Source organism: Schistocerca nitens, chromosome 11, assembly GCF_023898315.1.
Source record: "Schistocerca nitens isolate TAMUIC-IGC-003100 chromosome 11, iqSchNite1.1, whole genome shotgun sequence".
NCBI classification, from domain to species: Eukaryota; Metazoa; Arthropoda; class Insecta; order Orthoptera; family Acrididae; genus Schistocerca; species Schistocerca nitens.
In genome coordinates, this window is record NC_064624.1 from 66,686,100 (window position 1) to 66,830,278 (window position 144,179).

Below are 144,179 nucleotides of genomic sequence, written 5' to 3' on the forward strand. Positions count from 1 at the left end.
CATTCAAGTTCTAAGACCTCCGATTTTTTTTCTGATTAACTACTCACCCGAAATTGATGAAACTGGCGTTACTTCTCGACGTAATCGCCCTGCAGACGTACACATTTTCCACAACGCTGACGCCATGATTCCATAGCAGCGGCGAAGCCTTCTTTAGGAGTCTGTTTTGACCACTGGAAAATCGCTGAGGCAATAGCAGCACGGCTGGTGAATGTGCGGCCACGGAGAGTGTCTTTCATTGTTGGAAAAAGCCAAAAGTCACTAGGAGCCAGGTCAGGTGAGTAGGGAGCATGAGGAATCACTTCAAAGTTGTTATCACGAAGAAACTGTTGCGTAACGTTAGCTCGATGTGCGGGTGCGTTGTCTCGGTGAAACAGCACATGCGCAGCCCTTCCCAGACGTTTTTGTTGCAGTGCAGGAAGGAATTTGTTCTTCAAAACATTTTCGTAGGATGCACCTGTTACCATAGTGCCCTTTGGAACGCAACGGGTAAGGATTACGCCCTCGCTGTCCCAGAACATGGACACCATCATTTTTTCCGCACTGGCGGTTACCCGAAATTTTGTTGGTGGCGGTGAATCTGTGTGCTTCCATTGAGCTGACTGGCGCTTTGTTTCGGGATTGAAAAATGGTATCCACGTCTCATCCATTGTCACAACTGACGAAAAGAAAGTCCCATTCATGCTGTTGTTGCGCGTCAACATTGCTTGGCAATATGCCACACGGGCAGCCGTGTGGTCGTCCGTCAGCATTCGTGGCACCCACCTGGATGACTCTTTTCGCATTTTCAGGTCGTCATGCAGGATTGTGTGCACAGAACCCACAGAAATGCCAACTCTGGAGGTGATCTGTTCAACAGTCATTCGGCGACGCCGAAAACAATTCTCTCCACTTTCTCGATCATGTCGTCAGACCGGCTTGTGCGAGCCCGAGGTTGTTTCAGTTTGTTGTCACATGATGTTCTGCCTTCATTAAACTGTCGCACCCATGAACGCTCTTCCGACACATCCATAACTCCATCACCACATGTCTCCTTCAACTGTCGATGAATTTCAATTGGTTTCACACCACGCAAATTCAGAAAACGAATTATTGCATGCTGTTCAAGTAAGGAAAACGTCGCCATTTTAAGTATTTAAAACAGTTCTCATTCTCGCCGCTGGCGGTAAAATTCCATCTGCCGTACGGTGCTGCCATCTCTGGGACGTATTGACAATGAACGTGGACTCATTTTAAAACAATGCGCATGTTTCTATCTCTTTCCAGTCCGGAGAAAAAAAATCGGAGGCCTTAGAACTTGAATGCACCTCGTACTGGACAGAGAATCTTCTACAGAAACGGAAGATTTTATTATTTTCAAAAGAGTTCTAATGGCTCTGAGCATTATGAGACTTAACATCTGAAGTCATCAGGCCCCTACAACTTAGAACTACTTAAACTTAACAAACCTAGGGACAACACACACATCCATGCCTGAAGCAGGATCCGAACCTGCGACCGTAGTGGCCCCGCGGTTCCAGACTGAAGCGCCTAGAACCGCTCGGCCACTCCAGCCGGCTTATTATTTTAATCGTGTCTTTAATTTTCAGCACCTGTAGTATATAATATATAGTAGGTTGACTCTTACATACAAGATTACAGCAACCAGCCACTTTTTACAGTAATAAATAAATGCTGTGTCGCTAGGGACTCCTGTCGGGTAGACCGTTCGCATGGTGCAAGTCTTTCGAGTTGACGCAAATTCGGCGATTTGCGTGTCGATAGAGAGGAAATGATGATGATAAGGAACACAACACCCTGTCCCTGAGCGGAGAAAATCTCCGACCCAGCCGGGAATCGAACCCGGGCCGTTAGGTATTACATTCTGTCCCGCTGACCACTCAAGTACCAGGGGCGGACACTTTTTACAGTGGCAGATATTGAGATAACCGATTGCGGAATGGAAAAGCAGCTGCAATCGCTTAGTAGTGGAAAGGCTTCGGGACCAGATGAGATAGCTACAAGATTCTATAAAAATTATGCGAAAGAACTTGATCCCCTTCCAGGAGTAATTTATCGTACATCCCTTGAGCAACGAAAGGTGCCTAATGACTGTTATACAGCGCAGGTCATTCCCGTTTTTAAGAACGTCCATAAGACAGATCCACACAATTATGGCCCTATATCGTTGACGTCGATCTGATGTACAATTAGAGAACATGTTTTGTGCGCAAGAATTATGACGCTTTTGGGGAAATGAACATCTCCCCTGTAAAAATCAACATGGATTCCGCAAACAGAGATCCTGCGAAACTCAGCTCGCTCTGTTCCTCCCTGAGGTTCACAGCGCAGTGGACGACGGAGCTCTGGTTGATGCCGTGTTCCTTGATTTCAGTAAGGCATTTGACACCGTCCCGCACTGCCGTTTAGTGAAAACATACGAGATTATGGAGTATCGGATCAGACTTGAGATTAGATTCAAGACTTTCTTGCAGACAGAACTCAACACGTCGCTCTTAACGGAACTAAATTGACAGATGTAAACGTAATATCCGGAGTACCACAGGGAAGTGTCATAGCACCGTTGCTGTTTACAATATATATAAATGATCTAGTAGAAAGCGCCGGATGCTCTTTAAAGGTATTCGCAGCTGAAGCAGTTGTCTATACGAAAGTACCAACGACAGAAAGTAAGAGTTTGTAGAACTGATGAATGGTGGAGGCTCTGACAGTTGACCCTCAACGTAAATAAATGTAACATATTTCGCATACATAGGTAAAGCAATCCACTACTGTACAGCTACACTATTGATGGCAAACAGATGGAGACAGCGTCTGCCGTAAAATATCTATGAGTAACTATCCAGAGCTACCTTAAATGGAATGAGCATATAAAACAGATAGTGGCAATCGCAGACACCAGACTCAGATTCAGCAGAAGAATCTTAAGGAAATATAACTCATCCACGAAAGAAGTGGCTTATAAGTCGCTTGTTCTCTCTGTTCTGAGTATTGTTCATCTTTCTGGGATCTCTATCAGGTAGGACTGATGGAGGAGATAGAGAAGATTCAACGAAGAGCGGCGCGTTTCGTCACGGGATCGTTTAGCTGGCGAGAGAGCGTTACGGAGATGCTAAACAAACTCCATTGGCAGACGTTACAAGAGAGGTATTGTGCATCATGGAGAGAATTGTTGTTGAAATTTCTGGACAGCACTTTTCAGGAGGAGTCGGACAACATATTACTTACCCCACATACATCTCGCGTATTGATCAGAAAGAGAAAATTCAAGAAATTAGAGGCAGTTACAGAGGCTTACCGACAATCATTCTTCCCACGCACTATTTGCGAGTGGAACAGGGTTGTCCTTGATGGTGAGTGTTCATCGGAGGTGAGGGTACCATCTGGAGTGCCCCAGGGAAGTGTGGTAGGTCCGCTGTTGTTTTCTATCTACATAACTGATCTTTTGGATAGGGTGGATAGCAATGTGCGGCTGTTTGCTGATGATGCTCTGGTGTACGGGAAGGTGTCGTCGTTGAGTGACTGTAGGAGGATACAAGATGACTTGGACAGGATTTGTGATTGGTGTAAAGAATGGCAGCTAACTCTATAGATAAATGTCAATTAATGCAGATTAATAGGAAAAAGAATCCTGTAATGTTCGAATACGTCATTAGTAGTGTAGCGCTTGACACAGTCACGTCGATTAAATATTTGGGCGTAACATTGCAGAGCGATATGAAGTGGGACAAGCATGTAATGGCAGTTGTGGGGAAGGCGGATAGTCGTCTTCGGTTCATTGGTAGAATTTTGGGAAGATGTGGTTCATCTGTAAATGAGACCGCTTATAGAACGCTGGTGCGACCTATTCTTGAGTACTGCTCGAGCGTTTGGGATCCCTATCAGGTCGGATTGAGGGAGGACATAGAAGCAATTCAGATGCGGGCTACTAGATTTGTTACTGGTAGGTTTGATCATCACGCTAGGTTTACGGAAATACTTCAGGAACTCGGGTGGGAGTCTCTGGAGGAAAGGAGGCGTTCTTTTCGTGAATCTCTACTGAGGAAATTTAGAGAACCAGCATTTGAGGCTGACTGCAGTACAATTTTACTGCCGCCAACTTACATTTCGGGGAAAGACCACAAAGATAAGATAGGAGAGATTAGGGCTCGTACAGAGACATATAGGCAGTCATTTTTCCCTCGTTCTGTTCGAGAGCGGAACAGGGAGAGAAGATGCTAGTTGTGGCACGAGGTACCCTCCGCCACGCACCGTATGGTGGATTGCGGAGTATGTATTTAGATGTAGATGTAGATGAGTACCGAAAGTACCCTCCGCCACACACCATTAGGTGGATTGCGGAGTGTGATGTAGATGTAAATGTACACTCCTGGAAATGGAAAAAAGAACACATTGACACCGGTGTGTCAGACCCACCATACTTGCTCCGGACACTGCGAGAGGGCTGTACAAGCAATGATCACATGCACGGCACAGCGGACACACCAGGAACCGCGGTGTTGGCCGTCGAATGGCGCTAGCTGCGCAGCATTTGTGCACCGCCGCCGTCAGTGTCAGCCAGTTTGCCGTGGCATACGGAGCTCCATCGCAGTCTTTAACACTGGTAGCATGCCGCGACAGCGTGGACGTGAACCGTATGTGCAGTTGACGGGCTTTGAGCGAGGGCGTATAGTGGGCATGCGGGAGGCCGGGTGGACGTACCGCCGAATTGCTCAACACGTGGAGCGTGAGGTCTCCACAGTACATCGATGTTGTCGCCAGTGGTCGGCGGAAGGTGCACGTGCCCGTCGACCTGGGACCGGACCGCACCGACGCACGGATGCACGCCAAGACCGTAGGATCCTACGCAGTGCCGTAGGGGACCGCACCGCCACTTCCCACCAAATTAGGGACACTGTTGCTCCTGGGGTATCGGCGAGGACCATTCGCAACCGTCTCCATGAAGCTGGGCTACGGTCCCGCACACCGTTAGGCCGTCTTCCGCTCACGCCCCAACATCGTGCAGCCCGCCTCCAGTGGTGTCGCGACAGGCGTGAATGGAGGGACGAATGGAGACTTGAAGTCATCAGCGATGAGAGTCGCTTCTGCCTTGGTGCCAATGATGGTCGTATGCGTGTTTGGCGCCGTGCAGGTGAGCCCCACAATCAGGACTGCATACGACCGAGCGACACAGGGCCAACACCTGGCATCATGGTGTGGGGAGCGATCTCCTACACTGGCCGTACACCACTGGTGATCGTCGAGGGGACACTGAATAGTGCACGGCACATCCAAACCGTCATCGAACCCATCGTTCTACCATTCCTAGACCGGCAAGGGAACTTGCTGTTCCAACAGGACAGTGCACGTCCGCATGTATCCCGTGCCACCCAACGTGCTCTATAAGGTGTAAGTCAACTACCCTGGCCAGCAAGATATCCGGATCTGTCCCCCATTGAGCATGTTTGGGACTGGATGAAGCGTCGTCTCACGCGGTCTGCACGTCCAGCACAAACGCTGGTCCAACTGAGGCGCCAGGTGGAAATGGCATAGCAAGCCGTTCCACAGGACTACATCCAGCATCTCTACGATCGTCTCCATGGGAGAATAGCAGCCTGCATTGCTGCGAAGGGTGGATATACACTGTACTAGTGCCGACATTGTGCATGCTCTGTTGCCTGTGTCTATGTGCCTGTGGTTCTGTCAGTGTGATCATGTGATGTATCTGACCCCAGGAATGTGTCAATAAAGTTTCCCCTTCCTGGGACAATGAATTCACGGTGTTCTTATTTCAATTTCCAGGAGTGTATGTGCTATTTATTTATTTAAACTGGTCCCGGCGGAGGTTCGAGTGCTCTCTCGGGCATGGGTGTGTGTTATTATCCTTAGGATAATTTAGGTTAAGTAGTGTGTAAGGTTAGGGACTGATGACCTTAGCAGTTAAGTCCCATAAGATTTCACACTTTTTGAACATTTATTTAAACAGCTCCTCTGCCTGTTTCGAACCGACAGGTTCATCATCAGACGGCTATTTCACGTTTCATATTAGCTTTCGCCTAAGGTAAAACGTGTACTAGCCGTCTGTAGATAAACCTGTCGATTCGAAACAGGTAACAGCGCTGTTTAAATAAATAAACAGCGTTGTAAAAAGTGGCTGGTTGCTGTAAACTTCTGAGCAAGAGTCAACCCATATTTTGTACACAGCCACGGGCTAAAAATGTCAGTTTTTGACAAAACAGCAACTGTAATATATATTTTGCAGAATACAGTGTAGCCGTCAGTTGCTAATATACTCTTATCCCGCTTTACCGTTTACGACAGATTAATCTGTCATATTGAGAATTCTTCAAAATAAGCGATATTACACATCTTTAGACCTAGGGTCTACATTTATGTGAAGTAGAAGATAATGGTCCGAAGATTCATAGCATCCAAAATTTTATAAGCTTCCGAAGATGACAAATTAATTTGTCAGAAACGGGAAAGAGTAAAAGAAATACATTTTCGACTGAAGACGGAATATTGTTGTGGAGAAATGAAGTGACATTGGGAGCAACTTGAGGGAGCGTAGTAGTACCTCTGCTGTTGTCTGTTTACATAACGATTTATCAGACATAATCAGCAGCCCGGTAAGATCGTTAGCTGATGACGCCGCTGTGTATAGGGAAGTTTCGTCGTTGGAAAAGCATACGGATCACTGCGCAAGTTCTCGCTCCCGATTTACATTTCGCACAGCGAACGACAGCTGTCTTTAGATGTTGCTGCTGACCCCGAGGCCGACGGGACAGTAAGGCGCGCACGGGACTGCAGATGCAGCTGCAGACTGACTGCAGACGCGGGGAAGCCCCTTTCTTCACTCTGACTGCGGCGTTACCGTAGTCCGTCACAGCGACGCACACGTCTCACGGAACTGCAGGCCAGATGGTAACGGTAGGCTGATGTTGTTCCACGTCACCCTGCCCACTCCTCGAGAACCACTTCAATCAATATACAGTGTAGCCAGCCAATTCCGTACTCAGTCCTCTTGCCAAACGCCTCGAAACTGACTCGTTTAGTTCTTTGCGTTCATTTGCACGCTGTGTAAACCATGATCTTATACACTGAAGAGACGAAGAATCTGGTATAGGCATGTGTATTCAAATACAGAGATACGTATATGTAAACAGACGGAATACAGCGCTGCGGTCGGCAACGCCTATAGAAGACAAGTGTCTGGCGCAGTTGTTAGATCGGTTACCGCTACTGCAATGGTATGTCATCAAGATCAAGAAGTGAGTTAGAACGTGGTGTTACATGTGGCGCACGTACGATGGGACAAAGTATCTTTGACTTAGCCATGGAGTTGGGATTTTCCCCTACAAGTCACGAGTCTACTGTGAATATCAGCAATCCGGTAAAACATCAAATCTCCGACTTCGCTGTAGTCGGAGAATGATCCTGCGAGAGCGGGACCAAAGACGACTGAAAAGAACCAATCAACGTGAGACAAGTGTAACCCTATATGAAGGTGGTATCTGTTCTTTCGGACATGTCCGAAAGAAAAGATACCATCTTCATATAGTTAAGGCTAACCGGCCATTGACCTTCTTCTTCTGCGCGGTTGCGCACGCATTGCCCGAAATCTTACAGGACGGTGAAATTGTCTGCCGCGAGTAATGAGTGTAATGGGCAGGTACACTACTACATTAAGTTGGGAATGTGGGTCTCAAGGGGAGCGTGCAAGAGATAAATCCCTGAAGTCGCACTATCCTCTGTGCCCTCGGTTGGCTCAGATGGATAGAGCGTCTGCCATGTAAGCAACAGATCCTGGCTTCGAGTCCCGGTCGCGGCACACATTTTCAACTGTCCCCGTTGATGGTTCAAATGGCTCTGAGCACTATGGGACTCAACTGCTGAGGTCATTAGTCCCCTAGAACTTAGAACTAGTTAAACCTAACTAACCTAAGGACATCACAAACATCCATGCCCGAGGCAGGATTCGAACCTGCGACCGTAGCGGTCTCGCGGTTCCAGACTGCAGCGCCTTTAACCGCACGGCCACTTCGGCCGGCTGTCCCCGTTGATGTACGAGGGCAGTTCAATAAGTAATGCAACACATTTTTTTTCTGAAACAGGGGTTGTTTTATTCAGAATTGAAATACACCAGGTTATTCCCCAATCTTTTAGCTACACAACACTATTTTTCAACGCAATCTCCATTCAATGCTACGGCCTTACGCCACCTTGAAATGAGGGCCTGTAAGCCTGCACGGTACCATTCCACTGGTCGATGTCGGAGCCAACGTCGTACTGCATCAATAACTTCTTCATCATCCGCGTAGTGCCTCCCACGGATTGCGTCCTTCATTGGGCCAAACATATGGAAATCCGACGGTGCGAGATCGGGGCTGTAGGGTGCATGAGGAAGAACAGTCCACTGAAGTTTTGTGAGCTCCTCTCGGGTGCGAAGACTTGTGTGAGGTCTTGCGTTGTCATGAAGAAGGAGAAGTTCGTTCAGATTTTTGTGCCTACGAACACGCTGAAGTCGTTTCTTCAATTTCTGAAGAGTAGCACAATACACTTCAGAGTTGATCGTTTGACCATGGGGAAGGACATCGAACAGAATATCCCCTTCAGCGTCCCAGAAGACTGTAACCATGACTTTACCGGCTGAGGGTATGGCTTTAAACTTTTTCTTGGTAGGGGAGTGGGTGTGGCGCCAGTCCATTGATTGCCGTTTTGTTTCAGGTTCGAAGTGATGAACCCATGTTTCATCGCCTGTAACAATCTTTGACAAGAAATTGTCACCCTCAGCCACATGACGAGCAAGCAATTCCGCACAGATGGTTCTCATTTGCTCTTTATGGTGTTCGGTTAGACAACGAGGGACCCAGTGGGAACAAACCTTTGAATATCCCAGCTGGTGAACAATTGTGACAGCATTACCAACAGAGATGTCAAGTTGAGCACTGAGTTGTTTGATGGTGATCCGTCGATCATCTCGAACGAGTGTGTTCGCACGCTCCGCCATTGCAGGAGTCACAGCTGTGCACGGCCGGCCCACACGCGGGAGATCAGACAGTCTTGCTTGACCTTGCGGCGATGATGACACACGCTTTGCCCAACGACTCACCGTGCTTTTGTCCACTGCCAGATCACCGTAGACATTCTGCAAGTGCCTATGAATATCTGAGATGCCCTGGTTTTCCGCCAAAAGAAACTCGATCACTGCCCGTTGTTTGCAACGCACATCCGTTACAGACGCCATTTTAACAGCTCCGTACAGCGCTGCCACCTGTCGGAAGTCAATGAAACTATACTAGACGAAGCGGGAATGTTTGAAAATATTCCACAAGAATTTTCCGGTTTTTTCAACCAAAATTGGCCGAGAAAAAAAATGTGTTGCATTACTTATTGAACTGCCCTCGTATATCAACGCCTGTCGGCAGCTTAAGGTCTTGATTTAATTATCATTTCATTTGAAGTGTAACCCTTACGGAAATTGCTGCAGATTTCAATGCTGGGCCATAAAAAAGTGTCAGCGTTCGAACCATTCAACGAAGCATCGTCGATATGGGCTGTCGGAACCGAAGGTCCACTCACTTACCTTTGATGAGTGCACGAAACAAAGCCTTACCCCTCGCCCGATCCCATCATGACTCACCTTGGACCGTTGATGACTGGAAACATATTGCCTTATTGGATGAGTCTCGTTTCAAATTGTATCGAGCGGATGGACGTGTATGGGTGTGGAGACAACCTCATGAATCCATGGACCCTGCATGTTAGCAACGGACTTTTGAAGCTGGTGGAGGCTCTGTAATGGTGTGCGGCTTATGGAGTGGGACTGATATGGGACCCCTGATACGTCTAGATACGTAAGCATGCTCTCTGATCACCTGCATCCATTCATGTGTACTCCAACGGACTTCCAAAATTCCAGTAGGATAGTGCGACACCCCACACGTCCAGTATTGCTACAGAGTCGCTCCAGAAACAGTCTTCTGAGTTTAAACAGTTACGTTGCAACGTGCTATTCATAAGAGATCTACACCCCCTTCTACTCTTACGGATTTGTGAACAGCCCTGCAGGATTGCCGGCCGGTGTGGCCGAGTGATTCTAGGCGCTTCCGTGTGGAAGCGCGCGACCGCTATGGTCGCAGTTTCGAGTCCTGCCGCGGGCATGGATGTGTGTGCTGTCCTTAGGTTAGTTAGGTTTAAGTAGTTGTAAGTTCTAGCGGACTGATGACCTCAGATGTTAAGTCCCATAGTGCTCAGAGCCATTTGAACCCTGCAGGATTCATGGTGTCAATTTCCTCCAGCACTACTTCAGATATTAGTCGAGTTTGCTGCGGCACTTCTGCGTGCTCGCGGTGGTCCCTCACGATATTAGGCAGGTGTACCAGTTTCTTTGGCTCTTTGGTGTATTTTGCGTGTTTCAAACCGTTTGGCAGCAACCAGACGGTTTGGAAACCCCCTACTCGCTTTTAAATGGCTGTTTACTAATTCAAGAACACCTGGTTTACGTAAATTAACGTCCTTGTAGATCATTGCCCGTTTGTGGTATGATCCTCTCTCTTCTCTTGCTGTCTTTCTCGGTTCAGTACCGGGATAAATAAAGTAAGTGGACAGCCTGGAGTAATTAATTGATCACCAAAAAGAGATTCATACTAGCACGACGGATAATGCAAGGGAGGGCTCCCGCAACCGAGGAAGTTCGCCATCTAAACCACACGCTCAGAGACCTCTATATTTTTTAACTTATTAAATTTTTGTACTGTCTACATTACGCTCATGCACGGTGGTGATTGTGGTACAAATCATCATCGCAGCAGGCTTTTCTCTATGGGGCGACATTCTTCGTTACCGCTCTCCAGCACATGAGCATAAGCAAATGTATGAATTAGCAATATGCTTGCGCTGACGCTTACGTCCTAACCCATTAGTCTCTTATATACGATGGGATATATGTTACTGTACTACGAGACAACCAAATCTGTGTCAAAAATGGATTTCGATGTGCAATTCAGGCACGAATACCTAGTCCCCCGTTACCCTACGAGACTGTCCACGCAACGCTATTGAGAACGAAATTTACTGGGGCATGAAATCAAAATTCCGTTCGTGTAAACACGAAGTAATTTGGACGGGAAAAGGGGCAAGCAGACATGAACATTAAGAGGAGGTTTACTATCTTTTGGTTCGAAAAAATGAATTTTTTGATACATAAAAGTGTTTAGAATCGATCCCTGAAACGGTTTTTCCGAATACGGAACGGAAATGTTTGTTATTCACGGTTGAACAAAAAGATGCACCTGACTGAAATCGGCCTTTTTCACGCATCAGTTTTTCCTCTCGAAGGACGAGTTATTGTACCGGTGCTTGGAAGGAAACAAACAAAATTCAAAATTAGAAGTTAGCCCACAAGAATTTGCATTCTGGTGCGAAGACTGTGGAGATTGCGACTTTCCTGGCAGTGATCAGCTTCAACGAAGGGTGTTCAGCAATTCTGAAGAGCGTGACAACGATGGACATCACCCTGGGACTCTGTTCGACGCAGTTCGCCAAGCATTTGGACGACCACCGGATTCGAGCGGCCGAAAACCGTTTGTCAGCGGCCGCACGAGCGGCTCTGGAGCAGCGCAGGATGGCCCAGACCGAGCAGAACGCCCTCTATGAGAAAGAGGAAAGACTAGTGTATGGACCAGGAATAGCAGATTGAACGTGCCCCATAATATTGCATTTATATGTAGTCAAAACTTCAAAAGCGTTTTTCTCGAAATGACATTTTTTTTTATCGCGCGGTATACCGATTGGCATGATTCTTTGTTTCCGACAAAGCTAACTAAATTCTCTAGGAATTGTACGACTTTTATTCCGAATCATCAACTATAAATATTTTTACTTGGCCCACGAAGTCGAAAAATCGATGAAAAAACATTATTTTTTTTCAAATGGCCGCCATTTTGTTTCCTATGGTCCAAATAACTTAAGAGAGGTACAACTCCTAAAAAATCTTAACTTCGCTAACGTCAACTCAATTTTGATTTCAGACGAGCCGGCTGACCTGTGACATACCGCGCGTGAAGGTCTACATCGAAATTTTTTTCGTTCCGACGGCACTTCTGCGTTTGCTCTTCGACATTTCCGGTCAAAAAAGTTCCAGTTTGTAGAGAAAATGTCAATAAAAATTTTGATCAAATTTGACATTGATATCTATAACACATCCAGAGAAAAAAATTCTCAAAGAACATGTTTTTTTCGGGCCAAAGATAGTAAATCTCCCCTTAATAGTAACACACGAGCAAATGTTAAATCCTAGTTAGCATGTCAACAAGAGCTTGTAACGTCTTGCAGTTTTATGCGGCCACCGACAGTTTGGTAGATATCAGTCATTCTTATAATCGTTTTATTGACACTCTCTTGGACTATAGCAAGCCGTCACTCGCAGACGCCTCAACTGAAATTCCTTAAGAAAGGTCCATACGTTCCACGCTTTGTTTACCTTCAGTGAGCAAAATTCCACACGATAGCGCGTGTAAGGCAATCAGCAGGATTTATTACTGTACAATGTGTCTGTGTTACTATTAATGTTCATATCTGCTTGCCCCTTTCCCGTCCAAATTAGTTTGTGTTTACACGAACAGAATTTTGATTTCACGCTGCAGTAAATTTCGTTCTCAACAGCATTGCATGGACAGTCTCGTAGGGTAACGATGGACTAGGTATTTGCGCATGAATTGCACAATAACACACGACCTCACACGATTAACCTCTGCTTACTAAAACCATGAGACTGGCGGTCAATTCTCCTGTTGTGCAGCCATTAGGATGGACTGCACACAATGACAGACTGTACAAAAGTTCACGAAATAGGAAATATTTCACATGCTGATCTTTCTTAAATATTTCACACCGATAACACGGTTTTAATAAATAGCTGCATGCGAGTTCTGTCAATCATCCGAGTTAATCAAGTTACGATCACATAGCTACTTCAGACAATGGGTGAGGCCCAATTTGCTAGTAAGAATCTCAAATATTTATCAGAACTGGAAATGTTTATTCTAATAAGAAAGGAAATTGAATTTATAGCTCATCTAAGATCAGTTGTGCTTAAGGCACTAAAAGATGGTGGGAGTCTCCGCACTTGCACCTGAAACCGAAAATTACTATAAACGGTGATTATAACGAAAGTTTAACAATGAGTCGCCTATAAAAGAATGGATTAGGCGCCTAAATATTATAATACCTCATCCCAATTGTCTTCGAGTCTTCATATATCAGAGATCATCACTGGCTCTATGCTCACCCTCTGCAATCCAAGTAACCAAAAATGGCGAGCCCCCCCAACAGTCATCCTACTTTCCCTGAAGTCTTTACAGAAACAACTGCATCTTTGGCTGAAATCTAACAAGCATTTAGTTTGGCACCAGAAACTGAACAGCTAATCTACCTCTGATACTCTATCAGCCAACGGGCGATCCAACCCACATGAAACTCAACATTTAATAATGCATAGCAACATTGAAGGAGAAGGTTGGGATGTGAATAATATGATTTATAGCAAAGGTATACCGTGATATCCCTTCCTTCACCAGAGCTTCACAGAATGATACAAAATAAAACAGAATAATAATTTACATCATTGAGACAACAAAACTATTATGCCCTCATGATGAGGTTGGTTGGTTGTTGGGATTAAAGGGACCATACTGCTATGGTCATGGGTCCCTTTTTCCAAATACTAAAACACCCACAGAGAATAAAACGATTAACAGAAAAGATCAGAGACGACACAGAACAATAGAAACTTAGATAAAGACCAGACAAGACGAACTAAAATCACACAGAGTGTAACGGTGGTTGGCCGACCATAGAAACAAAAACGGAAAAGCCAACCACCGAGTAACACACTAAAAACTCAGATTAAAATCATAGGCCAAAGGCCAGAATAAACACAAAAGAACATAACAAACACTCAGATTAAACGATAAAAAACCCCTGCCCGAATAAAACGTAAAACTAAGCCAGCCATAGCAGGGTCATCAGATAAAAGGGCAGGGAGCGTATCAGGCAGCGCAAAACGCCTGCCTGACCACAGCTAAAAGGGGGCAGGCCAACAAAATGTGGGCCACTGTCAAAGCCGCCCCACAGCGACATACAGGAGGGTCCTCCCGGCGCAGTAAATAACTGTGTGTCAGCCGGGAGTGGCCAATGCGGAGCCGGCAAAGGACTACTGAGTCCCTGCGAGTGGCTCGCAGGGATGACCGCCACACAGCTGTCGTCTCCTTGACAGCACGGAGTTTATTACGTGTGGTCAGTTCGCGCCATTCATTGTCCCATAGCGCAAAAACTTTGCGGCGTAAGACTGCCCTCAAATCAGTCTCTGGGAGGCCAACATCCAGAGATGGTTTACTGGTGGCCTCTTTGGCCAGGCAGTCAACATGTGTATTGCCCGGGATACCGACATGACCGGGGGTCCACACAAAGGCCATCACCAGACGGGAACGAGGGAAACACTCGTCGAGAGCTCGTAAACCGCTCAGGGAATCGCTACAGATCACGAAGGACTCACCTGAGCAGGAGCAGATGTACTCTAGGGCTCGAAAGATGGCGACCAGCTCAGCAGTGTAAACGCTGCAGCCAGCCAGCAATGAACATTGTTCGGAATGGTCCCCTAGAGTTAGCGCATAACCGACACGACCAGCAACCATCGAGCCATCAGTGTACACACTGCTTCCATCCCAAGGTAAATAGTATGACATTCTGTAGTGTTCAATGATAATCCAGAAAACTGAAGTCACTCAACTGATTCCATTGAATTTAAAGAAAATTGTGCTGATGCTGAATTGTTAAAAAGCAGTAAGGTTATATCGCTTAATTCTGTCCAGAAGCTACAGTTGGGTTCCTACCTCTGATCAGTATTTGTCGGGATATTTCGTGGGACATCTTCGTTGGTACAATTTCCAATTTACACAAACTAACAGGAGTTTTCGCTGTATTGTTATCAGTGTTTTGGTCCATTGTACCGTGACTGATGGTGAGGGAACATGACTGAAGAGCTACAATGGCGCCTTCACGAAACATTCTTACGTCCATTGGTCATCTCTGCTGTAGCATGGCCAAACAGTGTGAGTCACAACTTTCTTGAGGTGTAGCAATTCCTTGCCTATGGCCCAAAGGGATAAGCAGCACTGCAGCCGTAGGGAGTAGAGTGTTGTGCGGGGAGATCCCTCACAGTGCTGCCAACATTTTCTGCTCGTGCTACTGTTTGACCACGTGCTGTGATGCAAATGATACACGGAAATAACAACGTTTCCTGAATACACGTAAAAGTAACGTTCGTATACACGTGTTACACTTATTTGTAGCAATGAATCCGAAACGAAATGAAATTATGACCACAGCTCAGGGTCAAACAATAAACAGTGCGTAATGGTTACTGAAGCTCCACACAATGTTAGAGAGTACAGTTTGGCAGCAGTGGTGAAATTGTTGCAGATATTGCATGTAAACTGGAAAAAGTTCTAGACAAAAAAGCCGGGCACAACTTTTTGAGTCACATCTCATATTCTACGGCAAAACTGTACCGAGGAGATCGTGCGCCCTAGGCTGAATTTCCAAAACTGCGACCCCGCCCCTCCTTTTCCCACCCTCTCCTCCCCACCCCTCTGGAACGTACCTTCCTGCGTTTTTTTTTCACTAATCGCATCATTTGACGAGTTTTAATTTTGTGACCTGATTTAATAAAAATTGTTCATTGAGATATTATACAAGAATTCCACAAGTTAAACGTTGAGCAAAGTGATTAGGAAAGGCCATTTAAGTTTTTAGATGCTTCAGCATGTGTCAGAGTTTAATTCGTACTAGAAAAGAGGGAAGTACCTAATCCTAGTGTCCTTACGACACCAGATTATTCAGTAATTCAGCTGATGAGCAATGACAACAAATGCGCTTGTCTACACGAGTTTCAACGCAGATGAACAGAGGACAACGACTAAAAACTGCCGCCATATTAGTAATCAGCCACAGGTGGCTTATTCGTGAATCTCATTTTGTTTACATCTCAGGTCGTACCAACGGAAACGCGAGAGCAGTAAATCTACTGGGAAGTAAATTACAAATCGTATCCCCTCCAACTCAGTTGGCAGAAATCACAAAAAGTAGGGATCCTTCGGTCAAATAGCATTTTAGCTTCATCAGCAGCTAACCAACCTTTGAGATCCTACAATGCATTAGCGAAATAGGAGCAACAAGTCCATTGTTAAACATAGTGTACCTGTGTAGGTGAAATTGTGCGAACCTGTTGGGCAGCAGTTATCTCTTTACGATGCTACTTGGAAGAAATGACTGTGACAACAGCGTGCGCCTACAGTCCTGGGACGAAGGAAAGGCTGCTTCTAATTGACAGTTAGGAAGACACTAGTCCGCATGGTGTCAGATAGCTGAAAACTGATGTGTGGTACTACCTCAACTTATTACGCTGATTCCAAATATCATTCCTGTTTTTTTTTCCTATCACTTACAGTTTCGCCGCAATTTGACTTCAAAGATATATTGCTGTGCATATCGCCGGCAGGTGTTGCCGAGCGGTTCTCGGCGCTACAGTCTAGAACCGCGCGACCGCTGCGGTCGCACCTGTCGATGCTAGTTGTTGTGTGACCCTGAAAGCGTTGATTGTCTCATAGGCTTGAATTATGAGCGCTATATTGAGGTTATTCTGTATATTTAAGACATTATTAATCGAAAACTTCTCCTACTATTGGTAGTTACTAATATGTCAACACGCAAGTGTGTGAAGGACCTAAATATTTTCTGTTACATTTTGGGAATTATACAGTGGCTAAACAGGATTTGTGTAAAAAGCTTGCCGCGCGGGATTCGCCGAGCGGTCTTAGAGGCTGCAGTCATGGCATGTGCGGCTGGTCCCGGCGGAGATTCCTCCCTCGGGCATGGGTGGGTGTGTTTGTCCTTAGGATAGTTTAGGTTAAAAAGTGGTGGGTAAGCTTAGGGACTGATGACCTTAGCAGTTAAGTCCCATAAGATTTCACACACATTTGAACATTTTTTTTGTAAACAGCTTACCAAGCTTATTTTAAAATGAAACTTTGCGACCAGCACAGGGGGTGGACGCCGCTATTGTGTGCAAAGGTTAAGACTGTGGAGAAAAGAAGGGCTGGACCATGCATCAAGCACCTTTCCAAGAAATTTGCCTTCATCAAATGGCTCTAATGGCTATGAGCACTATGGGACTTAACATCTGAGGTCATCAGTCCCCTAGACAGGATTCCAACCTGCGACCGTAGCAGCCGCGTGGTTCCGGACTGAAGTGCCTAGAACCGCTCGGTCGCAGCGGACGGCTCCCTTCATCACACAAGGCAAATTGAAAGATAGAATTTCTTTTAGGCCTCAAATAAAGAATTTGACGAAGGATGAAGGTGGAATGAAGAAAAGAGAAAAAGGTGCCTTCCGATCAGTTACTGAGGACTCTCTACGGAATAACAAAGATTACTGATTCACGAACACCTACTTTCAACAAATCATCGGACAGAAAATTTTAAAATGCACACTAGTGGAATTTCCATCCATCTCTTGGTTAATTCTCAAAGCGTGTTCCTCCCTCGCTTTTCTTTTTTCGGCCAGTGTTAGCGCCGCCTGTCAAACCCACTTCCCCACTTCAGGCGCGCTCCGATGACGTCAGGTGATGCTGAACGCAGCTTTCCGACGTATAAAATCTTGCTGGCGAATAATAGATGACCTTTCACGTTTGACAGCCTGACACCTACATTGGACTAGGTTCCTTCGAGTAAAGGTGTCACGGCCGTTTGCAAACTACCTGTACTGCGCATGCGCAGCTTCGTGCTGTCATGACACCTTTGAGTTACTCGAATGCACGTTGAGCGTGTTTCGTTGCTTGGTCACCTGAAGCGCTAGTTGTCGCCTTCGCTCTCCCTGTGTCGATCAAACGCTACGACATCCCATTTGTGGTCGGCAGTTCTCGGAGTGATCACATAATACCACGAGCAACAGCGTTACAAGTGTCAACTCCCGAATTATTCCCAACAATTAACACATCCTCAGCAATAACCTGTTGTTTTTTTTTAATTATATGCATATCCTGACAAATTTGCTAACATTGTCTGCTTGGTTTCATTAACGTATTCTACAATTTTGTTGCTGATTGCTACTAATTATCTGCAATGTTTCAAGAACGAAAACATGGTCCAAGGAGGGTGTAATGTATTTACTGTCTGTGCTTTTAGTGATTTTGACCATCGGTCACTATCTGGCGCTTATCGCAAGCCTCCAGCTTCACACCATATTCGTGTTGTGAAGCTAAAGGCTTTTGATAAGTACCTAAAAATGACCAACGGTCAGAATTAGTTAAGAAAACAAATAGATTACAACCTGCTTGGACTACGTTTTCGTTCTTCAGACATATCGAGGCTGTGGACCCCCACAAAACATAATTGCATCTGCTGTATATTGTCAGTGTTTATACATTTCAATACAGACATTACAAATGCTGGAAATTATGAATTTCAAGAAAAAATACGGTTGGTTAAGTGTAAAAACGTATAGCTAATGTCGTTGGCAAGTCTTCCAGGCTAGTGTCAAAGAATTAATTCCAAGTGGAAAAGCAGTTATTGTATAGACCCCTTAAATGCATGATGTAACATCAGCTAAAGAGGTCAGCACAATACTTCAGCGTCTATTGAGAAGTACGTTCTCATCTGCATGCCTTTCAAAATTTTGTGATTCTACAGGTTGGCTTCTGATGGCAGATAAATCGGTTGCGCAGTAATTATAATTCAGAGAAAACAATTAGCAATTATTTCACTTCAGTGTGCACTTCTGTTGCTATACAGCTGATATTAAAACTACACATTTGCACAACTAGATGTCTTGTGCATGTTAGGAATCATACACTACTGGCCATTAAAACTGCTACACCACGAAGATGAAGTGCTACAGACGCGAAATTTAACCGACAGGAAGAAGATGCTGTGATATGCAAATGATTATCTTTTCAGAGTATTCACACAAGGTTGGCGCCGGTGGCGACACCTACAACGTGCTGACATGAGGAAAGTTTCCAACCGATTTCTCATACACAAACAGCAGTTGACCGGCATTGCCTGATGAAACGTTGTTGTAATGCCTCGTGTAAGGAGGGTAATGCGTACCACCACGTTTCCGACTTTGATAAAGGTTGGATTGTAGCCCACCGCGATTGCGGTTTATCGTATCGCGACATTGCTGCTCGGGTTGGTGGAGATCCAATGACTGTTAGCAGAATATGGAATCGGTGGGATCAGGAGGGTAATACGGAACGCCGTGCTGGAACCCAACGGCCTCGTATCACTAGCAGTCGAGATGACAGGCATCTTATCCGCACGGCTGTAACGGATCGTGCAGCCACGTCTCGATCCCTCAGTCTACAGATGGGGACGTTTGCAAGACCACAACCATCTGCACGGTTCGACGACGTTTGCAGCAGCACGGACTATCAGCTCGGAGACGGTGGCAGCAGTTACCCTTGACGCTGCATCACAGACAGGAGCGCCTGCGATGGTGTACTCAACGACGAACCTAGGTGCACAAATGGCAAAACGTCATTTTTTCGGATGAATGCAGGTTCTGTTTACAGCATCACGATGGTCGCATCCGCGTTTGGCGACATCGTGGTGAACGCACATTGGAAGCGTGTATTCGTCATCACCATACTGGCGTATCACCCGGCGTGATGGTATGGGGTGCCATTGGTTACACGTCTCGGTCACCTCTTGTTCGCTTGGATGACACTTTTAACAATGGACATTACATTTCAGATTTGTTACAACCCGTGGCTCTACCCTTCATTCGATCCCTGCGAAACCCTACATTTCAGCAGGATAATTCACGACCTCATATTGCAGGTTCTGTACAGGCCTTTCTGGATACAAAAAATGTCCGACTGCTGCCCTGGCCAACACACTCTCCGGATCTCTCACCAATTGACAACGTCTGGTCAATGGTGGCCGAGCAACTGGATCGTCACAATATGCCAGTCACTAATCTTGATGAACTGTGGTATCGTGTTTAAGCTGCATGGGCATCTGTACCTATACACGCCATCCAAGCTCTGTTTGACTCAATGCCCAGATGTATCAAGGCCGTTATTTTGGCTAGAGGTGGTTGTTCTGGGTACTGATTTCTCAGGATCTATGCACTCAAATTGCGTGAACATGGAATCACATGTCAGTTCTAGTATATTTGTCCAATGAATACCCGTTTATCATCTGCATTTCTTTTTGGTGTAGCAATTTTAGTGGCCGGTAGTGTAAATTCAACAATATTGCACGCATGTTGATACCTAAGCAACTTTCCCCTTAAAATGAGGCAAGTTACTGTGTGTAGGTAACTTATAGCAACGACTATAGTAAGTGACCCACAATTGCTGGATTTGCTTTCGGCCAGTCACGATCCACTGTGAGGAAAAGACAGGCTTCCACTGAAAGAAACTACTTCTCTTCAGTTATTTTATGAGAGCGCTATCAGGAAAAACACACATAATCTAGAGGCAATGAGAAGTGCTGCGGCCGGCCGCGGTGGTCTAGCGGTTCTAGGCGCTCAGTCCGGAACCGCGCGACTGCTACGGTCGCAGGATCGAATCCTGCCTCGGGCATGGATGTGTGTGACGTCCTTAGGTTAGTTAGGTTTAAGTAGTTCTAAGTTCTAGGGGACTGATGACCACAGATGTTAAGTCCCATAGTGCTCAGAGCAATTTGAACCATTTGAGCCATTTGAACGTGATGCGTGGGCAATTTTGTTTCCACAGCCTATCCACTGACCAAACACCAATGCACAATCTGTGACCGAAAGATGATTGCTGTAAGTTCAACAACAGGGAGAATGTCTGACCGAACGCGTTTCCGTGATCATGACCGCTTGTTACTACTACTGGAACGAGCCTAATTCGTCTCAGTCTGAGGTGAATTAAAAACATTGCTTATAGTACTGAAGGCCCTTGTCGTTTGCATTTCAAGTTTATACTTAAGGTATTAGTATATGATGTAATTTTTAAATATTTATTACAATATATGTATCTTCATTTTATATCGTACTTTCTTAAGATAGGTTCATTAATGAAAGTTTTTTTCTAGTGTTATTTATCCATTTTTAAACTCTTTTGCAACATCAATATCATGCTCTAGTTACGCATTTGACGATAATTAAAAGAGAAGCGTTGCTCTTTTGTTTTTGCAGACGAACAATCGAACATTGCCCATAACGGTTTAGATGTTAGAAGTTTAAACATTTTAAATTCTAAAACTAAATGAAATAGAAGAGGCAGTAAAATGCGGCCCTTCAAACAATCCAAACCATTTTCCAGAAGATACTAATTCCAGTGCATTTCCTACATCTCTACTGTAGTGTAAAGTTCTGAACAATGCATGTGTGCCACAAGACTGGTTAGTTTGGAGTGAAAGTCAACAAGCATTATTTTGTTTTCCTTTCTATCTTTTATCTCATCAGTTTGAAATAGTTTTCAATTGAACCACGTCCAATCTAACGCTCACAAAACCACAAACACGAATGTCTAATCGTGCGTATGTGTCTGCATGAAGCATAAATTTCCAAAGTTGTTAAAATGATGAAATTACCCACCACTGAATAAATTTTTATTTGTATGATAGTTCTCTTTAACAAAACCACCACTTTCATATTTCTACTCCGAAAATTTTCCGCCTCAGGGTTTAAATGAACTTAATTCTCTAATTTTTCCACAGCTCTTGGTCTAGTGGTTGCCGTTGCTGCATGTGGATCACAGGGTCCCAGATTCGATTCCTGGCCGGGTCGGGGATTATCTCTATCCGGGGACTGGATGTTTGTGTTGTCCCCATCATCTATATCATCATCCTGGAAATTGCGAGGTTGGAAATGGAACGACTAGGAATTTGTAGAGCCGCTGATAACTACGATATTGAGTACCTGACAAACCAATCATCATCATCGTCATCTAACTAACTCCATAACGGCTGCCGTGCAACAATACAATTATATCGGCTCCGACAACACGTCTTTCTTTTCCAGTATTTCAGGTTGCAGTAAAAATTATTAATCCAGTACCAAGGGTGCTATATCAGCAAAGAGTAGCATCGAACACGCAGAGTTTATTTTCGCAGTTCATTGTCCATCGCGCATAATGCGGTGTTTGTTGTGCTGTAAAACACAGTACATCTCAAAATTTGCACATTTCTCATATCTTAAGTCAATTCGGGTCATTACATGCAGAGGGCTGTCGTCAATTCCTGTAGTCCTCAAGTAATACCAGTTTCCCAAGATTTAAGCTGTTGATTCTCTGGACAGTTGATGTCCATCTTCACGCACCTGACAGTTCTGGTTGTTCAGCATTTCTGTGACGCTCTCTCGTGGGCCAAACAAACCTGTGACCATTCGTGCTGGCCTTCTTTCCATACATCTTGTGTTAGTCCTATTTGGTTTATATGTAACACAGAGCACTAATCAAAAAATACAGAAAACAGGTGTTTCGTAAATTTCACAATTTGCTACCAGTGAACAGAACTCTGCAACTTTCTTTGCCAACGACTGAGTATATGTGATGGTTCTCTTTCATATCCCCAGATACTGTCACACCCAGATATTTGTACTAGTTGACTGATTACAATCGTGACTCACTGATACGGGAATCCCATGTTTTCACGTTATGTGAACTACACAGTATTATAATTTTGAATGTGTAGAGCAATGCCAATCTGTATACCACTTTAAATCTTATTCAGGTATGACTATTTGTACAATACTTCAATAGATAGCGCTTAATTACAGACAACTGTGTCGTCTACAAAAACACTGACGTTATTATTGATGATGTATGTCGAGTCATTAACACAACATGAAGAGAAATGGTACCAAATCACCTATATGGGGTACACCTGGGAATCCTTCCATCTCTGTCGATGACACGCTGTCCAAGAATACATGGTGCTTCCTCCCTACCAAGCAAACTTTAATGCAGCCAACAATTTCATTTAATACCCCAAACGATACCCGTGTTTTTAATAACCGCGAGTATGACTTCGAATCAAATATTTTGGGGTCAGGATGTATTGCATCTGCCTGACTGCCTTGTTCGTGGCTTTCACGAGAGAAAAATATGAGTTAAATTTCACGCGATCAGTGTCCTCGAAACCCCTAATACTTTGCATGGGTGAGGTCGCCATGTCAGAAGCAATCGTTCAGTGACCAAATCGTTTCAATTTGCTGTTCTGCTTTGTGTATCTGTTTGTTCGGGTGGGAAACAGTTCACGTCATAAATACCAAATTCCGTCGTAGTGACACACCGACAGTACATGGCACATACATAATTTGAGTCATCTGCATCAGTACATCATTAAAATACTTGCTTTTTTATTTCAGTCACTGATCACAATATGAATTATTTAGACGATGACCGGCTTCAGTTTGTAATGACCATCCTCAGATCTTTTTTTCTAGATGTGCTGGTCACAAGGGACGGCGAAACCCTGGGACACAGCGTGTATCGAAAACCGACAGACACGGACCGATACCTGCACAAACTGTCAAACCACCACCCGAGCCAGAAAAGAGGCATGATTAGTACGCTCGTAACGAGAGCAGGATGAATATGTGAGCCGCAATACCTCAAACGAGAAATGCAACACCTGGAGCAACAGTCCTGAGGAGCAATGGCTACTCCACAAATTATATTAGAAGTGTAACAGAGCCAAACACTCGGCGAAGTAAGGAACCAGAAAAAGAAATGTCGGGTACGGCCTTTCTGCCATACATTCCCAGAGTGACGGACAGAATCGACCGTATATTGCGCAAACATGGCGTAAAGACGATTTTCAAACCGACAAGGAAGATCAAAGAGTGTCTTAGATCGGCGAAGGAGAAAAGAGACCCACTTGCAATGTCGGGAATATACCGTATACCATGCACGTGCGGAAAAGTTTATGTCGGAATGACTGGACGATCCATTAACACCAGGATCAAAGAGCATAAGCGACATTGCAGGTTGGGGCAGGTGGAGAAATCGGCCGTGGCAGAGCACGCACTGAATGAGACCGACCACGTAATAAAATTCGCCGACACGGAAGTTCTGGCTGTAGAGAAGCATTATCACACGCGCTTGTTCTGAGAAGCTGTAGAAACACAAAAACACGCGAACAGTTTGAACAAGAAAGAGGAAAGCCTTAAGGTCAACGGATCCTGGCTTCCCGTACTGCAGCGAACGACCGTCGCAGGTAGCAAGAGGAGAACCGCACCGGGAATGACCGCGGAGAAGCCCTCGGACGTTGGCGCGCCAGGTACATATAGTCTGCGCCCGCGAGCTCGGCTCCAGTTCACCTCCGGCAATGGAGGGTGAAGCTTTGACAATGCCAGCCACTCGTGCTGGCGAAACGTCAGAAAAATCATTAGATGAACGTCGGCCGAAGAACCCGAGACAGAAGCCAATAGGCAGTTTGTCAACAAGTGGCCACGAAAGCCTCAACAATTTTGAATTATTTTTATTCTTGTATTTGTAGCACCGATGATGGCTGTTAATCAGTTGAAATTTATTTACAAAAGTGAATAAATAAAACATGATTTTGCGACTGGATGCTGCATATTTCGTAATTTTAAAATTATTTTACTTCAACACTTAACGAAAATGAACGAAACAGTGTAATTTACATCGACAGAGACGTCGAAATTTCAATTAATTAACGTTACAGTAAGTTGCTCGTTGGACGTACGCCAGCAGTTAGAATTACTTATTTGATTTATAGGGCAAAGTAGGAATTTTTATTTCTTGTAATTTTCATTATCACGCCATATGTACGAATCTACCTGTTGTGTGTCTCATTTTCTGTCCAGTGTCGTGGAGAATGTGCTGTTCGGTTGTTGCATTCAGTTGGCCTGTCTGCTGCCAAACGAGCAGCTGTAATTGTTTGGAAGATGCTACAAAATGGCTCCAAGCACTATGGGACTTAACGTCTGAGGTCATCAGTCCCCTAGGCTTAGAACTACTTAAACATAACGATATCACACACACCCATGCCCAAGGCAGGATTCTAAGCCAACGTGTGAAGATGAAGCAGAAGACAAAAGCAGAATAGGAGAAAAAAACAATTGCAAGCAAGAGGAAAAGGTGTAATACCCGCACAGTGAAGAAAAGACTGACAAAATATTGTTGTAAAATTTGTCAAAAGCCAATCTGTTTGATGCACTTTGAACCTTTTTGTTGTGACTGTGGAAAAATTCCTCATATGTTACCACAGTCCAAAAGTGACAATGATACAACCGAATAAGTAATGTTACCATTGTTGTTGTGCTATACTGTCATTTTTGCCTTTCTGTAAAGGTATTTGTCATTTATAATTAATTTCAAAATAGTTCAAATGGCTCTGAGCATTATGGAACTTAACATCTTAGGTCATCAGTCCCCTAGACTTAGAACTACTTAAACCTTAAAGGACATCACATACATTCATGCCCGAGGCAGGATTCGAAACTGCGACCGTAGCAGCAGCGCGGTTCCGGACTGAAGCGCCTAGAACCGCTCGGCCACAACGGTCGGAGGATGATGCAAGTTTGCCGGCAAAACGTATGTGTGGCAATATTACGAAGTCAGAAATCTTATAATTTGCATGTGCTGTCTCTCATTTCTGACTGTATTATTGCTTGCAGTCTGTTCAGCTGTTTTATAATAAACAAAATTGGTCTCTAGGCCATACTCCATCGTATACTGGTAGTATAGAAATTCTGCAGCTAAAATTTGTAAGTTCTGAAGAAAGTTTTACCTTACATTGCGGTTATATCGTGGTTTGTTAGGTAGGCTTTCATTACTACTTGGTATCAAAGGGAATTCCGTGTTTGGCAGTTGGGAATAATTCCGTAAGATATTCTTTTAGAGCGAGGTAGCAATGATGTCCCCCGTGTGCGTTTTATGATGTGATTGTCTTCACAGATTCCTATAGTCTGTCGCTAAACTGAAGAGCGAGCGAGCGAGTCCCCACTCTGCCTACCCAGCTACGTCACGAGGCGCTTCTACAGGCTGTTTCACAACGTAGTACCGGCCCTGCTGCGGCGCGCGCTTCAAATCTGTGGCGAAGCCGTGTACAGATACGCCTCGGCTGCTTTTATTTTTAGACAAATGCATTAAGACCATAAGGAATACAACATTATAGAGTAAATAATAACATAAGAACGGAAGTCAGGATTCTACCACAAACATAGAACCAAATGCCTGTTCATGTGAATGTGCGTTCCTCTATTTCTATTCGTAAAACGAACCCCATATAAGGCAATCAGTTTGTAGAACTGAAGGCGTGTTATTATTTTGTGTTTCTACTAAAAGACAGAAGTTTTCTTTGAAGAACTGCATTGAAAGTTAACAATTCTTGCTACACAAAGAGTGTTTAAAACGTAAGCAAAAATTTATAATTTTGTGTGTTGTATTAGTCCGATTTGAACTACTGTTTTGTCACTGTCTTCGTAAACATGCCTCAAAAGTATGTGTTCAATGTTATGCATATTGGGTATTTACTCTGTTGTCAGCTGTCAGAAAGGTTACATGTGTTTTGGTAGCATCAACGATTATTCGTTTTGTATAAAAATAAATTAGAGAACCTGTATTAAATTTTGTTGTAAGAATGGAATAAAGTGCATGAAATTTTTCGAATGGTAAATATTGCTTTTGGTGAGCCTGTTATGAGTAAACCAAGGGCAGACAAGTGGTATAAACATTTCAAAGCAGTCCTTAAAGGACAGCGTTTTTACAAGCATGGATGGGGTTAAAAATGAACAGTTAGAAGACCTATAAACTATCCTGAAAAAACATATCCTAAAGTATGTCGGGAATTGGAAAAAGCACTGGCATAAGTGTGTAGTATGTAATGTGGAATATTTTGAAGAGGATAACATTGCTGTAGATTAACAAATAAAGTTCTTACCAAAAAATAAAAATTAATATGTGAACACACCTCGTATGTCAAGCTTTTTGCTTAGAAGTTCAGAATCGGTGTACATGTTTCACAGGAAATTTCAGCAGTGTTTAGAATAGCTATTGCGCACTTGCTTTAAGCAATATGTCTTAGAATCAGGTGAACAGTGACCGAGATAGAGATGTAGTGTTCCATAGGCATCAAAGGTTTTTAGTGATTTTGAAACTGTCTATAACGATGGGTTCCCTCCCAAAATCATTAGTTTTCCTTCGTGGCGATTCCAGTAAACAATGTGGCTTATTTTTCCACTTCTTACTTATGCGTCCTGTTAGGTGAGGTTAACGTTTGCATAAATTGCAGCCCTTTGATTGGGACTGGTAATATTAGGTAATAGTTCTTTTTGGGTCGCTTCCTTAATACACGCTGTAATAACATTAGAGACGATCGAACGCTCGTTACTCCCCAAATACCTCCTCTTCCTCGTATTCTGTACATTTTCTTGCAATGCTAAACGATTATCCATCACTTCCGGATATCGAAGTACACAACGTTAATTCACTGACACTTCCAACTAAGATTCCACGAACAGAAACGACGTATATCACTGCACGCCGATCTACACTGTTAGACAGGTAGCGAGCAACAGATTTTGGGTGCCCCTGTGGGCCGGTGGCAGCGTTCTTCCGGGAAAGGCAACTTACCCCCACCAAAAGCGCTGCTCAGACTATAACACTGCTCCATCATCTGCACAGTTCGTGCGAGCCGTAGTTCGGCAGACTGCCGTCTGGAGCACTGAGGGCGCTGTCTCCAGCGGCGCCTGACCGGCCAGAATTGCTGCGCGGCCGGTTGCGTGGCGGCTCCTGCAGGCGCTGGGTGAGGGAAATGAACTGACGGCCGTGGGAAATGTATAAAGCGGGAAAACTTCCTTTAGCGCCTTGTGATGTGAGACTGGAGGTGCACGCTCCCCTGAGAGATACTAGTTTGTTTTGTAACAGCAGCATTCCAAGCATAGGAAAGGAATGATTTCACATGTTTCTTCGATTCTGTTTAACTAAACATAGATCAATACGCTGAAGCGCCAAAGAAACTGGTATAGCACTCCCTCGTCAGGCCACGAGTGGCCTACCGGGACCATCCGACCGCCGTGTCATATTCGGTGGTGGATGGGGATAGGAGGAACGTGGGGTCAGCACACCGCCCTCCCGGTCGCTATGATGGTATTCTTGACCGAAGCCGCTACTGTTCGGTCGAGTAGCTCCTCAATTGGCATCACGAGCCTGAGTGCACCCCTAAAAATGTCAACAGCGCATGGCGGCCTGGATGGACACCCATGCAACTGCCGACCACGCCCGACAGCGCTTAACTTCGGTGATCTCACGAGAGCCGATGTATCCACTGCGGAAAGGCCGTTGCCCCGAAGAAACTGGTATAGGCATGCGTATTCAGATACAGAGATATGTAAACAGACAGGAGACGGCGCTGCTGTCGGTAACGCCTACATAAGACAATAAGTGTGTAGCGCAGTTGTCAGATCGGTTATTGCAGCTAAGAGGGTTGTACCAAAAATAAGGTTACCAATGAGCTACAGCCTCAACGGAAGGTGCTAGGCTAAGTCCGACAACAGTGCCGTTCGCAATGGTTTCCCCCACCGCCACTCTCCAGCCCCCCCGTTCACGATTCGCTACGTCACTCATTGTTGGCTAGGCAGCCGTCAGAGGTGGAAGCTTTAAAATCGCCGCTCCCGCCAACTGCGAGGTTCACGCAGTAATCCGGTTTCTCCACCCAAGGAAGTTAGTGCCGTGGAGATTCATCGGCAGTTGACTGAGGTTCAAAATGGTTCAAATGGCTCTCAGCACTATGGGACTCAACTGCTGAGGTCATTAGTCCCCTAGAACTTAGAACTAGTTAAACCTAACTAACCTAAGGACATCACAAACATCCATGCCCGAGGCAGGATTCGAACCCGCGGCCGTAGCGGTCTTGCGGTTCCAGACTGCAGCGCCTTTAACCGCACGGCCACTTCGGCCGGCAGTTGACTGAGGTTTATGGTTAACAGTTGCATACCAATGCTGTATATTGCACTGGCCAATGCCAATGGGAGGGGTCAGCGACTGACCCCACAACCATCACACATTCTCTGTCTAGGATAAGGCACATTACTTACGTATTTCCATATTTTTGGCAGCTTAGAAGATTAAGATGTTGATTATTATTACTGGGAAAGGGTTTCTGGGACATTTTTAGTAAAAAATAAATAGTTTTTTACATTTATTTGTATTAATTTTACAATTAAAAGGATTACTCAGATTCACATCCAGAACACTTTAGAATACGAACTACTTCTTTCTTGGTGTGTGCAGGGGATATATACTTCCTGCAAGAAAAGCAAGCCTTCACGTACTTACGGTCTTTGCTTCTTGCAGATTATGCACAGCTGCACGTGTTACTTTCTGTCGCGGCTCCGTAACGTTGTTTCCTCTGCTCACAGCACCTTGATTTTGATTACACGCATACCCAAAAGTTGATAACGCTGTAGTGTAATTTGAGTGTAGGCCTACAGCATTTTCAGCGCGTCTTTTCATGTTGAGGTCACAAAGTTCAAGAGCAAGATCTTTCAGGTACTTCTTTCTTCCAGAACTCTTTGAGCTTTCGAACAGTTCACCACTAAATTCATTGTCTGAACTCTCAAGCAAATTTCTAATTTCGTCATCTGTCAATTTCATCTTCTTGTACATTTTGTCAAATGCCACAAAGATATTACCTTCCACTCACCACACTGTTTACCAGTTTACTGCGTGTGGTGATTCTTGACCTGCTACACCTTCAGTTATAACAATCGCTATAAATCAACAATGAGTGTAAACCAAAAGCTGTTCTTATTGTCGATTGTAGCAATTACAATTACGATAAATATCATGTATTTATTAAATAAACTACTGAACAAGACAGGAGTTTTAGTCTAAAAACTTCGTTGGGGTCAGTTACTGACCCCACCCATTGGTATGCAACTGTTAAGAGTACATGTCTGTTCAGCACATCCGCAAATGGTGCAGGGCTTTTTCTGGGGGTCGCACGGAAGTTCACGATGAAGAACGGAGTGGAAGACCAGGATGCGATTGTGCAGAAGACCGACAGTGAGCTGCTCAAAGATCGGAGGGTCACTGTCCGTGAACTTCCTGAACAAATTTCTGAAACTTCCCACGACACAATTGAAAGAACTTTAACAGAAACATTGGGTTATCGCTAGGTCTCCCAGATGCTGACTGACGGACACAAGGAGCAACGCCTTGACTGTGCTCGCAATTTTCTTCAACAACATGAGGGGGGAGGCAACAAGGGGAAGTTGTTGGACTCTATCGTCACGGGAGATGAAACGTGGGTGTTTCATTACACCCGTGGAACAAAACAACAATTTCGTCACTGCTGTCACTCCAGTTCACGGCCACCAAAAAAATTCAGACAAATGCAGTCGGCAGGAAAGGTTGTGGCGGCTGTGACACAAAGCTTAACACCTTGTCTGGGCGCGTCAATAGCGATATTGGACTGTTGATGACTGGAAACATGTTGCCTGGTTGGACAAGTCTCATTTCAAATTTATCGAACAGATAGATGTGTGCTGGTATGGAGACAACCTCATGAATTCATGCGCCCTACATGTCAGCAGGGAACTGTAAAAGCTGGTGGAGGCTGTGTAATGGTGTGGAGTGTGTGCAGTTTTGAGTGTTATTGGACCCCGATATGACTCTGACAGATGACATGTACGTAAGAATTCTCTCTGATCATCTGCGTCCATACAAATCCATTATTCATTCTGACGGGCAATTCCAGCAGGACAATTTGACACCCCACACATCCAGGATTGTTACAGAGTGGCTCCAGAACCACTCTTCTGAGTTTAAACACTTTGGCTGCCCACCAAACTCCCCAGGCATTAACATTACTGAGCATATCAGGGATGCCTTGCAACGTGCTGTTCAGAAGAGATCTCCACCCCCCTCGTACTCTTACAGATTTGTGAGCAGCCCTGCAGAATTCATTGTGTCAGTTCCCTCCAGCACTACTTCAGACATTAGTCGAGCCGATGCCACATCATGTTGTGGCATTTCTGCATGCTCGCAGGGATCCTGCACAAATTAGGCAGGTGTACCAGCTTCTTTGGCTCTTCAAGTCGAATGTAGACAACAGGAGCATGACGTGATGTAAGTGCTGCTACCAGTGTGACATTGTAATTAAACATGGAAAGTATTTGTACATACAGAGGTGTGAGATCACATTCTAACTGTATAACTTATATGACAGTAATTTGAGTATGGTGCAGCTTACACTAGTGTAACATGGCACCACATACACTACTAGCCAATAGTTTCCAGTAATGAGATAATTTAGGGGAATTGTTCGAACAGGTAACGTTAGTAATGCTGGGTGATGCATTAGACAACTGCCGATATTTCTGTGTTTGTGTCTTAAAGGAGGCTGGATGTTCATATTTCGAAATACATGATGCTGTGAAAAATGTCGACCGCATTCTTGTAAGTTGTCTGAATATTTTATATGCCATGAGATGAGGAACAAAAGGTTGAGAGACAGAAGTGGTGTTCATTGAGTATTTTTCAGTTGTTATTGAACTTCTACATAAATTGCATATGAAATATTTTACAGATTGAAACCTCTCACATTACTTTTCATATATATTCTGTTTTTGCAGTTTTTGTGGTGTTAGCAGAGTAATTAGTTGCACCAAAAGAAGAGGAGTACAAAGAAATGGAGAAAGGATTAAATTTTCTAGTATTCTTTATTTTAAATATTGAAAAAAGTATGTACCTAGTTTTATGTCCCTTAGTACCATATATCAGTGTTGCGTTAGCATCTCCACCAGCTGCTGCTTATTGTTCTGCCTGGCGAGGTCCAGGGGGGTCCTTCCCCCGTCGTCCCTGACCCCCCTGTCGGCCCCCACCTCCAGCAGCGCAGCCGCCGCTTCTGTGTGGCCATTGATTGCAGCCCCGTGGAGTGGCGTCCACCCCGATTCACCCCTAGCGTTGGGGTCGGCAGAGGCTGCCAGCAGCCAACACACCACAGCCGCGTGGCCGTTGTACGCGGCCCAGTGCAGAGGTGTGTAGTTCCAGCTGGTCTTGACGTCCACCTCCGCACCGGCTCCCACCAGACAGCTCACCGCCTTCAGGTGCCCCCTGTATGCTGCCCAGTGCAGGGCCGTCCAGCTGTCCCTGCCCCTCGCCCCCGTGTTCGCTCCTGCCGCCAGCAACGCATGCAGCTGCTCTAGCGCCCCCTCCTTAGCTGCCTCTATCAGCCTTCTTCCTTTCTCCTCTCCAGAAAGGGTCCTGCACAAAACATTGACATTCATACTCTCTACTATGAACATACACACACCAGATAAAGGAACTCAGATGTGAAACTGCGAGCAGTTCTGAACACATTTCTGCCTAGCGGTAACTTACAAATCTAGAAATCACCCATGCATGCTACAGATTAATCAATGCAACACCGTCAGATACATGTCAGTAGCCCATAATCAAAATTTTCAGCAACTTACCAATAAAAACTCCTGCATTCCCTCTCGTAATTCACTCCACGGAATCACCTCCTTTGTCCTCAGAATGCTGTTGGTACCCTATCATTGACCTACACTGAAACATACTTCTAACGCTACCTTATGTGGGTAGCAATTTCTACACAGACTTAGGAAGGAAACACAGGTAACTAGTAACATCTCTAAGTAATGACATAAAAACGATTCAGTCCTGTTATTCGTAAATTTTCTGACACACCATCTGCAGATACAGAAAATTACTGCTTTGGGCATAATAAGTCCGTCGAAATACTTCAGAAATAACAATGTCTCCACATCAACCCTCCCTCCTAACCACCCACCCAGTCACCCATGCACCCACCCACCCAGCCACCCACCCACCCACCCACACACACACACACACACACACACACACACACACACACACACACACACACACACACTGTCTGTGTCTACAAGCCACCATATGGTGCGTGGCAGAGGGTAACCTGTACCACTATTCTACTCAATGGAAGTAACTTCATAACAGAAACTTCCTGGCACATTAAAACTGTATGCAGGACCGAGACTCGAAATTGGGACATTTGCCTTTCACAGGTGAGTGCTCTAGCTTGAGTAACTAAGTTGGTATAGCACTTGCCCACAAAAGGCAAAGGTCCCGAGTTCGAGTCTCGGTCCAGCACACAGTTTTAATCTACCAGGAAATTTCATTTCAGCGCACACTCCGCTGCAGAGTGAAAATGCCATTCTGGAAACATCCCCAAGGCTGTGGCTAAGCCATGTCTCCACAGTATCCTTTCTTTCAGGAGTGCTAGTTCTGCAATGTTTGCAAGAGAGCTTCTATAAAGTTTGGAAGGTAAATTAAGATGTGCCAGAAGGACATCAGGTGTTAGTAAGAAATAATAACAAACGGTGTAAGTGCAATACTGCATGTTTACTTTCAAATATCTCGATATGTGGATGGACCTGGAATTATTCCACTTAAGTCAATGTTGCGAGAATCTGTCTTCACAGTTGATGCAGTTTAAAGGATAATCCCAAGCCTGAGAGCTTGTAGGAAGCTGCAAAGACAACTGAAATACAAATTAGAGACCACAGAGGTAATAACAATCCAAGTAGATACAACAGCAGCCATTTGGAACAAAAGTAGAAACTGCTGCAGAGATACCCTGACTGGTCAAAAGTTGTCCTGATTAACTGTTGTCTTTTCCTTCTCTGTTCCATTAGCAAACAGAGTGAGGGAAAAACGACTGTCTGTATGCCTCTGTACGGGCCCTAATTTGTCTAACCTTATCCTCATGGTGATTTATACTGGCGCCAGTAGATTCCATTTGCAGTTAGCCTCGAATGTCGGTTCTCTCTATTTTATCAGTACTACTCCTCGAAAAGAACGTTGCCTTCCCTCCAGTGATACCGATTTTAGTTCCTGGAGCGTATCTGTAATACTTGTTCACACCTACTGGTAACAAATCCAGCTGCCAGCCTCTGACTTCCTTCGATGTCTCTCTGTAATCTGACCTGGTGCAGATCTCGAACACGTGATCAGTACTCAACAATGAGTCGCACGAGTGTCCTGTATGTGGTCTCCTTTACAGATGAACCGCTGTTTCCTCAAATTCTGCCATAGCTCACAATTCACCTTCCCTACTACAATGCACACATGCTCATTCAATTTCATACTGCTTTGCAGTGTCACACCTGGATACGTAATCGACATGATTGTGCAACCAGACACTGCTAATAATCGATTCTAACATTACAGGCTTGTTTCTCCTAATCATCTACATAAAACTTACATTTTTCTACATTTAGACCTAGCTGTCATTTGTTAAACCAACCAGAAATTTACTGTAAGTGACTGAACGATGACAGCGTGTCCTAGACGACAGCATAAGCAGCAAAGAGCTGCAGTTTACTGTTTACCCTGTCCACCGTAGCATTTATGTATATAAAAAATACCAGCAGTCCCATCAGACTTCACTGGGGCACTCCTGACGACATCCATCTTTCCGATTCGCTGTCGAGGACAACATACTGGGTTCTGTTATTTAAGAAGCCTCTGAACCACGCCCATACAGGGGAATCTGTTCTGTATGTTTGTACCTGCCTTAATAGTCGGCAACGTGCCGCTGTGTCAAATATTTTAAGGAAATCTAGGAATATACACTCCTGGAAATGGAAAAAAGAACACATTGACACCGGTGTGTCAGACCCACCATACTTGCTCCGGACACTGCGAGAGGGCTGTACAAGCAATGATCACACGCACGGCACAGCGGACACACCAGGAACCGCGGTGTTAGCCGTCGAATGGCGCTAGCTGCGCAGCATTTGTGCACCGTCGCCGTCAGTGTCAGCCAGTTTGCCGTGGCATACGGAGCTCCATCGCAGTCTTTAACACTGGTAGCATGCCGCGACAGCGTGGACATGAACCGTATGTGCAGTTGACGGACTTTGAGCGAGGGCGTATAGTGGGCATGCGGGAGGCCGGGTGGACGTACCGCCGAATTGCTCAACACGTGGGGCGTGAGGTCTCCACAGTACATCGATGTTGTCGCCAGTGGTCGGCGGAAGGTGCACGTGCCCGTCGACCTGGGACCGGACCGCAGCGACGCACGGATGCACGCCAAGACCGTAGGATCCTACGCAGTGCCGTAGGGGACCGCACCGCCACTTCCCAGCAAATTAGGGACACTGTTGCTCCTGGGGTATCGGCGAGGACCATTCGCAACCGTCTCCATGAAGCTGGGCTACGGTCCCGCACACCGTTAGGCCGTCTTCCGCTCACGCCCCAACATCGTGCAGCCCGCCTCCAGTGGTGTCGCGACAGGCGTGAATGGAGGGACGAATGGAGACGTGTCGTCTTCAGCGATGAGAGTCGCTTCTGCCTTGGTGCCAATGATGGTCGTATGCGTGTTTGGCGCCGTGCAGGTGAGCGCCACAATCAGGATTGCATACGACCGAGGCACACAGGGCCAACACCCGGCATCATGGTGTGGGGAGCGATCTCCTACACTGGCCGTACACCACTGGTGATCGTCGAGGGGACACTGAATAGTGCACGGTACATCCAAACCGTCATCGAACCCATCGTTCTACCATTCCTAGACCGGCAAGGGAACTTGCTGTTCCAACAGCACAATGCACGTCCGCATGTATCCCGTGCCACCCAACGTGCTCTAGAAGGTGTAAGTCAACTACCCTGGCCAGCAAGATCTCCGGATCTGTCCCCCATTGAGCATGTTTGGGACTGGATGAAGCGTCGTCTCACGCGGTCTGCACGTCCAGCACGAACGCTGGTCCAACTGAGGCGCCAGGTGGAAATGGCATGGCAAGCCGTTCCACAGGACTACATCCAGCATCTCTACGATCGTCTCCATGGGAGAATAGCAGCCTGCATTGCTGCGAAAGGTGGATATACACTGTACTAGTGCCGACATTGTGCATGCTCTGTTGCCTGTGTCTATGTGCCTGTGGTTCTGTCAGTGTGATCATGTGATGTATCTGACCCCAGGAATGTGTCAATAAAGTTTCCCCTTCCTGGGACAATGAATTCACGGTGTTCTTATTTCAATTTCCAGGAGTGTACAATCTACTTGTTGCCCTTCATCCAAGGTTCGCATGCTTTATATTACAGTGCTGATTTGTGGACAAAAGCTTTTCCTCCTCAACGGAATTTGTTATGTTCGACCTGAAAATATGTTCAGGGGTTCTGCAGCACACAAATGTTAAAGATAATGGTCCGTAATTATGTGAGTCCATTCTTTTACCTTTATTATACACAGGAGTCAACTGCACTTTTTCCAGTCCATTGGGACTTTCTGCTGGGTGAGACATTCGCGATAACTAAAAGCTAAGTAAGGGGCCAATGCTGTAGAGCAGGGCCTCCCAACCTTTTCAGCTGCCGGCCGCGGTGGCCGTGCGGTTCTGGCGCTGCAGTCCGGAACCGCGGGGCTGCTACGGTCGCAGGTTCGAATCCTGCCTCGGGCATGGGTGTGTGTGATGTCCTTAGGTTAGTTAGGTTTAAGTAGTTCTAAGTTCTAGGGGACTTATGACCTAAGATGTTGAGTCCCCTAGTGCTCAGAGCCATTTGAACCATTTGAACCTTTTCAGCTGGCGGACCCCTTCTTCAGTGGAAAATCCATGGCGGACCCCTAGTCAGTCAAGAGCACAGTAACCTTAAATTTCAGAGCAAATCCCATGTGAACTGAAAGCTTCTTAATGCAAGTACCATGTTCCCAATGACCCCCCTTCCCCCCCCCCCTCCCCAGAAGAATCAACAGTCTTTGGTTTAGAGATGAATGAAAACAACTTGAAATTAACGATCCAATTTGAATTCCCACTGTATCCAGACACCTACTAGTGGATTTACTCCCTTTGTTCAACACACTATAGCCTGATTAATATCGATCGAATGTTATTGCCAACTTTCGAGTGCTACACACATGTTTTTCAAAGAAAAAAGACAGTGATGAATTTGATTTTCACATTTTAATTCAATAATTTTACTCATTATTTTACACGATTTGGTGAAAGGTGGCCGTGGAATCCCCTAGAAAGAGCCGGCGGACCCCTAAGGGGCCTGCGGACCACACGTTGGGAAGCCCTGCTGTGGAGTACTCTTTATTAAACCTAAGTGGATTTCCATCAGGACCAGCCGACTCATCTGCTTTAAAGTCTTTCAGTTGTTTCCCTCCACCAGTCATGCTTATTGCTATGTCCTCCATATGGGAGTCTTTGCGACGACCGCAAGTTTCTTCGATTCTCCTGCATGAACGATTTCTTAAGTTCGAAATTTAAAACATCGGCTTTGCGTGCTATCTCCTACTACCACACTACATTGGTCAACGAGTGACTGGATAAAAGCCTTAGACCCTCATGGCAGTTTTACGTGGCACGAGAATTTTCAATGGTTTTTGGCAAGATCTAGTGCAAAAGTATGACGGTGGCAGCTGTTGTATACTTCGCTCATCCAACTTTCTAGAGACGGACGAATTTCTCTTTTGCAAAGAGAGTGCAACAGAATTTGCCTTCACAGCATTTTTCGAATTTCGTTGTTGAACCATGGTGGGTCTTTTCCATCCTCAATCCACTTACATGGCACATACTTCTCCAGAGTGTGATTTGCAATCCGTTTAAACTTTGCCCATAAATCGTCTATGTCCACTGTACTGTAACTAAATGATGTCAAATCATTGTCTAATGGGATCTAGCAACTGTGTATCTGCTATTTCTAGCATCAATATTCTCCTAGTCTTCGTGATTGGTTTAATTTTAGTAACAAAAGTCCCTATGACGACATAATGGTTACTAACCACAGTTTCTATTTTTATACGTTGATTAGGTCAGGTTTGTTCGTAGCTACAAGATCTAAAATATTTCTATTGTGTATAGACTCTGTTGGACTAGCACTCTCCCATGCAATCTCTCACTCAAGCATTGTAGTATGCCAATGGATATGTTGCACCTGATAAACCTAGTTTCGCCCAAAAATACTCTCTGTTTCTTTCTTTAAGACATTATATACGCATACAGGAACTGATTTCAGTGTTTGAGTTGGAACTGAGCCTATGCCAGACCAGCACCAGAATTACAATTTCCTGTTAGCATGAGCATTTACCTTTACCGTTTTTGTTTAATGGTTCACATTCACAGGTAACTAAGATGAATTTTTTGTTCCTGATCCATCAGCGTCTTCAGCATTTCTTTTCCTTAAAATCGTCATTTACTGTACTGGTGACTTGTCTAATTCTGTTGAAGAATTTGCCTCTGTTCGATGTGCACGTCAAATGCTCTGGTGAACAAAGCTATTTTTCCTCATCCAGTTCCACACAGCGTTCTGAGTGATAAACGTTATTATGGGCGTTCCAGACGTAGACTTTATAGAATCCTGTGCAGTTTCTATCTGGCAGCGATCATGTAGGTAATTAGATCACACGAACTACCTCTAATTTATGTGGTCACCATTGGATTATTTATACTATTCCTTGGTGTAATGGGTATCCACGTAACACTGTCGAGTAGAATTTAGCTGGTGGATTATCTAGCCTTTCCTAGGGACTCCAGTGCCACGAAGAGACATTTACATACAGAAATGTGGTGCGTTTTTGTCTGCTGCGATGTTCAGCGCCATTGGTTGAGCTCCAGAGGTACTTCTGTGTGTTGCAACATGGTTACACTAAAGTCAGCCTTGAAGAGGTTTCCACAGCATACTGACCAACGTACTGCTGTCTGGGTTCTCTTAGCAAATGTGTTAGGCAGTGGAAGAGCTTCTGCTAAATACTTTATTTTATTAATGTCACAGGCGTTCAGCTTCGAGGTATCAAAAATTCTCGTTTCATGATCCTTTATCGTTGCAAGCACTGTCTTAAGTACGTTCGAATTAGCGCATCCCATGTCTCCCAGTTACGTTAAACCAATTCAAATTTAGCATATTAATAAGACCATCTAACTCCTTGTTATTTGTAACTGTTTCTTGCATCTGATCTTCCATTCCATTCCGTGCACACCCGTTTAGTGTCCAATTGACACCTGCTTTGCCCTTTCACTTTTCTGCGAAAAGCTGACATTTGGTCTTGACTATAATTATTTGCCACATCTACCAGGGCATACTGAAAAATAATACCTGTGAATCTTTTATATGACCGTGCGGTTCTAGGTGCTGCAGTCTGGAGCCGGGCGTCCGCTAGGGTCGCAGGTTCGAATCCTGCCTCGGGCTTGGATGTATGTGATGTCCTTAGGTTAGTTAGGTTTAATTAGTTCTAAGTTCTAGGCGACTGATGACCTCAGAAGTTAAGTCGCATAGTGCTCAGAGCCAAGCCATTTTTTATATGAAAATTCTTAATACCTTTAATAAATAACAAAATTTTACTAACACTCTACATCTTTATTCTTGAAGTCTACGTATTTACTTCTGAATCCTCGCGGTGAACGCATTTTTCCCCATGAGAGACCAGTGTGTTGCTACCATCACTCTATCACAGTGGTTCCCAACCTCGGGTAATTATCCTCTGAGGGTGAAAATGATATTTAGGGGTAAAAACAAAACGATTCTGTTTCAATCATAAAACTACATTATTTTCACAGTTTTTAAGACTTTAATACCGATTACATAAGTTATCAATATTTACATTTTCAGTATTAGTACCCCTAATGTGATGGACCTTACACAGTCTTCACATTGTGCACCCACTACACGCATACACTATGTGATCAAAAGTATCCGGACACCTGGCTGGAAATGACTTACAAGTTCATGGCGCCCTCGATCGGTAATGCTGGAATTCAATATGGTGTCGGCCCACCATTAGCCTTGATGACAGCATCCACTCTCACTGGCATACGTTCAATCAGGTGCTGGAAGGTTTGTTGGGGAATGGCAGCCCACTCTTCAAGGAGCGTTGCACTGAGGAGAGGTATCAATGTCGGTCGGTGAGGCCTGGCACGAAGTTGGCGTTCCAAAACATCTCAAAGGTGTTCTACAGGATTCTGGGCAGGACTCTGTTCAGTCCAGTCTATTCTATTACAGCAATCTTACTGTCGTGTAACCACTCCGCCACAGGCCGTGCATTATGAACAGGGGCTCAATCGTGATGAAAGGTACAATCGCCATCCCCGAATTGCTCTTCAACAGTGCGAAGCAAGAAGGTGCTTAAAACTACAGTGTAGACCTGTGCTGTGATAGTGCTACCCAAAACAACAAGGGCTGCAATCCCTCTCCATGAAAAACACGACCTCACCATAACGCCTACGAATTTTACTGTTGGCACTAGACACGTTGGCAGATGACGTACACCTGGCATCCACCATAGCCACACTCTGCCATCGGATCGGCACATTGTTTACCGTTACTCGTCACGCCACACAAAGTTTTCCGACTGTTCAATCGTCTAATGTTTACGCTCTTTACACCGAGCGAGGCATCGTTTGACATTTACCGGCGTGATGTGTGGCTTATGAGCAGCCGTTCAACCATGAAATCCAAGTTTTCTTACCTCCTGCCTAACTTTCATAGCATATAAGCTTTCACGGCCGGCGTCTTCATTAATTAAAACTTCCGGGCTGAATTGCCGTGGTCCAAATATAAAACTTCTTCTCCTTCCTGACGTTTCGTTGCCGGCTGCGGGCAACATCTTCTGTGGCGAGTCGGCGACTGGCTCCTAGGCGCTGGTGGTCCCACTTATATAGAGCGCTTAGATGGCGCCACCACTCGTCACGGGCTTTCGACTTTAAAACTATCTCTGGCTAGTGCCATTTCTCTCGATTACAGGTAATCGATTGTCACTTCGTTGGTACAAAGTCGATCGCCATATCTTGTCTAATTTTAATCCTTCTTCTTTTCTATTAAAATTATTTCCGTGCTTGTAGATCTCTATAGCTCCTCTATACATGCGAGTATAATAATGTGAGGTCCTAGCTATCACGTTTGTCTCACTAAATTTTATTTCGTGATCACCGTCTTGGAAAACGTGTTCCGCTACAGCTGATTTCTCAATCTGTCCCAATCTACAGTTCCTTTTGTGTTCCGTTAGGCGGGTATTAACACTCCTTTTAGTTGTTCCAATATAAACCATGCCACAGCTACACGGAATTTTATACACACCTGGGGTAGCTAAGGGGTGTCATGCGTCTTTCACCTAATTTTCTTTGTAGGTCGAAAGATTGTCTCCACTTGAAACTTGGCCAAAACTTTACCAATACGGTCCGTGATGTTATGAATAAATGGAAGAAAAACTTTTCCAGTCGACGGTTGTTGTTGTCGTGTGTTTTCGGGCACTTTTCTTCTAAGGTGGAGTGCTCGATCTGTTTCCTTGACAGTGTACCCATTTCTCTTGAAAGCTGTTCGCGAATGGCTTAATTCATCTTGCAAGTAAATTGGTTCACAGATGTTATTAGCTCTATCCACTAAAGTTTTTATGACTCCTCTCTTCTGCCTAGGATGAAGATTCGAATTTTTATGTAGGTAACGATTGGTGTGTGTGTCTTTCCTATATACCTTGTGCCCTAAAGTCCCATCTGTCCGATTAATAACCAATACATCCAAAAAATTAAATTGTCCATTACTCTCTTTCTCCACGGTGAATTGTATCCTTGGATGAAACTGTTTATGTGGACCAAAAAGTCACTCAGGTCCTCTTCAGCATGATTCCATATCACAAAGGTGTCATCCACGTATCGATACCATTTCAAAGGGCCTTTTTTTTTGGTCGACTGCAGCACCTGTTGTTCGAAAAATTCCATAAATAGATTAGCAATGGCAGGGCTTAGAGGGCTACCCATGGCCACCCCATCAATTTCTTCATAAAACTCGTCGTTATATTGAAAATAAGTCGAGGACAGACAATGTCGAAACAAAGCTATTATATCAGTAGGAAACGTATCCGCTATGTAAGAAACAGCTTCGTCAACAGGGACCTTGGTGAACAGGGATACTGCATCGAAACTGACAAGGATGCCTCTTGGACTAACTGTGATCTCCCTCAGTTTTTCGATAAAATGCATGGAATTTTTAATATGAGTGTCAGTTTTACCTATATACGGTTGCAACGAAGAAGCAAGATACCTAGCCAGCTCTTGAGTAGGAGCCACAATGGCACTATTGGTCTCAATGGGGCATTGGGCTTGTGCATCTTGGGTAAACCATACAGTCTAGGAGGGTAAGCTTCAGTTTTACAAAGGTATCTTTTATATTCTGTAGGAATGGAAGAGCTTTTTATTAATCGCTGGGTAGCACTTAACACTTTCGTTGTAGGGTCCTTTTTCAGTTTTTTATAGGTGGTAGGATCCCAAGAGTCACTGATCTTTCTGTGATAATCCTCACTCTTCAGCACGACAGTAGCATTACCCTTATCAGCAGTAAGTACAATAATACTCCTGTCCGCATTAATCTCCCGTAACGCCTTCCTTTCTCCTAGGGATAAAAAACTGCTGGGTGGCTTGACTTTACGTAATATCCTGGCTGTTTCCATCCTGATTTCATCGGCAGAATGCGGTGATAACAGGCGAATCCCTGTTTCTATATTGGCAACAATATCCTCAATGGGAATCTGTGATGGAGTGATGGCAAAATTTCCTCCTTTCGAGAGAACAGAGACTTCCTCCTTAGATAGTTCTTTCCCGGACAAGTTGAGAACTGTATGGGAATTGTCTGTAATCAATGTTTCCGGTTTTTGTAAATGCTCAAACTTCTTCTTCTGCCTATTAGAAGACACTTCTGCGCTAAGTTCCATAGATCTAAATGTTAATCTATCCACCTTATTCCAATCACCCAACCGTATAGTATTGCTAATACGTAAATGAAGATTTAACAGTTGACCACTAGTTACCGTAAGTCCTCGACGTGTTTCATGGATCCGCTCCCGCAGCATCGCCAATTCCATGCGTAAATAAATAGGGTTCGGTTGCGCTGTATGGAACATTCTTCTCGCCTTCAAAAACTTCGGAACTGTCTCAGTGTCACGACAACGTAGCAAAAAAGTGTGTGAACAAAGTTGTTGAGCTTTCTTCTTACGTAGGCTCTCCAGTCGTCGTACCATAATCGACATATCCTCCCCGTAGAGGCGTCTAATCATAGCATGTAAGCTTTCACGGCCGGCGTCTTCATTAATTAAAACTTCCGGGCTGAATTGCCGTGGTCCATATATAAAACTTATTCTCCTTCCTAAGCGCTCTATATAAGTGGGACCACCAGTGCCTGGCAGCCAGTCGCTGGCTCACCTCAGAAGATGCTGCCCGCAGCCGGCAACGAAACGTCAGGAAGGGGAAGAAGTTTTATATATGGACCACGGCAATTCAGCCCGGAAATTTTAATTAATGAACCTGATGCAGTTTGGAATTCCTGTGTGATGGGTGGGCATGTTCACAGGGTTTGCCAGGGGGCTGCTTACTACAGATGCTACTGCTTAGGGGACTGTCTACAGTGATAACACAATCGCCTGAGGTTCTCACACAGTTATATACATAATGATTCATTCATATAAACTCAGAATGTTGTTGAATGGCAATGCACTGAAACCCTGCTTTCAAACAGATGGTCTTCATGACTAATTTGTAAGGTACATGAACACCATCGAAAGCAGCATCTATGTTAAATACACCAACAAACAAGGAAATAGTTTCAAAATATTTAAATTCAATTTGTTTAATACAACATTTGATTGACAGTCCAATAAATAACAGCAGGAGTGCAGAAACTGTGCATGTGTAGCGACACAACTCACCAAAAGTGAGAGACGGACGCAGCATCAAGTGGTGGACTGTGACGGGCAACATTTGGCTGTGAAGCTGCAGCAGGAGTCCAGCTGTGGCCGCTGCTGGATTGACGACAAGTGCTGGGAGTCGTCCCGCTCCATGTGGTTGCAGGCATGCTGCGCACAAAGGCACTGCATGGGTGGGCACGTTAACGGAGGCGGGGGGGGGGGGGGGGCAGGGGACTGCCTACTGCAGGTGCTATTGCTGGGGGGACTGTCTACAGTGGAAACTCAGCCACCTGAGATTCTCACATACATCCTTCGTATTAAGATTTTTAATGGTCGCTAATGGTGGCAGTTATAAGAGTCGAGGGACATGAAAGGGAAGCAGAGGTTGGGAAGGGAGTGAGACAGGGTTGTGGTCTCTCCCCAATGTTATTCAATCTGTATATAGAGCAAGCAGTGAAGGAAACAAAAGAAAAATTCGGAGTAGGTATTAAAATCCATGGAGAAGAAATAAAAATTTTGAGGTTCGCCGATGACATTGTAATTCTGTCAGAGACAGCAAAGGATTTGGAAGAGCAGTTGAATGGAATGGATAGTGTCTTGAAAGGAGGGTATAAGATGAACATCAACAAAAGCAAAATGAGGATAATGGAATGTAGTCGAATTAAGTTGGGTGATGCTGAGGGAATTAGATTAGGAAATGGGACACTTAAAGTAGTAAAGGAATTTTGCTATTTGGGGAGAAAAATAACTAATGATGGTCGAAGTAGAGAGGATATAAAATGTAGACTGGCAATGGCAAGCAAAGCGTTTCTGAAGAAGAGAAATTTGTTAACATCCAGCATAGATTTAAGTGTTAGGAAGTCGTTTCTGAAAGTATTTGTATGGAGTGTAGCCCTGTATCGAAGTGAAACATGGATGATAAATAGTTTGGTCAAGAAGAGAATAGAAGCTTTTGAAATGTGGTGCTACAGAAGAATGGTGAAGATTAGATGGGTAGATCACATAATTAATGAGGAAGTATTGAATACGATTGGGGAGAAGAGAAGTTTGTGGCATAACTTGACTAGAAGAAGGGATCGGTTGGTAGGACATGTGTTGAGGCATCAGGGGATCACCAATTTAGTATTGGAAGGCAGTGTGGAGGGTAAAAATCGTAGAGGGAGACCAAGAGATGAATACACTAAGCAAATTCAGAAGGATGTAGGTTGCAGTAGGTACTGGGAGATGAAGAAGCTTGCACAGGTTAGAGTAGCATGGACAGCTGCATCAAACCAGTCTCAGGACTGAAGACCACAACAACAACAACAACAATGGTCGCTACATAAAAAAGTATCCACAAAGTCATTTAAAGAAAATTAAAAATACTTAAGTACATACAGAAACAAGACATGTCCACACCCCTCGCATTAATATTCTGTTGTTGGGCCTCCTACTTCTAATTCCGCTTACTGTTTCCTCAGAAGCTGTTTCTTCCAGAGGTGGTCGCTGCTGGACTGACGGCAAGTGCTGGGGGCCGTCTCGCCCCATGTGGTTGCTGACATGCTGCACACAAGGGCACTGTATGGGGGGGGAGGGGTGCATGCTCAAAGTGAAGGGACTGCTTACAGCAGGTGCTACTGCTTAGGGGACTCTCTTCAGTGGTAATGCAACCAACTGACGTTCTCACGCAGTTATATACACAATGATTCATTCACATAAACTCAGAATGTTGTTGAATGGCAATGCCCTGAAACCCTGCTTTCAAACCCAAGCTCGCCAAGACTAATTTGTAAGGTTCATGAACACCATCAAAAGCAGCATCTATGTTAAATACACCAACAAACAAGGAAATAGTTTCAAAATATTTAAATTCAATTTTTTAATATAACATTTGATTGACATTCCAATAAATAACAGCAGGAGTGCAGAAATTTTACATGTTTAGCGACATAACTCACCAGAAGCGGGAGATGGCTGCATCATCAGGCGGTGGACTGTCTCGGGCAACATTTGGCTGTGAAGCTGCAGCAGGAGTCCACCTGTGGTCGCTGCTGGGCTGATGGCAATTGCTGGGGGTCGTCCCGCCCCATGTGGCTTTTGATATCCTGCGCACAAAGGCACTGCATGGGTGGGCACATTCACAGGGGAGGGGGGGGGGGGGGCAGGGGACTGTCTACTGCAGGTGCTATTGCTGGGGGGACTGTCTACAGTGGAAACACAACCACCTGAGGTTCTCATATACATCCTTTGTATTAAGATTTTTAATGGTCACTACATACGAAAAGTCATTTAAAGAAAATTCAAAATATTTAAACACATACACAACACAAGCCATGTCCACACCTCTTAGGGTTAATATTCCGTTGTTGGGCAATTCCACGTAATGTTTCTTCAATATTTTTTTTTAACTGACACGATCCATACACTTATATTCACAAAGATCCATTCACTTAAGGGGACATTGTATGTCCTATGCCGCCAATGTTAAATTATCGAATTTTGTGAGCCATTGTTTTGGAAACTATTTAAGACATCAATTTACAATGTTCCATAATTACTGAATGTATTTTTCTAGATATACTGAACTAGAATTATTAGTAACATTATATTGTGGGGCGTGTTATCTATTTTTTTCGAACACAAAAGAAAACAACACGGAATATTTTCATTATTCTATTTCCATATATGTTGAATCTCACATTTGCCATGCTGTCAAAATTTCATGTCTCTACCATCGGTACTTTTTTAGAAAATGGTCATTTATTGCAAAAAATGTAGTTTAGAGATATTGAGGTTTAAAACTTTTTTATTACAAATTCTTATACGCACTTACATTTCTGCATCTTTTATGCTCTAGAACTGACCTGTCCCACAGTCTGCGTCTTCTTCAGTGTCAGAACAGCCCAATGCTTGCCTCCTCCTTCTCTTTCTTGCTTCTTTTGTCATTTGCTGAGCAGCTAACTCTGCTTTACATAAACGAAGCTCATCCAGTTCCTGCAGTCCTTTAGCTGTATTCTGTCCAAATCTAGCCCCTAACTTCTCCAGAACTTTAAGTCTTTCATAGTTCCCACCATTAAAAGTTATTACAGCCTGAGACACTGCTAACTTTAGAGTCATAAGAACAACAAATACATTTTTAGGCACCCAGCACCACACAACATTATTGAAGGACTCATACACATTCTGGGTCTTCCCATGTCAACACTTCTTTAGTAGCTCAGGATTTTCCAAATCTCTGTAAATAGGTTTGATTGCCTCCATTACTGCCAATGGAAAAGAACGTTTATGTGTAAATTCATGCAGGGTACCAAAAAATTCAGCTTGCCTGTATTTACACCAAGTATTTGGTGGCGGTGGACAGAAAGCATGACGTGGCCTGTCAAAGGTGTTTTCTAGTACTTCAGCAGAAAATGCAGGTCTCACATATCTGTTACCCGCAAACTTACGTTTTTTGAAGTTACTTTTACGCTTAGTCATTTTATTTACTTATAAAAAGCAACGTAATTTAACTTACTACAAAAATAGCCGGTAATCACACCACTTTCAACGAAAACTAGTATCAGAAACAAAGGACTGATTTGTTTATTCGTAATGCCAACTTCTGAGACGTAGCAGTAGGCACAAATTAAAGCAATTCACAGCCTTCTAGACCGTGCAGTTCTCAAGATACGACTCCTCAAATATGGCAGTACATGTGTAGCCCCAAAATTTGACAGTCACACATCAACATTCAAAATATTATTTGAAGGTCTCACAATTGTTTGATTTTTAACGTATTGTATATCAAAATGTTCTGGAAAGTCCAAAGTACATTATGGAGTAGAAAACAGAAAACATCAAATTTCAACGAATTTCACGTACAATGTCCCCTTAAACTCAGAATGTTGTTGAGTGGCAATGCACTGAAACAAGACTAATTTGTAAGATACATGAACAGCATCGAAAGCACCATCTACGTTAAATAAACCAATAAACAAGGAAATAGTTTCAAGAACACTTAAATTCAATTGTTTAACTATGTGATGACCTCAACCCACAGGAAAAATAATTATCAAAATCTGAACTGTGAAGTCATCCCAAATTCTAGTTGGAAAACCACACTCTTTGTTATACTTCTCAATTGCCCACGATCCCACTTTGTTTATGAACTGAAAACTCTAATATTCTCGAGAAACTGCTCTGAAATTAACCTGAACTCACAAAATTGTGTATATATTCTTTGAAACTTCAAAGACATCAAAGACAATATCTGAAAGGAATTAGAAAAAGAGACAAAATTTCGTGAATCACACACAATACTGTTAATAACCGCATGAACACACGGGGGGGGGGGGGGGGGGGTTCACCATACATCTACCCACTTTTGAGTATAACCAGTGTCTCTTAATACTACGACTCGTAGCAATACAATACCAAAAACTTTTATTACTGGGTAAACAGTCCCTACGTAATTTGACAGCTGACATTTATAATTCCCGCTGACGTCAGGAAATGCACCAATACGGGAATAGCGGCTGTTACGTTATTGGTCATAACGCAAGGAATTATGGCAGTCGCCGTAATTTTCGCGAGAAGCCATATTTCGCGACAAAATACTCTTTTTAGTCACTGTCATATATCTAGTCTCATAACAATACATAAAACTACATAAAATAACTACAATAATTTTGACATGCAAGGAGAATTAGTTCTAATGAGAGGAAGAAGTTTATATTTACTGGTGTTTCAACAATGACTACCAGGCAACTTTTAATTCACTGATTGTAATTTTATTTTCGTTAGCAGAAAGCAAACATAAACTAAACAAAGAATTTATTTAAATAGAGTCTGTAATTCTTATACTTTTAATAGAGAAAGAAAGTTTCTAGGTCAGGGGAAAGCGTTCGGCGAAATTTCTTAACTTTTTGTTGCATACGAAGCGTTGCGTTGGGCAGCGCGATATCGGCTGGTTACGATGATGAGAGCTGGATTGGATACAGGCAGTTCCGCTGGTTAATCTTCTCCGGCGAAACGCAAATAAAGTTCCGGCACAGCTGTATCATTAACCCCGTGATGATTAACAAACCACAAGACGCCAGTATACGACCGTTGTTGACATGTCCTCTCTTTCAAAGTACATGACGTAGACGTCGCTCGTTTCTACACTTTATGCACTGTCCGTGACGCTATCGTCCATAATTACACAGTTCATCACATTCATATAGTCTTAGCCACAAATACACAGTTCATAGAATTGTTATTGTGTGTGAAGCACACCGTAAACAATGTTCACTCTGTTCTCGCGTTTCAAACTTCGACAACGTCATTGAAAGTCATTTATATTGCACAGTTAATTAAGGTCTTCACTTTCATGGCATGATAGAATGTGATGTACAACAGTTCCACCACCCAAAACCAATACCAGCAAAGTTCATTCGCATAAAAGCACTGTTCGTGTCGGCGACAACAAAGTATAGTTAGCGGCACTTTCACAGTCCGGTTTATTTGCTCTTAAAGTTCACTGGCGATGGCATTACATACCGCAGTGGTAAAGAGAATTAACAATCTGGTAGTTCGGTATCACAGTCCACACAATTACGTATGCTTTTCATAAAACACAGTACTATTCTCCCGCTCACGCTTCACAGACACAACATCGACCATCCTCTCTACTACACAACAACCTTTCGGCTATCGATATCACTATCGCTGTCCCCTGTCTATACATATTATATCGTTATCGTAAATTACATAAATCTTTATAAATGTTCTTGACTGCATCTTTCACCATTAACAATATTCCAAAAGAGAACTTTACAAACTGTACCACCGGTACAAAGCAAGAAACATACTTATCCATTGGCAAACGAAATAATTCATAATTACATCTTTACATTTAAAAACCACAGTAGAATGTTACATAATCACAATTAGAAATGCCCATATGAACAAAGAGAAGAAGAATATAAATCTAAAGAAAATCACGAGAAAAATTTTATATGCATAATTAGCAATGCCTTCACAACATTTGATTTACATTCCAATAAATAGCAGTACGAGTGCAGAACTTGTGCATGTGTAGTGACACAACTTACCGAAAGCGAGAGACGGCTGCATCGTCAGGTTGCAGAGTGTGTCGAGCAACTTTTGGCGGTACAGCTGTGGCAAGAGTCCGGCTGTGGTCGCTGCGGGTCTGACGGCGAAGGTGGTGGGTGGTCCCGCCCCATATGCTGGCTGGCACGCTGCACACAGAGGCACTGCGTGGGTGGGTGTATTCACAGGGGAGCCAGGGGGCCGCTTACTGCAGGTGCTGCTGCTGGGGGGAGGGGGGGAGGGGTCTGCCTATAGTGGTGACAGAACCCACACGCTGTCTATGACACTAGTGTGTATGCTATATGAATGACTCACCAGTGAATTAATGAGTTTGGACATTGCTCCTCCAACATTCCCCCTAGGTGGATCTTAGCACAGCTAACATCAAATTGTTGAAAATGATGCACAAACTAAAGGTAAATATAAGGGTCAACAGTATTATTGGACTAACAGAAGTATGATACTACAGAGTTTAAATACACCGCAGCATCAATACTCATAGCCATTATTTCTGAAGTCAACACCCTTGTCTGTCAATGTTTAATAACCACACGGGGATGAATGAGGTATCATCAGAAAAAATTGTTACACCACTTTGTGACACTGCATTCCGATTTGCGTTAAACTTACCATTTTTGGAAAGTTTCACGGTAAAAATGACTTTTAACTATCATTCCAATATTACAAATTCTATTTTATTTGATATAAAGTACCTATTAACTTGAAAATTTGTACATAGCTTTGACACAGACAATAACTGTGGTAACAAAGGTTGCCCATTATCTATGCCTGTCGTAAAAGTTCTCTTTTATAAGCGGATATACTTTTCGAAATGACAAGCGTATTTTTCATAGTCGCCTTGACGCAAATATATGTCTGAATCTTATTCTACAGTGCACTTATGTATTACTACTACTGTATAAAGTACAGAGTGCAACTAAAATTAAAGATTACATTTACGACAAATATCGTAATATCCTATGTAAAGGATTTTGTTCAAAATTATGTGCAAGGAAATGTATATACAAGGATGTATCATAAATTCTTTTTTACCAAGAAAATCGCCAAACAGTCCCGTGTTTGGACGAGTTATTTTTACACCAAGTTTCGGCATCTCAGTAACGCAGTTTTTGTCAAGGCTTTGAAGTAAACCTCCAGTGACCAATTCACAATATCCAGATATTGATTGCTCCAGTATGCAAGTATCGATATGTCTGATGGTCTGTACGTGGATTGCCTAGGGTCCTGAAGATGGCATTATTGAGGTGCCGAAACTGGTTGTCTGAATAAAATAACTTCTCAAAACGTGTGACTGTTCCGAGGTTTTCCTTGGTGAATATTTGACCGACCACTGTCCCGATTATACAACGGATAGACAGAGATATAAATTCGGTTCATATGAAGGACGTTTTCTCCTCAACTGCACAACTTCCCTTATCCCAATGACTACTCTTATTCCAAATACTGTCATTATACAAAATTATAAAAGTATGAAAGTTTTGTGCAGATTGACTAGTCTTACAGAAATTTAAAGGGCACTGACGAGGCTATCTCAGACATTCAGATGTGCTTGATGCAACGCAATGCTTATCAAGCGGTGTTCAGAGAAATGATAGCTCATTTGTCAGGGACTCGTCTATTAGAAGAACAGACAGTAAACTGGAGGACAACAGATTTTAAAGTCAGCAGGGAAGGTAAATCATAGAGGTTAGAGGAGTAGCAAGGTAAGGGCTCATGACGTAATGCAGCTAAACCAGTGGGATATTTAACTATCATTAAAAGCACTGTTACAGAAATTTAAATGTTTCAATAGAGCTAATTGACGTGGGCAAGAGAGAACTCTCCCTCAGTGGGTCAACTCTAACCATCATCCAGTTGCGATGTTGATTAAGTGTATGACGAAGACCGCTAAAGACAAACAATGTATTTTAAAACCTGACACCTGATCCGAGAGTGCTGTTCCAGAAAAATAAAAAATCGATTTCATTGATGTATTCAGAGTAATCATAGTTGGTATGAAGTAGCTCACGAGCAGTAGAATACTCAGTGTTAATGAAAAAATGACAGAGGCCCGAAAGGGCAATGGAAAAATTATAATATAATCTGGTAAATTGAGCTGTCAACTTACTGCCTATAGAGGTTGATCGATTGATGCTATGATAGGTAACTGGACAACTAATATGCAACACTGAGATGATGAAGACTATGATGGTCATAAATTGCAACAGGTATCCTATAAAATATCAAGTACTTCAGTATGTTGCGTCTTGCAGCTCTGAAATATTGAAGAAAAATTTTTTAATTATTTGTGCAACATGTACTAATTATTTACTGACGGACTAATTTCGAGCTTTGCCCATTTTCCAGAGAACAAAATTTGTTATGAATGGATGCATCAAATATGGATCATAAATGTATAAGTCGTGCTATGCTCCAGATGGCAACTGCTTATGTATCAGTGTCTGGGATATACCTAATATAATCACGCTGTAGTTGCAGCTCAGATCTGCATTAAAACATGTCATAATTGTAGTTATACCCTACTGTGGCATGTTAATGTAAGAGTATAATATATATTTATCTTAATCGTTGTACCTTCGTTATCCTGGATGATCTGATACTGGTGAAAACGATGTATCATATATAGTATAGTCAGGGACGGTGTGAAAAGTTTGTAACGGCGTTGCAGGTTAGGTTGCGCTGAGAAATAATTGTCAAAAAACAAATCCGCTACGTTGGGCTGCTTCCACGTTGATTAGCGCTGAAATTAGTCAATGAGGTCGTTGCTTCAGCCAATCCATGCGGCCCGCCAGAGGCGGTGTCCTAAAACCGGACATGACAGCGATACAAAAATTGGATACCGGACGATAGGATCGAACCCAGAGCCGAAGGCTGACCAGTCTCGGGAGCGATGATCTAGGCTGCGAGAACAGCTGACACTAATTTCATCTCGTGACCCGCTGGAATTTGCGTGCACAATGGGCTGATTGGCTATTTTCAATGGTGATTAACTCGGAAAGGAGTGCAACCTTGTCGAATTTTATCTTGACAATCATTTCTCAGGAGAACCTACCATGCAACACCGTTCTAAGCTTTTTAGACTGCTTCTGACCACACTGTGTAATGGAGAATTTGTTCCTGTGGGATTTCAATGTGTGTCACACAAGTGCTATCGTATATTTAACAGATACGTATGCAAAGAATTTTATTATATGGCCCCATTTAATCTCTGACATATTCAGTATACGTTGTGGTTACATTAATATCAAAGACTACATTCAATGTGAGGCATAGTTTTCATTACATTAAAGGTGAAGAAGAAATTTTAGTTTTGGTCCAAGCATTATTTAAGAGAGAGTTATTATTTTATTCGTATTTCAGTGGAAAATATATATATATATATATATATATATATATATATATATATATATATATATATATATATAAAAGAATTTTCAGTGATCGCTTCCTCACCGTTTATTTCGTGAGTGACTGATGCTGGCTGGAGTGCGTTTCATAAGCCGATTAAAGTGAATTTTTCTGCTGCACATGTCTCTCTGTGCCAGGGGTAAGCAGTTACACCCCACTTACAGCACCTAGTTTACTGGATGTCTTGTGTACACAACCTGAATGGAGACCATACGCTTCTCTTTGGAGCTTGATATATTTCATTTGATGGACCTCAAAAGTTGTGGCAAATTACCCCTGTATTTCCCGGGGAGTGGGGGTGGCGTAATAAAATAATTGTGCTATGGTAGTAACTGGCACACTGCACAGGTGCTCTACACAAGTGGAAGCCGGTTAAGCTACACACAAATCTACGGTGCTGTCCTCTTCTGTGACAGACGCATGCTGTGGCTGTGTAGAAGGAACGCCAGATGACGATTACACTGACTGACACGTCGCACTTTCAACACAGTGTTTCATTGGTGTGAGACGCTGAGTATTAACATCCTCCAGCACGACCATCAATACTAATGTGAGGCTGCCCACCTGTGTTGTCACCTCACGGGATGTTTGTGGAAGCTGGTACAGCGACGTGCTGCACTGCTGACACGTGCGGAGGTCCACCAGTCATCTCTAGGCTGTCGCCTTGGCCGCTGAACGCGTTATGTGAAACTATAATGCAGGGTTGGTGTTTTGTTAGTGATATGCTTCACTACATCTAAAAGTTGCGTCAGATCAGCATTTACGAAATGGCAACGTGAGAAGCGGAAAATTGTGAATAAGTTGCTGCCTTCCATAAAAAAACTGAAAGCTAACTGACCATGACAATGTAAGTAGGCTGTTTAGGTTTTTATGTTGGTAACGCCACGTAGCGCTCAGACTGTGGTGTGTGCAGTCTGTGGCTGGTTGCGATTGTTGGAATATTTGCCATTGTAGTGTTGGGCAGTTGGAAGTGAACAGCGCGTAGCGTTGCGCAGTTGGAGGTGAGCCGCCAGCAGTGGTGGATGTGGGGAGAGAGATGGCAGAGTTTTGAGAGCGGATAATCTGAATGTGTGTCCATCAGAGAGTAAATTTGTAAGACTAGATGTCATGAACTGATATATATGATGACTTTTGAACACTATTAAGGTAAATACATTGTTTCTGATCAAAAGTCATAATATATATCAGCTCATGACATCTAGTCTTACAAATTTGCTCTCTCTATGGACACACGTCCAGATCATCCGCTCTCAAAACTCTGCCATCTCTCTGCCCACACCCACCACTGCTGGCGGGTCACCTCCAACTGCCCAACACAACGCGCTGTTCACATCCAAATGCCCAACACTACAATGGCGAATATTCCAACCATGCCAACCAGCCACAGATTGCGCATACCACAGCCATTGACTTTCATACAGAGCGCTACGTGGCGTTACCAACATAAAAGCCTAAACAGCCTACTTACATAGCCCCCCATGCTCCCCACAAAAAATTTTACAAATTGTTTTGGGCAGTGGCCAATAAGCTGACCGTGACATGCACATCATGTAGAACAAGGTCTGAACACTCGCGCAGCAATGAACTGCACCCAACGTTGTCGAACCCTGCTGTCAGTCCCGTGTCATAAGAGTCGTAATTTCCGAACTTCCGAATGTGTTTACAACAGGGAAGCCACACCTTACGTTACATTTTTGCCCCCAGGTAAGGAGGATCTGCAGAATGGATGAGTCCTAAAATGTGTTTATTTATGGTACAGTGATGAAAAAATGTCATGGGTCACCTCTAAATGCCGTGTTTCACCTCCTTTTACCCTGAATAGTGCAGCAATTCGACGTGCCATAGCATCAACAAGTCGATGGAAGTCATCTGCAGAGATACTGAGGCGTGCTGCTTCTACAGCCGTCCATAATTGCGAATTTTGTCCACTAACTGACCTCTCGATTATGTCCCATAAATATTCGATGGTATTCACGTTGGGCTACCTCGAATTGTCCAGAACGTTGTTCAAACCATCGTTGTTTGGGTATACGTACACGATGAACGGCTCAGTTGGAGTAGAGGACACAATCAATTCCATGTAAACACAGCCCACACTACTGTGAAGCCGCCACAAACTTGTAAAGCGCCTTGTTGACAACTAGGGTCCAAGGCTCCGTGTTGTCTGCGCCACACTCGAACGCTACCATCAGCTCATGCCAATTCAAATGGGCCTCATCTTCACCAGTCCACGGTTTCCCAGTCCTCTAGGATCCAACCGATATGGTCACGAGCCCAGGAGAGGCGCTGTTAGTAAAGCCACTTCTGTTGACTGTCTGCTGCCGCAGCCCGTTAACGCCAAATTTCGCTGTACTGTCCTACCGGATACGTTCGTTGTACGTCGCACATTGATTCAAAATGGCTCTGAGGACTATGGGACGCAACTGCTGTGGTCATCAGTCCCCTAGAACTTAGAAGTACTTAAACTTAACTAACCTAAGGACATCACACACACGCATGCCCGAGGCAGGATTCGAACCTGCGACCGTAGCAACAGCGCGGCTCCGGACTGGAGCGCCTAGAACCGCACGGCCAGCGCACATTGATTCCTGTGGTGGTTTCATGCTCATCCGTTACCTGTTAGCACTCAAACTGACACTATGCGAACGCCGCTGCTCTCGGTCGATAAGTGAAGGACGTCAGCCACTGTGTTGCCCGTGGTGAGGCGCGATGCCTGAATTTTGGTATTCTCGGCGCACTCTTCATACTGTGGAACTTGGAATAATGAATAACCTAACGATTTCCGAAATGGAATGTCCCATGCGTCTAGCTCCTACTAGCATTCCGCGTTCTAGGTCTGTTGTTTCCCATGGCGCGACGGTAATCACGTGGGAAACTTTTTTCACACGGACCTCGTGAGTGCAAATGACTGGTCAGCCAATGCACTGCCCTTTTATACGTCGTGTATGCGGTTCTAGCAATCTCTGTATACAGTACTGGCCATTAAAATTGCTACACCACGAAGATGACGTGCTACAGACGCGAAATTTAATCGACAGGAAGAATACGCTGTGATATGCAAATGACTAGCTGTTCGGAGCATTGACACAAGGTTGGCGGCGGTGGCGACACCTACAACGTGCTGACACGAGGAAAGCTTGCAACCGATTTCTCATACACAAACAGCATTTGACCGACGTTGCCTGGTAAAACGTTGTTGTGATGCCTCGTGTAAGGAGGAAAAATGCGTTCCATCACGTTTCCGGCTTTGATAAAGATCGGATTTTAGCCTACCGCGATTGCGGTTTATCGTATCGCGACATTGCTGCTCGGGTTGGTCGCGATCTGTTAGCAGAATATGGAATCGGTGGTTTCAGGAGGGTAATACGGAACGCCGTGCTGGATCCCGACGGCCTCGTATCACCAGCAGTCGAGATGACAGGCATCTTATCCTCATGGCTGTAACGGATCGTGCAGCCACGTCTCGATCCCTGAGTCAACAGATGGGGACGTTTGCAACACAACAACCATCTGCACGAACAGTTCGACGACGTTTGCAGCAGTATGGACTATCAGCCCGGAGACCGTGGCAGCGGTTACCCTTGACGCTGCATCACAGACAGGAGCGCCTGCGATGGTGTACTCAACGACGAACCTGGGTGCACCAATGGCAAAACGTCATTTTTTCGGATGAATCCAGCTTCCGTTTACAGCATCATGATGGTCGCATCCGTTTTTGGTGACATCGCGGTGAACGAACATTGAAAAAGTGTATTCGTGATCGCCATACTGGCGTATCACCCGGCGGGATGGTATGGGCTGCCATTGGTTACACGTGTCGGCCACCTGTTGTTCGCATTGATGGCACTTTGAACAGTGGACATTACATTTCAGATGTGCTACGACCCGTGGCTCTACCCTTTATTTGATCCCTGCGAAACCCTACATTTCAGCAGGATAATGCATGACCGCATGTTGCAGGTCCTGTACGGGCCTTTATGGATACAGAAAATGTTCGACTGCTGCCCTGGCCAGCACATTCTCCAGATCTCTCACCAACTGAAAACGTCTGGTCAATGGTGGCCAAGCAACCGGCTCGTCACAATACGCCAGACACCACTCTTGATGAACTGTGGTATCGTGTTGAAGCTGCATGGGCAGCTTTACCTGTACACGCCATCCAAGATCTGTTTGACTCAATGCCCAGGCGTAGCAAGGCCGTTATTACGGCCAGAGGTGGTTGTTCTGTGTACTGATTTCTCATGATCTACGCACCCAAACTGCGTGAAATTGTAATCACACGTCAGGTCTAGTATATTTGTCCAATGAATACCCGTTTATCATCTCCATTTCTTCTTAGTGTAGGAATTTTAATGGCCAGTTGTGTATGTACATATCTCTATCTCACGACGTCACTTCAGTATATATTTGTATACATTTGATCCATATCCTTTCCCGTGCACCCTACTGATTGGCTAAATGTGTGAATGGGTTTGTTTTGGAAGTTCCACGTGGAGCCAGAGCTAACAACTATATGACCGAACTTTGCCTACCTAACTGCACCCCTGCAGTGTAGAACAGCAGTGAAATCAGGCACGCCAGTGCTGCACCATTATGCACCCTTATGCAGCGGTTTGCACAGCAAGTAGCTTGCCACTTGTCCCCTCCGCCTCCCGTTAGGAGGCGACCGGTGAGAACTTGGACAGGCGCTCTTATTCATGACGTGTGAGTATAAGGCTCTGCTCGGTACAGCTTACTGTTACATCCTAGAATCAGGTACTGGTTTGAGTTATTTCAATATGCAGCAGTGAGTAATCTATTTCTTTCACTGCGTTAATTAGGCAGGGAGTGTTCGTGATTATATCTGCGATTTCATTAGTTTAATTTTATGTAGAGAGCGCAGTTTCGTATGAAAGGTTCGTCAAAATGCAGCCACGTGCATCCATTGCTCGTTGCGCTTAGTCTTTCATCAGCAGTTTATTCACCAATTCATTCGAGTACTTGCTCCGGAGGTTTTGCTTAAATGCTTGTACCAAAATGACCGTAATTTTGAACCACCGAACAGTAGTTGAGACTAACATGTCGTGGCCGGCCGTTGTGGCCGAGCGGTTCTAGGCACTTCAGTCTGGAACCGCACGACAGCTACGGTCGCAGGTTCGAATCCTGCCTCGGGCATGGATGTGTGTGATGCCCTTAGGTTAGTTAGGTTTAAGTAGTTCTAAGTTCTATGGGACTGATGACCTCAGATGCTCAGAGCCACTACCATGTCGTGACATGGTTGGAGTGAACACATTGTGAACTGATGAACTGAAAACACTAGCGCTTTCAGCGGTCTGTTTCAGTCATTTCGTGATCCTTTTGTTTCGCATATTTCACACGAGTTGCGGCGTTTTTCTGAATATTGCACGCTGTCTTGAAGGGCAGTACGTTGCTCCAGTGGGCTTAGATGTAACGGTATATATTTAGTACCACCTGTAGCATCCTAGCATACTTGGACAGCCGCGCGGGATTAGCCGAGCGGTCTCAGGCGCTGCAGTCTTGAACTCTGCGGCTGGTCCCGGCGGAGGTTCGAGTCCTCCCTCGGGCGTGGGTGTCTGTGTTTGTCCTTCGTATAATTTAGGTTAAGTAGTGTGTAAGCTTAGGGACTGATGACCTTAGCAGTTAAGTCCCATTAGATTTCACACACATTTGAACATTTTTGAACATACTTGGACACGAGAATGTGTGCAAGCAATTAACGTTGTCGTCGTCCCGTCCCATTCAATCCAGAGCAATCTCAAACATGAGCCTAGCCACACTGCCGACAACACCCTTGCATCCATTATTTCTTACACTATTATCAGGGTTGAGGCCACTTTAGTTGCTCAAATACCATGAGAAGTTGAGATTAAATTACCGTCTTTACGAAATTTTGTGCATATGTTGGAAGCTATATGTTCCTTCCCTCACAATGTCCATGGCTGTCTGACGTTGTTCAGTGGTAAATAAACTGTCAGTTTTTATAATTATGACAAACCACTTCTCTTGATACCTTTTATTATTCCATACTACATCTGCTTCCATATGTTCAACCGACTACAGGTATATAATTTACACACTAATAGTTTTGGAGAGGAATTGAGGGTAATGAACCCTAGACCAGTCCATCCTTTGTCGTTTGATCTTGTGTTAACACAAACGTGCTATTCATTGTACTTGTAATCAGTATGGATGTTTTGGTTGGGTCTATTGCATATCGTGTAGCCAAATTATCCACAAAAGTGCAGTAGGGTGACAGAGTGTCGCAGGCTGAGAGATAATACCATTTTCTTCTCCCTTATGCCTCTACCAGAGCTCTTCTGTAAGCAACTAACTGCTTCACACTGTAATTCCACACTTTTTGGTGCCAGTCTTGTTAAACTGAACTAAACGGTCAATAAAAAAAGTATTTGCTATGAATATAATTAATTTTTTGTTGATAGGCATAGTGAATTCTGTTTAACATACTCAGTGCCATGAGGTCGCTGTCAGCACAGGAGGGTCATCTGCTGTGACCACCGCCAGTTCGTGGCAGCCAGTGCATCAGAACCCCCCCCCTCCCCCCGCTCTCTTCTCTGGCGAGCCTTGCCCAGGGTTTTGGTTACCATGATATTTTCTGCTAAGGAGCGAGGTACTATGTTATCTAATTTACACTCCTGGAAATGGAAAAAAGAACACATTGACACCGGTGTGTCAGACCCACCATACTTGCTCCGGACACTGCGAGAGTGCTGTACAAGCAATGATCACACGCACGGCACAGCGGACACACCAGGAACCGCGGTGTTGGCCATCGAATGGCGCTAGCTGCGCAGCATTTGTGCACCGCCGCCGTCAGTGTCAGCCAGTTTGCCGTGGCATACGGAGCTCCATCGCAGTCTTTAACACTGGTAGCATGCCGCGACAGCGTGGACGTGAACCGTATGTGCAGTTGACGGACTTTGAGCGAGGGCGTATAGTGGGCATGCGGGAGGCCGGGTGGACGTACCGCCGAATTGCTCAACACGTGGGGCGTGAGGTCTCCACAGTACATCGATGTTGTCGCCAGTGGTCGGCGGAAGGTGCACGTGCCCGTCGACCTGGGACCGGACCGCAGCGACGCACGGATGCACGCCAAGACCGTAGGATCCTACGCAGTGCCGTAGGGGACCGCACCGCCACTTCCCAGCAAATTAGGGACACTGTTGCTCCTGGGGTATCGGCGAGGACCATTCGCAACCGTCTCCATGAAGCTGGGCTACGGTCCCGCACACCGTTAGGCCGTCTTCCGCTCACGCCCCAACATCGTGCAGCCCGCCTCCAGTGGTGTCGCGACAGGCGTGAATGGAGGGACGAATGGAGACGTGTCGTCTTCAGCGATGAGAGTCGCTTCTGCCTTGGTGCCAATGATGGTCGTATGCGTGTTTGGCGCCGTGCAGGTGAGCGCCACAATCAGGACTGCATACGACCGAGGCACACAGGGCCAACACCCGGCATCATGGTGTGGGGAGCGATCTCCTACACTGGCCGTACACCACTGGTGATCGTCGAGGGGACACTGAATAGTGCACGGTACATCCAAACCGTCATCGAACCCATCGTTCTACCATTCCTAGACCGGCAAGGGAACTTGCTGTTCCAACAGGACAATGCACGTCCGCATGTATCCCGTGCCACCCAACGTGCTCTAGAAGGTGTAAGTCAACTACCCTGGCCAGCAAGATCTCCGGATCTGTCCCCCATTGAGCATGTTTGGGACTGGATGAAGCGTCGTCTCACGCGGTCTGCACGTCCAGCGCGAACGCTGGTCCAACTGAGGTGCCAGGTGGAAATGGCATGGCAAGCCGTTCCACAGGACTACATCCAGCATCTCTACGATCGTCTCCATGGGAGAATAGCAGCCTGCATTGCTGCGAAAGGTGGATATACACTGTACTAGTGCCGACATTGTGCATGCTCTGTTGCCTGTGTCTATGTGCCTGTGGTTCTGTCAGTGTGATCATGTGATGTATCTGACCCCAGGAATGTGTCAATAAAGTTTCCCCTTCCTGGGACAATGAATTCACGGTGTTCTTATTTCAATTTCCAGGAGTGTAGTTTCCTTTCCAGAGTGTCACAATTCTGCTTGCGCTTACGTATGTTTCTTAACACCATTGAATGTGCCATGTACTGGGGAAAATATAGGGTTATTTTATGTTTGGTAATAGGAGTGTGCCTTTTGAAGGAGATAATTTGAGGCATTAACATTCTTTTTTCTTTTCTGTAAATTACACGAGATCATAACCTTGCATTCCATGGCAGAATGTTTATTAATTATGAGTAATTTGCAAGACAGAGTAAAACACTTTGAGCTGTGGTAAAAAATTGCTGTTTTTAAGAGCACGCCGCAGCGCGTAGTGTGAAGCAGTCGCCCTCCGTTTCTGGCGGAGGCGCCGCTGTGACAATCGCAGCTTTGGTGTCTCCCTCTGGTGGGAAAGGGGAAAGGTTGCCTGTTCACGTGCATTTAAGGGGCGCTATGAGTTCGCCAGTCGCATACTGTCGCTGGGTGTAATTTTTTATCTCTTGCGAACAGAAACCAGACTGTCGCCATGTTTTTTAATTGTGTGTCTTCTATGTTACTTGTCTGATTCCTGTGTATTTTATTAACATTGCCAACCCCTTTGCTTTCTGTTTTAACTTTCCGCATTTTTCCGCCATTTTACACTTTAAGTCACCGTTTTATCGCCTGTTTTTCTTGTTTCTTCTTCCGTTTTTAAAAAAAGTCTGTAGACTGTAGAGCAGCGTACTAAGCTGCTGCCAGCCCGCCCCCTTCGTTGGGAATTGAAACTCAATAAAGAATAAAAAAAAAATACTCGCCAGTCGGTCAGTCTGGGTCAGTCTCTCGTCCCCAGCTTGCTAGTCTGTCTCTCATCCGCATTTGTGAGGCAGTTAAAGTCTGTCTGTCGTTCGGAGTGCCAGTATGTCTGTCGTTCGGATAAACCTTTAAAGCCGGCAGAATGCCTTTGCACTCCGCCAGTAAGAGAACCCAGCGAGTGGTCGCCCGGTCGGGGCTTAGTTCCTGCATCTGGGTCTGCGCGTTAGGCCGCCAGTCTGCTCGAGTTTGCTCAGGCAATGGTCATTGGCGGTTGGATCGATCGGTTATTCGGTCGCGCACTGTGACACAAGATGACTCGTCTGTCTTGAGCGTCGGCGCATGTGAGGTCGCCACGTGAGTCCAGTGGGTCGCGGCCTATAGCGAGGGGTAGTGACTTCGCGGTCGACAAGAGAGCAACAGAAGTCAACCCACGACATCGGTCTGACCGATGCGAGCTCCGACGCCGTGAGACGGGAGATCGGCGCGCCTTCCTGCGTCCGTTGAAGCGGCTGGCAGCGGACGGTTCGGGAGAGCGATTTGGTGGCGCTGCGCCAGGTCTTCTCGAGAAATCACAGTTTATTAGAAGTTAGGTGATTGGTGATATGTTGTTACTCTTGTTAAATTCTACTTGTTTTCTTGGTGAGGCCACCAGCCGTTTTGCTTTGGAGTCGTCCCACCAGTCTTCTCCGTTTGCCCACCCGCGGGAAGGTGGTTGTTTATAAATTGGGTGGTCCGTTTTTCCCTTGTGGAGTCGGGGCGGGTTAGAGCAACCTGCGCTTCGGGTTGTTCAGTAATCTCCCTATCAATCTACCGTACGTCAGTAGCTGTCTCTGTCATGTTTGTCGGATTTGGTGTGTTAACGAATTTATTGCTTGGAGTGTAACGGCCTAATACCTGAAATATGTTTTGATCTTTAGAAACTTTGATATTATTGCCTGTGATCTTGAGAGGTGGTATCTGTGTACTGTAGAGTATCTTAACTATTGTTTGCCCCATCTTGTAGAATCCGATATAAGATGGCATTTCATGCGCTTTTATTTAAATAATCATTTTAGTATACCCTTTCACCGTAACACTTTTCTTAGAAATTAAAATCAAGTTGCACCTTCGGTGGCAAGGTTAATATTTTAATTGTTAGTGTTTGGTACCATTCCCATCCCTCCCACAGGGGGGTGGGGGAGGGAGGGATAGATTGTGTGCTTGTGTAAATTGTTAAAACCTTTAGTTTAAAGTTATCTGGTGTGTTGCAGATTTGCACCAGTGTAGTCTTTCAGAGGCTGTTGTGAGCGGTCGTAACTACGGCCGTGTCAAAAGGGAGCAGCAAGGTTCTCTGCCTGAAAGCTCATACAGTCAAAACTTGTTTCTTTCTGCCTCTGAATAAATTGTAACTTTGATATTTAGAGGGTGCTTTCTGATTATAATTTTATATCTGCTTCTTTTTTTAAAAAAAAAGCTTTTAGGCACTATTAAAGTGAATAAAATTCCCATTTGTTAAAAGGAATTTGGTTATGATTTCATCAGTTACTCCCTGGCAGCTACTTCCATGCTTACATAGTGTGATTAAATGTATTAATGTTCTTGATGAATCGCTAGTAAATAAAATAAGTTCTTAAGAATATTCTTTGAAAATAAAACACGCTTCACACTTGAGTGTCAGAGAAAAACACTTCAAGTCAAGGTGAAATTGATTGTCACAATGGAAGATAAAGCAAGCATGGTAGAGCAGTGGTTAGCACAGTGGACTCGCATTTGGGAGAAAGACGGTTTAAATCCGCAACCGGCCATACTATTTCAAGTCTTCCGTGATTCCCTAAATCACTTAAGCCAAATTCTTGGATGGTTCCCTCGAAAGGGCACGGCCGTTTTCCTTCTCCATCATTTCCTAATCCAAGCTTGTGCTCTGTCTCTGATGACCATGTCGACAGGCTCAAATGGCTCTGAGCACTATGGGACTTAACATCTGAGGTCATCAGTCCCCCAGAACTTAGAACTACTTAAACCTAACTAACCTAAGGACATCACACACATCCATGCCCGAGGCAGGATTCGAACCTGCGACCGTAACGGTCACGCGGTTTCAGACTGAAGCGCCTAGAACCGCATGGCCACCACGGCATGTCGACAGGACGTTAAACACTAATCTCCTCCAGCAGAAAAAAATCACAGACAGTAAAATGGCGATTACAATCAAGAATCTGTATCACAAATCAAGTGAAGTGGGCATGGGCATATCAGTGCCAGTTCCACAGTGCAAATAAAAAGAAGCGTGTTCGGAGTCCGAAGTTAATGTGGTTAGCAGTACTTGGAATAGTCAATAGTGCATCCAGTGAGCGAAGACTCAATCCGTCGCCATTTTGTTTTAACATTCTTGCGACTTTCATGGTGGAAAAAGTTGAGAAACAAGACGAGTTGCTCGATAATTATGTAGTGATGAACAAGCCGAGAAAAGTAATGAGAGACGCAAGAAATGTGATGAATGGTTTGAAAGCATGCCTAAACGTTCAGCATCTACTACAGAAAGCTACTGCACTGCAGGAACGATTCAAATCTATTCATTGATAGCAAAGTTTGAGTGAAGAAAAAACTGCTGAAACAAACCGAGGACATGCATATCGAATCTCAATCTGCGATTGTATATATCTACAGTTCCATAGAATATGTTCAAGACGAAATTAGTGAACAGTAAAATAGACATCCGTTGCTACTGGCTGTGGAGACACGTGACTTTTTTTTTTTTGCCAGCTTGTTTGAACCTTTTCGTATCTCACTGATTTACGTTGCTACATAACCTAGGCACCAATGTATGCAGTTTAGGAAATGTGGATGCTGCGTTGCATATGTTGTCCACATCTGGTGAAAAGCTCGTTTCAAATAGCCCTTATGAAGCACAGTGATTTGAGAAGCTGCCTGGCCCCATTTCTGACTCAGTTTCATCACATCTTTAGGCTGTAGGCATGCACATACACACACACACACACACACACACACACACACACACACACACACAAGCCAAAACATTAGAACCATCTACTTATGGGAGGCAATACGATAATGATTCTACATGCCCTAAATTCGACAAATCCGTGGAATGTTTCTGGGGATACATGTCTACATACAGGTCTCGCGGTTCCCATAAATAAATGGCTGGTGGTGTGTGAGCGCCATGTTGGCGTCTCATAGCATCCCAGATGTTTTCCATAGGGTTCAGATAAGGCAACTTTAGTAACCTATGCATCAACCTGAGTTCACTATCATGCTGCTCAAACTACAGTTGCACGATTCTCACTTTGTGATATAGACATTTAACCTGCTCAAACGTGCCATCGTTGTCACGGAGGACAGCAAGCTTAGGTTGATACAGATTGTCTGTTATAATTTTCACGTAGTTCACAGCTATCACGGTACATCCGTCTTTTACCACAGGCTCCATAGCTCATGGGAATGTTCCCTATGGCATAGTACTGTGCTCATCGTCCAGCGTCCATGACTCAGTGCACGTTTAGAGCCGCTTGCCTAGATGACGGCGTATGTGGACACGACCGTCAAGGTGGTGTGACAAGCAACGTGATTCCTCCGACCAAGAAACACTTTCACATTGACCCACGGCACAGTATCTATGATACACTGCAATCCTCATTGAAGATTTTCTTTTGTCAAAACGAGAAGATGTGTTCGGGTCATCTGCGGTGGGGTTCCACTTTCGAGAATGTGTGGTGAGCAGTGTGCGCTGAAACACTTGGCCTGCACCAGAGTTGCACTCTTTCGTCACGTCTGCCTCTGATACCTGCTGATCCTGCTCTAGAGAGCAGCCGAGCCACATCTTAGTGCTGGCTCGTGCCTTCAGTGCCCTTCAGCCACTTTCTGCGGATTTTCACGAAAACAGCATGTGGCCAGGCTACCAGCTTTGCTCTTTCCAGGATGCTCGTTCTCCAGTGCCAGACTGGAACATCTGTCCTATGTCAGCATCAGCGTCGCTCATTTGTGCAGATTTCCCCATACATGCGCTAGCATGATTCCGCATTCGCCTTCGCTCCTTTTATATACTTTCCTTACTGCGTCACATGTCCACAACGCCACCAGGTGGCATTCTGTCCTGCAGTGGGGAGCGTTCAAGTTTGAGCTTATCTGTGTTCACAGCTGTATATACATATTACAATGCGTAATCGTACCACAATCGAAACCAGTCACCCATTTAATAAATTTTAAACTTTAACAACTTACATGCGATCTTTCATAGTTTTATTTAAAAAGCTTTCACTTTTGAGTGGTTTGCATTGTATAGACGTAGATGTAGAGGTATACCAGATGCCGTAACTGCCGCCTGGGTCATAAGGTCATTGTAAATGAAAGTTTTTTTGTTGACGGAGTTTTATCCTGAGACGCGCGCGAAAATCTTCAGATGTATTCCTGGTTACCGCTTTCTGAGTCTTGCCGAGTGGGCAACACACTTGCTCTCTGATATGGTTTTTATTACCTTTACCAATAAATATTTTGTTTTCTTTCAAACTTTCTTACTTATTTTTGCTTCCTGCTCTCTCTTTACATCTTCCCCACCCCCAATTGTGTCCTTTGCCTTCTTCCAGTTTCAGATAATTTGTCATGGTTCCATCTTTCAAGTTTTCTTCACTCTTTACGTCGGTGTTTCTCCACTGTACCTACAGCTCTTCCATCACCAAATGTTGTATCTTATCGTAGTCCATTTTATTTTCTGCTTTGTTTGTCATCCTACTCTCTATGGAGGCATGACCGGTCTCGACATTATTATACGTTATGTAATTGAAAGTCTTGGCCTGGACGCTATGTAATCTCTGTCTAACCCTGTTGGTCGCACTTTTCTCTATGGATGTTACTGTGTCATCTTACATAGAAAGGACTATATTTTTTTGCCAAGTGATCCCCGGTGCGTTATTCTTGTTTAATCCCTTTCATATTACTTTTTTCTCAATGTTTGGTAACATGTAGCCTACCTTTGGTGTGTCACATGAATCACATATGCAGCGTATTTCGCAAATTTCTGTAGACCTCCTCCTGATATTGTTTCAGTACAAATGTTTTCTATCTTCCATATTATTGGCCAAAGTGGGTGTACTTCTGTTGTCTATCTTTGGTGCATGAGACTTTTAAATGTACAGTGGATCCAAGGGTCATCAACATCTGCCATTGATGTAATCCAAGAATCACTATAAATGAGGGAATACATTTTCTTGAAGCCTTTCAGTCATTTTTACAAGATTATCAACATTAAAATACTTGATTTGGCCTCAGGAAAGTGAACTTTAGGCGAGAATTAGGCAGAAACTTCTCCCTTTTGGGCAGAAACTTCTCCCTTTTAGGTGAACAACTGGACTATCTTTGAAAATACGTCAGCGAAAGGTGGTTGTTAACAACTAGCGAGGCGAGTATGATGCACACGTCTTCGCCCAAAGCAATGTCTGTACACGCATACTTGACTCCTACTTTCATTGTGGCTGGTGTTTTCACTCACTATATGCAATCATCACCACCAGAGGTTCTCGTACACATAATTTGTAGTATGATAAGCTACTGTCCTAAAACAGAGCCCACATTTCTCATTCATGGTTAATTTCCAGAGACGAATTAAGTTTAAATTTAAAGACTGTGTGAAGTCGGCCAATGACACAAGATTGGCAGTATATAAACAAAACTGACGCTAAAGTGTTTTATGCTTCTTCCGCTGTTGTCGTCCTGATTTAGAGACGTAATGACAGTAGAATGAATTAGTAGCTCTTTTGTTTTTGTAGAATTCGCGTTACCAAGACTGTTTGCTCTGATTTTCAACCGTTTATATCTCGGAAAAATTAGGCTTAGATGCAGATAACCGAACAATGCTTCCAATAAATACAGAAGTACGAGTATTAACAAGAGCGTCAGACGTTCTTCACTCATTAGCAGTACCTATGTAAGTAGTAAATGTGTTGAGGAACGTGTGTCGTCTACAATGTAGAAGCTTCTACATTGTCTTATACGGACCATACCAAAACGAAACGTCGTCGACTGCAACACATTGCTGGAGCTCACGACATCATGCTGTTGGAAACACTTATGTAATCGAACGTTAGCCATCTGAAGATGGGCATGAATGTCTCTGAAATAAAAGAATTTTAAAAGTGTTTGTCGCTCGTTGCCTTATCCACCAAGAATTATTATTGGCCACAGAGTTCATAAAATCCAGCATGAATAGAATAACGTATGTAAAGTCCTAAGACTGGTTTGATGCAGCTCTCCATACTACTCTATCCTGTGTAAGCTTCTTCATCTCCCAGTACGTACTGCAACCTATATCCCTCTGAATCTGCTTGGTGTATTCATCTCTTAGTCTCCCTCTACGATTCTTACCCTCCACACCGAGCGAGATGGCGCAGTTGTCAGCACACTGGGTTCGCATTCGGGAGGACTACGGTTCAGTCCTGCGTCCGGACATCCTGATTTACGTTTTCCGTGATTTCCCTAAATAGCTCCAGGCAAATGCTGCGCACTGCCGACTTCCTTCCCTGTCCTTCCCTAATCCGATGAGACCGATGACCTCGCTGTTTAGTCTCTTCCCCAAACAACCCAACCCAACTCCCTTACCCTACACGCTTCCCTCCAATACTAAACTGGTTGTCCCTTGATGCCTCAGAACGTGTCCTACCAACCGATGCATTCTTCTAGTCAAGTTTTGACATAAGCTCCTCTTCTCCCCAATTCTATTCAGTACCTCCTCATTAGTTTCGTGATCTACCCATCTAATCTGAAAAAAATATATAATGAAAAATTTATAAAATTTACCCATTTAAACACACGCTCCATTATATGTCATTTCTCTATTTCAATGCTGCAAGCTATTTCATTTGCCTTTTCCTGCTTATTGCTTCTTCATCTTTTATTTCTGGGTACTGTCACTGACCTACATTCACAATTATTTATTCGCATAACATAAGGGTTTCGCGGAGGTGAGGTGCATCATGATCCCTTCAGACATCACGAAACACTTACGTCAAAATGAGTCTGGGCCATTAGTAATGTGTTGTAGTATGTGACAAGACCTACAGCCTGTGCAAGAGGAAATGGGGAGGTGCCAGCCCGGCGTTTGTTTACGAGGATCAGCATTAGCCTGTTGGGAACGACATCATCACTTGCTGTTGGCTAAGAAGGGCTTCACTGTGCAAAGTAGCACGAAATTCCGTTTGCTGTGATTGGTGGAAACGCTGGAGCCAGATGCTCGTTGGTTTTGGCAGGAACTCCGTTGTCAGTGCTGGTGGGTAATCTAGTGGAGGGCAGCCAATTTATCGGTCGTGTGCGGTTCGCCACCTGTAGAAACTGACGATTATTGTAAAATAGTATTAGATGTTTATTAATGAGAATATTGGGGTGAGGGCTGTGGTGGCAATAGCCTGTTGTTATGGAACATCACATCATTAAATGTGTCTTGATCGAACACTAATGTGATGGCCACACAAAATAAGTTTTGACTTATGTTCACCAAGGTCGATCATATTACTGTAGAGTGTGACTAGGCATGATTCGAATAATGTAGCAGAAAGCGACACCCGTGACTCTAAACAAAGAGTGCAAAAATACATTTTGCGTGAACACGGTGCTGTGGCAAGACCTAAAGACCACAATAAATTGTGGCGCTGATGACTAGCTCCACCCTTTCCTACAGTGTTAACCTGACAGCGCTACGGCATCTCAACGAGGCCACGAGCAGATGATCATCCGCTATGATCATCGTTAGAGGACACCAGGAGGCAATCATCTAGAGAAACATTCCGAGGTGTGGCTGATTTGCAATTCTGCCTCCAAAGTCCTCTGGTGAAAAACCAGTCTGTTACAACCAGACACCAGGCCATGTAAGGTGTTAACACAAGAGAATTCTATGAGCTGTTCACTTCAGGATTCATTTGGAAAACATAAAATGATCGCAGAAAACAGAAAATCACCAAAATATCCTTGAAAATGGATATTGTTTTGTGCCATGTTTCCCACATAACCGCACCAAGTGGCCCATTTGTTTGACACTCAAATTGACACACACTTTGAACATGGAAAAAGACTTAGAAAATGACTCTGGTCCACACCTGTATTGTATTGTATTGTATGTGAACCGGGGACCTAGAAATATTGGAGAGGCTCCGTCCCCGCCGCAGCCGCAGTGGTCCACAACCCCACGACGACTGCCGCAGTCCACTTGACCCCTCCGCCGCCCCACACCGAACCCAGGGTTATTGTGCGGTTCGGCCCCAAGGGAACGTATCACATCAGACGAGTGTAACCCCTACGTTTGCGTGGAAGAGTAACGGTGGTGTACGCGTATGTGGAGAACTTGTTTGTGCAGCAATTGCCGACGTAGTGTAACTGGGGTGGAATAAGGGGAACCAGCACGCATTCACCGAGGCAGATGGAAAACCGCCTAAAAACCATCCACAGACTGACTGGTTCACCGGACCTCGACACAAATCCACCGGGCGGATTCGTGCCAGGGACCAGGCGCTCCTTCCCGCCTGGAAAGCCGTGCTTTAGACCGCATGGCCAACCAGGCGGGCTGGTCCACACCTACTCGAACATCAAATTTCAGCACACCAAAATTTATAAGCAAGGTAACTTTTTCTGGCAAGTACAAGGCCCTCTGTATAAGAAGATGTGATATAGTTAAATTTGCACAGCCATCCGGGTGGGCTAGTCCAAACCTACTCGAACATCAAATTTCAGCACACCAAAATTTATAAGCAGGGTAACTTTTTCTGACAAGTACAAGGCCCTCTGTATAAGATGATGTGATGTAGTTAAATTCGAGGTTTTGGCCATAACACTTGATTATTACCCCCTAACTAGTGCTATGAATAGGCAGATTGTGCACACAGAGTGATGCAACTCACCGCGGGCGAAAGACGGCTGTGTCACCAGGTGGTGGAGTGTGTCGGGCAGCCAGGCGTGGCACAGCTGCGGCAGGTGTCCTGCTGTGGTCGCTGTGGGGCTGACTGCAGGTGCTGGGGCTGGGCGCACCCCCTGTGGTGGCTGGCGCACTGCACACAGAGGCACTGTGTGGGTGGGTGTGTTCACACAGAGGCCAGAATGGTGATAACTACAGGCAGTACTGTTGGGGGGACTGTCTACAGTGGTAACAGAACACACTCTGCCTATGACAGTAGTGCGTTCGGTATGACAGTTGTCTTAGAAGTGAGCCAATTAGTTTACACACTCCTTCTCCTGTATTTCCCATAGATTTAGTTTACCAAACAGCAGGTTGTTCGAAATAAAGTAGAATTTAAAGATATGTACTGGGACAAACTGTCATACTGGATTGATACGAGAACTACTGGACAGGACAGTTTAAATATAACAACAATCACATAGAAATTAAAATGGCAATAACCATTAGTCGTTCCTTATATCACACTATAATCATCCAATGGTGTTTAAAGCGCTATTAGCTCATTTCTCAGGGACTAACTATAAGAGGCAGAGACACTAAAGATGGGGGACAACAGGTTTTGAACTGAGCATGAAAGGAAATTCAGAGAACGAAATGGTACAAATGGTGTTGCTCAATGTTCACCTTATTAGAGATGGACCAGTAACTATGATGGACTGCATAGGGAAGCAATAGAGGGAAACTGCACAGCATACATTGGACAGCCTTTAGTAACACCACAGACAACTTCAAGCAAGATGGATGGGCAGAGGCTTGATCCTGGTACTGCAAGAAGCCAGTGCAGCCTTTTGACTAACTAATCCCTCTTTCTGTGTCGCTTGGAACGGATTGTAAAGCACATATGACCAGAAAGCAGGTAGAAAACTGAGGGAAAGGCTCAAGATTGTATGGAAGTGTCTGGAGCAGTTGCAAGGACTAATCTGTGGTCTCATCAAGTGGTCACAGATTGCGTGAGACGTAAGCAGCTGTAGAGTGCTGCACATGTGCTACAGCCACATTGTTTACTGCTAGGAACCTAGTACACTTCTTAAAAGTTTTAAGTAATTGCCCTGGTACTGCTTGGGAAGGGTGGTTAGTTGGTTTGTGGGATTGAAGGGACCAGACTAATAGGGCCATCGGTCCTGTTTGGGAAGAATAAACCAAGTTTGACACTGACATTGCAATGGTATTGCACTATGTACTAAAAAAATGAAAGAGTGATGTTCAACACACATAGTTCCAGTAACGACTTGCGAATCAGTTACTTTGATCGTAACCTTTACTACAACGTAGGCTTACAGTGGTCGATAGTTGTACCATTGCAGTACCAGAAAGGCAAAACTACAAATACGTTGCTGCTGTCCTTGAAATACAATGTTCCTGGTACCGGCAAGGGATGATAACCTCCCTCGTCATTTTTAACTTTATTAATGCACCATGGCAGAAGCTGAGAAACCAAACACCTTTAAATTCTATTTTTTTCCATACAGGTTTGCAGCGATCAATATAGAGTGCGTAATAAGGAGCAAGCACTCTGCAGACCTTGGTCCAACCTAAAAATCACTCTGTCTCGTTCTGCAACGAGCAGCACGTACTTGTGCCGACAGTGAAAATAGCTCATGCTACACTATGTGATCAAAAGTATCCGGACACCTGGCTGAAAATGACTTACGAGTTCGAGGCGTACTCCATCGATAATGTTGGAATTCAATATGTTATTGCCCCACCCTTAGCCCTGATGACAGCTTCCACTGTCGCAGGCATACGTTCAATCAGGTGCTGGAACATTTCTTGGAGAATGGCAGTCCATTCTTCACAGAGTGCTACATTGAGGAGAGTTAAGGACGTCAGCCAGTGAGGCCTGGCACGAAGTCGGCGTTCCAAAAGATCCCAAAGGTGTTCTATAGGATTCAGGTCAGACTCTGTGAAGGCCAGTCAATTACAGGCATGTTACTATTGTGTAACTACTCCGCCACAGGCCGTGCATTATGAACAGGTGCTCGATCGTGTTGAAAGATGCAACCGCCATCCCCGAATTGCTCTTTAACAGTGGGAGGAGACAAGACGGTGCTTTAAACATCAATGCAGGCCGGTACTGCGATAGTGTCACGCAAACCTACAAGGGGTGCAAGACCCCTCCATGAAAAACACAACCACGCCATAACATTACCACCTCCGAATTTTACTGTTGGCACTACACACGCTGGCAGATGACGTTCACGGGGCATTCACCACACGCACGCCATGCCATCGGATCGCCACATTGTGTACCGTGATTCGTCACTCAACACAACGTTTTTCCACTGTTCAATCGTCCAATTTTTACGCTCCTTACACCAAGCGAGGCGTCGTTTGGCGTAATGTGTGTCTTATGAGCAGCCGCTCGATGATGAAATCCAAGTTTTCTCACCTCTCGCCTAACTGTCATAGTTCTTGCAGTGGATCCTCATGCTGTTTTGAATTCCTGTGCGATGGTCTGGATAGATGTCTGCATATTACACATTACGACCCTCTTCAACTATCGGCAGTCTCTGTCAGTTAACAGACGAGGTCGACCTGTAAGCTTTGTGCTGTATGTGTCCCTTCACGTTTCCCCCGTACAGACATATGACACAAGTGACACCCAATCACCTGACCACGTTCGAAGTCCATGAGTTCTGAAGAGCGCCCCATTCTGCTCTCTCACGATGCCTAATGACTACTGAGGTCGCTGATATGGAGTACCTGGCAGCAGCTGGCAGTACAATGCACCGCATATGAAAAACGTATGTTTTGGGGTGTGTCAGGATACTTTTGATCACATAGTGTATGTATACAGTCAATCAGCCCTTCCTTGAGACCTGCATAACAACTGGTTGTACACATGCATTTTAACAGAACTTATATCTGCAAATAAGGATGCATTGGTTAGGTGCCAAAACAGAATACGTAGCTGCAAAAAGATTTTCCCTAGATGATTTTGTTTGTTAATTTGCTTATAAATGTGGATCATATTTGATGAACCTGTTTCACGAAGGTGAAAAAAATGGCTCTGAGCACTATGGGACTCAACTGCTGTGGTCATAAGTCCCCTAGAACTTAGAACTACTTAAACCTAACTAACCTAAGGACAGCACACAACACCCAACCATCACGAGGCAGAGAAAATCCCTGACCCCGCCGGGAATCGAACCCGGGAACCCAGGCGTGGGAAGCGAGAACGCTACCGCACGACCACGAGATGCGGGCTCACGAAGGTGAAGAAACGGCTGTGGGATACCTGCACATGGCATCTGTAGCTGTCAATAAAGGAAAGTTTCAGAGTATAGAGATCATTGAGGAAATTCTTTTGGTTCAAATGATTCAAATGGCTCTGAGCACTATGGGACTTAACTGCTGAGGTCAGCAGTCCCCTAGAACTTAGAAGTACTTAAACCTAACTAACCTAAGGACATCACACACATCCATGCCAGAGGCAGGATTCGAACCTGCGACCGTAGCGGTCGCGCGGTTCCAGACTGCAGCGACTAGAAACACTCGGCCACTCCAGCCGGCAAACTCTTTTGGAAAGGATATCATAATATATTAATGTCTGCAGACTTATAGGGACGTACATATACAGATTTTGGAGAACAGATGAACGCCTTGTTCATACATACCTGTTTTCTGCTGGTGGCTCTACAATCAGAGGAACTAAGTCCAGCAACTCCTGTGGGTATCTCTGCTTTGCATCTTTCCAGCTCTGTGTCAGCACCACCTGGTGGGTGTGGTCCTTTACAAACGCAGTGACAGCCTGCAGGAGTCTGGGGCAGGAGTGCCTCAGTGCGAGCACACCCAGAGCTGCTGCGTTCTCCAGTTCCAGCTGTGCGACCACCTGCTGCTCGCATGTGTCCTTCAGATCTGACAACTCGTAAGTACTGGCAGCTTCCAGCAGTTGGGGGGCCATGTTGGGATGTTGGGGGGCCTCGAGGGTGTACATGTAGGACAGTAGTAGTCTCAGCACTGGACCCTCCACGTTTTCCACCTTGACCTCTACCTCGTTGTTGCCGAACATTGACCTGAATACTGAGCTCCTCTTCTCCAGGACGGCCCTGTGTGCAGCCAGCCGCGTCTGCCCGGTCACTAAAGTCACGACGGCGCCGTCACCTGCGTCCAGCAGGGCACCCAGGTCCGTGGCGGTGGTCTCTGGAACTTCCTTCACGGCTGCCATGGTGGCTGATTCTGAAACACAGTGCGCTGCTCAGCCTATTGTCCTTACACAGAACCCTCAGTACTTGTACGGGACATAAACGGACATGTGTCAGGCAAAAGTTGGTCAATGTTGACCATCACAAGTGAATTCTAACTATAGGGTATCCTTGCTGCCTCAAATTGATGCTGCCGGTAAATAGCTCCAAATTTTGAACAACAATCTTTTAAAGAGTTCTTTTTTGTTTCAGAATAAATAGAGACCTCTTTCACTTTTATATTTTTTTCTACAAATACCAACAAGGCCAGAAAGAGCTGTGGTAGTACTTTATTCAACGAGTTATCATTCTCTTTTCTCGTTTAGCAAAACCACGCTATTTCACAACTGAAACTTGTGTTGCCCTGCTCTTAACCTTTACTGCAGTATGTTGCCTTGCTAGAGTTAGTGCCCACAGCTGACCGACCATCTGCGTTGATGCGAAATGTTTGCACAGGATAGTAGGTGCAGTTGGACTGCAGCTTCTCCTCAACTCTTCGGACATATTCCAACAGGATAACAGCACCTATGCACAGAGTGATTTATCAGAGCGGGTCATAGAGAATATGTCTTCCTTTCAACTACCATATGTGCTACAGGTTTGTAACTGATGTCACACTGCGCCAGTGTAACGCAGGGTACTGATAGAAATGAGTGTGGCCACTGTAGACATAACATCGCAGAAAATTACTCTCAATATATAAGTAGGTGAAGCATTTCCAACAGTCAGTGTGCAGCTGGACATAGGTGTAGAAACACATGGCAAAGGATTAGATATGCTGAGGTCACAGGTATTTTACCTGAAAGTGAACAAGATAGCAATTTCATGTTAAATACAGTGGATAAAGTATTGGCAAAGGCATATAACGTTTAAATATGTGACTGAAAATCAAAGTTAACTATTTTTGACAAGGGAGGAAAAGCAAAGTTTTGATTACATGTGTATGACAAGCTACTGGTACAAGATGACTCATTTTTTTTTTTTTTACGTGGGATCACTACACGTGTAAGAACCAAAGATGAAATAGGAAGCACAGTTTTCCAAGTCGATAGAGCCTAATATAAATAGAAAAAACGTATTACTCTTTAAAAGCAACAGCCCACAAATTAGAGAAAGGTTTCTGACAGCATACGTATGTAGTGCGGCGTTGCATGGCTGTGAGACCTGAGTCAAGGGGCTGGGGAAAGCACAACACTGAATTAGTGTAAGGTGTTATCATACTGGTGCATACTGAAAATCAAACAGACCGAAAAAGTCACAAATAATGATCACCTCAAAGAGCATGACAGAAGACAAGTTCACGGAATTTTGCAAAAACAGACATAATGTCTTATGGGATAACAGCAATCAGTGATTTTACAATGTTACTTAAAATCCGTCTTCATTGCAAATTTTTTATTCATATGACCGGTTTCGGTTCATTCAGAACCATCTTCAGATCTGTAACAATAATGATACTAATTTACTATTTCACGGAAGCAAATCTTTTTCATCCTATCTAATCAACATCAAATGTACCAGAACGTACCTGATATTTCAGTTACAGGAGTAACCCGTCCAAATCCAGCAACTTTCACATGCTGCATCACATAACATTGGTTGGCAGAGTGCACGTCATTTATATTAGTTATAACACTATTACCGACAGGTGGCGTCTGTTACATTTGTTACATTCCATTTGCACATACTGTATTCAGTAGATTTTTTTATTATTAAAAATACTTAATTAAAATATGTAGATGTCAAGTTTGGACAAGAAGAGAATAGAAGCTTTCGAAATGTGGTGCTACAGAAGAATGTTGAAGATTAGATGGGTAGATCACATAACTAATGAGGAGGTATTGAATAGGATTGGGGAGAAGAGAAGTTTGTGGCTCAACTTGACCAGAAGAAGGGATCGGTTGGTAGGACATGTTTTGAGGCATCAAGGGATCACAAATTTAGCGTTGGAGGGCAGCGTGGAGGGTAAAAATCGTAGAGGGAGACCAAGAGATGAATACACTAAGCAGATTCAGAAGGATGTAGGTTGCAGTAGGTACTGGGAGATGAAGAAGCTTGCACAGGATAGAGCAGCATGGAGAGCTGCATCAAACCAGTCTCAGGACTGAAGACCACAACAACAATAACAACAGATGTCAAGGTTAAAATCTGTACTTATCAGAATTAAAAAACCGTAAAATTATCATTTTTATACGATCTAAAAAAACATAGGGCGATTTATATATCTATGGTGCTGGTGTGAACTTGTTTTCCTGTACTGTCAGCTTCCGTGGTTCCCGCCATTTCGGTGTTGTGCCGCGATCCGCTCAGTCGTCTGACGTCCACCGCCGCGGGCAAGAGGGCCGCGCAGGAGGGCCCCGTCAACGACGCCAGGCGCTGCACGCGTCTTCCGGCTTCTCCACCGCGCACCATCTCTCACCCCTCGGCCTGGATCTCCACACGCAACCATTGTCATCTTAGTAAGTCGTCATAAATGCTAAAATAGGCGTTATGATTGAATTCGCTTTGCTCGTTGAGGATTAAATCCAGATCTTTATTTTTGTGGGTGTATATTTCAATTTCTTCCAAAATGTTAGGAAGCCATCCCTTATGAGCTCTATGCAGGATGTCTAAATTGTGTTCATTGTTCGTGACTGAGTGCTTTGACGCAGCCATATGCGCCCCAAAAGGTGTTTTGTTTTGAGAGTAGGTGTGCTCCCTGAGTCTGGTTTCAAAGTTCCTACCAGTCTGCTCTATATATTGTTTACAGCAGTCATTACATATGATCTTATATACACCTGAACCCTGAAATTTATTCCTACTATTACATATTCTATGCCGGAGCTTCAATTTTAACTTGTTATTAGTTCGGAACCCTATTTTAACGTCGGAATTACGAAAGCATCTTTCAATTTTATCTGTAATTCTTCCATTGTAAGTGAGAGCTACATATTTTTTCTTGTTGTTCCTCTTAACCGCGACTTGACTTCCTTCTATTTGTTTCATTTGCCTCTTCTTTATCTTCCTATAAATATTCATCACATGCTTACACGTATATCCATTCGCTACGGCCACTTGTTTTAAAATACTTAACTCCTTTTCTACTTCCTGTTGTCTTAGTGGCAATCTTAGTAGCCTGTATACCATCGAATTAAAATATGCCCATTTGTATCGCGGTGGGTGACAAGAGCACTCATTGATAACTAAATCTGTACACGTAGGTTTTCTGAATATGCTAAATTCATGCTTCCCATCTTTCTTTATTAGTGTTAAATCTAAGTAATCTGTACGGTTGTCTTCTTCAAATTCCATAGTGAATCTACTTTTCGGGTGTTGAGAGCTCATTTTTTGTGCTAAGTTTTTGATATCATTTTTATCTGCTTCGTATAATAAAATGGAGTCGTCAACATGTCTCCTGTAATATACAAAATGAAACAAATACAAGACCCGTGCTGTGATAGTGCCACGCAAAACAACAAGGGGTTCTAGCCCCCTCCATGAATAACACGACTACACCATAACACCACCGCCTCCGAATTTTGCTGTTGGCACTAAACACGCAGCCAGATGACGTTCACTGCGCATTCGCCATACCCATACCCTGCCGTCGGATCGCCACATTGTGTACCGTGAATCGTCATTCCACACAACATTTTTCCACCGTTCAATCGTCCAGTGTTTACGCTCCTTATACCAAGCGAGGCGTCGTTTGGCATTTACCGGCGTGATGTGTGGCTTATGAGTAACCACTCACCATGAAATCCAACTTTTCTCACCTCCCGCCTAACTGTCATAGTACTTGCAGCAGATCCTGATGCAGTTTCGAATTCCTGTGTGATGGTCTGCATAGATGTTTGCCTATTACACATTACGACCCTCTTCAACTGTCGTCGGTCTCTGTCGGTCAACAGACGATGTCAGCCTATACGCTTTTGTGCTATTCGCATCCCTTCACGTTCCCAATTCACTACCACAATGGAAGCAGTGGGGCTAGGGATATTTAGGGGTGTGGAAATCTCACTACAGATGTGTGACACAAGTGACACCCAATCACCTGACGACGTTCGAAGTCCGTGAGTTCCGCAGAACGCCCCATTCTGCTCTCTCATGATGTCTGACGACTATTGAGGTCACTGATATAGAATATGTGGCAGTAGGTGGAAGCATAATGTACGTAACTTGAAAAATGTATGTTCTGGGGGTGTTCGGATACTTTTGATCACTCAGTGTATGTAAATGGGACAGGAGGTCCCCAGGAGGTGCCCAGGCTACAAGAGTGCAGACTGGACTACTATAATTTACTACCCTTTATTTTCTTCTGTTCTACTTCAAGCCAAAACATATATTTTCCAATTCTGGGAGCGTAAACCAGTGGCTGAAATACTATGTGTGTTAGCGCTTCAGTCTGGAACCGCGCGACCGCTACAGTCGCAGGTTCGAGTCCTGCCTCGGGCATGGATGTGTGTGATATCCTTAGGTTGGTTAGCTTTAAGTAGTTCTAAGTTCTAGGGGACTGATGACCTCAGATGTTGAGTCCCATAGTGCTCAGAGCCATATTTTGAACTACGCGTGCTAAGCAAGAAAGCATAAGGCATCGGCAAAACTTGGACACTGAGACTGTGAACCTGTCGCAGTCAGCAATCTGACGGAAACTATTGTCTACATTACTGCCTTTCAGGGCTGCCCCATACAGAGCTAATGAGAGAGAGGAGTTATCGACAGACAGAAGAGTACAGCCCCGCTACATGGAGAAACTGTGAACGCAAACAAGAGGAGCAGCTCTTGCAGAGCCTCTACTCACCGCAGAGCCAGGGAGGAGTGACGTCACGAAGTGAGCTCAGCACGGTAAGCTGCCCGACAGCCGCTGGACTCTTTCCGTGTAGGCAGGGACAGCGTGCCCACCCCTCGTGGTCTGCAGCTTATATGCCTGACGGCGGCCGCTGCGGCCACGTGACGTCACTCCGTCATGCACTTGTCTCACGTGTGACAGTATGGAGGTGGCGCGTGTAGGTTTATCATTTATCTGGAGTGTTTACTGCGAGATATGAGAGGCTCAATTCACGAGTGCGGTGCTCGATTAGGTTTGTGTAATCTATGAACATTCCTAAATACGTCTGGTATTGAGAAATGCAAAATATTGATTTTTTTTTGTTTCATAAGAAACTCGGCCCTAGGTGACTGAAAATTCTGTCGTGATCTGGATTTGAACGGCATCGAACTGTCCAACAAACTGCCTTTGGCTTCTGCCTTTGGTTCTTCAACCGACGTTTGTTTGCCAGCACAAGTGACTGGGATAATCAAAGTTTCACCCTTCATTTTTGGTGGAGGGCTCAAGCGGGTAGCTTTGAGAATCCTAGCCACTCGACCTGCCAAAACGTCAGTAAAATCGTCAAACAGATGTCAGACAAAGAATCTGAGAGAGAAAATAACAACAAGTAGCAACGAGAGCCTTAATAAATTTATGTCAAGCAGTCTGTTTCATCAATTTCTGTACAATGGGTATGTTTGTAGCTGTGATGCTTTTTGGTCAGTACTGTTCTACTTGAGTGAATAGTTTGCTGTGAAATTTAGAGCGCAGCACATACTTCTCATAAAAATTTAATGGGTGACCAGAAAGTCAGTATAAATTTGAATACTGAATAAATCACGGAATAATGTAGGTCGAGAGGTACAAACTGACACACATGCTTCGAATGACATGGGCTTTTATTAGAACCAAAAAAGTACAAACGTTCAAAAATGTCCGACAGATGGCGCTTCATCTGATCAGAATAGCAATAATTGGCATAATAAAGTAAGACAAAGCAAAGATGATGTTCCTTACCGGAAATGCTCAATATGTCCACCATAATTCAACAATAGCTGCAGTCGAGGAATAATGTTGTGAACAGCACTGTAAAGCATGCCCGGAGTTATGGTGAAGCATTGGCGTCGGATGTGGTCTTTCAGCATCCCTAGAGATGTCGGTCGATCACGATACACTTGCGACTTCAAGTAACCCCAAAGCCAATAATCGCACGGACTGAGGTCTGGGGACCTGGGAGGCCAAGCATGACGAAAGTGGCGGCTGAGCACACGATCATCACCAAACGACGCGCGCAAGAGATCTTTCACGCGTCTAGCAATATGGGGTGGAGCGCCATCTTGGATAAACATTGTACGTTTAAGCAGGTGTTTATCAGCCAGGCTGGGGATGATGCGATTCTGTAACATATCGGCGTACCTCTCACCCATCACGGTACCAGTTTTGCTGTCCAGCGCCATCTGTCTGACATTTTCTGAACTTTTTTTTTCTAATGAAACCCCATGTCATTCCAAGCATGTGTGTCAATTTTTACCTCTCTATCTACATTATTCCGTGGTTTATTAAATTTTCAAATTTATACTGACTTTTTGATCACCCTGTATATGTTTTGACGGTATGTTCAATTATTTTACACTGTTGCCCATTAAAATTACAACACCAGGAATGACCCTCACCTGTGCATCATGTTGAACTGAGCTCGAAAGACAGCTACAGATAAGCTGCTCTGTGCTGTTTGAACCCTGCACCAGAGATGGTCAGCTGTAGTGGCCGGCTATCAGTCTCTGGACACCACAAGGCCAGACGTGTCCAGTGGCTGAAAGGTCTTTGGGACGCGCCAGCCAGGGCAGTCGAACACCTACTCTGAAAAGGTAGGTCAAGACAGAACAGTCAATATGCGCTCTTGCCTTATCTTGTTCGAAGGTATTGAGCCATGGTGGCTCCCTTTTGCAAAATCTCCTGCTGTGAGCACAAGAGTACTAGTGTTCTTCCCCACCACAGAGAGCCCCTTCCAGCTGGATGGCGTGGCCGTGTTGCCTCGAATGGCTGGGCGGTTGAGGTCAGCGGCACTGTGGTTTGTAGCATCGAGTCGAACTCGGCCCTTCTGGGAGTGACGGGCTGAGTGGGTACCGGGTTTGCTCACGTCAGCTGCTAGTACAGTCACGTCAGCTGCTAGTTCTCCGACGTTATTACGGAATGTGCATTACATTAAATGATCTTGACCCATTGTGTTCCTTGAGTGCCAAAATTTGTTTCAGTTGTATCTCTAAGTAATTTTCGTCTCATTTGGGGATTCATGTGCTTTGGCGTTTGGATTATGCGATTAGTGTGCTCTACATCAGCTTAGAGCGATTGGGACCGGTTAAGCACGATAGGCGGGCTAAGTCAGGAGAAGGCGATATTGATGGTGTCTCGGTTTCTTTCCTGTCCCAGTACCTTGCCACCCACTGCTGAGCACAATCGAGTGCTTGCAATGCCTGAGATGTGGTTCCAGTAATCGTTTTGTTAGTTCTTATGCTCAGCAGTAAATCTGACAGGGTGAAACATTTAAAATTGTATAAATGATTGGTGACTGCTTGTATGGAGAACTGTCGACTCCTGTGGAGGTGGCGCCTGCTAAGGAAATCCTTTCCTGATGGAACACGCCATTACAGGAGACTGTGAAAGGGACTACTGGTGGCGAAACTTTGACGCTCGCTTTATGTGTTCCAGCATTACGGCTGCTGTGAAACACGCAGAGGACGCCAGACATGTTGCCTCCACGGTTCTCTTGTGCACAGGACGTCTGCGTTCATCGAATGCCGATATCATCTTCGCCAAGGCTGCTGTCTCCTGCATCACCTCATCGTGCAGCCGGCCAGAGTGTCCGAGCGGTTCTAGGCGCTACAGCGACCGCCACGGTCGCAGGTTCGAATCCTGCGTCGGGCATGGATGTGTGTGATGTCCTTAGGTTAGTTAGGTTTAAGTAGTTCTAAGTTCTAGGGGACTTATGACCACAGCAGTTGAGTCCCATAGTGCTCAGAGCCATTTCAACCATTTTTCATCGTTATGTAACTTTGTTGCGGGCTTCTCTCGCAGTAATTGTGATACTTTTGTTTTATTTTCCTTTTTTTAAAAGGCATATTACCCTATTTCGTGCTTCAATTCGCATGAGTTTAAGAGTTTCGCTCTGTTGGGTTAATGTTTCGCAGGACCGTGGACGGCCGTTTCCCAGGTTGTTAAATTTTGTTATCTGGTCATGTATTAATTTTTGAAGTGACATTATGGGCCGTTTCTTAATCTCTTTAATTTTTTGTAAGATTTTATCATTTTGTACTGGCTACGTTTTCTTGATTAAAGCCGCTTTTAGGTATACCGGCAATCCGCCAATGGGACGCATTTATAAGAATTGTCGATTATCCATAATATTCTTTGTTTTACACTGAACAAAGAAAGTGATATAAGCATGACTATTCAAATACAGAGGTACGTAAACAGGCTGAATACGGCGCTGCGTTCGGTATGCCTATAAGACCACAAGTGTCTGACCCAGTTGTTAGACCAGTTATTGCAGCTACAATGTCAGGTTATCAACATTTAACTGAGTTGAGCGTGATGTTATAGTCAGGGCAGGAGCAATGGGACATATCATCTCCGAGGTAGCGATGAAGTGGGCATTTTCCCGTACGACAATCTCACGAGTGTACTATGAATATCAGGAATCCGGTGAAACATCAAATCTCAAACATCGCTGCGGCCAGAAAAAGATCCTGCAAGAACGCGACCAATGACGAGTGAAGAGAATCGTTCAACTTGACACAAGGGTAACCCTTCCGCAAATTGGTCGCCGATTTCAATGCTGGGCCATCAACAAGTGTCAGCCAGCGAACCATTCAACAGAACATCATCGATATGAGCTTTCAGAGCCGAAACCCCACTCGTGTACCCTTGATCACGGCATTACACAAAGCTTTACGCCTTGACTGAGCCTGTCAACACTGACTGGAAACATGTTGCCTGGTTGGACGAGTCTCGTTTCAAATTGTATCGAGCGGATGGACGTGTACGGTTATGGAGACAACCTCGTGAATCCATGTACCCTTCATGTCAGCAGGGAACTGTTTAAGAAGGTGGAGGCTTTGTAATTATGTGGGATGTGTGCAGTTGGAGTTATATGGGACCCTTGATACGTCTAGATACGACTCTGACAGGTGACACGTACATATGCATCCTGTCTGATCATCTGCTTGTATTCATATCCATTGTGCATTCAGACGGGGTTGGACAATTCCAGCAGGACAATGCAACACCCCATGCATCCAGAATTGCTACAGAGTGGCTCCAGTGGAGTTCAAACCCTTCCGCTTGCTACAAAACTCCCCAGACATGAACGTTATTGAGCATATTTAGGATGCCTTGCAACGCGCTGCTCAGAAGAGATCTTTGCCCCCTCTTACTCTTACGGATTTATGGACAGCCTTGCAGAATTCATGGTGTCAATTCACTCCAGCACTACTTCAGACAGTAGTCGGGTTCATGCCACGTCGTGTTGCGGGACTTCTGTGTACTCGCGGAGGACCTACACGATATTAGGGAGGTGTACCAGTCTCTTCAGTGTACATTAGTAAGTATCCCGATTGTAGATTTGAATTGTGGTATATTATAGAAGGCCAGCTGATCTACTTGTTGGCACTTACATTTATTTTCCTTTTTTTTCGCTTAATGAGTAAACGCAGAGGAAATTCGATTACTTCTTGTTCAAGTTTGTTTCAGTGCCCTGTGGCCTTATTCTTAACCTTCCGTCGCTCCCGGCTGTTCAATTTGATAGAAGTCGATACTTGCTGTATGTTATTTGTCAGCAACTGGCAGCACTGGCTCCTTCTCGCTAGTAGCTTCCCTTCTCCGAATGCTTTCCATTGTTGTGTGCTTCAGTATCAACGGGACTGCTCTGTTGTCGAGATATTTGCTGTTTGCTCAGTTTGATACACCGCGCCCGTTCTGTTACATTTCAACAGGTAATTTCCTTGATTATCAACATAACTTAGTAAATAGTGGAAAGCTAATTTAGAATGTAAAATGCACTTATGCTCTTTTTGGAGCGTTTAGTGGTCTTTTTCAGTTGTCTGAATACCAAGTATCAAATTGATACACCGCGCCCGATTGCGTTTTCTATAGGAATTCTATGGTTTTAGGTGGGGTGTATTTCATGATGGCAGGCTACAGTTATATAACCTGCTCGACCCAAATGATGTTGCAGAAATCCAAAAGATGCTATTCGAAGAGGATAATAATGAATTTCAAGAGGATTTTGATGATGAAGTGTACACAGATGGTGATGACGTAGTTGAAGTCCGGCCAGATGATTCAGAAACAGAGGAAGAAGACAGTGAAGATGGCGAGGAAGTTCTTGAGGAAAACGTCCATTACTATATTGGAAGGGACAAAGAGACAAAATGGAGTTCCACCATCGCAGAGAGTACGATTCAGGCCTCTAAATACTATTCGGAAGTTACCTGGACCTATAGGTATGGCAAAAGCAGCGAAGTGTACACAGATGGTGATGACGTAGTTGAAGTCCGGCCAGATGATTCAGAAACAGAGGAAGAAGACAGTGACGATGGCGAGGAAGCTCTTGAGGAAAACGTCCATTACTATATTGGAAGGGACAAAGAGACAAAATGGAGTTCCACCATCGCAGAGAGTACGATTCAGGCCTCTAAATACTATTCGGAAGTTACCTGGACCTATAGGTGTGGCAAAAGCAGCGAAGTGTACAAAGATGGTGATGACGTAGTTGAAGTCCGGCCAGATGATTCAGAAACAGAGGAAGAAGACAGTGAAGATGGCGAGGAAGTTCTTGAGGAAAACGTCCATTACTATATTGGAAGGGACAAAGAGACAAAATGGAGTTCCACCATCGCAGAGAGTACGATTCAGGCCTCTAAATACTATTCGGAAGTTACCTGGACCTATAGGTGTGGCAAAAGCAGCGAAGTGTACACAGATGGTGATGACGTAGTTGAAGTCCGGCCAGATGATTCAGAAACAGAGGAAGAAGACAGTGACGATGGCGAGGAAGCTCTTGAGGAAAACGTCCATTACTATATTGGAAGGGACAAAGAGACAAAATGGAGTTCCACCATCGCAGAGAGTACGATTCAGGCCTCTAAATACTATTCGGAAGTTACCTGGACCTATAGGTGTGGCAAAAGCAGCGAAGTGTACAAAGATGGTGATGACGTAGTTGAAGTCCGGCCAGATGATTCAGAAACAGAGGAAGAAGACAGTGACGATGGCGAGGAAGTTCTTGAGGAAAACGTCCATTACTATATTGGAAGGGACAAAGAGACAAAATGGAGTTCCACCATCGCAGAGAGTACGATTCAGGCCTCTAAATACTATTCGGAAGTTACCTGGACCTATAGGTGTGGCAAAAGCAGCGAAGTGTACACAGATGGTGATGACGTAGTTGAAGTCCGGCCAGATGATTCAGAAACAGAGGAAGAAGACAGTGACGATGGCGAGGAAGCTCTTGAGGAAAACGTCCATTACTATATTGGAAGGGACAAAGAGACAAAATGGAGTTCCACCATCGCAGAGAGTACGATTCAGGCCTCTAAATACTATTGGGAAGTTACCTGGACCTATAGGTGTGGCAAAAGCAGCGAAAACGCTTTTGGAAAGCTGGAATTGCCTCATAGATTACGAAATTTTGTCTGCTATAGTTTTGTGTACAAATCAGTATATTGATAGCGTCAAAGCTCCATTCCAGTGTGAGAGAGAGGTAAAACAAATCGACATTATTGAATGGAAAGCCTTCTTCGCTCTCTTATTTTTAGCTCGAGTAAACGAAATACACGAGGCTTAGGATCTGTGGAGAACTGGTGCAGATGAAATTGAGAAATTTCGCCTCGTAATGAACATAAAACTTTTCAAATTCATTATGCGATGTCTTAGATTTGACAAACGTGCAACTCGCGACGAAAGGAGACGATTAGACAAGGTAACAGCGATTCGGGAAATATTTTCTATATTCGTACAGAATTGACAGAACTCCTATGTCCTCAGAGAAAATGTTACAGAAGATGACAAACTGGAAGGATTCGTGGAAGGCATACGTAGCAAACCAAACAAATATGGGATTAAGATATATGCTCTTGTGGATTCCCAAATATTTTATCTGTATAATTTGGAAATATACGCTGGGCTGCAACCAGAGCGATTATATCAAGTAAGCAGTAAACCTTCCGATGTTGTTCTGCGACTATGTGAACCTATTTATCAGTCAGGTCGAAATGTGACCACAGACGACTGGTTTACTAGCATTGGCTTGATAGAAGAGGTACGAAGGAAAAATCGTTCTTTTATTGGAAAAGCAAAACGAGGATAATGGAATACAGTCGAATTCAGTCGGGTGATGCTGAGGAAATTAGATAAGGAAATTAGACACTTAAAGTAGTAAAGGAGTTTTGCTATTTGGGGAGAAAAATAACTGATGATGGTCGCAGTAGACAGGATATAAAATGTAGACTGGCAATGGGAAGGAAAGCGTTTCTGAAGAAGAGAAATTTGTTAACATCGAGTATAGATTTAAGTGTCAGGAAGTTGTTTCTGAAAGTATTTTTATGGAGTGTAGCCATGTATGGAAGTGAAACATGGACGATAACTAGTTTGGACGAGAAGTGAATAGAGGCTTTCAAAATGTGGTGCTACAGAAGAATGCTGAAAATTAGATTGGTAGATCACACAGCTAAAGAGGGGGTATTGAATAGAATTGGGGAGAAGAGGATTTTGTGACACAACTTGACAAGAAGAAGGGACCGGTTGGTAGGACATGTTCTGAGGCATCAAGGGATCACAAATTTAGCATTAGAGGGCAGTGTGGAGGGTAAAAATCGTAGAGGGAGACCAAGACATAAATACACTAAGCAGATTCAGAAGGATGTAGGTTGCAGTAAGTACTGGAAGATGAAGAAGCTTGCACAGGATAGAGTGCCATGGAGAGCTGCACCAAACCAGTCTCAGGACTGAAGACCGTAACAACAACAACATTTTATTGGAACTATGAAGAAAAACAAGCGGGATATTCCTCTGAAGTTTGCTACTAGTAAAGGAAGGGCTGCCAACAGTACACTTTTGGCTTCAAGAAAGGGTGTACCCTAGTTTCCGATGTTCCTAGAAAGGGGAAGTGTGTGATCCTAGCATCAAGTTTGCATGACAATTATTCACTAGATGCTGACACTGGAGACCTAAAGCCATCTACTGTAATATTCTATAGAAGCACCAAAGGTGGATACGACACTACAGATAAGTTGACATCTTTGTACAATGTTGCAAGAAACGTGCTTCGTTGGCCCATGGTGATACTTTTTGCAGTGATCAAGATGAGTGGAATCAATGCACACGTAATCTACTGTGGTGACAATGAGAAATGTATCAGAAGAAAAGGATTCCTGAAACAACTATCTCATGCATTAGTTCTACCTCACTTGGTTCGACGAAGTTTGGACACCACTTGAGTTCACAAGGATCTTTAACTGAGGCTACAACACTATAGGCTAACGTGTGAAGATGAAGCAGAAGACGAAAGCAGAAAAAGAGAAAAAACAAGCAGGAGAAAAAGGTGTAATACCTGCATAGTAGAGAAAATACTGACAAAATATTGGTGCAAAATGTGCCAAAAGCCAATCTGTTTGATGCAGATTGAACCTTTTTGTTCTAGTTCACATGGCTCTGAGCACTATGGGACTTAACATCTATGGTCATCAGTCCCCTAGAACTTAGAACTACTTAAACCTAACTAACCTAAGGACATCACACAACACCCAGCCATCACGAGGCAGAGAAAATCCCTGACCCCGCCGGGAATCGAACCCGGGAACCCGGGCGGGGGAAGCGAGAACGCTACCGCACGACCACGAGATGCGGGCTTTTTTGTTCTGACTGTGAAAAAATTCCTCATATGTTACCACAGTCTAAAAGTGACGATGATACAACTGAATAAGTAATGTTACCATTGTTGTAGTGCTATACTGTCATCTTTGCCTTTCTGTAAAGGTACTTGTCATTTAAAATGAGTTTCAAAATGGTTCAAATGGCTCTAAGCACCATGGGACTTAAAATCTGAGGTCATCATTCCCCTAGACTTAGAACTACTTAAACCTAACTTAACCTAAGGACGCCACACACATCCATGCCCGAGGCAGGAATCGAACCTGCGACCGCAGCAGCAGCGCGGTTCCAGATTGAAGTGCCTAGAACAGCTCGTCCACAGCGGCCGACTATAATGAGTTCAATTAGTGAAAGGTAATAAAGAAGCAACTGAAAAAAAGGCGATGTTATCATTTGTTACCACGCTCCAGCACTGACGAAAATAAGAATGAATAATATTTCTATTGCTGTTGTGCTCTTATGTCTGTCTTTTTTTAAAGATTTTCAATTTGTTGTGTATTTTGTTAATGAAACTTAATAAATAATCGGGTGAATAAGCGATATGATCAATTTGATACACTCGTTGCGGAAAACACCACGCCCGATAGGAAGTTAAACTGTTAAAGACTTTTTGTGTTCAGTCTATTTTACACTTAATAAGCGGCAGCAGATGTTGAGCATATTAAGAAAGTCTGTGTGGTGTAAAATTGGATATTTGCACTTACAGTCTTTTATAGTAAATCTTTTAGCAATGGTGAACTATATTTATCCGTACCTCGGTCCAGTCCCTCCATATATTTTATCCTGAGCACCTGGGCATTATTTGAGATAATGTAATGGAAACCTCAAGAATACCGTACTATAGTTCTGTAACACGTCGTTAACATAATACCTACTACCTACATCACCTTATATACAGAATTCAGGTGACCTTCCTCCTACCTAGTTTGTGCAGTTGAGCTGAAACGCTAATCATTCGCATGTCTAAACATGTAGCACATGTCTGCCTATTTGCTGCAAGCTTTCTTCATGGAGTTGCAGTTTTAATGATCATCACTGTTAAATTTATAGGTACATCATCCGACCGTTCTGACGAAAGATTTCTAGCATAACCTCGTTGTTGATGCAGAACTAATAAATCGGATTTTCTCCTTCGGATGGTCTAGAGCCAGTAATAAACAAAATTTTAGATGCGACATGCTGTAATGTTTTCTCTTGTGTATCAATTTCGTTACAAATTCGGAGACTCAATTTATAGTGTATTGGGCACATGAATTAATGCTCCCTGTGTGTTCAATAAAAAAACATACGTTTTTTTCAACAGAATGTTGTAAGATTATTTACTGTTCTTCGGCAGCTACAACGTTTCCGCACTTCTGCGGTAAAAGCATTCAGGATCTTTTGACGTGATCCACTCACGGAGCCAGTTTTCAAGATCGTTAAAGAATGTGCCGCACAGAAAGTCCATACTACATGGACCGTAACAAATGATACTCGGAAAGGGCGATGTCTGGTCAATGTGGTGGACGTAGCAAAACATCTCATGTCCCATCTCAAGGTTTCCTTCACTCGGTTTCCAAATGTTTTTACTGTTAAATAGGTCTCATATCGCTGTCCACTATGCTGACTGAACTGTCTTACATCATTTGAAATCGGAGCATTTCGTTCGCGGTCTTTCATATTTGCTTTCCCTATTATCCGTATTTTTCTATGGCTTACAGCTATGTTACTCAGAATTTCGAACATCTTGTAGACTTTTACATAGTCTTTTACTAGGTGGACAAATGTTAAGGACGTCCATAGGTCTTACTTCTGTTGTGTAGTGCAACGTCACAACTGTATCGCTGGTGACTTTACATTTCCTGAACCTAACTATCGTCTTTTTCTTGAAAGTCAATTGTAACTTCACCAAAAGATTTATAAAATCTGAAGGAATGTTATATATGCTTTCCACCTTGTTCGATCTCACGTTTTCGAAACCTCTGCTTACCCTTGTCGCCAATACTGGATCCCATATGTCCTCCACATCGACTTCCATTTCTTCCTCAATCACGTCGTCAGACAGATCCTCAACGTCATAGACTCCTACAGTGTACTGTTTCCTCTGATATGCACTCTCCTTTGTTAATGGCTCGAATCCGTCTCGGACTCCTAACGATGGCCTTGATTTTAATCTCAGCAAAAATTGCGTTGAATGTTCTACACACGGAATCACTAATTCTGAATATTTCTTTTTAGATTTTTTCGCATTTTTCCTAAGGCCATTTCACCTTGGGTTCTCTTCACTTACAGCTCATTTCGTTCCTAATAGAGTTAGATTTCTGTGTTGCCGAGTTCCGTTGAATACTTTTGTACTTTTTTTGTCGTCGATCAATTTAAATCTTTCTTCTGATGTACAAAGATTCTTCGCTTTCCTTGCACCTATGTTTATTTGTACAGTTTCTGTGACAGACCAGTTTAGTGATGTCCATTCACATCGACTGATCTGATTACTGCGGTATTCATTTCCTAGAGCTTTAGAGAATTTCAAACGTATCCTGTGATTCCTTCTGGACTAGGTTAGTTAGAGAGCTTCAATTTCAGTTACAAAAGTTTAGATGTAGTGACTTAAATTGTAGCTTCTGCTCTGCCTCCGGTTCTCATAGTTGCGAGGCAGAGGATTTAACCACAGGTAGAGAGCCAGACAATGAACCCGAGACGCTGGAGAGCAGACCGTTCAGACAGCAGCAGCCACGCTGCCTCGGCCCACAACAGACGGGCGCCATTGACCTCAAAGACCACGAATGTTGCAGATGTGCTGGCTGGAAACACCTCAGGCAGGAGCTACCAGGTAGGGGCCAGAGGGCAACCTCCATGTGCAGTCTCTGATGTGCTGTTCAGTTACAACAATCTGAGGCTGTCTGCGGTTTACCAGTTGCTCCTGACCCTTCAAAGCAAGCATAAAGGCATCTGAGACAAGTCTGCCATGCAGTTACTTAAGTGAAGTTGACCCAAATACTATGAAGCCCAAAATGAGCAAGAAAAGCTATAAGTGAAAATGAGATACAATCACTTCCCCCAAAAGACATGAAAATTATTTATACACTGAAACTTCCTGGCAGGTTACAGCTGTGTACTGGACCGAGACTCGAACTCGGGACCTTTGCCTTTCGCAGGCAAGTGCTCTACCATCTGAGCTACCCAGCCACGACTCACGCCCCGTCCTCACTGCTTTACTTCTGCCAGTATCTCGTCTCCTACCTTCCAAACTTTACAGAAGCTTTTTTTAGATGAAGAGATGATATGACCTCTGTTAGCAGCTCAAGAGACTGGGGGCGTGTCGTAAGTGTATCACTGACCAGCCGACTCAGACAAGAGGATGACGAAACAACGACAACAGGTGGGTTACGTGACGATCGACGGCTGGCTCCACACTGAAGTGACAACGCGGGGTACGGTAAATGTGCCCCGATTACATCAACCGGGGGCATCGGTCCGTGCTGGGGCTTTCTATCGTCCTACTGTCCAAACAAAACAACAGGCATCATCAGGAAAGAAGCATAGTTAATGAACATAGGCAGTCGAATTACGCACCACCTGTGCAGTCCGGCGCCACCACCACTGTGGATACGATGACCGAGCTTCGAGCCCCAGACTCGAACCTGCCGGCCTACCAGACGGATGTCTTCAGGGAGATGGGTTACCAGGGAGGTCGCTGAGCCACTCGCAGCCTCGACACGGCCAGCCTTCGCGGAAGGCAGACGCCCGCTTGACACAGTAGTGGCGCAGTCCTCTGCCGCCGGGTCAGCAACAGGCCGCCGCCGTTCCAACGGCTCCCGGCCCCTGCCGCTTGCCGCTTGCCGCCCTCTCCGCCGCTGTGTTACGAGGAGACGAAAGTCCACCCTGAGGACCATCCAGCAATTGTAATTACTTGCTACTGATTTAAAGGCTTTGTACTCACCGTAAGTAGTCGACTACTTCCCATGTCCTCCCACCTGCTCGCAGAGAACGCCCGGTCACTCAGCCACGATAGCCGCCACATTTGCAGACGAATTCAGACATCTCGAACATTAGAGAACTCTCACTTCACCACCCCTCACTTCAGTGACTGTACGAGCAACTAAAAACGTGACAACACTAAAACAATTCTTGATGAGAAGTCTCAAAAATGGTATATACCGAACACTAAACCGAATGAAATTCAATTTGAGTTCTATAGTACCTCAGTCCATTTAAATTCGTGAAAGATCTCGTCTTTCTACCCTTAATGCTATGTTTCATGCTATTCTATCAATTCACAGGACACCATTCGTTTTTAATTCTCCGTCATACCATGTAATCGTTAAGCACTTAAGTGGTTTACGTTAAAACTGATTTCTATTATATAAATTAAGAAATTGACTATCTTACATACCGTCGTTGCCGTACAGAAACGATAATTACCTCAATACAGCTCTGAAAAAACGTTAGTTCTGTTCCGGTAAAACCGACGCCCCTACATCTCTGTAAAGGCCTACTTTCTGGCAACAACAGAAGTCGTAACTGCCTGTGAAATGCGATCATTATTCATCAGTGGCCACATCTTCTCTAGCTATTTCTTCATTCATTTCTTCCCATAAAATATACGAGTACGAAGGAAATACATTGAAGCGCCAAAGAAAGTGATATAGGGATACGTATTCAAATACGGAGATATGTAAACAGGCAGAAGACGGTGCTGGGGTTGGCAACGCCTGTATAAGACAACAAGTGCCTGGCGCAGTTATTAGATCGGCCACTGCTAGCAGCAGGTTATCAGGATTTAAGTGTTCGAACGTGGTGTTGAAATCGGCGCACGAGCGATGGGACACGGCATCTCCGAGGTAGCGATGAAGTGGGGGTTTTCTTGTACGACTATTTCACGAAAGTACCGTGAATATCAGAAATCAGCTAAAACATCAAATCTCCGACATCGCTGCAGCCGGAAGAAGATCCTACAAGAACGGGACCAACGACGACTGGCACATGTGCAACCCTTCCGCAAATAGGTACAGGTTTCAGTGCTGGGCCATCAACAAGTGAGAAGAACTCAACGAAACTTCATCGATATAGGTTTTCAGAGCCGAAGGCCCAGTCGTGTACCCTTGATGACAGAACGACAAAAGCTTTACACCTCGAATCGGCCTATCATTGACATTGGACTGTTGATGACTGTAAACATGTTGCCTGGTTAGACGAGTCTCCTTTCAAATTGTATCGCATGGACGGTCGTGTATGGGTATGGAGACAACCTCACCAATCCATAGACCCTGCATGTCATCAGGGGACTGTTCAAGCTGATGGAGGATCTGTAATTATGTGTCGTGTGCGCAGTTGGAGTGATATGGGACTCCTGATACGTCTAGATACGACTCTGATTGGTGACCCATATGTAAGCATGCTGTCCGATCACCTGAATCCATTAATGTCCATTGTGCATTCCGACGGATTTGGGCGATACCAGCAGGACAATGTGACGCCCCGGATGTCCAGAATAGCTGCAGAGTGGCTCCAGTACCATTCTTCTGACTTTAAACACTTCCGCCGACCACCAGACATGAACATTATTGAGCATATCTTGGATGCCTTGCAGCATGATGTTCAGAAGAGATCTCTGCCCCCTCGTACTGTTACGCATTTATGGATAGCCCTGGAGGATTCATGGTATCAGTTCCCTCCAGCACTACTTCAGACATTAGCTGAGTCCATGGCAAGTTATGCTGCTGCGCATGTGCATGCTCGCGGGGGCCCTACATGATATTAGGGAGGTGTACCAGTTTCTTTGGCTCTTCAGTGTATATGAACTTGTAATAACCGCTACTGAGACATCAACGATTTAATGCAGTTATTTGCTCAGATTGACAATACTTCATTTTCATTTTATTTTTATTAGTGTTAAAATTCTGCGTCGTACAGCTGTTAGAAACACACTTACAGAAAAACCTGTTGCCGAACACTGTGTCAAATGCGAGGAGTCTGAAGTGTGCAGAAGCTGCAGTCAATTTTTTTTTTTTTTTTACACACGAAATCTGTTTATTTCTCACAAGAGAAATTTCGCAGAAAAAGGACTTCGTTCCTTGCCTGTACACATGGTGAGTCATCTGATAAAAGTAGTGTCTACCTCTCGACTTGAGGCCACATAAGTAATGTGTGTGGTTCCTGTGTCCAGAGAGCTATGTAGTTTTGTGCAGTTGTTTAAGCGCTATGTGATTTCAAATATTCTGTTCTTTGTCATAAATAGTTTAAGTTTATTTCTTACCTCTCTAGTGATTTCAGTGGAGAGGTAGAGCCACTTATATCCCAGTAGAGGAGACTCTCGTTTGTGTCTCTTTCATGAGGAAGAGCGTCTTGTTTCTAATGGAGAAGAGCGCCTGTTGTTTTACTTGTAGTTCAGTGCTCTTGCTCAATCACAGCTCTGTAACTAAGGGTTCAATGAAATTGATTTTATGCATCTGTGTGGGTACTGACTTTATTGCGAGTAGATCCATATATTGCTCACAATGACGGTACCTCTGCAACGGAAAACAAAGCCACTATCACAAAAACTGATCACAGTAGTTGTTGTTAGCATTTATTACGTGATGGTGTTCAGCGTCTGTGCATTGGCTTGATAAATATTTGTACAGCTGTGTTCCATGAGTTCCACCAACATTCATGAGCTTTTGGAAGTCGCCCTGTACCAGACTCTAAATTTTGTGTTCAGTCCGAGGAGACACTTCAGTGCAACAATGCGAAGGCTCAAACTTCCTGGCAGATTAAAACTGTGTGCCCGACCGAAACTCGAACTCGGTCGGTCACACAGTTTTAATCTGCCAGGAAGTTTCATATCAGCGCACACTCCACTGCAGAGTGACAATCTCATTCTGGAATGCGAAGGCTGTAGAAAAACCCTGGCAAATGATATTTCGTTCATAAATATGGGCTAGCCACCAGAGTTAAACGATTTCTTTAGACGAGAAGAGGCAAGGATGTTAACGAAGGAAGGGACCACTTAGATTGCATTAACCGACCTCCCAGTTCTGATGATTCAGATGATACAGTTGCTGAAAGGTTCAGAGAAAACTGGAGTATGATTTCAAACACGTACCCGACTAATACGATAATAGTTGGTCATGAGTTTAATTTACCCTCGATATTTTGGCGAAAATACATGTTCAATTCCGGAGGTCCTCGTAAATTGTGCTAATCGCATTCTCAGAAAATTATTTCGAGCAGTTACTTCATGAGCCCACGCGAATAGTAAATTGACCTCTTAGCAATAAATAATCCTGAGTTAATAACGACCATCAAACCCGTTTGAGGGATTAGTGAACACAGGATTGTCGTAGCAAGACTGAATATTGTAATCCCCAAATCCTCGAAAAATAAGCGAAAAATGTACCTATTCAAAAAAGCACATAAAAGTTTACTTGACGCCTTCCTGAGAGACAATCCGCACTCATTCCAAATTAATAATACAAGTGTAGACGAGATGTGGCTTAAATTCAAAGAAATAGTGTCGGCAGCAATTGAGAGATTTACACCAAATAAATTAACAAACGACGGAGCTCATCCTCCTCGGTACACAAAACGGGTTAGAAGACTGTTGCAGAAAAAACGAAACAAACATGCCAAATTTAAACAGACGCAAAATCCCCAACATTGACAACCTTTTACAGAAGCTCGAAATTGCGAGATGCGAGATGCTTATAATAGTTTCCAAAACGAAACTTTGTCTCGAAACCAGGCAGAAAATCCAAAGAGATTCTGGTAGTATGTGAAGTATGTTAGCGGCAAGTAACAATCAATGCCTCCTCTGCACTATAGCAATGGAGATACTATCGAAGACAGTGCTGCCAAAGCAGAGTTACTAAACACAGCCTTCCGAAATGCCTTCACAAAAGAAGACGAAGTAAATATTCTAGAATTCGAATAGACAACAGCTGCCAACATAAGTAACGCAGAAGTAAATATGCTCTGAGTAATAAAGCAACTTAAATCCCTTAATAAAAGCGTCTTCTGGCCGAGACTGTATACCAATTAGGTTCCTTTCGGAGTATTCTGATGCATTAGCTCCATACTTAACAATCATATATAACCGTTCGCTCGACGAAATATCCGCTCCCAAAGACTGGAAAGTTGCACAGGTCCCACCCATATTCAAGAAAGGCAGTAGGAGTAATCCACTAAATTACAGGCCAATATCGTTAACGTCGATATGCAGCTGGATTTTGGAACATATATTGTGTTCGAATATTATGAATTACCTCGAGGGAAACTGTCTATTGACACACAGTCAGCATGGGTTTAGAACAAATCGTTCCTGTGAAACACAACTGGCTCTTTATTCACGTGAAGTGCTGAATGCTATTGACAAGGAATTTCAGATCGATTCCGTATTTCTGGATTTCTGGAAGGCTTTTCACACTGTACCACACAAGCGACTTGTAGTGAAATTGCGTGCTTGTGGAATAGCGTCTCAGTTATGTGACTGGATCTGTGATTTCCTGTCAGAGAGGTCACAGTTCGTAGTAACTGACGGAAAGTCATCTAGGAAAACAAAAGTGATTTCTGGCGTTCCCTAAGGTAGTGTTATAGGCCCTTTGCTGTTCCTTATCTATATAAACGATTTGGGAGACAATCTGAGCAGCCGTCTTCGGTTGTTTGCAGATGACGATGTCGTTTATCGACTAATAAAGTCATCAAAAGACCAAAACAAACTTCAAAACGATTTAGAAAAAAATATCTAAATGATGCGTAAAGTGGCAGTTGACCCTAAATAACGACAAGTGTGAGGTCATGCACATGAGTGCTAAAAGGAACTCGTTAAACTTCGGTTACACTATAAATCAGTCTAATATAAAAGCCGTAAATTCAACTAAGTACCTAGGTATTACAATTACGAACCACTTAAATTGGAAGGAACACACAGAAAATGTTGTGGGGAAGGCTAATGAAAGACTAACTTTTATTGGCAGGACACTCAGAAAGTGTAACAGACCTACTAAGGAGACTGCCTACACTACGCTTGTCCGTCCTCTTTTAGAATACTGCTACGCGGTGTGGGATACTTACCAGGTAGGACTGACGGAATACATCGAAAAAGTTCAACGATAGGCAGCACGTTTTGTATTATCGCGAAATATGGGAGAGAGAGTGTCACAGAAATGATATAGGACTTGGGCTGGAAATCATTAAAAGAACGGCGTTTTTCTTTGCGACGGTATCTTGTCACGAAATTCCAATCACCAACTTTCTCCTCCGAATGCGAAAATATTTTGTTGACACCGACCTAGATAGGGAGGAACGATCACCACGATAAAATAAGGGAATCAGAGCTTGTACGGAAAGATACAGGTGTTCATTCTTTCCGCGCATTATACGAGACTGGAATAATAGAGAATTGTGATGGTGGTTCATCGATGCCTCTGCCAGGCACTTGAATGTGATTTTCAGAGTATCAATGTAGATGTAGATGTAGATGAAAAAACAACTGCCTCACTCTGTGCATGCCAGACAATGAATCTAAAGGTCTGCTATTCCATCTCGAGTTGGTGAGAACATTTTTTCCTCTTACTTGTCACTTTTTCCGTCTCTGCAGTCATTTCTCAATGTGAGAACGACAAGTAGCGCCGTGATCGGCAGCTCGCGCTGAGCTGTGGACTCTCCCTGCAGCTGGCCGGGTGAGTCAGGCCAGAAGCGGGCAGGAGGGAGGCCTCACCTCCCCCAGTAGGGAAGGGCAGCGCCCAGCAGACAAAGCCCTGCAGGGCTCAGCGGCCCTTCAGCGAGGCAGTGCAGGTGTGTTGCGCTGGGCGGTTGTCCAAGAGGACCGCTCACACGATGCACGCTGCACCATTCTCCACCTCCACTGTTACTCTGTCCAAGTATCGCGTATTTGTGACATGCGAGGACAGACTCTGCAACTGTTGCCATGCAGTATGGAACCACCACCTAAAATATAGTGTGACCATCATTAAAGTTCTAGTTTAAAAACCCAGTAGAATGAGAACCAGTGCCCAGAAAGACGACAAATGTGAACAGAATATTACTGACGCTGGACGAAACACCACGAAAAAATGGCAAATAAAAATAAAATAAAAGTACAAAGAATTAAATAAAATAAAATACAAAAATTTTACCAATCGATGGCACTGTATGTGTCTATGGTTTGAGTTGTACATTACACCATCCTCACTGATCAGTCTGGGTCAACACACAGGTTTGGCATAAAACAGTTGTGACTCTGTTATTTAGGCAGGCCCATCCACAACGGCAAGGTTCTACCACGTCGGATGGAACAAAATCGGTTTTTAGTAGTCCTGGCGCCAAAACCCGCATAAAAAGCACAATGACAACATTTTAAATTGTCCTTAGGCCAAAAACCATATAAAAATCAAAATGACGTTGGTTTTTAACTATACAGGGGCAAAAACTACACAAAAGTCGTAATGACATCGATTTCTAACTGTCTTGAAACTGGCGCAAAACATATTCAGTATGCTGTCCATCGTTTACTGCCACAGGTTGAAATCAAGAAGCCGTGTTCCAGAGCAGATCAGTCTGTCTCACGGGTCGCGTTTGGAATGCGTTGTGGAATGTGTACGTTCAGCTAAATTTGTAAGTAGACTACTGAACCTTACAAAAGAGAGGCTCTAGAGAAATGATGGCTGATAATTCCAGCATTCCAGAAACGCCTATGGAGCAGCCGCTGCACGGGCTGTCCAATGTGTGGAGGAGAGCCATCTTGCATAAAAATGATCTTAGCCACACATCCAGGTAGTTGAAGGGTTGGAATGACGTTGATGTACAAAAGACTGTCATAGCGTCTACCAATGACGGTAAAGGTAACGCGACCTGCAGGACTCATCGTCTCGAAAAAATACGGCCCTGCAAAAGAAGATGCCGTAAATCCACACCACAAAGTCGCCTTTGCTGAACGAGACGGTACCGGCTGATGTATGTCTGGATTTTTCGTTGCACATATTATGCAATTCTATTTACATGTTCTTGGAGATATAAATTGCGCGTCGCGTCGCGTCGCGTCTCTTCGTGTTTCAAAGCACATGTCCAGTGTTCAGGAAATTCCCTGTGCACTGCTTGTTTGCACACCAGTGCTCGACCTCTCCTACAGTGCTGTGGCTATCCTTCGAGAGAAGCTGCATCAACGGCTTTCACATCTCTGTCGCACTGCCCTTCCAAAGAACATGTACTTTCGAATTTTGTAATCGTTACCTCCAGATCCATAGCAGACGTCGGAGCAGTGCCTTTCTTCATACCCTTGGGAGTGCTGAACTTCTGTAGGGCTACTGATACACAATCAGCATTCATTGAACAATGGCAAACTCAAAGTCCATCATGGGAGAATCACAGTTCCAGCAAAACACGTTGTTTTTATTAGTTCAATAAAGAGACCGTATGTAGGACTCTTCTTATTCGGTAGCAAAACGTAAACAGCTGGAATAGTATCTACTTCCTACCAAGAACTTGTAAGGTTGGTGTGCATTATAAACAACTGTCAAGATTATTTGTTCGAAGTTTTGAACATTCCATCCACAATGAATGATCCACAGTTTGATAAACATGATTTTCCATTTCACCGGCACCAATATTGCTTATTCGGTCCCCTGTGGTCATCTGCAGATAAAAAGTTGCTGCCATGATTCGTTAGTAACTTATTTTCTTGGAAGGATTTTCCTCCAGGATAGATCGGATGCATTTTCTCCTAATGCTATGCAGTTACTGTTTTGCACTTGTATGTGATGGTAGCGAAGTTACAAAGTGGTAGCCTCATTTAAAGCACTACTTCTGCAACGTAAAATTGATGAGATTATATTATCTGTTTCTTTTGCACGCTTTTTTGTACTAACAAAATGTTTGCACACATGGTTTTATGCTTCATCTCGAATACAAGGTCTCCCAAAACTCTGTCACTTTTAATGAACGGGTTGCAGTTGTATTTATATTTATAATGTTTACACAACGCCAGTAAGTTACATCTTTCTTGTTGGTATACACCATTACATAGTGATGGCCATTGTTATTCAATAAAGGCTTCCCTCTGATGCTCTCAGTGATCTCGGCTTTCACAACATGTAGAATAAAACACCCTACTTGTCAGTCAGAGATCAACTACACTACTGGTCTCTGAGAGGAAAGCACACACCACTGCCATCTGTCAATAAACTGTTGTGTGGGCAGGGTTCTCAGGGCAGCACGTGACCTTTCACAGCAGTATGTCGTAAGTAGAGATGACAGGCTGCGGTAGGCTACTTCTGAGCACCCTGTTCCAAGGTCCAATACCTGAAGTGTCGTGGTGAAATGTCAGCGCATTCCTTCTGCGTACAAGAGTCACAAACTCCTCCACCACTGCCTCCCTCTTTGCACTCAACACGCAGCCACAGTGGGGGCTGAATCTCCTGCAGCCCTGACCCCTCAACTACGCAGTTTCTCAAGCTGTGTGAGGCGACCTTCATCAGTCTCAAAACATGCATGACGACAGCTCGCTTGTCCGGCGTTCACAGGTGTGGAGAATTCCGATAAGGTGGACTCGCATTTCAACTTATCGCTCGTTGTCAGCTCATTGACATTTCTAGATAAATCCATTTTAACGTTGCACTAGAGTCTGATATCAGTCGAGGACAATGAGTCACCTCCTTCTCTAAATAAATTATAGTTTTGCCCTGAAAATGCTACGGATACAAATTTACAAATGTGTTACTGCAGCAGTGGCAAAAATCGCAGTTGGGGAAGTGGTTGACATTAGCTGCAATCTAGCACACCATACCTTCTGAGGAGACAAGTGACAAGATCTAACCTAACAAGGCCGCGGTGTGCACGTGTCCGTGCGAACCTCTGCAGGAAGGGGGTGATGGACTCTGCCACACACAGTAAACGTCGGAAAGACGATATGTCTCTGAATCACGTCACATTGGGATGCGTTAAACATGCCACACACCGAAATAAACTGTGGTGAAACGTAGCGAGCATGTAGATTACCCTACTAAAATCTTTAAAACAGTAATAAGTAAGAACAGTCTCGAACAGTGGAGTAGCACGTCAGCTGCAAGAATCTGAAATAAATCTTTGACGCACCAAACGCCGACGTTTGCAAATTCGCACATGCACAATATAGTTCTTTCCTTAGGATCTAGCTGTATGTTTTTGTGGTCATGAATCTTCTGGCTGGTTTCATGTGGGTCTCCACGAAATTATCTCCTGGGCCAACCTTATCTCAGAGTAGCATTTGCGATCAACATCCTCAGTTATTTGTTGGATGTATTCCAATCTCTGTCTTTCCTTAAAGTTTGTATCCTCTACAGCTCCTGCAGGTATCATGGACGTTATTCCTCGAAGTCTTAACACATGTCCCATCATCCTGCCTCTCTTTCTGTCAGTTTTTTCCGCAAGTTGCACTCCTCGCCGTTCCTGCAAGAACTTGCTCGTTTTTTATCAGTCCACTCAATTTTCAGAATCATTTTACGGCACAAAACAGAAACGCTTAGATTCTCTTCTTTTCCAGATTTTGCCACAATCGATGGTTCCCTTCCACAGAAATTGCTTGCTCAAATGGAGGTCTATGTTTGACACAAGCAGACTTCTTTGGGGCAGTAATGATCTCTTTGCTGGTGCCAGTCTGCTTGCTTTGTCCGTCAGTTTGCTTCTCTTTGTCTACTATGTTGCCACTCCCACCCCCTCCACCCAAATTTTGATATGAAGCTTATCGCTAATTTCAGTACTGCTACACGTTAGTACTTTCATATTTCTTCAACCAATAGCGTGTGCTCAGCAGACTGTTCATCCCATTCGATATGTCCTGCAATTCTTTCTCACTTTCGCTGAGGGCAGCAATGTCATTTGCGAATCTTGTCACAGCCATCCTTCCCACCTGAATTTTAATTCAACTCGTGAATCTCTCTTCTATTTCTCTCATTACTCACGTCATGTGTATCCTGAACAGTAGGACTGCACAATACATTCCTATCTTATAAAGTTTCTAGTCCGAGCACTTCGTTCCTATTCTCATTTTCTCACCTTCGGTTCTTATACATACTACACACAATTTTTCGCGTCACCGCAGTTCCCAGAACAAGTGAACATAGATGTTGACTGTGGAGATTGTATTACAGACACAGTCCCTTTCACTGTTCAGAGATGTCACTAAATCCGCCCAAAGATGTAAAAAACCATGCATGAGCAGTATACTACTGTACTGGGCGTCTCGAGAGGAATAGGAATAGCTTAGGTGGTCGTTGCGTAAACTAACTCGAATAAAACGTTTCAGGTAACACACGTCCAGTTTTAATTTGTCACAGGAACGCGGATGGCTATAGAAATAAATTTTTATTTCATGTGATCGTACTAGATTTTCTATGGGTTTTTCGTAATTTGGTTTGTGAAGTTGTGTTGGAATGTGTGACGTGACTAAGGCTTTTTAGTGTTGTCACGCATTCTTAGTCGCTTCAGCGTATAAATTTAGAGATTGGAAAGTTGTCAATACTTGAAAAATGGTTATATATTCTGTAACTAAGGTCATTGTGTGTCAAATTGTTGTAGAAAAACGAGCAAACGTATGCGCTTGACGTTTCCAACAAGGTGCGGCAAAGAGTCTCCATGTGTCGGCAGAGATTGATGGGATTTTGGCTCACTAAGTCAGTGTGGTCAGTCTTTTCAGACGCGTTGTGCAGTGTGTCTGATTTGAGTTTATGCTGTTCCGTATTTAGGTCACACTTATCTCAGTTAATTTAATAATGTTCTGGCCGTAAGCTGCGGAAAAATTGTGCTACGAAATCGTCGTACTTGCTGAGTGTGCTAGTTATCGCGACAAGGTCGTAGATAGATGAGTGGCTAGCGTGCTGAGGAAAAGTGACGCTGGATTTGAGGAAGCAGGTGTGTTCCATATTTGGAGAAGCTTTGTGCTCATTAGAGTGACAGTCAATCACGGAAATGGGTTATTAGTGCGATTCGTGCTTTACCTGGTGTGCACGAGACTTTGAAAGTCGTTGTGGTTGCATTCTGCTGTGTTTAGACGAACGAATGCTCGAAGGTAGTTGACCGTTTGGGATTATTTTGTGGTTGGTTTATGATGCCCATTGTAAGATAATTCAGTGTTGAGTGGTAGTGTTCGTTGAAGTTTTAGCACGCACTACTGAGGTAGTGGCGTACCGTATGTGATTTATGTATCGTTAACTTAAAGTCTGAATGGGTGTTCAATAAGAGCCAAGAATCAGAACCTGCACCGTTTTCATTGGGAGGACACAACTGTTGCTGCCCGTAAATTAGTGACATTAAACAGCGAGGAAAAGCTCGTACCATAGCAGAACCAACTGACGTAAAGCGATGATATCCCGTTGCTTGATAGGGTGACGAGTGACAGTTGAAGTAGGGACTGTTAGTAGGAAGACGAAAGCCAACACGTGAAAAGGCTGAGTCTTCATCATTATTTTAAATTCAGTACAAGAGTGGTGGAGGCACGTACGGCGTTTTTTTTTTTTTTTCTTTTTGTCTTTCTTCATTTCCGATTTATGCGGGGTTTAGCTTTTGTGCCACTTGCTCACATTGTAGTTTAAAAGTGGTATTGAAATCAATTAATTGAATTAAATTACGAAAGAGTCAAACGTAAATCTGTGTCACGTTTTCCAGTTTAGTGGAAAGGACAGAATCCCCATTGAAGCATGATTACACAAGTAGCGTAATCGAGGGAAAGATATTATTTTCGAGTTTCAGAGCATTCAAAAGCGACTATCGCAAAGATTAGTCAATTGCAGTAGAGTCATAAATAAAGAAACAAAGAAAGAAGTTTGTCATACTTATAACTGAATAACGATAAAAGTTCAGCAAATATTAGAAAACGTTTCAATCAGAATTTCATTCGTTAGATATAAAAGGAAATAACAACGGGCATAACTAAAAGTTATTTCAAGGTTTTTAAAGAGATAACGATAATAGGAGGTATAATAATATGAAGAGATCAGAGATCGTCGAAGTTAATACTATCGCAGAGGTAGCTATCGCTATATCGCTGGTTTACAGCATAGAGTAAATATCTCTGGAGTGAGCATTGCGTTCTGCCCATGTTGTCAACATTAAACCAGAACTGTCACGTGTTCTCGGGACTTCACTGTGCCTGTGTGCTTTCCGCAGCGTTTGAAGTTTATAATATCAAGAGTTTTTGTTGTGTTTCACCGTTTGTTGATAGTGTAATAGCGATGGTGAATTACTGTTGTTGCTACGGATGCAAAGAAAAATATGTGAAAGGAGGGATAGTAACTTTTCATGGGTACATACCATACAGCTCTAATTATAGTTATCATATTAGTAAGAGACACTGTATATGTTTAAAAATTTCGAGACGCATTATAATTAAGGCTTGATTCTGTAGACCTATTTTTCTACGATTTTATGACTATATAATAGATATTACGGCTCGTACAAAAGCTTACAAACAATCGCGTCCTCTCGTAAATTTGCTAGTGGAACAGGAAAGGGAATGGTTAGTTGTTTCAGCAAATACTATCCTCCATGCATTTATGAGTGACTTGTCAATTGTGTATATAGTTTACTCGGTCTACTATTTGTTTAATAAACTGGAAGCAAGTACGTAAAATGCGTTAAATAAATACTTCAAAGCGTCACCAATAAGAAAAATTGTGCTTTAGATTGAAAAAACGAGAAAATAAATACACAGAAATAGCAGAAAAAAAGGACGAATTAGAAGGGATATAATCGCTAATTTGTGGCAAATTGGGTGTTTTCCGCACACTTGCAAAAGTACTAGCGTACTGTCAAGTCGTTTTGCAAGACTTTCACTGCAAAAATGTACGTCAGGCTCTGTAATACTATAAAGTGCCGTATCATACCCAAAACTACCAAAAATCGAGAGCATCTGAACTATGACACCTATTGCAAACAAGCAGAATGCCCTTAAAAGTTCCGCAGCTGGTTTATTCCCGTAATCAAATGGATACTGTTAAAATGTCTGTGCAACATATATAAATAATCCACGACACGTACGAAGAGAATCCGTCTGTATTTGGGATGTAGTGACATTCTAAATATACAGGGCGCTATACGGACAAACACACGTCGTCCCGAGATCACGTGACCAGGCCGGCAATGTATGTTGACAACACGAAATCTGTTCTGCGCATGTGAATGCTCACTCCAGAGATATTTACTCTATGGTTTACAGTAAAATTATATCTTAGATTACTGCGATCATAATTGTCGTTAAAAGAGACGAGTTGGTATTTAATGTTTGAGAGATTTACTACAAGTAAAATTCGTAGTGGCTACGGCAAATATTAAATACGTGTGTTGATGTGCATTGCGTTTTTCGTAGTAATTTGACGTGCCCCGCTGTAGAACATCGTACCGATCGACAGCATTGTTTTGAGATAAATAGCCAGCTGTAGCCGTAGTTATCTCGCAATGTGAAGTTATTAAATGTCTAAAAAAAAGGAATTAGTAAATATTGTACTTGGTTACATCACATCAGGCGTGACATTAGGTGTATATAATTCCAACAACTGTTACTGTACTATTATTAGCATTCGAAGTTAATACTTATTATTGTTAGCATGGTACTGAACGACAGAATTAGAGATCGAGTTTAGATGACATTGTAAAATACTGTGGGCACAAAGTTTAGTCAGTTCGCCTTGGGTATCAGAATACAAGCGCTGACGAGTAATAACTTTTCACCACTTCCCACGTGGAGCAATATTACTGATGAGCACAGTAAATTGGACTGAGAGTAGTTAACATTATATGTACGTAATAGTGGCGTACGCCTGGGTTCTTCTGAAATACAGTGGTAGATGAGTTATTTGCCGGCAGCCACTACAACTAATACGTAACTGACAATCCTCAATTAAAATTACACGTTCTATTACTACGAGAACGATTTGTGGCTAATTGTAAGATTTGGACACGTTGGCATAACATATCACCACACCACTCTATCTGTAGAAAGAAGTGGCACAGTACAACTGATAATAACGGATTTTTTTTTCAATTCTGTCTTATCATTTATAGGGGATCCCGCACCCTGTAGAAGATGGTGAGTGATTGGAGTTATCTCGTTCGCTAGTTGCAAATCACGGAACAATCCCATTAATAAGGTTTTCTGGTAAAGCTACTTACCCTCCTGACGGTATTAATGTCACTCGTAACTCGCATCGGTGGTCAGATACAAAACTTTTGGATTTGTGGAGAAACATTTTCACGAACTGTTTTCTGCCAATGTGCGGTGTGCTATGGCAGACAACCAGTTGGGGGGGGGGGGGCTGTTGTGTTACAGCGTCGTCTTACACGGGCCCCGTTATCTAAACTTTCTTGAAAACGAATTTCAAGCATTATTTGACGAGGCTGCTTTGGCTGCGAGGATCAGTGTGTTCTTCCAGCGTGTCTTCGCGCCTGCACATTCTAGTCGTGTAGTGCGACATCATCTATACCTGGCATTTCCTCGATGGTGGATCGGCAGCAATCGTCACTTGCCTTGGTCACAATGGTTGCCAGACCGCACCCCTTTTGGTATTTTGCCTGTGGGTGTGGTTGAAAGGCAAAGTCTAGAGATAAAAAGTGAAGACACATCACGAACTGATCGTTCTCATTATGGAAACTTTTGGCGAAGTCAAAAGAGGTACATACATGCTGTTATGACGAGAATTCCAAATTCCATTTATGTTGGAGATCAAATTTACGAATCTCAATAACGAACTTAATGATTTGACGTTGCTTTACGCTTTCTACGCGAATCGTGTTGGGTTCCATTATAGCAGCTGTATCTGTGTAAGCATGTTATGGGAATGTTTTATTATCAACTGTCTATAGGCCCACCTCCTAAAACTGTTTGCCATACCAGCTGAGCATCCTGTGTAGGGTGAACGTTAATAAAACAGACAGACTGCAAAGACGGATTCCTCACAGGAACTGGAGAAGAAAAATTCCAATGAATGAGCGTCCGGAAAAGCGCCGTCATCACAATAGATGGCACTGACAATAGGAACTTCCTGCGACCACGTGCCGTGTGTTCCTTGCGTGTTGCAGGCTGTGTGATTGAAGCTGTAGTGACTTGGCAAGACAGCCAAGCCACTCGGAGGTAGCCGAAAGGCACGCGTTTAAGCTCACGCAGACTGGCGTGAGGTCTGGAACATGACAATGTCTTGAGAATTGCAAATAAAGTACGAAGATCTTGGAATACTTAACTTTAATCCATAATTGGTGTACATCGCTCTTGATGATACATAAAACAATCTCAATATAAACTGGTAATGGCGCCTTGCTAGGTCGTAGCAAATGACGTAGCTGAAGGCTATGCTAAACTGTCGTCTCGGCAAATGAGAGCGTATGTAGTCAGTGAACCATCGCTAGCAAAGTCGGCTGTACAACTGGGGCGAGTGCTAGGACGTCTCTCTAGAACTGCCGTGTGATGGCGCTCGGTCTGCAATCACTGACAGTGGTGACACGCGGGTCCGACGTATACTAATGGACCGCGGCCGATTTAAAGGCTACCACCTAGCAAGTGTGGTGTCTGGCGGTGACACCACAGAAGCAGTGTACTGTAAGCAGCAGAATGTACCGGTATTCATGTCGGGAACAGGCCGAGATGGTGCTTGCGTACGGCCAAGCTGATGGAAACGGTCGAGAGGCAGGACGGCTATACTAAAACAAGTACCTTCAAAGACACCAAACACTTGCAGCCGGTCGTCGTTAGCTTCCATCCACGATATTTCGACTGGACAACTGCCAGCCATCCTCAGTTGAGCCATCGAAGACTGACGAAGACGCCCTCCGTTCCGTAATATATAGCGTGCAGCGAGTATTCCGCGCATGCGTCAAAATCATACGGACAGACGAACCAAACCGCCCGCCTGCAGCGCCCTCGTTGGTGGAACTGCAGAACTCAGCTGTCTTCGGCGTTGTCAATTGCCGCGGCCATTGGAGTACTCTGACGTCTTCGTCTGGAGCAGATCTCAGAGATGACGGGGTTCCACGAATTATCTAGCTGGTAGCCATTGTCACGGTTGATGAGATTGTCTGTCATGCGAATTTCCACTGATTATGACGGAGTCCCAGAAGGATGTTGCTGTGGCCAAAATTGTTGTCTTGTCATACTCCATTGAGTGTCCAGTGGAAATGCAATGCTCAGCATTGCAGACTTGCTAGGTTGCAAAAGGCGAGTACAGCGTTGACGTTCAGTGCAACGTTCTTCTACTGTTCAGAATATTTGTTCTATATATGACATGCTACACTGACAAAGTATTTTGTAAATTCCCGCCTTACGCAATACCAGATCGTCTTTCACTGATCCCAGCAGGTCGGAAATCTTCGATGGTGGACGGAAAATCACTTTCACTTCGAAACCGTGGAGTATTCTTGCAATTTTGAAGGAAACGTTGCCAACAAAGGGAAAAAAAGCTAAAGATTTAGTAGGCGTGCTCTCTTCTTTCTCCACTCCCTGTTTCTTTGGCTTAATTGCAAGTGCCTTGCTAATTTGCGGGGTAGAATATCCATTCTCTTTGAAAACCCTCTTCAGATGGGCAAGCTCTTCAGGCAAACTATCTGCATCTGACACTACATCAGCTCTGTGTACAAGTGTTTTAAGTACACTCATTGTTTGCTATGGGTGATGGCAGATGGACGAATTTAAATGCAAATCAGTATGTGTGGCCTTTCGATAAACTGAATGTCCCAGAGAGCCATCACTCTTCCGTCTAACTAGCACATCCAAGAAAGGGAGGCAACCATTTTTCTCTAATTCCATGGTAAACCGAATGTTCTCATCAATGGAGTTGAGGTGATCTAAAAACTCCATTAATTTTTCTTCTCCATGAGGCCACACTACGAAAGTGTCATCCAGGTGTCTACAAAAAACAGTTGTTTGTGGGCTGCTGATTCGAGTGCTCTCTCCTCAAAATCCTCCATAAAAAGTTTGGCCACGAAGGGAGACAAGGGGCTACCCATGGCGACGCCATCAATCTGTTCAAAATATTCTTGGTTGAACATAAAATATGTTGAGGAGAGAGCGTGCGAAACAAAGCCGTGATTCCCACCTGAAACCTATTGCCAATCAGTGGCAAGGAGTCTGCAAGAGGTACCGTTGTAAAAAGAGACACCACGTCAAAACTAACTAAAAGACCAGAAGTAGGCGGAGAGCCCCCAGTCTGTTGATAAAACAGGCCGAGTTACGTATGTGATGTGGACATTTGCCCACAAATTGCAAGGATACAACATGTTTGACTAAATCGTAAGTGGGGGTCCCAATATTACTCACTATTGGCCGTAAGGGTAGTCCGTCTCCATGAACCTTCGAAAGGCCGTACAGTCTTGGAGGTACGCTGCCATGAGGTCTTAACCCCGTCACCTCTAAGATCTGCTCCAGACGAAGACGTCGGAGTACTCCGAATGCCGCGGCAATTGACAACGCCGAAGACAGCTGAGGTCTGTAGTTCCACCAGCGAGGGCACTGCAGGCGGGCGGTGTGGTTCGACTGTCCATATGATTTTGACGCATGCGCGGAATACTCGCTGCGCGGTGTATATTACGGAACGGAGGGCGTCTTCGTCAGTCTTCGATGGCTCACATGATGATGGCTGGCAGTTGTCCAGTCGAAATATCGTCGATGGAAGCAAACGACGACCGGCTGCAAGCCCGAAATCTTTTTGAATATTTAGTTCGCCGGGAAAATTTTAAATTTCACGACACCAACCACATGACACAACATTTCAAGCCGTTTTTGGGCGTTTGAGTGAACTTGGGTCCTCTCAGATGGATGACCGTTCAGGAAGGCGGCAGACTGTGGAACCAGATTCGGAGGACATGTTTCTAGGTGATATGAGACGAATCGTAGTACAAGCTGCGGGCAAGTGGCAAGTTAACTTAGTGTAAGTCGAATTACGATTATGTGTACCCTGCAAGACAAATGCTACTGTCGCAATCATCCGCCATGATGTGGTTGATGTGGTTGAACATCTGTTGCGAAGTGGATACGATGCAGCTCTGTACTGTGTTCTGGAACGTTTCGTTGTCATTCCACGCACACTGTTAATTTCTGGACACATGTTCATAGGTCCTTTTTCCTCCATTTCGAGGCAGGAGTGCGTCCCTGCGCTCTGTCGGTTTTATTAAGGTTCAACCGGTACCTTGCGCTTTTAAGTCGGAGGCTGTTCTTGACAGAGACTGGCGACGAATCGAGTAATACCAACGCGATACCCATCATTCACTCAGTCGTTTCAGTTTTCACAGGTGAAATGGTGCAGTAAGAGGTGAGCAGCGATGTGCAGCGGGTCGTTGTCGGGACCGCCGGCTGTGGTGACGGCTCTGCTCCATACGAGTCACAGGTGGGGAAGTTCAAAGACGTGTCTCTCACATATTGTAGTAAATCACAAAAATAGTATCTGAAGGCATATTAAATTATTTAAACACGGGAGAGCATTCTGGGAAGTATTACCTCTGATTTTTTTTACACAAAGTCACTTCAAGCTTTTTAAACAAAACAAACTTTTTTAACATACAACATGTTTGGTAATCATGTCTACTTCTAACACTATCATCCTGGCGGTTGGGTTGGTCATCGGTCATCGGTCATCGGTCTCATCGGATTAGGGAAGGAAGTCGGCCGTGCCCTTTCACAGGAACCATCCCGGCATTTGGCTGGAGTGATTTAGGGAAATCACGGAAAGCGGAAATCAGGATGGCCGGACGCGGGATTGAACCGTCGTCCTCCCGGATGCGAGTCCAGTGTGCTAACCACTCACCATGGCCGCATATTCATTTCACCCAACGAGAGATCAGTTTGTTGATGACGTCACTGTAGGATGTTTGTGACTGTTGACGGAGCTACCGTCTCATGCCCTCTTGCACCCCTTCAACACTATCAAAGTCAAGTCCTCCAAGGTGCTCTTAAAGATTTGGAAGCAGGTGGAAATCGAATGTGGCCAAGTTGGTGCTGTATGGAAGATGATCGATGACAGTGATCCCAAGGATTCGGATTGTTGCCGAAGTCGCAGCGATCGTGTGTCGCCTGTAACTGTCACACTGAGGGACAGGCTGCTCCATACGTCGACGAATTTTTCTTCTCGCAGTACGTTGCAGAGTTTATAATGTTGCTTTTAGACATTAATTCCAAATGCTGTTTCTCACGCACGAATTATTTACGCTACACAGCGCCGCGTTACTCGCAAATAATTGTAAGCTTCTAGCGGCTGCGGGCTTCCACTTGTTGCAGCGAAGTGCGAAAAACGATCGAGTGATGTGTATAATGTGTAATACCTCAACCGATATATGAAGACAGTAACTTGTTCTCGAAAGAACAGTTGCTGTTGATGACCGTGCAGCTTTTCCCTGGAGTAAATGATGACTAACTGACAACCTCAGCTGCCGACAGGTGTTGTTGTTATACCTCGATGTGGACAGCTGAAAATGTGTGCCCCGACCGGGACCCGAACCCGGGACCTCCTGCTTACATGGCAGACGCTCTATCCATCTGAGCCATCGAGGACACAGGTGAATAGCGCGACTGCAGGGACTTATCCCTTGCACGCTTCCCGTGAGACTCACATTCCCAACTGTCCACAATTCTACACATGTATTGTACCTCATAGACATTTGCCCACCCACTCATTACTCGCGCACGCTTTGGCGATTCCCGTAAGAGTTTGGGCAACCTGTGCGCATTCGCACAGACGAAGGTCAATGGCTGGGTAGCCTTTAACTATATATATTTTCTATATATTTTTTCAGCTGTCCACATCGAGGTATAACAACAACACCTGTCGGCAGCTGAGGTTGTCAGTTACTCATCATTTATTCCAAGGAAAAGCTGCACGGTCATCAACAGTAACTGTTCTTTCGAGAACAAGTTACTGTCTTCATATATATAGTTAAAGGCTACCCAGCCATTGACCTTCGTCTGTGCGAATGCGCACAGGTTGCCCAAACTCTTACGGGAATCGCCAAAGCGTGCGCGAGTAATGAGTGGGTGGGCAAATGTCTATAAGGTACAATACATGTGTAGAATTGTGGACAGTTGGGAATGTGAGTCTCACGGGAAGCGTGTAAGAGATAAGTTCTTGCAGTCGCGCTATTCACCTGTGTCCTCGGTGGCTCAGATGGATACAGTGTTGCCATGTAAGCAGGAGGTCTCGGGTTCGGGTCCCTGTCGGGGCACACATTTTCAGCTGTCCACATCGAGGTATAACAACAACACCTGTCGGCAGCTGAGGTTGACAGTTAGTCATCATTTACCTCAACCGATACTGACACTAATATGAAAATTTCGGAGATATTACTTTTCATCACTCTTTCGTATTTTGTTTAACAATTAAGTCTTCTTATATGTACTTGTTCTGGCAAGAGGTACGCAGTTGTGGAAGGTTTATTATCTTGTCGCACTGCAAAGACTCTCCAGACAGCGATTAATGTTATCGCTGGAGGGTCCAGATAGCGAGAGTAAATTGAAGTCAAGTAACTGTTGACACAACGATTCTTTATCGAGTCGCCGTGTAATTCCACCATAGCGATGGAGCTGAAAGGCCATTGCCCGAGGTTGGAATTGCAATGGGAGGGCTTTTCTCTCAGAACTTATCGCAGTCACTCAGTGCTATGCTCGCTTCTAGTCAGACCTAACTGTCAGCTTACTTGTTAATCGTTTTAGAGCGGTCATTGACTTCTATACAAGGCAATACTGAAAGTCGTGAGCAACTAGATCGCAAAATTCCAATTCCAACAATGTAAAAACAGGACTGGAAGGTCGCAATTAGAAGACTTTACTCGACAAGTTGCCATATGGTGTATCACGTCATCGCAGACAGTACTTCCACAATCAATATTTCGTTTCCTCAGTGCACTGAAAATGAAGTCTTTACTAAACACGGAAAATCTGCTGTTAAAATTCATCTCACACTCGTAGTGCTTATGCAGATGTCTGTATAGACGCCAGTAATGTTACGAGAAGGGTGAAGCATTTGAAGGGAACAAACTCGAGTATCCAAGACAATGATCGTAACCCTCGTCCTCGAACTGCCTCCACCGACCTTCAAGAACAGATTTTTCTGATTTTCTGGAAGCTGGACAAACCATGAATGCAGCTCGTTACATCCACACCCTTTTGGAGGTCCGACGTTCATTGCGCGAAAAATGTCCTGGGAACAAGATCGTCCTCGTACATTTTAAAGCTCTCCTCAGACTGCACGTGTCACTGTGAAGAAGATCAGCTGGTCTGGGGGAGGGGGGGGGGGGAAATAAATCCTCCACATATTCCCTACAGTCCCGACTTGGCACCGACAGTCTACCATCTTCTCGGTTCTGTTAAGGAACAGATGCGACGCCATCGCTACGAGATTCTGAATGCTGTTCACCAAGTACTACGTCGGTTTCTTCGGGAAACTGGAACGCAGTTCTATCGTAAAGAAACTTGCAAATTTGCCAAACGTCGGGAAAAATGTCTGCAAAGAATTGGAGACTGTCGAAAAATGACAATACGTCTGTCCATTAAGATGACGTACATTTTTTTGTAAAAAAACGATAAGAATTTTTAAAAATTTTCAGTAATTAGTTGCAGTACCGTCTCCGTGCTTTCGTTATCACACTTCCCCATACTCCAGCATCAAATCAACGCGCGAGCTCGAAATTTAGCAAGAACCAATGTGAGGTGCTTACAATAGTTTCCACAACGAAACTTCGTCTCGAAAGCTGGCGCGAAATCCGAAGAGATTCTGGTCATATTGAATGTGTGGTAGTGCTAAGACACAAGGAAACGCTTCTCTGCACGATAACAATGGAAATACTATGGACAACATTGCTGCTAAAGCAGAGTTACTAAACACAGCCATTCGAAATTTATTCACCAAAGAGGATGAAATAAAAATTCCAGAATTCGAATCAAGAACAGCTGCCAATATGAGTAACTGTGAATTATCCTCAGAACAGTGAAGCAAATTAAATCAATAAAAGCATATATTCCGGTCCACATTGTATTCCAATTAGGTTCCTTTCAGAGTATGTTGATGCATTGGTCCCATACTTAACAAGCAAATACATCTGCTCGCTCGACGAATGACCTGCACCCAAAGACTGGAAAGTTGCGCAAATCACACCAGTATTCGAGAAAGGCTACAGGAGTAACCACTAAATTACAGGCTCAATAAAGGCGATATGCAGTAGGATTTTGTACTCAAATTGCCTCGAAGAGATGGTCTATTGACATACAGTCAACATGGATTTAGAAAACACCGTTCTTGTGAAACACAACTAGCTCCTTACTCAAATGAAATGTTATGCGCTATCGACAAAGGATTCCAAATTGAGTCCATATATGTAAGTTACCAGAAGTATTTTGACACAGTGCCCAGCAAGCGGCTTGTAATCAAATTTTGCAATTATGGTATATTGTCTCAGTTATACGACAGGATTCGTGATTTCCTGTTAGGGAGGTCACAGTACTTAGTACCTGACGAAAAGTCATCGAGTAAAATAAAACTGATTTCTGGCATTTCCCAAGGAAGTGTTATAGGCCCTCTGCTGTTCCTAATCTTTATGGACGATTCAGGAGTCAATGTGACCAGCCGTCTTAGGTCATCTACTCAAACCGAAATGTCTAAATATTTTATTATTTGAACAGTGTCAAACGAAAACTGACTCAGTAAAATTAACGAGCTGCTTGGAGTGGCCGTACGGTTCTAGGCGCTACAGTCTGGAACCGAGCGACCGCTACGGTCGCAGGTTCGAATCCTGCCTCGGGCATGGATGTGTGTGATGTCCTTAGGTTAGTTAGGTTTAATTAGTTCTAAGTTCTAGGCAACTAATGAGTTCAGAAATTAAGTCGCATAGTGCTCAGAGCCATTTGAACCAAAATTATCGACCTTATACTAAGTGTTAGTGTTAAGAATCTTCTATAATTGTGTCAAGACGTAAAAATGTTATTTCTGTAATAAATGTTTCTTGGAAGGACAGTATATTCTGTGAAAACATTAATAATTCTACGGAAAATAAAATATTGAAATGATTGCAGTTTATAATTGTACTGACTGCAAGTCTCTAACGGTATGAGAACGTGTAATTCGTTTAAACAAATTGTAATCATGAAAGTAGGGAATCCACTATGGGTTTTCGACTGGTAGTCTTTTGCATGTGAGGAAAAGGACAGAAAACAAGAGGAAGTTGCAGTTCAGCCTTGACAGTGTAAGTATCGTGGCGTGCCACGTCTGGCGATGTGAGGCTTAAGCATAAAAATGCGGTGTGAAAGTGCTCAGTATTCTGTGTGGCAGTGGCTTACAGTTCCTGAAGTTGTCTCCAGTTTGTTTGGTGTTGGAAGGCAAGAATATCGGACTGGTTTTAAACGACGGGGCGTGGAGATGACGATACAGCAAGTGAACATGGCTACTGCATGGGTGTGGTAGTTGTAAATTAATTCCAATAGTGGAGACGTGAAGAGCCTACCCAAATATTCATTCGGCAAGCAACAACTTCAACACCGATACGACTGCAAGCAACAAGGTAAGACATTTTTTAATGACCATATTTAGCAGCGTACCAGGATGTTGCAGTCGACCCCATAGTTTGCAAAGTTTTAATATGGTTTTGTTAAAAGTATGTCTTAGAATCATTGTATATCGATTCAAAGTTTCTTGTCCATTTTGTTAAATGTAAATTTTGTGTCAAATGACTAATTTTGGTGTTATGACAGTCTTTCAGTCTCGTATAAGAGTAAGTTCCAAGAATAGTTGTTTACTTTTGTTTTGGTCGTTTTGATATGGAATTGTAATGTTCAGTTTCATGAAATTTATTACATATAAATTTGCTTTAGCGGATATTAACTTTACATATTTATTAAAAGAAATGAAAGCAGCCGTTAAGCTGTGCAAGTGTATGTCAGTGTGCCACCATCTAGTTTCCACGAAAAAATTGTTGCCAAAAACATAAACTGAAAGGAAGAATTTAAACTGCACCTTCAGAGCAGGCCACTAAAGCAGTTTTCGTAGATATTTTTTTTTTTCAGTGGGTCAGTCGTAAGGCAAGGCTTCACAGCTGCAACTTGTTTGCTATGGGGATGTGGATAAGACTAAATCCGAGTGCGTCATATGAAGTGTTGTGTGCGTAATACCTTGTGAGGTGTACCAACCCTGAAAATCGGGTCCCATTATCCACACTTCGCTTTGGACCGAATGTTAAATCATTGATAGATGTCTGGCTAATAGTAGTATTCTCTTCACTAACGTGTGTCAAAATTTTTGTTAGAGATTGTTGTTAATACTAGTAAAAACAGCGTAACGTTGCGCAGTTTTAATGAAAATATTGTACTGGGTGAACTAAAAGCTGTGTTCTTCTTAGACGCGGCACACGAGGCAACGCGGGAGGAGATATGGTCCTTTTCTGTGAGGCAACCCCAAAAGACAGCAGTACACGCGCGTGGCGCCATAAATTTGACTGCCAACAGGGAGCATTTGTAAGTAGGCTGTTTAGGTTTTTATGTTGTTAACGCCATGTAGCGCTCTATATGAAAATCGCTGGATGTGCTGTATGCAGGCTGTGGCTGGTTGGCATTGTTGTAATGTTTGCTATTGTAGTGTCGGGCAGCTGGATGTTAACTGCGCATTCCGCTGGATAGGTCAGGAGTCCACTACACGCAACAAGCGGCTACACGGGTAGCAGGGGTTGTGTGGCGTGGGCTGGGCTGTTGTTTAGGTTAGATGGCCTTGGGCGAGTACAGAAAGGGCAACAGCCTCAACGGGTGCGGGGCAAAGTCAGGACATACGGGGACCAAGCAGCAATCGGTATTGTAATTGTCAACTGTCAAAGCTGCGTTGGTAAAGTACCGGAACTTCAAGCGCTGATAGAAAGCACCGAAGCTGAAATCGTTATAGGTACAGAAAGCTGGCTGAAGCCAGAGATAAATTCTGCCGAAATTTTTACAAAGGTACAGACGGTATTTAGAAAGGATAGATTGCATGCAACCGGTGGTGGAGTGTTCGTCGCTGTTAGTAGTAGTTTATCCTGTAGTGAAGTAGAAGTGGATAGTTCCTTTGAATTATTATGGGTGGAGGTTACACTCAACCGAGATAGGTTAATAATTGGCTCCTTTTACCGACCTCCCGACTCAGCAGCATTAGTGGCAGAACAACTGAGAGAAAATTTGGAATACATTTCACATAAATTTTCTCAGCATGTTATAGTCTTAGGTTGAGATTTCAATTTACCAGATATAGACTGGGACACTCAGATGTTTAGGACGGGTGGTAGGGACAGAGCATCGAGTGACATTATACTGAGTGCACTATCCGAAAATTACCTCGAGCAATTAAACAGAGAACCGACTCGTGGAGATAACATCTTGGACCTACTGATAACAAACAGAACCGAACTTTTCGATTCTGTATGTGCAGGGCAGGGAATCAGTGATCATAAGGCCGTTGCAGCATCCCTGAATATGGAAGTTAATAGGAATATAAAAAAAGGGAGGAAGGTTTATCTGTTTAGCAAGAGTAATAGAAGGCAGATTTCAGACTACCTAACAGATCAAAACGAAAATTTCTGTTCCGACACTGACAATGTTGAGTGTTTATGGAAAAAGTTCAAGGCAATCGTAAAATGCGGTTTAGACAGGTACATGCCGAGTAAAACTGTGGGGGACGGGAAAAACCCACCGTGGTACAACAACAAAGTTAGGAAACTACTGCGAAAGCAAAGAGAGCTTCACTCCAAGTTTAAACGCAGCCAAAACCTCTCAGACAAACAGAAGCTAAACGATGTCAAAGTTAGCGTAAGGAGGGCTATGCGTGAAGCGTTCAGTGAATTCGAAAGTAAAATTCTATGTACCGACTTGACAGAAAATCCTAGGAAGTTCTGGTCTTACGTTAAATCAGTAAGTGGCTCGAAACAGCATATCCAGACTCTCCGGGATGATGATGGCGTTGAAACAGGGATGACACGCATAAAGCTGAAATACTAAACACCTTTTTCCAAAGCTGTTTCACAGAGGAAGATCGCACTACAGTTCCTTCTCTAAATCCTCGCACAAACGAAAAAATGACTGACATCGAAATAAGTGTCCAAGGAATAGAAAAGCAACTGGAATCACTCAACAGAGGAAAGTCCACTGGACCTGACGGGATACCAATTCGATTCTACACAGAGTACGCGAAAGAACTTGCCCCCCTTCTAAGAGCCGTGTACCGCAAGTCTCTAGAGGAACGGAGGGTTCCAAACGATTGGAAAAGAGCACAGGTAGTCCCAGTCTTCAAGAAGCGTCGTCGAGCAGATGCGCAAAACTATAGACCTATATCTCTGACGTCGATCTGTTGTAGAATTTTAGAACATGTTTTTTGCTCGAGTATCATGTCGTTTTTGGAAACCCAGAATCTACTATGTAGGAATCAACATGGATTCCGGAAACAGCGATCGTGTGAGACCCAACTCGCTTTATTTGTTCATGAGACCCAGAAAATATTAGATACAGGCTCCCAGGTAGATGCTATTTTTCTTGACTTCCGGAAGGTGTTCGATACAGTTCCGCACTGTCGCCAGCTGTGTGGCTGGATTGAAGAGTTTTTAGCAAACAGAACACAGCATGTTGTTATCAATGAAGAGACGTCTACAGACGTTAAGGTAACCTCTGGCGTGCCACAGGGGAGTGTTATGGGACCATTGCTTTTCATAATATATATAAATGACCTAGTAGATAGTGTCGGAAGTTCCATGCGGCTATTCGCGGATGATGCTGTAGTATACAGAGAAGTTGCAGCATTAGAAAATTGCAGCGAAATGCAGGAAGATCTGCAGCGGATAGGCACATGGTGCAGGGAGTGGCAACTGTCCCTTAACATAGACAAATGTAATGTATTGCGAATACATAGAAAGAAGGATCCTTTATTGTATGATTATATGATAGCGGAACAAACACTGGTAGCAGTTACTTCCGTAAAATATCTGGGAGTAAGCGTGCGGAACGATTTGAAGTGGAATGATCATATAAAATTAATTGTTGGTAAGGCGGGTACCAGGTTGAGATTCATTGGGAGAGTGCTTAGAAAATGTAGTCCATCAACAAAGGAGGTGGCTTACAAAACACTCGTTCGACCTATACTTGAGTATTGCTCATCAGTGTTGGATCCGTACCAGATCGGGTTGACAGAGGAGATAGAGAAGATCCAAAGAAGAGCAGCGCGTTTCGTCACAGGGTTATTTGGTAACCGTGATAGCGTTACGGAGATGTTTAGCAAACTCAAGTGGCAGACTCTGCAAGAGAGGCGCTCTGCATCGCGGTGTAGCTTGCTCGCCAAGTTTCGAGAGGGTGCGTTTCTGGATGAGGTATCGAATATATTGCTTCCCCCTACTTATACCTCCCGAGGAGATCACGAATGTAAAATTAGAGAGATTAGAGCGCGCACGGAGGCTTTCAGACAGTCGTTCTTCCCGCGAACCATACGCGACTGGAACAGGAAAGGGAGGTAATGACAGTGGTACGTAAAGTGCCCCCCGCCACACACCGTTGGGTGGCTTGCGGAGTATAAATGTAGATGTAGATGTAGATAGTGTTGCGCAGTTGGAGGTGAGCCGCCAGCAGTGGTGGATGTGGGGAGAGAAATGGCAGAGTATTGAGAGCGGGTGATCTGGACGTGTGTCCACCAGAGACAGTAAATTTGTAAGACTGGATGTCATGAACTGTTATATGTATTATGACTTTTGGACACTATTAAGGTAAATACATTTCTTTGTTCTCTATCAAAATCTTTCATTTGCTAACTATGCCTATCAGTAGTTAGTGCCTTCAGTAGCTTGAATCTTTTATTTAGCTGGCAGTATTGGCACTCGCTATATTGCAGAAGTTTGAGTAACGAAGATTTTTGTAAGTGATTTGAGAGGCCAGACAAACGTGTGGTTCCTGAAGAGGGGCAGCAGCCTTTTCAGTAGTTGCAGGGGCAACAGTCCAGATGATTGTCTGATATGGCCTTGTAACACTAACCAAAACGGCCTTGTTGCGCTGGCAATGCGAACGGCTGAAAGCAAGGTGAAACTACAGCCTAATTTTTCCCGAGGGCATGCAGCTTTACTGTATGGTTAAATGATGATGGCGTCTTCTTGGGTAAAATATTCCATTCGGATCTTCGGGTGGGGACTAATTAAGAGGACGTCATTATCAGGAGAAAGAAAACTGGCGTTCTACGGATCAGAGTGTGGAATGTCAGATCCCTTAACCGGGCAGGTAGCTTAGAATATTTAAAAAAGAAAATGGATAGGTTAAAGTTAGACATAGTGGGAATTAGTGAAGTTCGGTGGCAGGAGGAACAAGACTTTTGGTCAGGCGAATACAGGGTTATAAATACAAAATCAAATAGGGATAATAGTACAAGTTCATATGCCAACTAGCTCGGCAGATGATGAAGAAATTGAGATAAATGTATGATGAGATAAAAGAAATTATTCAGGTAGTGAAGGGAGACGAAAATTTAATAGACATGGCTGACTGGAATTCGAGAGTAGGAAAAGGGAGAGAAGGAAACATAGTGGGTGAATATGGATTGGGGGAGAGGAATGAAAGAGGAAGCCGTCTGGTAGAATTTTGCACAGAGCATAACTTAATCATAGCTAACACTTGGTTCAAGAATCATAAAAGAAGGTTGTACACATGGAAGAATCCTGGAGATACTAGAAGGTATCATATAGATTATATAATGGCAAGACAGATATTTAGGAACCAGGTTTTAAATTGTAAGACATTTCCAGGGGCAGATGTGGACTCTGACCACAATCTATTGGTTATGAACTGTAGATGAAAACTGAAGAAACAGCAAAAAGGTGGGAATTTAAGGAGATGGGACCTGGATAAACTGACTAAACCAGAGGTTGTACAGAGTTTCAGGGAGAGCATAAGGGAACAATCGACAGGAATGGGGGAAAGAAATACAGTAGAAGAAGAATGGGTAGCTCTGAGGGATGAAGTAGTGAAGGCAGCAGAGGATCAATGAGGTAAAAAGATGAGGGCTAGTAGAAATCCTTGGATAACAGAAGAAATACTGAATTTAATTGATGAAAGGAGAAAAAATAAATACGCAGTAAATGAAGCAGCCAAAAGGGAATACAAACGTCTCAAAAATGATATCGACAGGAAGTGCAAAATTGCTAAGCAGGGATGGCTAGAGGACAATGTAAGGATGTAGAGGCTTATCTCACTAGGGGTAAGATAGACACTGCCTACAGGAAAATTAAAGAGACCTTTGCAGAAAAGAGAGCCACTTGTATGAATACCTAGAGCTCAGAGGGAAACGCAGTTCTAAGCAAAGAAGGGAAGGCAGAAAGGTGGAAGGAGTATATAGAGGGTCTATACAAGGGCGATGTACTTGAAGACAATATTATGGAAAGGGAAGAGGATGTAGATGAAGATGAAATGGGAGATATGACACTGTGTGAAGAGTTTGACAGAGCACTGAAAGACCTGAGGCAAAACAAGGCCCCGGGAGTAGACAACATTCCATTAGAACTACTGACGGCCTTGGGAGAGCCAGTCCTGACAAAACTCTACCATCTGGTGAGCAAGATGTATGAGACAGGCGAAATACCCTCAGACTTCAAGAAGAATATAATAATCCCAATCCTAAAGGAAGCAGGTGTTGACAGATGTGAAAATTACCGAACTGTCAGTTTAATAACTCACAGCTGCAAAATACTAATGCGAATTATTTACAGACGAATGGAAAAACTGGTAGAAGCCGACCTAGGCGAAGATCAGTTTGGATTCCGTAGAAATATTGGAACGCGTGAGGCAATACTTACCCTACGGCTTATCTTAGAAGCTAGATTAAGGAAAGGCGAACCTACGTTTCTAGCATTTGTAGACTTAGAGAAAGCTTTTGACAATGTTGAGTGGAATACTCTCTTTCAAATTCTAAAGGTGGCAGGGGTAAAATACAGGGAGCGAAAGGCTATTTAAAATTTGTACAGAAACCAGATGGCAGTTATAAGAGTCGAGGGGCATGAAAGGGAAGCAGCGGTTGGGAAGGGAGTGAGACAGGGTTGTAGCCTCTCCCCGATGTTATTCAATCTGTATATTGAGCAAGCAGTAAAGGAAACAAAAGAAAAATTCGAACTAGGTATTTAAGTCCACGGAGAAGAAATAAAAACGTTTATGTTCGCCGATGACATTGTAATTCTGTCAGGGACAGCAAAGGACTTGGAAGAGCAGTGAACGGAATGGACAGTGTCTTGAAAAGAGGATATAATATGAACATCAACAAAAGCAAAACGGGGATAATGGAATGTAGTCGAATTAAGTCAGGTGATGCTGAGGGTATTAGATTAGGAAATGAGACACTTAAAGTAGTAAAGGAGTTTTGCTATTTGGGGAGCAAAATAACTGATGATGGTCGAAGTAGAGAGGATATAAAATGTAGACTGGCAATGGCAAGGAAAGCGTTTCTGAAGAAGAGAAATTTGCTAACATCGAGTATAGATTTAAGTGTCAGGAAGTTTTTTCTGAAACTATTTGTATGGAGTGTAACCATGTATGGAAGTGAAACATGGTCGATAAATAGTTCGGACAAGAAGAGAATAGGAGCTTTCGAAATGTGGTGCTACAGAAGAATACTGAAGATTACATGGGTAGATCACATAACTGACGAGGAGGTATTGAATAGAATTGGGGAGAAGAGGAGTTTGTGGTACAACTTGACTAGAAGACGGGATCGGTTGCTAGGACATGCTCTGAGTCATCAAGGGATCACCAATTTAGTACTGGAGGGCAGCGTGGACGGTAAAAATCGTAGAGGGAGACCAAGAGATGAATACGCTAAGCAGATTCAGAAGGATGTAGGTTGCAGTAAGTACTGGGAGATGAAGAAGCTTGCACAGGATAGAGTAGCATGAAGAGCTGCATCAAACCAGTCTCAGGACTCAAGACAACAACAACAACAATGTGGGAAACCGCCTAAAAACCAAAAGCAAATATTAATAACAGATTTATCAAAGTGTTCCTTCCATTTCATCTAAACTCCGAATAGCATTTCATATTTATCAAAGAAACTTTTCAAGTTTCATCTTGGGAACATTACGTGAATAACCAGCATAATACAAAGAGAGCGTGAAGTCATTGCCTGAACACAAAAATTTATTTATTAGGAATTATCCTAGACGTGGAAATGCTGTTTATTGTAAATGGTAGTGTACGACACATGTCCACATTTCCGTGCAGTTGCTTCGCAAATTGCAGTTTAACTGAGGAAGTAAAATTTTCATAGTCAGGGAAAGATCTTGTGCTCGCCCTGTATTTTCCCTCTTTGCCTTTTTTGCTCACTAGTTTCGAAAAATTTGCTTCATTACTCTGAAATAGTGAGAGAATGAGACAGACAACTGTATTTGACAGATCAACGTTTATTGATGCTATTTCCAATTTCAGGTAAGGCTGGAGGCAATACTTGCAGTCCTGGGGTTTACGTTGATTGCCTGACGGAAAGTTTCTGATGTCTCACCTTAAAGAATATATCCTCTAGTGAACGGTCACGAAATAACTTCTTTTCAGTATTATTTCATCCCACTCGCCACAATTGGGCTCGTGTGGCTAGCCAGCATCTGAATATCCCACTCTTCCGATGTAAATAATGACATTACTATGAAACTTAACCACCCAAATCTTAAAAACATTACTTTTTGAAGTATAAGAAGATAACTGTGTCATGGTGACGCTCTTTACATAAAATATGTTGAATGTTGTATTTCTTCTTTTTTCATTTTTTTTTAAATTAATATCGGGAAGACCAACAGGTAACGACAAGGAGAAAAGAATAGTCAAAAGGGACTGAAAAAGAGGACGATGTTCATTAAAAGGGGCACCTTGTACTGCGCCGTCCTTTAGATACCTCTAACGCCAACTTTGTACAGCGTTTTAATCGTAGGACATGTACTGCAGAAACAGCCTGTAATACGTACGTGAAAAGCAACGTCGGCTAACGTAGCTCAAGCTCGTAATAACTGTCTTGACAAGATCCTGCCTACACTCAACGACGTAGTCTTTGTGACGAAATAATCGTCTGTACTAACACGACGTTACGTTCGCGCTATAAATTTACACTACCGCCCGCTACGACATCACTATGTACGAAAGGATTGACACAAAACACTTTTCATGGTATAGTCGGGTCGGTGATAGCTATCTGGATATTAATTACAACAACGCATCTGACTATCACTAGGTTCGAAAGATGAACTACCCCGAAATCTGGTATGAAACCCCTGGAAAATACTAAATGCTGGAGTCTAGGCTCTACGCGGAGTACGAATGATACTTTTTCCTTACCAATAACAGCAACCTATATTGGAGAATACGTTCACAGAGCAAAGATATAATTTTATACTGTTTATGTCTCGTTGTCAATCAACGATAACCTCTACAATATCCTTGACTCCACTGAAGTTTTATCATAATAAACTATTTCGTTAACCTTAATCTTTCAGAATTAAATGGAATAACTTTTCATTTATAGTTAATCACCTTTCCATATCACGCTTCCCCTGTCAACGATTAATTATCTTTCTTTTCTTTGCAAGTCTTTCACGGACAATACCATACCTTTTCTTTAATTTCCTTCAGCAGTGCTTTTAGCAATATTCCAGTCTTTTGCTTTATAGGCTTTTGGAGTTACTTTATTCGGAAAAGATATATTCCAGATATTAATCTGCTTTCAAAGAAACCTCTGATTATTTTTTCGTGTATAATTTGGAGATAAAGGACAAGGGGGGTACTGATTTTCTCAGTTCAAAACCGTTTTCTTTACTTCCTGCAATTAAATCACTTACAGTTCCAAGTCAGCGTTTTCCTCTACGAGTGCTGGTTATCTCTTCAAAGCCCCACTAAGCGGAAATGTAATAAACAATAAAACAAAAAACCCAAATGTCACCGCCACTTCTCAGCTATGTGAAGTTCAGATAATCAGACAAAGCTCAACCACTACAGGCGTTGATTTCTGCTACCCACTAACATTTAAATTTCCAAACAAAGCACTCGATGATCTCTTTCAGAGAGAATTAGCGCGTTCTCTTTTAAATGGTTCTTGATTTGTCGAGTAGGGCCAAAGGGGCAAACTATCACATTCTCAGTAAACTTCCGCAATAACAATTGTGTAGGGCGACCGTTCTCTTTAATATAGACTACACATTAAGTGCGTCCAACGAGATTTACTGAATTTACTATACTGAAAAGCTCACACAATAAATCCTAACCCAAACATCACTAAGTCACTACATCGTAGTGCCTGCTTACACCTATACGACCACAATAATACAATGCACCCTGGCTATCCCTTATTGCGTGCTTTAATCCTCAACCACAAAAGAACTAAGCGACTTCCAGTGAACACGTCTCTTCAGACACAGCATCAACGGAAAATCTCACAAAAATATTGAAATACTGTTTCCTACCATCGCGAGGCTATGAAACAGCGGAACGCACCGGAGACGTGGAAAAAAAATTGCTGTTTTGAACGCGCCGCAGCGCATTGTATGAAGCAGTCGCCCTCCGTTTCTGGCGGTGGCGCCGCTGTGGCAATCGCAGTTTTGGTGTCTCCCTCTGGTGGGAAAGGGGAAAGGTTGCCTGTTCACGTGCATTTAAGGGGCGCTACGAGCTCGCCAAGTGTCAGTTGGTCAGCCGGAGTGAGTCTGGGTCAGTCACTCGTCACCAGTTGCTGGTCTGTCTCTCGTTCGCATTTGTGCGGCAGTTAGTGCCCGTCTATCGTTCGGAGTGCTAGTATGTCTGTCGTTTGGATCAGACTTTAAAGCCGGCAAAATGAGAGTCTTGCCACTCCGCCAATAACAGAACACAGCTAGTGGTCGCTCGGTCGGGGCTGAGTTCCTGCATCTGAGTCTGCGGGTTAGGCCGCCAGTCTGCTCCAGTTGCTCGGGCAACGGTCATTGGCAGTTGGATCGATCGGTTGGTCGGTCGCGCACTGACACACGAGATGACTTGTCCGCCATGAGCGTCGGCGCATGTGAGGTCGCCACGTGAGTCCAGTGGGCCGCGCCGTATAGTGAGGGGTAGTGGCTTCGCGGCCGACACGAGAGCAACAGGAGTCAACCCACGACATCGGTCTGGCCGGCGAGAGTTGCGACGCCGTGAGACGGGAGATCGGCGCGCCTTCCTGCATCCGTTGATGCGGCTGGAAGCGGACGGTCCGGAAGAGCGTTTTGGGGGTGCTGCGTCAGGTCTTCTCCAGAAATCGCAGTTTATTAGAAGTTAAGTGATTGGAGATGTGTTGTTGTTAAATTCTACTTGTTTTCTTGGTGAGGTCACCAGGCGCTTTGTTTTGGGGTTGTCTCACAATTCTTCTCCGTTTTCCCACCCGCGGGATGGTGGTTATTTATGAATTGGGGTCCGTTTTTCTCTTGTGGAGTAGGGGTTTGGTAGAGCAACTTGCGGTTCAGGTTGTTCGGTAATCTCCCTGTCAATCTGCCATACGTTAATAGCTGCCTCTGTCATGTCTGTCGGATTCGGTGTTAACGAAGTGTAACGGCCGAATTCCTGAAATATGTTTTTATCTTGCCTAACATCTTGAGAGGCAGTATATGTGTAATGTAGAGCATGTTTGGCCAACCTTGTATATTTTATGTAAGACTGCATTTCATGGGTTTGTATTTAAGTGGTCATTTTAGTAAGTGAAGTTGCCACCCTTCCACCATAAGAGTTTTTTTTTTTTTTTTAATCAAGTTGCACCTTTGGTGGCAAGTTAATCTTTTAATGTTAGTGTTTTGTATCATTTTCATTTCCATGCCTCCTAGTTTATGTGCTTGTGTGAGTTGTTAAAATGTTTAGTTTAAAGTAATCTGGTGTGTTGCAGATTTGCACCACTGTAGTCTTTCAGAGGTTGTTGTGAGCGGTCGTGACTACAGGCGTGTCAAAGGGGAGCGGCAAGGTTCTCAGCCCGAAAGCTCTTTCAGTCAAAAATTGTTCTTTCTGCCTCTGAATAAATTGTAATTTGATATTTAGAGGGTGCTTTCTGATTATAATTTTAGATCTGTTTAGAAAAAAGGCTTTTAGGAATAAAATTTTGCATTTGTTGCATCAGTTAGACACTGGCAACTACTTCCACGCTCACGTAGTGTGATTAAATGTGTTAATGTTCTTGATGAATCTTTTGTAAATAAAGCAAATTCTGAAAAAAAAGGGTTTTGAATGTAAATTCACAGTTCAGCACCATTAATCACAACGAGGAGAAACTAATCTCATGTTTCAATAAATCGTAGCTTTTCCTTAGTCTACACTCCACCAAAAACAGGCGAAATAATCATTTCCTTCATAAGTCGATAATCTTCTCATAATACCTTTCTAAACGACTTAGAGCTGCTTTGAACACATTTGAGTTCTGTCCCCACAGCAGACTAGTTCACGTATCGTACGTGTGAGCCCGTCTCATCACACTCTTGAGGTAATCTCTCTCGAGGCTCACTACTCGAATGATATTCGGGTACTACTCAAATACTACTAAAATGCTAAAAGGACAAGCTAAGGACCGTTCTCTGCGAACAAACAAACCACTCTAATTCTTTCTTTAACAATAAATATGTTGTAATTCCTGCCGCACGCCGCGATTCAGCAGTCGGCTGGGCGTTGCACGCTCGCTGACTTGACAGGACGCAGCTCTTCTCGACCATCAAGTGTCACATATCTACGACATTTTAACACAAAAATTTAAGAAAGCTACATGAACAACATAATCCCTTCATTCTTCTAGCACATACAAATCGATAATAAATTGAGACGATACAAACAAGTGATGCGCTTTTTTCGGACTGAAAACGGTTTGGCGCATTACAACCTGTCACTTCCATTAAAATGGTGAATGGCCTACACAAGTGAGAAAAGATACTGTGGGGAGAGGAAACGTTAGGTGTTCTGTGTTCTTTTGCTAATTGTAGTTTGAATTTCGCACAAAGAGGGCGGCTTAGCAGCAGATAAAAACCGCATTTCAGCCAAAGGTCGCATTTACTGCATTTCAAAGATATTTAAAATACATAAAAAGGTGACGATAACAAAAGATTTTTGTAAAAACCACATTGGTGTTAGAAACTTACGATTTCTACGTAAAAGCAGATGATAATAATATTTTCCTAAAAAAACGTATGTGGAAAATAGCAAAACTTGTTTGAAGATCTGAAAAATAGTCAGTGATGAATGTGAATGATGCTTTGGTGGAGGGGGGGGGGACAGTGGTGCATGAGGGAACTTCATTAATGAGGGTAATTATAGGAAGGGGAGGTGTTTCTTGGATGCACGTGCTTAACGAACGCGAAGCATGTTTCTTCTCAGATACTGCGATGTTTACAGGCAAGGCAGCGTTGACATTCGCAATCTCACAATGTCAGAGTATGTAGGAAAGAATCGTGCAACCACCCGCCCTGTCCTCAGAACTGCACTCCCGGCTCGGCGCTGCGCTCTGACGCCGAAATAACTCCCATTCTCGCCGCTGAGCGGCGCTACTGGTAGCTCAATCTTACAACGCCGTATAGAATGTAAAAATGGAGAAAGTGCAAATAACTGCTGAATGTAAGACAGTAAATTATAATTGATATATACATTGTTAATTGCATTTACTATTACGGAAACATATACCGTGCCTGAAGAACCAGGAAAACATCTCTACCCATTCAAATTACCAAATCCTGCGTCTATATAAAATAGTTTGAACCATACCCTGCACTGCACTTCGTCAGACAATTTTTTACAATGCTCGAAAATTTTTGAAGGGCCAACGCGCCCCATAAACGGCAAAATCAGAGCGAGGCATGAATCACATGCTTGGAATCATTAAAATTTTTGAAGGGCCAACGTGCCCCATAAACGGCAGAATCAGAGCGAGGCACGAACCGCATGCTTGGAATCATTAGGTGCTATTAATATTCGTCTGCAGCACGATATTTGCAAAGAAACCATCAGTTACTATATTGATATTCTCGCATAATCATGTAAGTAAATTTGTCAACTTTATAATGAACTAGGGAGCATTTCGTTAACGCTCGGAGTCATTGTGATGCCTCGATATTAGGCAAACTACGGCAAAGAATTCTTATGGTTTGCAGTGAAAAATAAGGGCAGCGGTGAATTAGCGTTTCGTGTATGATAGATCATAAGCTGCTTCGTATGATGTGTAGAACACATACTAAATTATTTTTTAAACTTGAAGTAATCTGTCTGCAGTCCAAAGAAACATCCATAAAGAATTAGTCATAAAGCCCACGTCACTCATAAACTGTTCGAGCTTTCGGAACAAGATTTTTGACAAATGATAGCACACAAAGAACAGAGTATTTTGCCATGATTGTTATGCGAAACTTTCATATCCGCTGCGATAATCAAGCAACTACAGATTTTTTCAATGCAATAATGTAATCCTTAAGGACCATCCATATCCAGTGAAGCGAGAATTGCCGGTCAGTGTGGCCGAGCGGTTCTAGGCGCTACAGTCTGGAACCGCGCAACCGCTACGGTCGCACGTTCGAATCTTGCCTCGGGCATGGATGTGTGTGATGTCCTTAGGTTAGTTAGGTTTAAGTAGTTCTAAGTTCTAGGGGACTGATGACCTCAGAAGTTAAGTCCCATAGTGCTCAGAGCCATTTGAAACGAGAATTGCTGTGGGTTTACTGACAATATAAGTGAAGATTTTAGGCGTTTATTCTATTCTGAGATGGGTTGTTTTATAAACTGTTGACCTGACTTGCCTTTAGTTACTGGTTTAATGACACTCTGTTTCATGATTCTGTCACAATTTCAACTGCATTAGAATGTTAGTGAGATGAATATTTGTAAACTATGCTGTGTTTCGACAAAAGAAGCAGAGTTTAACATGGCAACAAGAGAAGTTACGTATTACTCAAAACTGGTCATAGTTCTTTGTGAATCCATCTCTTCTCAACTACCTACTTGGTATGGCTGACAACTCGAGACCTGTCCTGTGGTGTAACATTTCCAATGGCTTCTTCTTTCAGCATTTTAGCCTCATTGAGCGTATTCTCAGTCGCATTTAAAGTAGCGTGATACGGATGAAGGATGATTAAACTATGTCCTTTGGTGTCAGCCAGTTTGTCGACCTGGTACCATCGGGCGTTTTGCTCGTACAGCATTTCAAGCTCCATTAACTTCACCTTATATATGCTATGTTCAACTTTATCCAGTGGAACATTTCTTTGTACTTGGAACCAAATATCCGCTTTCATCTACTGCATTGTTGTAGGTTTATCCTTGACAACAGAGTGGTATGGCGCAACGTCCATTATTATTCTCGAATTCAGAGACATATTTGGCAGCAGAACATTATTTTCACTGCCAGTGAATGTGTTTCTTGAACGTCCATTTTTATTGTGAATATTGTGTTCTCAGATGTACTGCACTGTTATCATTAACACAGCACCGGCACAAAACACTCATTCACAATACCTGACGACTATGGAACACTTCAACGCCAGAACATTTCACTTTAGAACGAGAGCTGATGAACACTGGTGCCTCTGATGCGCGACACCACTTCGTACTGTTTACCCTCGGCGTGGCAACAGGGGCGCTTTACCAACCGAAATGCTGGTGGCGTGGTAGGGAAAGACGGCTCGCCTTAGCTGCTACCTGGGCAACGGCGTGTCGTCCCCGCCGCTGAGCCAAACGTCAAAAGTCGCAACTAATTTTAAACGCACTGCAGTCTCACCTCTTCTGATGATTACATGCATCTTACATTTACGTGGGCAGTAAAATGTTGCGCACACGTGGACGGCGCAGTTGTCCCATCAATTATTAAACTCCACCCGTCCAAACCACGCCCGAGAAAAACCCATTACCGCACCATAATCTATAAAAACATGAAAGTCAACAAACATCGCTGCAATTGCCCCATCAATCGTTTAAAGAATGGTTCATAAAACCAATGATCATAGCAAACATGGTTGATTTTACGAGGTCTACATTCACTTTTGAAAAGACAGAAAAAGCACGCCGAAATGTTTTTATTTTTAAGTATCCCAGCAGAAGAACGCAAGTTGTGTGTGGTCAGAGATAAACACGAACAACCGGAAATAGTTATCTAATTCTTCACGAATCTACCCACATTTCTAACGTTAAGTTACTCTTCGCGCAATGATACCTATCGATGTGATGATCAAATACCCTTACATAAATCAGACAACGAAACTAAATAAAATAAATCTTCCAAAGAAAATTAATTTTTGTCATCAAATCTATTTCTTTGTATTTAACCATTTTAGTACAGAATTTAGGAAAAGAAGCTTGAATAATCTAGTCCCTAGCAGTCTGTGTCTTCCCTAACCTCTGACAACAAACAGCACATCTCTGAAGGAGATCAAGTATAAGACGCTGCTGCGACCTACTCTTGAGTAACGCTGGAGTGTTCGGGATACACAATAGGTCGGATTAAAGGAAGACATCGAAACAATTCAGAGCACGGCTATTAGGTTTGTTACGGGTAGATTCGAGCAACACGTAAGTGTTATGGAGATGCTTCGGGAACTCGAATGGGAATACCTAGAGGGAATCCGACGTTCTTTTCGAGAAATACCATTGGAAAAATTTAGAGAACTGGGATTTGAAGCTGGCTGCCGAACGGTTTTACAGCCGCCAACATACATTCTAGGGGAAGGGGGGGAGGAGAGAGGGAGGCACGAAGAGAGACAGGAGAAATTAAGGCTCATACGGGGGCATGCAGACAGTTGTTTTCCCACTCTGTGTTTGCGAGTGGAGCAGGAAAGGAAATGACTAGCAGTGGTAGTGGGTACCCTTTGCTAATCACCTTAAGTGGCTTGCAGAGGATCTGTATCTACGTTATTACTGTGCTATTCACAAAAAAGTGCTTGGCACAGGGTTCAATGAACCACCTTCAAGTTGTCTCTCAACCGTTCCACTCTCCAACGGCGCGCGGGAAAAATGAGCACTTAAATTTTCTCTGCGACTCTGATTTCTCTTATCTTATCGTGGTGATCATTTCTCCCTATGTAGGTGGGTGACAACAAAATGTTTTCGCGATCGGAGTAGAAAACTGGTGGCTGAAATTTCACGAGAAGGTCCCGCCGCAACGAAAAACGCCTTTGTTTTAATGATTGCCACTCCAATTCACGTATAATGTCTGTGGCACTATCTCACCTACTTCGCGACAATACAAAACGAGCTGCCCTTCTTTGTACTTTTTCGATGTCATTCGTCAGTCCCACCTGATGCGGATCCCACACCGCACACCAATACTCCAGAATAGGGCGGACAAGTATGGTTTAAGCAGTCTCTTTAGTAGACCAGTTGCACCTTCTAAGTGTTCTGCCAATGAATAGCAGTCTTTAGTTCGCTCTACCCACAACATAATCTATATGATCGTTCCAATTTAGGTTATTTGTAATTGTAATCCCTAACCATTTAGTTGAATTTACAGCCTTCAGATTTGTGTGACTTATCGCCTAGTCGAAATTTAGCGGATATCTTTTAGTACTCATGTGAATAACTTCGCACTTTTCTTTATTCAGGGTCAATTGCCACTTTTGCCACTATACATATATCTTATCTAAATCATTTTGCGAGTCATTTTGATCACCTGATGACTTTACAAGACATGTAAATTACAGCATCATCTGCAAACAGTCTAAGACGGCTACTCAGATTGTCTCCTATGTCGTTAATATAGATCAGGAACAATAGAGGGCCTATAACACTTCCTTGGGGAACGCCGGATAATTACTTCTGTCTTACTCGATGAGGGCATGCAGCTTTACTGGAGAGCTGCATCAAACCAGTCTCAAGACTGAAGACCACAACAACAACAACGACTACCAACTGTGACCCCTCTGACAGGAAATCACGAATCCAGTCGTACAACTGAGGCGATATTCCGTAGGCAGGCAGTTTGGTTAGAAGACGCTTGTGAGGAACGGTGTATAAAGCCTGCTGTAAATCCACAAATATGGAATCAGTTTGACATCCCCTGTCTATAACACTCATTACTTCGTGAGTATAAGGAGTTAATTTTCTGAATTCGTGCTATGTGTCAATAAATCGTTTCCTTCGAGGTAGTCTCCCGTGACTTATAATCATATGAAATATTTTTCACTTTCTTTTTACATAAATGTCGTTATTACGCAGTGGGCTTTTCTCAAAATTAATTGCTAATTTGGTTATTAGTTTAATATTGATTTTTTCTTTGATTTGAATTAAATTGCTTTTTGTAAGACGGTTTGTTGAATGAAAGTTAATCCTTAACAAAATCATTAATCACGTTAATAATTGTAAGACACACTGATGGTGTAAAACGTTATATATAAGTTGAAAAATAATATAAACTTTTTTAGGTTCTTGCCTCGGCTTAACATGTCTACTCAAACACGAGACCTCTAATTATTATTTGCATTTGCCCACACACGCGAGAGAGAATAATTTCTTACCATTTTGTTTCGTAATGCATTGTAGTCTGAGTCGTGGCTCTAGATCTCGGCTGTTAAACTAAAAATAAAAATCTTAAAGCTATGTCTTCCGTTGCAGTGGCTGTCGGCTGTTGAAAAAATGTGTATCATAACTGATGCGGACGAACAATTCGTTTCCACTAATTTCATAAATTAAAATTGCCACGTAATGGCGGCTGTGGCTGCAATTGTTGCGCTGAAAACAACTTGAATTACTGACATTCAAAGTAAGCGGACATGAGATAGGGCTCACCTCTTACAATTAAAACTGAATAACAGCATGGAACTGATATACTATCTGCTTACGAGTACAATAATGCCTACACGCAACAGCACTCGCCAAGATATCCGACTACTCGCATCGAAGACAAAAGAGAGAGAGAGAGTGATAACGGATTAAAGATGACAAAAGATGGTTCCTTTTCCACCTACGTGGCCCGTTATTGTCAGAGTGCGTCTTTTTTATTATTTGCACACGAAAATGACTCACAGAATTTTATATGATAATAATAATAATAATACACATGAGAAAACATTACATACTGCCTGAGCGGTTAATGTTCACGTATACTCCAATATTAAACGTTTTTTTGAAATACCACTTTCAAGTTTTTGTAATAATTTTTTAGGGACAGTACAATGCCCCCCGAAATGTTTATGACGCAAAATGTACATATTAGTTCTTTTTTGTCATTAACATTTCCTACTTTACGTCCACCATGTCCACACTCACAGTTTTTACGTGCATTTCACGTGGGTCACATTTTATCATAATGGTTACAATTTTGATTCGATTGAAACAACAAATAACACAAATGGAGTTGTTACACAAAAGGGTAGCCGGGCTGGGTGGCCGAGCGGTTCTAGGCGCTACAGTCTGGAAGCGCGCGACCGCTACGGTCGCAGGTTCGAATCCTGCCTCGGGCATGGATGTGTGTGATGTCCTTAGGTTAGTTAGGTTTAAGTAGTTCTAAGTTCTAGGGGACTGATGACCTTAGAAGTTAAGTCCCATAGCGCTCAGAGCCATTTGAACCATTTTTGAACAAAAGGATATCGTATACAATTGTTTACAATGTAGTCAGGAACTAAATGAAAATAATATACAATCAAGTTGACATTCATCATATAATATTTTAAACATTTTGTAGATTGGGTTTTCATCCCAAGGTCGTACTGTCGTTGTGACTGCTTATTTTGGCTGTTGCAGCTTATGCAGTGTTCGTTGGCACACAACTACGAGTTAGTCTGATATTTATACAGTCCCAGGAGTATTAACTGTTCGCTCCCCATGCGGCGCGGCTTGAGGAAAACCCTAGGGAAAACCTAGCGACAGACTAACCCACTTTGGCTGTTGTCAATTAATTATTTATACGATGTCAGTTCAGAATTTTGAATGAGCATATGTTAATGAGTACCTATTTGTGACAGTATGCAAAAGAAATGACATTATGACGACAACAGATACACCGTAAGAGTATTTTTGTACGTACATGAGACAGTATCACAGTTTCTGTAGCTATTTGTTGCGGTGTTGCCGGTGTTCTACGTCACGGCGTTCAGCTCGTGACAGCGCCGGTAGGTGTGGTCGCTGCGGCGACGGAGAGGTCAACGTCCGCTGGGCATAGGCGTGGATCCCGCCGGCGCGGAACGTCAGAATCAGCTGATCGACCGCGCAGCTGGCGATGCGCGTCTGTCTGCGGCCGGGCGTGACGGGGTGGGATGAGTACCGCCCCCCCCCCAACCCCCTCTCAGCCACCCCTCCCGTGCTCGTCGACAGGATTCAGCTCAGCTACGCATCTCCGGCGTTGTACATGAAACACACACGCATACAACGTAATATTTCCATCCCGCTGCAGACGTTGGGGCTCGCGGGAGAGGAACGTTTACTAATGCGACAGTTGTTTTGAAGCTTTCACGTTTGCGAGCGTCAAGCTAGTAGCATTGTCTTGCAGAGCAACATGACACCGATTTTTTTCCTAGATTACCATTTAGATACGACACAGTTTTCGTTATACGTCAGTTTTGGTTTTGTTAAGATCACTTAATGTTTCCACTGCACTAGCAGGCACTTTTGGGCGTCCACATACGAGTTTAGCACAAAACATTCGTTACTTCTGCAGTTGTTTTTATATGGATGTTATATGGCAAGCTGGATAGAGGGATTGCAGTGGATCAGTTCGGATTTAGAAGAGGAAGAGGAACAAGAGATGCTATTGGCCTGTTAAGAACTACAGGGGAAAGATATATGAAAAATGGTAGAGAAATCTTTGCTGTTTTTATAGATTTAGAAAAGTCTTTTGACAGAGTTCAGTGTAACAAGCTGATGTATATTTTGAAGAGGAAAGGAGTAGATTGGAAAGAGAGACGACTGATACAGAATCTATATTTACACCAGAAAGTAAGGATAAGGATTGGAAATGAAATGTCAGAATGAAGCACCTTGGATGAGGTGTTAGACAAGGTTGTTGCCTTCCTCCACTGTTGTTTAACGTATACCTTGAAGAGATTATTGCGAAAAGCTTAGATGGGAAAAGAGGAATATGTATTGGTGGATAGAGAATAGAATTATAAGATTTGCTGATGACATGGTATTAGTGGCAGAAAGTGAGCGGACAGTGAATAACATGCTGAAAGATCTGAATGAAGCTTGTGTGGAATATGGGATGCAAATAAACAAAGCAAAAATAAAGAGTATGGTCATCAGTACAAGACGCAGACTGTCCAATATTAAAATAGGACAATCTGCCATTAGCTAAGTAAGTGAATTTAAATATCTTGGAAGCACAATAACTGGAGACTTGAGATGTCAGCAGGAGGTGAAAACTCGAATTGCCATAGCGAAGGAGGCATTCAACAGAAATAGGAGACTCTTATGTGGCAAATTAGATAAAGGACTAACGAAAAGGCATGGCAAATGTTTTGTCTGGAGTGTGGCACTATACGGGGCAGAAACATGGACTCTGAGACGAGAGGATGAAAAAAGGTTAGAAGCATTTGAGATGTGGATGTGGAGGAGAATGGAGAGAATAAACTGGATCTAAAGAGTGAGTAATGAAAGAGTATTGGAAAGGGTTGGTGACAGAAGATGTCTGCTGAAGTTTGTAAGAGAAAGGAAAAAGAACTGGTTGGGACATTCATTGAGAAGGGAGTGCATGCTAGTAGATGCTTTGGAAGGACTGGTTTGTGGCAGAAGACTGAGAGGAAGAAGGAGATACAAGATGATGACGACATAAAGTAATGAGGAAATTATGCAGACCTGAAGAGGGTGGCAGAAGACCTGACAGCCTGGAGAACTACCATGTGCCTTTTGGTAGAACACTGATGATGATGATTCTGTAGTTGCTGTTTCTGCAGCAACCCACGCATCACATTCCAAACTCACATTGTTGTATTCAATGAAAATAAGTCTCTCCCAAAAATATTGGCTGTGGGTTCATTTGACGTTACCAGTTTACAATTATAAGAACACTCACAGTTCTTCGTGCATAATATTGGCGTTTGGCATACTCATCGCTGTTGAACGTTCAGTACTTGCACTTCACTGTCCGTAGTCACAGTTTCACTTTCACAGTTTTTCACACTGTTTAAAGTAACTGTACACGAGCACTAACGTATTCAGTTCAGTCTAAACTGGATTTTGGTTCATGCTGGATTTCACCAGTCTCTTTCACCAAATACATAGTTCCGAATTTTATTTACTGATATGTACCTTTCTTCAGGTTTCTGACAACAATTGTATTTTCGTCTGATCTGAGGTAAGTCCCAGGTCATGTCTGCCCACACATTGCGCACTTGCCCTCCAGAGCCAGGCTCGACTTACAAAAACTTTGCCTCTAGCATTATTTAGTCACTTTCCAATCTAGGCCTAGTGTGCAAGTTCCTAGATTGATGTTAGATTATGACTTTCAGTTCACGATAAATTCGTGAAAAATATCTGCCATAGCAGGTAGCATTACGTCTTAACTAGGTCTAGCGTCACTCGTGTTTATTAATTAACTGGGCCTTGCCCACAACACATGAGATACCTTAGGTGTTTTTACACACCTTACACTCATCTGTGAGAGTAAATGAGATTATTTATGTTTCAGGATTGGAATACACATAAATACATGAAACAGCATACATACGTTATAATATAATATGGGCTTTCACAAGCTTCATTACTACTAAAATTAAAAAATATTCACTACACACTAATGAAAAATTCTTTCATTCTTATGTGCTGTTGCATGTTTTGAATAAGATTTTAAAGCATCTTTAAATGAAATTTTCAAAGTATTCTTAAATCTAAGTTTATTTATTCCCTTCCAAATGGCAACTGTCTTTATATTACTGTTATTCTTAATATCTACAAGAATGAATAGCACAAGCTCTTGGTGCACCACGGTCCTTACATACTACACTGTAATTGGAACATTTTCATACTGAAAAAAACACTATAAACTTAACCTACTATTTACAAATGTGCACATTGCGCTACTGAGCAAATTTCTTCAGGTCTTTGTATCAGTAGAGTCCTTTTATCTCTTCTGACTGGATGTCGCGTAATAAATAGCTACATCAATGTGATATGTCCCTGATTTTGTAGGGTCCGGCATCTTACTTATTTATTTCGTAACTGCCTCCTTATTGGACCACGGGGCGGTGTAGTTGGCATGACAGAACGTATCGTGAGGCACAACCTCGATGTTATAGGTGCTGTCCTCGGTAACGCCTGGTTTTTCCGAGAACACATTCTCATAATCTATAAGTAGCTGAGTCAATTCGTTTTGTTGTGCGGAGGTTAAATCCTCTGGCTCCATGACTTTCATGGTTACCAGCCTCCTCTTCTCTTCCCTGTTTTCAGTAATAGACTATTTATAATATATTGGTCCAGCACCCAAGTCAGAATACAAATTCATCACCTGTAGGCCTTAAAATCCAGACTGAAAGCTACAGCAATACTTACCGTGCATTTCCCATGTTCGCAGCAATGGTAATGTTACACGTCTACCTTCATACATAATTCTTACTTCCCAACACAAGAGGTCGATCTTTGCGTCCGACCGGCGTAAAAGTTCTGTCCCCAAGATGCAAGCGACTCCTAATCCTTCAACTACTAGGAACGAGCTTCTCATTGCTTCATTTCTTACCGTAAATTTGACTTGCACCTGGTGCTTTATGATTTGGGACTGTGCACCAATTGTACCTGTCACTCGACAATTCTTCACCGGCAATATAGGTATTTTATTATTTTGACTTAAGTACTTGTAAAGGTCTACAATCGTGACACTAGTTGACGCACCCACGTCTACTATTATTTGTATTGGTGCTCCGTACATTTCTGCTTGCAATATAGCCTGCACAACATCTTTGTCTCTTCGGTTACGTTTTTGCGGTACGTTTATCAATTCCATTTCTATTTCTGTATCTCAGCATACAAAGATTATTACTGTCATCATTGAATGTGCCCCCACTATAACAGCTCACAGCCAACAATGGAGAGCAGATTGTGGCTGTTTTTAGTTTAACAGGTGAGCGACATTGGGTTGACAGTTATCTGTCACCTCCACTATCCTCACACTGTGATTCTGGTTGTTATTTCTATGGTTAGGTTGGCTGTCCCGCCTCTCGATGGTGCATTTTGATACGGTGCATGGTTCTGGTTCTGCGGCGGTCGGTTATAATCTCCAGATGTATTTTGTGATGGACCGGATTTGGCGGTCCACTGTGGCGCTGTGTTTTGTTGCCACTGTGATGGGTTCATTACAACCACGCCACTGGTTTCGGTTATTGCCGTTACCATTATACCAATTGGTCTTGCGTCCATCATGACGCCTTTTTCGATTTTGATGTTTATAACCATTGCCATTATACCCATTACAATTATTTGGGCCTCGATTCTGTTCCCTGTATTCCTGCCTATTCCCGTTACCATCTGGTACTGAATTGTTATTATCATTGTTGCTGCAGTTGTAAACAGCTTTCTGTTGATCACAACCTGCATGATTCCAGTTATTTTCGGTCTTCATTTCTTCAATTAACAGGTCAACAGAATCAACTATGTCCATGAACAGCTTGATATCATATTCCGGTACATTGATGAAATATTTTTTTAATCTCACTGGGCAGTTTCACTTTTGTTAGTCTAATCGCATCTCGATCAGACATGAATTCGTCCCAGTACCGAGTTTTATTTGTGTATTTTTCGAAATATTTTTGTAAATTTCCTACCTTTGGGTTGTATATTTCAGGACTACACAATTCCTTGCGTAGTCTTTCTTGAACGCTATCTGACCAGAATATTTGTAAGAATACACACTCAAATTGCTGCATAGTCAGACAATTTTCGGATATATCTGTGGCCCATAGTGCCGCGTCACCTTGTATAAAGGAGACCACGAATTTTATTCGTTGCCTTTCTGTTCAATTTCAGGGAAAAACGTTCCGAAAACTCTTAACGAACACTACTGGGTGAACATTTCGTTTTTCACTATTAAAAGGTTGAAATGTTTTGTGTTTAATTACATTGCCTTCCTTGTGGTACATCAGATTACTCCTGTCCGGTTCATACTTCAAATCATGATGTGCACTACACGGTACTGCATGTTGCTCGTGCCCATAGGTCTAATTAACATCTGGCTGCGTCTGCGCATAAACGCCTTGTATACCGTTTGTGCTGTTATGATAGTCAGTACGTGGATTCTGATTAATTATCGTTCCTCCACTGTTTACATGACTTTCTAACGCAGACAGCCTCCGTGCAACAACTTGTTGCTAATTCGGCAGTTCTGCTGGCATACGTGACTTTATCTGTGTTAGTTCACCTTCTACTGCAACAGCGCTTACATTCACATCCGCTATCGCTTGTTCTACAGTTGATATCACATCGCTTTCTATCTTTACAGTGATTTCGCGATCCTTAAGATATAACCACTCATTAAATTCTTTTTCCACCTTGTGAGCTTGTACTTTCAAACATTCATAAATATTTTTCCGTGTTTCTAGCTCTACGTTATCTACGCGGTTTGTTAAGTTTTGGACATTATCTTCAAGCCTAGCCTGCGACATCTGCAATTTTTGCATTTCGTTAGACAAGCCTTGCACAAGATCGGATATTTTTTTTACAATTACCCCGCATCTCGGCAAGTTCACCTTGGATACTATTTAGTCTTGCTTCAAGTCTTTGATCTCTTTCCCCCTCTTCCTGCTCACACTCATGGAGCTTTTGAGCTAGTTTTTTTTATCTCTTTCCCTACCTTCCTTCTCACACTAATGCAGCATTTAAGCTAGTTTTTTTATCTCTTTCCCTATCTCTTTCCTCGAGACTACGCAGCAATTCTGCAAAAGGATCTGCTATAGGCAAGCATACAGGGGCCCCACCAAACCTAGCACTCGATTGGCTCCCCTGCACATGCAATGGAGTTGTTGTTCCATTCCCACTCTGCTGTGGAGCATCGTTTGGCGTCCACAGATCCTCGCCCCTCCCCCCCCCCCCCCCCTCCCCACCCCCCCGGAAATCATGTTTTCCGAGGTGATGGTATGGAATTAGATTACATTTAGGATATGGTCCTCACAAAATTCTGCTCGTTCGATATGGAAGCTTTTGGTGGTCCTATCTTACCCATAGTCAATTCACTTTAACAAAATGACAGATCCTAACACTAACACACACAAACAATTATCCCCTCAAAATAAACACATAAATACACAAATACATACACTTCACCTTGCACTCTACTTACTGTTTTACACCAAAAGGAATCTCATGTGCGTCTGGCTTGGATATTTCCGCACAGAACTATTTAGGATGCTAGCACAATAGGCCATACCCATTTTGTTTCTCTTTCGAGCAATTGCGGTTTCCCTTATATTCTTTAACTTCCCTGGATATCCTCAGGGTGTGGTGTAAAAAAAATCACATACGCATTAATATATTACAATAATTACGTACTTACATAATTACATTCAACACAAGAGTACACAGTTTGCCAATCACACATCAGTAAATTATTCGGGCCCCATGTTGAGTGCCAATCTAGCGTGATTTATGATAATATAAAATTTTTCTCTTTCTTTTTATATGAATGTCGTTATTATGTGGTGGGCTTTTCTCAAAATTAATTGTTAGTTTGGTTATTAGTTTGATTTTGATTTTTTTCCTTGATTTGAAATAAATTGCTTTTTTTAAGATGGTTTGTTCAGTGACAGTTGATCCTTAGCAAAATCATTAATCACGTTAATAATTGCAAGACACACTGATCTTGTAACACGTTGAAAAATAATATAAACTTTTTTAGGCTCTTGTCTCGGCTAAACGTTTCTGCTCAAACATGAGATCTTCGATTATTATTTGCATTTGCCGACACACGCGCGAGAGTATTTTGTTTCGTAATGCATTGTAGTCTGAGTCGTGGCTCTGGATCCCGGCTGTTAAACTAAAAATAAAAATCTTAAAGCTGTGCTTCCGTTGCAGCGGCTGGCGGCTTTGGAAAAAACGTGTATTATAATTGAAGCAGGCGAACAATTCGTTTCCGCTAATTTTATAAATTAAAATTTCCACGTAATAGCGGCTGTGGCTGCAATTGTTGCTTTGAAAATAACTTGAATTACTGACATTCAAAATAAGCGGACATGAGATAGGGCTCACCCCTTACAATTAAAAGAGAATAACAGCATGGAACTGATATATTACCTGCTTACGAGTACAATAATGCTTACACGCAACAGCACTCGCCAAGATGTCCGACTACTTACATCGAAGACAAAAGGGAGAGAGAGTGATAACGGATTAAAGATGACAAAAGATGGTTCCTTTTCCATCTACGTGGCCCGTTATTGTCAGAGTGCGTCTTTTTTATTCTTTGCACACGAAAATGACTCACAGAATTTTATATGATAATAATAATAATAATACACATGAGAGAAAATTACATTCTGCCTGAGCGGTTAATGTTCACGTATAATCCAATATTAAACGTTTTTTTTAAATACCACTTTCAAGTTTTTGTAATATTTCTACTAGTGACGGTACAGTATTTGACAATGTTCGAAAACAGTATATGTTCAATAAACCCTACTGCAAATCGACGTTAGTGATATGGGGCTGTAATTTAGCAGAGTACTCCTGTTTCCCTTTTTGGGTATTGGTGTGACTTTAGCAATTTTCCAGTCTTTAGGTACGGAACTTTCTATCAGCGAGCGATTGTATATAATTGTTAAATATGGAGCTATTGTATCAGCATACTCTGAAAGGAACCAGACTGGTATACAATCTGGACCAGAGGCCTTGCCCTTGTTAAGTGAATTAAGCTGCTTTTATGTGTGGAAGATATCTACTTCTATGTTAGTCATCTTGGCAGTTGTTCTCGATTGGAATTCTGAAATATTTACTTCGTCTTCTCTGGTGAAGGAGTTTCGGAAAACCGTGTTTAATAACTCTGCTTTAGTGGCACTGTCATCAGTGACTTCACAGTTGTTATTGCGCACTTAAAGTATTGATTGCGTCTTGCCACTGGTGTGCTTTATGTGTGACCAGAATCGTTTTGAGTTTTCTGCCAGATTCCGAGACACAGTTTCGTCGTGCAAATTATTAAAATCTTGGGGATTTTGAGTTCTTTTAAATTTGGCGTGCTTTTTTCCGTTGCTTCTGCAACAGCGATATGATCCGTTTTGTGTACCATGGGGGATCAGTACCATCACTTATTACTTTATGTGGTATATCTCTCTCAATTGCCGTCGATACTATCCCTTTGGAAGCATTCCACATCGTTTCTACGCTTACGTGATCAGATTGGAAGGAGTGGAGACGGTCTCTTAAAAAGGGACAGACGTAGGTTATCTGTGTTTCGCCATAAACGTCCTGAGGGAACATCATGACAGTGCTGTCAAACTTTCAATTGAAATATTCAACATGGAGAAAATGTCTATTTTTCTTTACGTAGGTTATAAAAGTAGCACTCATTCCCTCATATTTACAATACTAGTTTCCATTGTTTCTTGACTTGGCAGCTTGCACAATGGA

At 43.5% G+C, this 144,179-nt stretch overlaps 1 protein-coding gene across 1 annotated transcript; it reads right to left on the reverse strand.

The window, feature by feature from the left end:
- Positions 1-31,748: 31,748 nt before the first annotated feature.
- LOC126213188 (poly [ADP-ribose] polymerase tankyrase-1-like) lies at positions 31,749-79,973 on the reverse strand. The gene is made up of 7 exons (XM_049940814.1): positions 79,871-79,973; positions 74,524-75,085; positions 70,851-70,997; positions 49,715-49,861; positions 45,599-45,745; positions 43,683-43,829; positions 31,749-32,254 (listed from the first exon to the last, which is right to left on the reverse strand). The coding sequence occupies exons 2-7, from the start codon at positions 75,072-75,074 to the stop codon at positions 31,768-31,770; spliced, it is 1,626 nt and encodes a 541-aa protein (XP_049796771.1). The 5' UTR covers positions 75,075-75,085; positions 79,871-79,973; the 3' UTR covers positions 31,749-31,767.
- Positions 79,974-144,179: the final 64,206 nt, after the last annotated feature.

Coding starts and splice junctions, on each gene's coding strand:
- LOC126213188 (XM_049940814.1), bottom strand. CDS start 75,074: ATGGCAGCCGTGAAGGAAGTTCCAGAGACCACCGCCACGGACCTGGGT. Junction 43,830..45,598: donor GCAGCCATCTCCCGCTTCTG/GTGAGTTATGTC, acceptor CTTTGTGCGCAG/CATGCCTGCAACCACATGGA. Junction 32,255..43,682: donor GCGTCCGTCTCTCACTTTTG/GTGAGTTGTGTC, acceptor TGTTTTGTGCAG/GACCCTTTCTGGAGAGGAGA.